Genomic DNA, 136779 nt, shown 5'->3' on the forward strand with positions numbered 1-136779 from the left:
GCTGCCGTTAGGTCCATATCATTTCTGTCCTTTCTTGTGCCCTTCTTCGCCGAAAGTATTCCCTTGGTATCTCTGATTTTCTTGAAGAGATCTCTAGTCTTTATCATTTCATTGTTTTTCTCTATTTCTGTGCATTGTTCCTTTTAGAAGGCTTCTTACCTCTTCTTCGTATTCTTTGGAACTCTGCATTCAGATGGATATATCTTTCCCTTTCTCCTTTGCTTTTTTCTTCTCTTCTTTTCTCAGCTATTTGTAAGGTCTTCTCAGAAACTACTTTGCCTTGTTCCACTTCTTTTTCTTGGAGATGGTTTTGGTCACCACCTCCTGTACAGAGTTACAAACCTCCATCCATAGTTCTTCAGGCACTCTTTCTATCAGAACTAACCCCCTGAATCTATTTGTCACCTTCACTGTATAATCATAAGGAATTTGATTTAGGCCATACTTGATTGGCCTGGTGGTTTTCCCTACTTTCTTCAATTTGACCCTGAACTTTGCAGTAAGGAGCTGATGAACTGAGTCACAGTCAGCTCCAGGTCTTGTTTTTTCTGACTGTGTAGAGCTTCTCCTGGAGGAATGGCAACCCCCCCACCCCACCCCCAGTATTCTTACCTGGAAGTTAGATGGACAGAGGAGACTTGTGAGCTACAATCCATGGGGTGGCAGAGTTGGACAGGACTGCGCTCTGAGGACCACCATAGAGTTTCTGTCTTCGGCTACAAAGCATATATTAGATATATTAACAATTTATTAAGTTCATTTGTTTCCAAACTGAATTTGTGTCGGAGAAATTGAACTTCAGATGTGCAGGGACTGCCCAGCACCCTTTTCCGCAGCAGCGTTCAGACAGCGATCTGAGGCTGCACTGGGGTCAGCAAAGCTCTGAGGCCCCAGGGCGCCTGGACAGACTCTGCACACCCAGAATAAACTCCTTGCACACCCAGAGACAGAATGCTCCCTTCCCCACAGGGGAGATCTGCAGGGCGACCCAGACTGATCCTCCCTGAGTCAGCCCCTGCTTGGCCCTTCCTGACTGGGCCAGTCTCCGGTAAGCTGAGGTGAGAGGAGGCAGAGATGGAGGAGGAGGAGGGCCAGACGATGACCAGCTAACAGGAGCTTGGAAAGCACCTGCCCCTGCTCTGCCGGCTCAGTGCCTGCTGTCCCGGGTGCAGCGGGGCCCTGAGTCACAGGCAGGGCAGCACAGCCAGGAGGCGGCCTGGCCTGGGCTGGGACCCAGGCTGCGGAGACCCAGCAGCTGGAGCAGCTCTTCAAGGATGTGGTCCCAGTGCCTGTGCAAGCTCCTAGAAGGGAGGGCGAAATCCCTGGGAGGGAGCAACGTAGTTGGTAGGAAGGGGAAGCCCCTGGTAGGAAGAGGAAGCCCCTGGTAGGAAGGGGGAGCCCAAGGTAGGAAGGGGAAGCTCCTGGAACGAAGGGGGAAGCCTCTGGTAGGACACTAAAGGTCCCTGGAAGAAAGATGGAAGGCCCTGGTAGGAAGGAGGAAGCTTCTGGTAGGTAGGAAGAATCCCTTGGTCAGAAGCAGGAAGCCCCTGGGCAGGAGGAGGAAGCCCTTGGTAGGATGGGGGAAACCTCTAATAGGAAAGGGGAAGTCCCTGGTACAAAGTGGGAAACCCCTGTGAGGGAAGGGGAAGCCCCTGGTAGCAAAGGAGAAGACCCTGGAAAAAGGGGAATTCCATGCTAAAAGGGGGGAGTCGCTGGTTAGGAGGATGAAGCCCCTAGTGGGAAGGGGGATATCCCTGACACAAAGGGGAAGACCCTGGTAGGGTGCTGAAGTCCCTGGAGAAAAGATGAAAGCCACTAGTAGGAAGAGGGAAACCCCCATTGGGATTGGGGTTGCAAAACTACACAGAAGAACTACACCAAAAAGATGAATGATCCAGATAACCATGATCGTATGATCACTCATCTACAGCCAGACACCCTGGAATGTGAAGTCAGGTGGGCCTTAGGAGTATCACTAGGAACGAAGCTAGTGGAGGTGTTGGAATTCCAGCTAAGCTTTTTCAGATCCTAAATGATGATGCTGTGAAAATGCTGCACCCAAGATACCAGCAAATTTGGAAAACTCAGCAGTGGCAACAGGAATGGAAAAAATCAGTTTTTCATTCCATCCCCAAAGAAGGCCAATACCAAAGAATATTCAAACTACTGCACAATTGCACTCACTTCCAATGCTAGCAAAGTAATGCTCAAAATTCTTCAAGTCAGGATTCAGCAGTATGTGAACCAAGAACTTCTAGATGTTCAAGTAGGATTCAGAAAAGGCAGAGGAACCAGAGATCAAACTGGCAACATCTATAGGATCATAGAGAAAGCTAGATAATTCCAGAAAAACATCTACTTTTGCTTCCTTGATTATCTAAAGCCTTTGACTGTGTGAATCACAACAAATTGTTGAAAATTCTCAAAGAGATGGGAATACCAGACCACCTTACCTGCCTCCTGAGAAATCTGTATGCAGGTCAAGAATCAACAGTTAGAACTGGACATGAACATGGAACAATGGACTGGTTCCAATTGGGAAAGTAGTATATGAAGGCTGTATACTGTCACCCTGCTTATTTAACTTATATTTAGAGTAAATGATGCGAAATGCCAGACGGATGTAGCACAAGATGGAAATAAAGATTTCTGGGAGAAATATCAATCGCTTCAGATATGCACATGACACCACCCTAATGGCAGAAAGTGAAGAGGAACTAAAGAGCCTCTTGATGAAGGTGAAAGAGTGAAAAAGCTGGCTTAAAACTCAACATTCTGGAGAAGGAAATGGCAACCCACTCCAGTATTCTTGCCTGGAAAAGTCAATGGACAGAGGAGTCTGGTGGGCTGCAGTGCATGGGGTTACATGACTGAGCATGTGTGCACGAGGGTGGAGGGAGATGGGCTGGTAGCAATAAAGTGGTAGAACTAAAAAAAAAAATCCAAAAATCAAAGATCATGGCATCTGTTCCCATCACTTCATGGAAAATAGATGGGGAAACAGTGATAGACTTTTATTTTCTTGGGCTCCAAGATCACTGCAGACGGTGACTGCAGCCATGAAATTAAAAGATGCTTGCTCCTTGGAAGAAAAGCTATGACAAACCTAGACACTTATTAAATGGCAGAGACAATACTTTGCCTGGGTGGCAGGGGGAACCCCCTGAGATGGACAGGTAGCCCCTAGTTGGGAGGCAGGTGGTAAGAATACACAGAAGAACTATGCAAAATAGATGTTAATGACATGGATAACCATGATGGTGTGGTCACTCACCTAGAGTCAGACATCCTGGAGTGTGAAGTCAGTTGGGTCTTAGGAAGCATCACTAGGAACAAAGCTAGTGGAGGTGATGGAATTCCTGCTGAGCTATTTCAAATACTTAAAGATGATGCTATTAAAGTGCTGCACTCAAGATGCCAGCAAAATTGGAAAACTGAACAGTGGCCACAGGACTGGAAGGGGTCAGTTTTCATTCCAGTTCCAAAGAAGGGCAACACCAGTTTGGACTATAAAGAAAGCTCAGCACTGAGGAATTGATGTTTTTGAACTGTGGTGCTAGAGAAGACTCTTGAGAGTCCCTTGGACTGTAAGAAGGTCCAATCAGTTCATCCTAAAGGAGATCAGTTTTGAATGTTCATTGTAAAGACTGATGCTGAAGCGGAAGCTCCAATACTTTGGCCACCTGAGGCGAAGAACTGACTCATTTGAAAAGACCCTGATGCTGGGAAAGATTGAAGGCAGGAGGAGAAGGGGATGATAGAGGATGAGATAGTTGGATGGTATCACCGATTCGATGGACATGAGTTTGAGCGAACTCTGGGAGAAAGTGAAGGACAGGGAAGTCTGGCATGCTGCAGTCCATGGGGTCACAAAGGGTCAGACACAACTGAGCGACTGAGCAACAACAAGCCCCCAGTTGGGAGGGGGAAGGCCCTGGGAGGGAGAGGGTGTCCCTGCAGGAATGCTTGGACCCTCTGTGCTCAGTGTCCCATTTATGCACTTGGGGTCCGATGGGTCAGCTGAAACCCTGAGCTGCATGAGCTGGGTTTCCAGACCACAGGGGCCTTGGAGGGCACTCTGCCTGAACTCAACCCCTTGGTTAGGGACCCAAACATGGGAGGGCAGGGCCAGGTTCACCCCGGCCTCAGCTGGAGTTTCGGGTCATGTGTGAGGGCTCGGGTGCAGCCATCAGCCATGTCCCTGTGCGGGTGACGGTTAGGATGGCTGCCCCGCAGGACCCTGGGGAGGGTACCCTGTCCACTCCCCACCCCCGAGCTCCCAGAGGATGCCCGGCCTGGAGGCCTCAGAGCACGGACCTGGGTCCTCAGACGGATACCCAGGAGAGGTGCCCTGCCTCCTCCATCTGCTTGCCGAGAGCCTGGCCCATAAGGCTGGGGGCTGCCGCCCCGCCTCTCACCGGGCTGATGCAGAGTCCGTCCCTCCGGAACGGCTGTGACCCATGCCTTGTCACCATCCCCGGGGCCTCCTGCTGGCTCCAGCCTGGCTCACCTCTGCCCAAGCACCACCAGCTCTGTCCCCGCCGGAAGTTCCCAGATGGGGAGCCGGGGGCCTGCGTCTCCTCGAGAGGCCCAGGTGGCCGTGACGGACCCAAGGTCACTCCACCGCCAGAGGCAGAGACACAGCCATCTGGTCTCCTTGGCTCCCCCTCGCCCCCCCCCACTGTGCCACCTGGAATGTCAGCTCAAGGAGCCACTGGCCTCCAGACAGAACACCGCCCCCCCCCCCACCCCCGGCTCTCCTGAGGCCAGAGGAACATTTTCATAACGAGAGGATTTGAAGTGGCACAGACAGCCCTGAGCCTGGCCTTGGCACAGTCCGTGGATGTGGGGATCTGGGAGCAGGGAGGGGCCCATGTGTAGGACAGGGGGAAGACCAGGCTCCGCCTCCAGGGGAAGAGCTCAGGAGGGCTTCCTGGAGGAAGCGTCCCCTTAGCGAGGCTTCGCAGGCACCCCCAAGGCTGTGGTCTGACCCCCGAGGAGGCAGCAGAGCCTCTTCCCTCGGGCATATGAGGCCCAGGACCGGAAGAGAGACAGGAGACGTGAACCTGGGCAGGCAGGCCGGCCGGGAGCAAGGCTGGCACCGGCAGAGCTGGGCTCTGAGCCATGTCCCCCACCCAGGCAGCCGGGTGGACGAAAGAGAGGCTGATGGGCTGACGACGGGCCCCGGGCAGTGGGGCAGGTAGGGGCTGAGGGCCGCAGGCGCTGCCCTGTCCATGCCTCCCCAGGGAGGGTGCCACCTGCAGGACCCAGTTCACCTGCCTGGAGGCGGGGGCTGTGTGTGACTGCTGCAGGCACCTTGGCTGGGTCACCCCGCAGGCTGTGTGGCCAGGAGCCATCCTGTGACCCTGCCTCTGTTTCCCCATCTGTGAAATGGGGGTGCGGGCAGTCTCCCCACCTGGTGAGTGAGGACGGAGGGAGGTGTGTGTGTGCAGCTCCCGGGTGGCTGTCCCCTCGTCTGAGCGGACTGAGCCCCCAGCCTGGTTCCCACCCTCAGGTCTTTCCCAGGCGAGGTCTCTGCCGTCTGAGTGGAGAGGTGGCCTCGGGCGGGCTCAAGGGCTGGGAGGGCCTGAAACCAGCGATCCCGGAACAGAAGGCACATGGACATCTCACTCTTGATGGAGGAGGAGGAATCTCCGTACGCAGAATAAACAGTGCTTGTTAAAGTGGCTTCACAGAGAAGCTTCTGACCAAGGACCTGGAGTAGGACAGAGCTTGGGACACAAGGAACGAAACACCCGCCTGCAAAGCAGGGGGCCGTGGCTCCTCTGGCCAGCCAGCCAGCTGGGAGAGCCACCCTCAGGCCTTGTCCCCATCTGTAAGACACAGTTATGAGCCACCATGGGAGGTGAGCACCGCGCCCGCCGGGCACAGAGCAAATGCTGGCTGAGCATTCACTCGTGTCACTGCTGCTTTACCGTGACCCTGATGCTAGGAAAGACTGAGGGCAGGAGGAGAAGGGGGGCAACAGGATGAGATGGTTGGATGGCATCACCGACTCAATGGACATGAGCTTGAGCAAGCTCTGGGAGGTGGTGAAGGACAGGGAGGTCTGGCGTGCTGCCGTCCATGGGGTCGCAGAGTCAGGCACGACTGAGCCACTGAACACACCACACAGAGCACTCGCCATGTTCACCGTTTAAAGAGTCCAAGTTGGCAGCATCTATTACATTCACCTAGTTCCAGAACTTTCTCATCACCCCATCCCCGTTAACACTCACTCCCGGCCCCTCCCCCAGCCCCTGGCACCCCCCGCTCCACATTCTGTCTGTGGGTCTCCAGGTTCTGGGTGTTTCCTGTGAATGGAAACATAGATGTTTGTCCTTTGGCATCTGGCTCCTTTTGCTGCACAGTTTCAAGGTTCATCCAGGCTGTGGCCTGTGTCCACGCTTCACTCCTTTTCATGGCTGAGTAATATTCCGCCACGTGGATTATGCTCATCGCTGGTGAACATTTGGATTGTTTCCACCTTTCAGCTGTTGTGAACATGGGTGTCAGGCTTTTAGTTGAACACTACTTTCAATTCTTTAGGGTATGTTATTGTTTTTATTACCCAGACACCACCTGAAAGTAATAAAAATCTGATGGGCTGCCCGCCACCATCACACCCCCATGAATTTGAAACCCAGCACAGGTGGGGCTGTCAGTGGGCCCAGCCAGTCGGGTCGGCTCTGCTGGAAGTGGTTGGGCACGTGACATGAAGAGATGCTCCTGCCCTCAACATGGCACTTCCAGCCCCCAAAATCCAGTCCCAGGAAAGATTGCAACTAAGAGGGAAGCTTTAAACACAAATAAAAAGCCACCTGTACCAAGCTGCACAGCGGTGGAGTTTATAATCAGAACAAAGCGGAAAGAAGTGGTGTATCCAACAGTCAGATTGGTGCAGCGACAAGGAAGACACAGGCATGTCCTTGAAGGACACAAGCGTCTGGGATCTGGACGCAGACGAGTGAGGCCTGAGACGTGTCCATGGAACAGAGAGCGCTGAGACACAGGCAAGCTTTAATCCTAGCCCGGGGCAGCATGGCTGTGCTTCTCACAGGAAGGGAGCTCTCCATCTGTGGAGGAGTTCAAGCAGTCAGGTGTGGGGATGTGGGGTTGAAGTCTGGAACCAGAATGAACAGGCCCTCTGTGATACCTGAGGGCACTCTGATTGCCCACTGCAAGGATGCTAAGCGTGGAGTAGGCACAGGAGCCGGACCTGGAATCCGCCTCCAGGGGCTGGACAGAAGCGGCAGCACCAAGGGGGGGCCTGCCCTGATCCCCAGGGCCCTCCATCCACAGTCCAGCACACCTAGACCCCATCTACCTGCCCAGCAGAATGGCAGAAGGATGGGGGTGGCAGGGGTACACTGCTTCTCAGCGGGGGACCTGCTGCCTCTGAGGTCGGGGTGGGACCGGTGCACAGGAGCCTGGACAACAGGGGTCTTCTCCTCATGGCTGGAGCCAGACCCCAAGTCCCGTCTCTGCACGGGGTAGCTCGGGAGAGGCCCCAGCATCCCCTGGAAGCTGGGTGAAGCCCTGTGCTCTGCTCGGGTCAACAATACAGGAGCAGAAGTGACCCAAGTCACTCACGGGCAGAGAGTCAAAGAGCTGGTGCCGGTTCTCCTTCTGCCCTGACCCTGCTGGGTGGCCACTGACATGTCCCTGAGCAAGGATGGTGTGGGGCAGGCCCTGGACAACCCGCCAGGAACCGAAATGCCTTTGCTGTGGTCACCATGATGACCAGAGCTGTCACTGTAGCAAAACCAGGACCTGGGTCACCCCAGGCTTCAGCACCCATCCTGGGATGCTCACCACCCCGCTTCCTGCAGATTCACCCCTCCTCCAGGAAGTCTGCTCTGATTGCCTCCTGCAGTCTGAATTGGCTCAGGAGCTCCTCCGTCCTCTCCCTTCAGCAGTCCAGAGTCAAGGCCACACCCAGTATTCACAAACTTTTGCTTGAGTAAAAGGAAGTCAGACTCAGCTAAGGAAACAAGAAACCAGCTTGAGGTGTGTGCAAGGAGAGAGGAGATGCTCCAGAGGCAAAGAGGGTACAAAGGGGTCCGATGGGCAACTCACAACACTCGGGTTTGAGCCACCTCCTGCCCACCGGCTAAACATCAGTTCAGTTCAGTTCAGCCGGTCAGTCCTGTCCAACACTTTGCGACCCCATGGACTGCTACACGCCAGGCCTCCCTGTCCATCACCAACTCCTGGAGTTTACTCAAACTCATGTCCATTGAGTCAGTGATGCCACCCAACCACCTCATCCTCTGTCATCCCCTTCTCCTCCTGCCTTCAATCTTTCCCAGTATCAGGGTCTTTTCTAATGTGTCAGTTCTTTGCATCAGGTGGCCAAAGTATTGGAGCTTCAACTTCAACATCACCAGCATTAACATCACTTGCATTAAAAAGACAAATCCAACAGTAATGAGCAAACCAGACAAAAATTGCCCTACCCACTAGGATTTCCGAGGCCCCTGGTGGACATTAGCCAGTAGGTTTCAAGACTGACAGACCAAATGTCATCTGGGGTCACATTAAAAGATGTATATGTTCCCAAGTGAGGGAGGTTATCATCCTACTACTCCCCTCAGCTCTGGCCACATGTATGGGAGATTGGAAGAGACTATTCTGGGGCTGAGGCTCTCGGCTAAGTCCAGGGCAGAGTAGCCAGCGAGGGCAGGATTGACACCACCTCCCCCAGGGGAAGGGTCTCTGGAAGCACAACTTTGAGAAGAGGGTTCAAAGGATGGCTGAGCATCAACAACTGCCCCCCACACTGCTACATGTAATTCGGCCCCTCAAGTCTTGCTGTGCATGGACCCACCTTCTAACAGCGCCTTGAAGGTATTCCTTGGGGTCTGACCCCCAGGTGTGTCCTTCACGCCCCTCACCCTGGGGAACCTGCTGACCCAGCTGTAGACTCTTTAGGCCTGCTGGGGGGGGGGGCTGTGTGTGCTCTGAGTGGGCTCCTAAGCCTACTCGGTCATCCTTGACCCACCTCCCCCCTCCCAGTCCAAGAGTTTCTGCAAGAACAGCCAAATCCCTGACTTATCAGCTCAGCTTTATCTCCAAAACCTCCTACAATTTCCCAGAGAACAAAATTAAATACAGGATTTAGGGGAGATTTTGCGTCTGCGTGAGCAGGGCCAGAAACAGGCTGACATGACGAGGCCGCTGATGGCCGGAGGCCGAGGGCGGGCGGGCGGTGAGGCTGCCCAGCTCAGCCTCCACCTGGCCCCGCTCAGCGGCCACGTGCAGAGTCACAGGCCCCTGCACCCGTGTTCCCCTTGTACACCGCCCGCACCTCATCACCCTGGAGAGCCTTCCAGAACCCCACAGAGGCTCCATCACCTGAGCCTCGACGTCCAGCGTGGATGTTAGGGGCGGGCACACGCATGATCCAGGGCAGGATTCAACCCACCTCCCACCCAGTCCTCTCCCGGGCGAGGAAGCTGAGGCTGGGGGAGGTGAGGGCATCTCTGGATCACAGAGCCCAGTCAGCAGTGCGGCTGGGAGTGGCCTCAGGGAGGCTCCTGGTGGTCCCTGAGCTTGTAGCATCCCCAGGGACACCCCTGCACATGGCTTGGAGCGCTGCCCATGTGCCCTCACAGACATGCCAGGGGTGGGTTGGGGGGTGACAGGGGGTCTGGGGTCTGGACCCTGGCCCACCACGGCTCTGTCCCTTTGCTAAGCCGTGCCCTTGAGCATCATGGGACTCTGAGTCCTGAAGATTCTTGGAAGCTTGGGGTGGTCTCAGGGACCCGGACTTGCAGCAGGGTCAGGAGTGAGGGCCTTAGGGTGGTCCTTAACTTGGCAGTCCCCTACAGGCTGACAGGTAGAAGCCGGTGGGCCTGGCAGGGAGCCTGGGGTCAGGGAGGGGCACCCACCTGTCCCGCGGCCCACCGCCTGTCCAGACTCCTTGCCCCCAGGCTGGCGCCCACCACCACAGGCTCCGCTGGCCTCAAAAGGGCTGTGGGCTCTGGCGCCTTCATCCTGTCACCTCTTAGCCAGACTGGGCCTGGCCGAGCGCTGTGGAAGTGACTGGACTGACTGGCGATGGTCCTCCATGTGCTGGAGGCCCTGGTCCCCGGGAGGCAGGCGTGGGGTCACAGCGGAGGCGGTGGGGTGCGGCGCATCAAGCCCCAAGCGGGTCTGGGGCCTGCCCAGCCCCCACCGTTGGGCAACTTTGCCTCTCTAACGGGAATAACGGGACTCGGGGGCCTTTGCGGGGAGGACGGGTGATGGTGAGTAGCTGGGCTGAGGCGTCCCCAGGGCGTAGGTGTGGTTGGGCCCCAGGGCTATTTGGACGCTGTTAGTGCTGGGGCCTGAGCCCCGGCCAAGCCCTGGGTCTCGGGCTCTGGGGCTGACTGTCCTGGACATCCTAAACTTTGACAGGTCTCAGGGCTGCTCACATCCCTCCCCACTTTATACCTCTGCAACCCCAGGAGAAAAAACGAGTGGGGGTCCCGGGGCAGCCAGGGAGCATGCCATATCCCTGGCCGACCCTGAGTGAAGACAGTGAGGTCCCTGGGGACAGGGCCTGGAGGGGCCTTGAGGGGTCCCCTCTCCCCCTCTGCACGGGGTGCCTCCCCCCCGCAAACTCAGCTGGCCTGTCCCCAAGGGGGGCACCATGCTCCCCACCCCCATTCTCGACACCCCCTGCAGGCGTGGCCCCAGTGACCTTGGGCCGTCCAGCGGAGAGTCAGCAGGGGGAGCCGCCTCTGATGTTAAGAGGCTCCAGTGACATCAGCTGCAAGTGCTTTTGTGGGCAATCGAGCCGATTAGGGGTGTGCGGGCTCCAGATAAGAGCCCAGGTCACTCAGAGGGCAGGCGCGGAGGAGGACCAGTGCAAACGCATACTCTCCACCCAATCCCTGCCTCCTGCCCACCTCCCCCACCCCCTGCCCAGCCCCTTGGAGGCTCCCATCAAGGGCATGGAGCTGCCCTCAAGTCAGTCCTCCCAGACGAGCCCTCATCTGGCCTGAGTGCTGTGTGACCGCTGGCAAACCCCTAACCTCTCTGTGACTTGTCTGCAAACTGGAGGCATGGTCTACCATCAGTGATTATGAAGGGGTGTCCGGCTCTCTGCCTGGCAGGCTACAGGCCACGGTGGGCCGGGGGCTCCTGTCCTCTCATGCAGGAGACTTTGGGACTTGTCAGGGAGGAGGGTGAAGTCTGACGCTCCCCAGGGGGCCGGCAGTGGGGTCTGGGCTACACTACGGCCCCCGTCAGACAACAGGGGTCAGGGTCCCACATGCAGTGCGACAGGAGGTCCCCAGGCCCCAAACATTCCCACACAGGAGTCCCCAGGAGACCTTCACATCACCTTTCTATGGGACCCCCCTCATATCCCCCTTGCAGCAGCAGTTCTCAGCAGGGGGATTCTGTCCAGGGGACCCTTTGCAACGTCTGAAAGCATTTGTGGTCCTCATGATGGCCGGGGAAGGGGCCCGCCGGCATCCTGTGGATAGCAGCCAGTGGCTCTGGTTACCCCCTCAGTACCCACCCCCACCACTGGCTGCATCAAGCGGATGGGTTGGGGGGGAGGTCCTGCCCTGGAAGGAGCCTGGCTCTTCCTGCTGGCCATCCTGAGCACAAGACTTCCTCTCTCCCTCAGACCACACTTTTCCAGCAGGAAAGAGGAGCTGGCGCCACCCCCCACCCCCAGCATCCTTGGCCAAGGGCATCCCAAGAACATCTGAAGGGACATCTGGCCCCAGGAGGCGCCAGGAGCCAGAGGCCCCAGAGAGGACGCAAACAGCCCCAGTGCAGCCCCCCCAGGGGCTGCAGCGGCAGGCCGGGCTCCACCCAGCACTCAGCCCAAAGAGCCCTGAAAATAGACAGAGGACGCGGCTAGACGCATACCGAACCCCAAAGGCCCTCACGGCAGCGACAGACGTGGCGCGGAGCCACTTAGCTGAGAACCAGGACCACTCAGCGTCTCCAAGAGGGAGCAAGCGGCCGGTTAAGTGCTTGGAGGAGGGGGGCAAGGTCACCACCGGGCCTGGCCAAGGGGGCGGCTGCAGGCCTTCCTGCCCTCCTCTGTCTGCCTGCTGCCCCCACGCCAGCACCCCCCCTCCCCACAAGGCCCCCCACACCTGCACCCACTGCCCTGCCCCGGACCACGTGCGCTCTCTGCCGAGGGCCCTTGCCCAGCCAGTTTCCCAAGCTCGGGGTCCAGGTAATGTTTGCATTCCTGTTTTACCTCTTCGATTCCTCTGGTCTCTGGGGCTGTGGAAGCGACCCCAGGCAGGTAGGCCCAGGCAAGCTGGGTCACTTGTGTCACTGGTCTGGGCCCGCCGGGAGTGGGGTGGTAGGCTCCAGAGGTCAGTGCAGACAGAGTCTGACAGGGATGGGCCCCCAGGAGGAGGGGGCTCAGTAGCTGCCCTCTGAACTCCAGGTGCTCCCCAAGCTGGGAGACCATCCAGGGGACTGTCCTCTAGACCGTCCTGGAGGACCAAGTTTCGGGGGCCATGCGGGCATGAGGAGGCCCCTGACCCAGGCCCTGAGCCCATTGGAGGCCGGGGGAGGCCCCAAGGTGGGCCTGCCAAGGCCAGAGCCTTCTGTCTCTGGTCTCTGCTCGGCCAGGCACCTCTGGGAGCTGACAGTCCCAAGGCCAGGAAGGATGGTGGGCAATGCAGCCCGGGTGGGACTCCCCCCACCCCACCCAGCGACCCGCACTTACCCACGGCAGAGTCACCCTGGGAGCACCCAGTGTGTGCCCAGAGCCCCAGGAGTTAGCTGGGGCTTGGACGGGCCCTGAGTCTACCAGCCCATCAGAGACCAGATCTCTGGCTGCCGTGTACCTCAGTGCCCGGTCTAGCTGACCATGGTCCCAGCTAGTGTCCACCCTCTGGGTCCCCTAAGAAGCGCAAGGAGGCTCCTGGGAATCAGGGTCTTCCTTGAAGGTAAGGTACTTGCAGACAGGGCCTCCTGGGGAGAGGGGTGGACCTGGCACGGGCCGGGGGGGGGTGCTAGGGGGGCCAGGGAACAGCCTCTGCCAGCCCCCAGCACCTGTGAGAGCCACCCCTCCCGCACAGCTCCGGGCAGCTCTAAACAGCTGTCAGCTAAGGCATCACCGCCTGACATGAAGGCCATGAGGAAGGCCGGCCGCCAGCGAGGGGGCCCAGGCCCCCGCCCCCACCACCCGCCTGCTAATGCACTTTGCATTATTGTGCATCTCGCTTCCCTGAGAAGAGTGGAAGGGTGCTCTGGGGACTCTGCCTCTGCAAGGAGCTGGCGCCTCGTCCGCACAAATACCATTTACTCCTGATCTGCAGAAAGTTTCCTCCCCGCGGGTCCTGTGTGCCCGCCCCTGCCCCACCACCACAGCCCCCCGCCCGTCCCCTCTGCTGACCAGGCCAGCCTCGTGGGTCCTCAGAGCCCGGGATATCCTGCCCCTGGGTCTCCTCCAGGCTGCTCACCCTCCCGTCTCTCTCCATCCTCAGGACCTGCCCCGGGAACCCTCCTGAAGAAGCTCCCAGGCATCACCAGACCCTCCTGGGCCTCCAGTTGGGCCTCCGAGTCGCTCACACCTCGGCCTCCAATGGCAAGTGGCCACTGAGCGCCCGGGCTGACCACGCGGGGGGACCCCACCAGGCCGAGCCAGCGTCCCTCCTCCAGGCACGGTGTGACCGCTGCCTGAGGGGCCCCCCTAGGCCTGGAAGGGCCACCAGCCTGGCCCAGCCCAGCCGGCCCCTCGGCCACTCTACAGTCAGCTGACTGGCAGGAACACCATCACAGACATAGTGAGACTGTCACCCCGCCAGACTCCTCTGTCCATGGAATTCTCCAGGCAAGAATACTGGAGTTGCTTGGCATGCCCTCATCCAAGGTAACTTAACCCAGGACTCGAATCCGGGTCTCCTGCATTGCAGGCAGATTCTTTACCTTCTGAGCCACCAGGGAAGCCCAGCGTTAGCACCACAACCAGGGGCTTAACCCAAAGCTCATCCTCTTGCAATCTGGAGGCTGCAAGTTCCGAAGTGAAGTGTCTCAGCACCTCGCTCCCTCTGCAGCTCCTGGGAGAATCCTGTCAGCCTCTCCCAACTTCTAGGGCCCCTATGTTCCTTGGCTTGTAACTAACTGAGTTCTGAGGCCAGAATGGGCTTTGGCTCAGCATGTTGCTGGCCAGCAGGGGCTGGCACTGGTGTGGCGCCTTAGTGGGGACGGGAGAGATGTGGTTGGGGGGAAGATTTGGTTTCTGTGTGACGAGAAGCTGGCCCAGGTGGGTGGTGTACAGCGGGGCCCTGACCCCATTCGTCTCATTAGCAGAGCGGGGAGGAGAGGTTGCCTCCCCACTCACTCCCGGCCCCGGCCAGAGAGGGACACAGATGGCCGTGGTTACTCTGGGAACATGGTCTGTTTCTATGGCGACTGGGCCTCCTGGTTTTGGTGGAGAATTGCCCACAAGGCCTTGGGAATGGGGTGAGTGGGCAGGGGCAGAGTAGGCCCCAGATCTTTGAGCAAGGAGCACAGCCTGCTTCTTGGACATCTGGGTGCCCAGGGTCCATGAGGTGGGGCTTGGGATTGGCCAGAGAAAAGCTGCATGGGTCCCTGAGCAGACCTGAGCTCCCCAGTGGAGGGTCTGCCTCTCCCCGACCAACCCCCACAGGGGGACAAGTGCCCCCACTGGGGGCCCAATTCGCCACATCCCCGCCCCGTGTCCAGAGCGGGGCGCTCATGGTCAGATGCACAGCACTGCACCCTGAGCTTCAGCCTCGGCCTCTCAAAGTCTTTAGTAGTGTGTGAGCACCTAATGGGGTGTGCCATCAGGGAATTGTGCTGGATCAATAGGGACAGTCCGGGTTTAGCCCTCCTTGGCCTGCCGTCTGTCCCCCAAGCTCAGCCTAGAAGACCCCAGAAGCTTCTTCCAGAGACTGGAAGGAGAGTTATGGGGCTGGGAGCGGGAGAGCTTGGCTACGACCTGTGAACGCTATGGCCCACAACCCTCCTCCCCACTCACAGCCTGTCTATAAGCCGCACCCATGGGAGGCATCAAAGGCCTCAGAGACCCCATGAAAGGTGCCCCCCTCAGGAGGTCACTGTGGCCGGCGGGGACCCCAGGGTCTGTGCAGAGCAGAGAGGGGGTTCCGTGGCCTGTGTCTGAGAGTCCTCACTGTAGAGTCCCCACTGCTGGGTCAAAGAAACCCTAAAACAAACCAGAAGCACAGTGGGCCTGGGAGCCTCCTATGTCCAGAGGCTGGAAAGAGGCTGCCCCTCTTACAGGGTGCAAGAGAGTGGACCCCAGCCCCGACATGGGTTCAGAGGGACCAGGCACATGGGGAGGCCTGGTCATAGGGCAGGTGGTTGGCTGGGACCCCAAGGTCCAGGGTCTGGGGGTGGGGGGCTGGCTGGGAACCCCTCCGTAAACACCCCCCAGCTCTACAGGACATCTGCTGGCCGCCAGCACTTGGCACCAGGCTCAGCGTACATTTGCACATGGAAATCTTGGGTGTGCGTTTTACATTCAACAAAGAGAAGGACTCGAGTCTGCCTGGCTCACGTGTGTGAATGTGTACGTGTGTGGCGGCCCCCCTCCTGAGCCCACATCCATCTGCTGGTTTGGGCTGCGACTTCACAGGCTGGGGAGGGCCCTGCCTCCCGGGAGAAGTGAGTCCTCGAGCATCAGGAAACCTGGACCCCCTCGGGGAAGCTCAGCTGAGGCTACTGGCCTCCAGGGGTACCACAGCCTGGGGCGTCCAGGTGCCCCTGAGCAAACGGAGGGCTCGTGCCTCAGGGGAGTTCGTCCACTCAGCTGTCTGCCCCCCTGCGGGACACTCCTCAGTGCGTAGACAGTCCTTGAGAACTGAGGTTCCCCATGATGTAGAGACCCCCGCAATGACCACAGAGTCCCGGCATGTGGGCATGGAGACCCCCTACCCCCGGGCAAGGGGGTCATCACATCATTTCCCCTTCAAAGCCAGCTGCCCCCACTCCCCAGCATCACACCCTCTGACTGGGGGTCTGGGGGTCGTGTGACCTGGACCAGGCCCCCCGTGGGTGGAAAGCTGGAATGCCAGCAGGGGGAGCCTGCAGCCCGGCCTTGGAGGCCCCGCTTGCCTCACTCCTCAGCTGGGATGGCTGTGTACTCAGTGCCAGCCGGCCAGGGTCGGGGGACACCCTCAGATCAGAACGTCCCAGTCTCTGTGAGGGTGTGACGTGGAAGGAGCTGGTGACCCGGGCCTGCAGAAGCACAGACAGCCCAGGACCCGGGCTTCCCCGGGGGCAGGTCAGCGGGTGGCGTCCAGGACGGTGGAGAGCCCAAGGCTGTGTTGCCTGCAGGTGGGAGAGTGTCCTTCATGCTGGTGCCCAGGGAAGGCCAGGGTCCCAGCCGGTGTGACCCTCCTACGGGACCAGCCTTCTCCCTCATCCAGCCCCCAGTGCTTCCCAGCGGGTCAGCCGGGACCAGCCCACCTACCTCACCCCTTCCCACCCCAGTTGGCAGGAGGACCAGGGCGAGATGGAGCAAGACCACAGTGGGGCTGAAGCCCAGCCACCCCGCAGAGTGGACGGCCCAGCTCACCCGGCCAGCAGCTGGGGTTTGGCCCACGAGGAGAGAACCAGGGTGAACCAGACTAGAAGCTTGGTGGGCAGTATCCCCAAGCCTGGATGGAGGCCCCCACTGTCCTCAGCCCTCCCCCCTAGGAAGCCTGGCACGTAGTCAGTGCTGCGGGTAGTTCTAGGCCCCCGAGGCGGCCGACTTCGATCTTGCCTCCCCCACAGCTAGCACCTTCTTTCCTGGAGTCTGCGGGATCCCCGTCCTCTGGCCAGTAGGGCCCTGGGCCAAGGGTCACCCTGGATCCTCTGGGAGCAGACAGGCCCCCCCCCGCCCCCAGGGACCTAGAACACCGACGGGAAAGCCAGTGTTTCAGGCGTCTGGGGGCCGCACCCTGGTCCCCCACCAGCTGTGGAGCTGTACTCAGAGCCCCAGCGGGGGAGGCTCTGCTGGTGTGATGCGTGCCACTGAGGATCACCAGGAGCAGCCAGCCCCGGACTGGGTCTGACCCTCACTTTCAGCCAGGCTGAGGGAACAGGCAGCCCTCAGGGTCCACTTGGGCCCAGCAGGACGGCCCCAGACCTGAGTTCCCCTGTCACAGATTGTGGGCCGGCGCTCTAAGCTGCTTGGAGGGCTCCTTGGCCCTTCTCCTGACAGCAGGACAGGAGACAAAGCGTTGTCTTCTCTAGGGACCTGGGGGCATCCGGGACACACTCCCCTCCTGCGGCCTTAGCGAGCGGCCAGCCCAGCTCCTGGCACTGGGGCTCCTCCACCCCCCGGAGCCCAGACACAGGCGATGCACGTGGTGGTTGCCTGGCAACCCCGCTGCAGCACCGCGCCCCACGCCCACGCAGGCTGGTCCTGCTTCCCCCGGCACCTCCGGCTGGGCCAGCCTGAGGGTGGGGCCGTGGGTGGGGGACACCCCGGGGTCTCGGCCGGGCTGGCCTCTCTGCAGAGGAGCCACACAGCCTCTCCCTCACCCCCTGGGCTGGGCCCTGGGCTGCAGGCCCCGGGGGGGACGGGTCCTGGTCAATGGAGGCATCTGCTGGTCCAACCTCTGTCCTCAGCATCCGATGTCCAGTCCCAGCAAGAGGAAGAGAAAGCAGGACCCCAACTGCCAGGAGCCCCTGCCCTCTCAAGCCTCCGAGCGGCCACACAGGCCTCTGGGCAGGCCTCAGACCAGGAGACGGACTCCGAACGGCTGTGCTGGGTCAAGGTCTTGGACTGCGTGGCCCCGATTGAGGCCACACTGCTTTTTTGAGAAGTGGAAGACCGATTTTAATCTGGCGAGTGACAGCCCCCCCAGGTGTGAAATGTGATCTGCGCTCACCTGGCGGGTGCGATGCTCCTGGTTAGAGCAGTGACGTCTTCAGAGCAAGGGTGAGGCTCCCCCACCGCGTCACACCTGGAGAGGAAGCCCGCGTGCCCCTCATCACCTGGGGTCACATGCTGGACCAGAGCTGGGACGGGACCCAGGCCACCAGGTCTCACCATTCCGGCTCCCACCCGGGAACTCACCCTGGTGCGGGGACTGCCTTCATGCAGCCTGGTCTCTGCAGGGTCCTCAGTTCAGCCCTCGGGTGGCCCTCCAGCCACCCACACGCCCGGGGCCGAGGGCTCCCCGCCCTGCAGTCCCCGCTCTGACAGGGGGCTAGGGACCTTACTGTCACCCACCCAGAGGCAGGCTGACCACAGACACTGGCTCTTCCCTCCTGGTGCGGGGCCTCCAGCCTCCTGGCCTGGCCGAGCCACATCCCCTGGGCAAGGAGGCACCAGCTGGTCCTCCCCTCCAGGGACACACAGGCTGTTCTGGGTGGGGGGCCGGGGGCGGGACTGGGCCCAGGGCTCTTCCCCACCCTGACCCCCAAGCCCGGCCTACGCACCCTGGGGCGGACACGCACCACCCTGCACTGTCTCTTTATTATTATTATTTGTTTATCTTTGACTGTGCTGGGTCTCCGTTGCTGTTTGTGGGCTTTCTCTAGTGTGGCGGGTGGGGGCTACCCTTGAGTTGCAGGGCAGACTTCTCACTGCAGAGGGGAGGAGTGGCCCCTCTTGCAGAGCACAGGCGCCAGGCGCACGTGTTTAAGTAGCTGTGGCTACGGGCTCAGTTGCTCCGAGGCATGTGGGATCTTCCTGGACCAGGGATCGAACCTGCGCCCCCACGCTGGCAGATTCTCACTCACTGCACCTCCAGGCGCCCCCCACTGAGGCTCCTACCTCCCCTCTGACCTCTGCTCTGGATGAGGTCAAGGCGCTGGTGAAGCCTAGCTCTGAAGACACCTTGGGTCCTGCAGGCCGTGGGGGGCACCTGAATGGGCCTGGCATCCCCCAGGGCAGTGAGGGGGCTGGCCTGGAGCCCTCCACCCCTCCCTGCCGGGCCCTTCCAGAGGCATCTCAGAAGGTGCTCCAGGTGAGGGCGAGGCCCACACGGCTGCCTTGAGGGTCCCTGGAGCTCAGCAGAAGGCCCAGGGGCTGGGATTTCCAGGAGTCCCCGCTCCTCAGAGCCTGAAGAAAGTGTGTGACCCCCCACCTGCCCCTCTCCATCAGGGCTGTCAGCAGGGCTGGAGCGGCCAAGCCCAGCAGTTCCATGACTCTGAAATGAATCCTTATCCACAAAACCAGTGAGGGGGGTCCCGCCCCCATTCCAGGATGTTGGGGGCAGAGGGGCCGCTCCTGCATGCTCTCACCAGGGGTGGTGGACACTGGGTAGCCAACTCAGGGCTCCGGGAGCCAGTGTGTGACTGTTTGTTGGAAACAGAGAAGCAATATTTGCATTTCAAGGCCATCAGCCCTGGAAACCAAATATTTTGTTTGGGAATCAGGCCTGGCACACTGTGACAAACAGACGCCCAGTGCCCATTGGGGAGGAGACAAGGCCGGAGCCTGGGAGCCCCTGGCGTCTCCGAGCGCCCAGCCCGAGGCGAGGGTGACATCCACACCCCCACAGGCAGATGGTGCCCGGCCACCTTCCCCTGGCCCCACCCCGTCCCCTCAAGTGATGCTCTGGACATCGGGGGCCCTAGGTGTGGCTTCAGCCTCCTGCAGGCTCCTGAGGGCCCCCCGAAGCCTTTGCACTCAGCAGGATCCCCCACAGTTCTGGAAGCCTTCGCCCGAGCCTCTTCTCTGGGAACAAGGGGCTCTGAGCCTCCCTGACCCCCTGACCCCTGCCTCTGCTCCTTCAACTGCTCACAGAGCCCCCACCCAGGCTCAGCCTGAGCCAACACATCCCTGGAGTGTTATCTTGCTTAACCCTCAGGGAGAAGTTTAAAGAGATTATTTAAGGAGCGACCTGGCAGGGATGGGTAACCTCTAACCCTGAAGTCTGCCCCTCCCAGCCTGTGCTTCCTGCTGGCGGGACTGGGGCGCCAGCCTTGCTCGATTCGGCCTTTCTGCCTTGTCCCTGGGATACCGTCTGTCTTGGCAGCCGAGTGGTGTCTGCACACTCGGTGCTCTTTAGGCACTTTTGGATGAACAGTGAATCGGGGCTCCAGGGCCGCGCAGCGAGAGCCGCCTCCTCCTCCTGCCCTGCTCCTTCCCGCTCCTGTGAGTCACTCAGTCGTGTCCGCCTCTTTGTGACCCCGTGGACTGTAGCCCACCAGGCTCCTCTGTCCGTGGGATTCTCCAGGCAAGAATACTGGAGTGGGTTGGCATGCCCTCCTCCAGGGGATCTTCTCAATCTGGGGATCGAACCTGGGTCTCCTGCGTTGTAGGCAGATGCTTTACCATCTGAGCCACCAGGGAAGCCCCCTCCCTACTTTCTACTAGACTCCTAGCTGGGCCCAGCCCAGCCCTCCTCCTCAGAGGCCAGCTTTGCTCTCTCCCTGGAGCACTGCACAGTCTGGTCTGCAGACCAGAGGCATCGCCTGCGTATGTGAGCTGTGTGAGCAGGGGGTCCTCTGTGCCTCCTGGGGAGAGCCTTGGGTCGGGTCACCAGGAGGCTCCACCACAGGCTCTGAGACATTGGAGGAGACCTTTGTCGGCCTTGTTTGCCTCTCTGGGAGGAGGAGGGGGGCCCGCATCTCCATGGGGTCCATTTACGCAGGCGAGGCCCCCGCCAGCACCCGCGGACCCCCGGGATGCTCGGGGCAGTCTCTTCTCCGACTCTCGCTGCCCCATGGATGGGCCCAGGGAGGGGACACATGCCCTCCCCCCACCACGCCTGGGCCTCCTGACCCCATCAGGCATCTGGGGGGCGGCCGAGGAGTCAGAGGTGGGGTCCCCACCCCGTCACCAGGTGAGGGTCACTTAAGTGGGGCCAATGGAGGGGCTCGGGAGTCCTGGGGCTTGTTACCCCCTGAGTGCGGGGCTAGGGCCCCTGGAGCCCACAGTGTGGGCTGTGGGCCTCCTGGCTCCACATGTACTTCAGAGAGCCTCCACCGGGCCAGCCCCGGGTCCAGAGGGGACAGGTCAGGGAGCAGCCTGGGTGCTGGCTGTCAGAAACTCTGTGGCATCTGCACATCGGGACCCTCCCCAGGCTCAGCGGGCGAGCAGCCCCTCCCCAGGCGGGTCCCTCCCACTGGACTGTGGCTGACGACATCATTACAGCCCCCAGGGGCCGCCTTGGCAGCCCGGGACCCCCATGCAGACGTGGGGCCAAGGGGCTTCGTTAGGAGGGAGCCGAGCTCTGCCTGGCCGCCCAGCCCCCAGCCCAGGCCTCTCCCACCCACCCTGGATGCCCCCAAACTCCAGCACCAGGTCCCCACCCGGCCTCTCTGGAGGGCATCAGGAGGCCTTCCACAACTGCCCACGACTGGTCGCCATGGCTGTTTCCATGGGGACCACCCCTGCCCGGCCACTCCAGCTCTGCCCCCAGGATGGCCGTGGAGGCAGAGAGGGACACAATGAGAGGAGAGGGGCCCAGAGCTGCGCCAAAGCCAGGCTGGAGTCCCCGAGTTCCTCAGGACACAGGCAGGACTCGCACGTGGCCCAGGACCAGCTGTTGGGGAGCAGCTGTCCAACAGCAAAGCAGGACCCCTCCAGCTCCCCGTGGCGGGGACGACACCTCCCCCAGCCACCTCTTGCAGGGAAGTAGGGGTGGCTTACGTCAACCCGAAAGGTCTCTTCCAGGAACCCACACTGCCCACACCCTCCCACTCAGCCTCGACTCCCAGAGATGGAAATAGAAGGCACTTCCAGTTTCACTATTTTTTCCAAGATCTTTACCTCTATTGAAGAATAACTGCATGTAGTGAAAAGCTCAAATTTCAAGAGTACAGATCTCATGGGGTTTTGAAGAGTGAATAGGAGTTTGTTCTGGTGGGCAGAATAAGGAAAGACATTCTTACTAGAGAGACTGAAATCAGCAGCAGGTCAGTTTTTTTGTTGGGGTAGGGGGATCTTAGTTCCTCCTTCAGGGATGTAACCTGTACCCCCTGCAGTGGAAGCATGGAGCCCTAACCACTGGACCACCAGGGAAATCCCAGACGTTCAGTTTGCTGGTATGAACCCTGAGGGGCAGTGATGCTGTGAGCTGCATCTATGGTGGCCCATTTATCAGAGCTACAGGAGAGATTTGGGGAGACTAAGAAGAGTACCCCAGGTTGACTATGGAACGTTGGCAGTGTGACTAGATCACAGCTTGTCTAGGAGATCCAGTGGAAATCTGAACAACCTTCTTGTCGCCCTGGATTCTACGTCCAGGGAACTGTGTCCCAGCCGAGGCTGCTGGTTAACCCCCTCGCTCTCGGCCTCAGTGTCTGCTACTCTCTAGTCACTGCCGAGGAGCCAGTAGCTTCAGGTGTGAAGCTTGGAGGCCTTTCCTGGGAAAGTTAGAAGGCCCTGGGCCCCTGCCCCCGAGCTGTCCCCACAGCCCTCCTGCTGCGCCTGCCCAGGAGCAGAGTCAGAGCCTGACTTCCAGCTCCAGCCTGCTCCCCGCCTCGCACTGTCTGTCTGTCTGTCCCCTGGACTCTGAGGCCCTCAGGGGCGCAGAGGGTCTCCTTCACCCAGGTGATGAGTGGCAGGCAGTGTCTTCTCTTCCCAAGAAAACCTCCCCCACATACCCACTCCGGCAGCCCCGGCGCCCCCTCCCCACTCAAGGCCTGTGAAGGGGGTGGTTCCATCCCTAGGTCCCTCTTGATGAACCCTGACCCCTGACCCCCGACTTCCCTGCCATCCCAAGAGTGTTGCCCCCTCTGACACTGACTCTCTGCGCTGGGGGCCTGCAGAGCAGTTCAGAGACTAGGAGAGTCGGAGGCAGGGGCCCAGGGTGCGGGGCGGCCAGGTGGCGGGAGGAGCGTCTGAGCTTCCTGCCTGAGACCAGTAAGGGGGAATCTGGGTCACGGGCTTCCGGGCCTGGCCGCCACTTCCCAGCAGCTGGCAGTGGAGGCGGGGGCTACAGAAGACCCTAGACCTCTGCTCCTCCCAGGCTCTGACCTGCTTCCCCCGTCTGTGTGTCTGTCTCCCTCCAGCAGGAGACCCTGACAGATGGACAACCAGGGCCCAGTCTCAGGGCTCGTTCTATGTTGCAGCCCGTGACCGCCCCACGGCAGGCACAGTGGTTCAGCCCATCTTACAGGTGAGGGAATTGCAGCGAGTCGTGCAGCCCCGAGGTAGAGCACCAGTCCTTGGCCTGAGCCCACGCCTGCTCCAGGGCCAGGGGAGGGCCGGGCGGGGGCCGAATGCGTCCTGAGTGCCCCCCATCCCCCGTGAGGATTTGGGCCCCTCGGGGCCTCCCCCACCCTGCCCTGCTGCTCCTTCAGCCCTGCTCATGCCCTTGCGTCCAGCCCCAGAGCTGGACCGCCTCAGGAAGCTCCGGGTCTACCTGGAACGCAGCCATCATCCTGGTCCGGGGCACGGGCTGTCTCTCCCAGTTCCCAGGGTCTGTAAGACATCACGAGGGGCCGGCCGCCTTGCTCACTTCCTCCGAGAGGCCCTGACATTCCGCAGACGCTGCTCGGCCTGGCCACGTGGGTGCTGCGTGTGGGAAGCCACCCGCCCAGGCGGGAGCCGAGCCGGACACCTGGCGCCCCTCCAGCCCCGTCCTGGCTGTGTGATGGCCTCCCAGCTGCAGCTGCCCACAGGCCCACGGCGCAGAGGGCCGCCCGGGGAGGGCTCCCGTGGCCCCCCTGGGAGCTGCTCAGTTCTCGTGGGGATCCTGGGCCTGGGACTGGACATCTGCCTCCTGCCAGCCGCGCAGAGACAGTGGGGCCTGGAGATCGAAGGCCAAGGGGTTGCACCCCAGCTGCCCCACCCCCTCGGTGCTCAGCTCACCGCACCTCCTGGAGGAGTCGGGGGGTCAGACTGGGAGAGGACACTGCAGCCCGGAAACTCCAGAACAGCCCCTTGTCAGCACCATTGCTTTCTTAGGGGACAAAGACCAAGCCTTCCAGTTTAGAAGGAAGGTTGAAGGGAAGGGGAAATTTGGGGATGGGTCATTCCCAGCCTCAGGGCACAGACTGTTGTCTCTGGTCACTGAAGGTCCCAGCTGTCCCCAGCACAGTCCCCACATACCCTGCCTGGTCTTCCTACACTCTTGGACTCCAAGTCAGGAACCGGGGACCACAGGCTCGGACCTGCCTGCCTGTCCATCGAGGGACCAGACTTGGGCTCTTAAGGGGCCCAGGGCCACCCAGGGTTACACACGGTTGACCCCCAGCTCAGTACAAGTGACACTGGCTGATAGGTTGAATTGTTTCCCTCAGGAGATAAGTTGGAGTCCCAACCCCCAGCAGATAAGTCAGGATCGTGACCTCAGTACCTGGGAATGGACCTTATTTAGAAATTACTCTTTGCAGATGAGTCACTGGGGACCCTGGTCCCTTGGGTGCTGTCCTTATGCGAGAGGAGACTTGGCGACTCAGACACACAGGGGAGGCCGAGTGATGAGAAGGCAGGGGCTGGAGGAAGCTGGGCGGGGCAGGAAGAGCCCCAAGGCCTCCTCGCTCCTGGACTGTGGCCTCCAGAGTGTGGGAGGATGAGCTCCGCGCTGGCTCTGGCCGCCTGCAGCCCCGGGGGAGACACACACCCCATGTCCTCGCCCCGCTCCCCGCAAGGGTTCCTCCAGCTGTGTCCTCACCCCGCTCCCCGCGATGGTCCCTTCAGTCTCCCACCCCCAGGCCGCCTCTCTGCTGGACAGTGTTGGACGTGAGCCAGTCTGGCCCCACTGCACCCCCTGCCCCTCACCACCCCACCCCCACCACGTGTCAGACTCAGGTGGGTCCCCAGGACTCCAGACGGGAAGCCCTAACTGGCGCTGCCTGAAGGGGGCTAGTGCCAGGGGAGCCGGGGTGGGTCTCCCTAGCAGCCGCGGTCCTCCGACCTGGTACCCCTGCTGGGAGCTGCTCAGTCAAGGGCGGTGCTGAGCACCCGCTGCACGTGGGGAGTTGCCGATGCTGCCAAGCCTGCAGCACTTAGAATCCTCGTGAATGGCATGGGGCAGGGGGGTGACAGTGTGTGTAACAGTGAACCGGCCCAGTGCTGGCGGGCTTCCTGGAGGAGGCAGCGCCTCACAGTCACAGGAGCACTTGCAAGGCAGTCCCTACCCCCAGGCCTGCTTGGCACAGTTGGCGCTCAGTAAACAGGGTCCCATGGAAAGGGCTGGAGACGCTGTGTGAGCACCCGCCAGCGGTCAGCCCTGAGAGATGGACCAGTCGGCCCCTCGGAAGGAGAACCCTTGAGCTCCTGCTGTTTTGCTGGCCAAGTGAGGCCTGCCCTGTCTTCAGGACTGGTCCCCACATCTCCCTGGGCCACCGTGCTCCCTGTCAACTCATCCTGTTTAAATATTTAATCCTGTTAAATATTAAACCTCTTCCAAGCCCCAGTTATGATCAGATCGATTCTGGGCTGCGGTTGTGCTGTCTGCTGGCGTTCTGCCTCCTGGCACCCAGGTTGGCCCGGGGTGCGTGTAGGGGAAGAGGGCCCACAGGTGCTGTCCAGGGCATGGCTGGGGGCAGGAGGCGGATGGGCCCTGGGACCCCGGAGGAGGCCCCTCTTCAGCCCAAGGCAGGCGTCAGCCCAGAGCCCAGGGGCGGGCAGCCCCAAGCCCACACAGCTGTCCTGCTTTCATGGCCACGGCCGCAAGTAGGCAGAAGCAGGGTCTGGCGTCTGTCTTCTGACTGTTCTGTGAACCAGCAAACCCTACTCTCCACTCTCACCAGGACCCTGTCTTTGCCTGGGTCCTGAGGCTGCCCCAGGTCCAGCCTCAGCAGAAATTTACTCCTAGTTATCATATCCATCCATGTCCATGTTTGGGCTCCGTGTGTCTCTGGAATCTGACGTGTCTCGGCTCTTGCCAGTTCTGGAGAATTCTCGGCTGTAACGGTCCCACTCCTGCATCTTCTTCCTTTCTTCTCTGACACTCCTTCCAGGGCAGGCGTCACAATTATTTCAGGCTTCGCCAGCTGGAGTGTCTTTATCAATGATGTGACTGCAGCTTCAGTGTGAGAATTCACAGATGACACGTGAGCTCCTGGGCGAGGCTCTGGTCTCCCACCACTGATCTCCTGATCTCTCTTTCATTTATTCTATCTGTTAGCCCCTCTGTGGGGCACTTGGGGTGGTCCCCAAACCTTTATCTTCCAACTCACTAATTTTCTCTCCTCAGCTTCGCACAATGTGATGTCTACCACACTGTGCAAAGCTCAAAGGTCATCCTCACGTCTCCGAGTTCCACTGCCCTCCCCTCGACGTCTCACCCTTCCCTGGGGTCTTAGGCTCCTTCTTGTGTGTTTTGAGCACTCTTCCGCACCCTCTTCCTATTCCTTGTCAGTAATGGTGTGTGTGTGTGCGTGTGTGCGTGTGCGTGTGAGTCGCTCAGTTGTGTCTGACCCTTTGTTACCCCATGGACTGTCGCCTGCCAGGCTCCTCTGTCCATGGAATTCTCCAGGCAAGAATACCACAGTGGGTTGCCATTCCCACCTCTGGGGATCTTCCTGACCCAGGGATTGAACCTGAGTCAGCTCTTTCAAAAACTATTTGTTCATTTATTTATGTTTTTTGGCTGCATCTTGAGGAATCCTAGCTCCCCACCTGGGACTGAACATGTGCCCCGGGCAGCAGAAGTGTGGAGCCCTACCCGCTGGACCACCAGGGAAGTCCCCAGCTCCCGTTTCTGAGCTCACGGAGCCGATCTCCTTGTGAGCTGAAACTGATGGAGGGCTGCCCCTTCAGAGGAGTTGACAGCTCATGCTCTAGGGACCTGGGCTTGTTGCTGACCCAGTTTCTCAGTCATGTCTTGGTTGGAGGACTCCTAGGCCTGCAGGGCTGGTGGGAGGCCAGGCTGTGGTCTCAAGTCCTGGGACACACCTCTCCCTCCTCCCGGGGGCCAGGCGGACACAGACAACACCAGCGCCTGGACCTCTCCAGCCCCCTGGTCCCCAGTTCTAACCCCCGCCCCCCCAACCCCTGCTAGATGGAAAGCCTTGGCAGTTGACACCGAATCCCCTGGTTAGGAGACAGGAACGCAGGCCATCCCAGCCCCTAATCCAGACGGTGAGCGCACATCCCAGGCTCACCACCTGGTTCCCCGTGCCCGCCACCTCCTGTGGTCTGTCTGTGTCCCCCAGATCCACATGTGCGAACCTGAGCCCCAGGTGATGGTGTCAGGAGGCGGGGCCTTCGGGAGGTCACCAGGCTGTGAGGGTGGAGCCTCGGGGGGAAGCAGCGTCCTTAGGAAGGAGATCCCTCAGAGCCCCTCTCTCCCCACCCGGGCACAGAGATAGGTCGGCCACCAGCAGCCCAGCCACGTGGGCACCTGGCCTCAGACGTCCAGCCTCTGGCCCTCAAGGAGGAAATCCCTCTGGTGGACGAGCCGCCCAGCCCGATGCATTCTGCGTCGGCCACCCCAGCAGCCGCCAGCCCCTATCGTTCCCTTCTTCCCCGGGTGAGCTGAGCGAGCCCTTGGAGCAGCGTCTGCGGTGGTTTGTCCAGCGTTTCCAGTGTCAGTGGGTGGGGTTTTCGCTTCATCTTTTGCTCCTCACTGCTGCTGCCCTGGGCCCCCCGCCCCACCCCATTCATCCTGGAAGTCCCTGCAGGACCACGAGCCCCTCGGCCAGACCCCGGTTCCCACTGGACACCCAGAGGGGGAAGAGGCCATAGCATCCAGGGGGAAGTGGTGGTCAGCGTGGGCTCTGGGGATGCAGGGCAGGCTTTGTCCTCATCCCAGCGGGGCTGTTAAACACAGGCTGTCCGCACTCCAGCTGAGGAGGGATAAAAGAGAGAGATGATGCAGGTCTGGCACCGCGGGGACCTGACCGGCCGGGCGGCCGTGGCGATGCTCGACGGAGCCAAGGGAAGCGGTGGCAATGGGACCACGTGGCGGCGGAGGGCAGCTCCCGGGGAGTCTGGGACACCCCAGCCCTGAGGCCACAACGGGGCTGGAGCATGAGCCGCAATGGGGCCAGGTCTCCAAGGACGACAGGGGGAAGGAGGGCTGAATGCCGAGGGGAGTCGGGAGCGAACGCTGGGGTGGTGGCCAGGCAATGGTGGTCATAAGGGCAGGGCCCTCAGAGAGAGCCCCCTGAGAGTCCCCCGACCTGACTCGGTCGTGGAACAAATACTGGCCCCAAAGACACAACCCCTCTTGATCCCAGGACCTGCGGAAAGGACCTCACCTGGGAGAAGCATCTTTGCAGATGGAGTGAAGGATGCTGATCATCCAGACAGGCCCTGAGTCCAGTCCCTTCTGAGACAAGAGAGGGAAGTAAGACACAGCCACACACGGGAGTCGGCCAGTGACCAAGGTGCAGGGAGAGAGGCAGACGGGCCTCCCCTGGCAGCTCCGAGGGTGCAGGGCCCTCAACCCCTTGGTGTTGGACTCTAACTCAGGCTGAGAGGGTAGATCTCGCTGTTTGAAGCCCCCTGGCATGTCTCTGTGGACCCCAGACACCACACAGGGCTCCTTGAGAGCAGAGAGCCCTTGGGGAGCATGAGTGCCGGCACTGTTTACAGCGCTGACCAGGCACTTCCCGTATAGGGACCAAGGATCCCGTGCGGAGACCGAGCATCCCATGTAGGGACCGAGGATCCCATGTAAGGACTGAGCTTCCCGTGTAGGGACCAAGGATCCCGTGTGGGGACTGAGCATCCTGTGTAGGGATCGAGGATCTCGTGTAGGGACCAAGCTTCCCGTGTGGGGACCAAGCATCCCATGCGGGGACCAGAGATCCTGTGTGGGGACCAAGGATCCCGTGTAGAGACCAAGCTTCCTGTGTAGGGACCGAGCACAGCTCCTGCCCAAGGTCCCTGGGGACCCTCACCCACCGCCCATCTTCTGGCCACGGAGCAGCCCCAAGAGCACGTGCTGGAGGCCCTGGGTCCCAGCGGGGGCGGCAGAGGATCCCCAGGCCCCGCGCCCTGTGCTGCCTCGCTCGGGGCTGAGATGTCGCATCCTCCACCCCGGGCGCAGGATCAGAGGGGAGGAAAGATGAGAGCGTGAGTGAGAGGATGTGTGTGGCCTGGAATCAAAGCCTCTGCAGAAACCGCGTGCCTGTGGGAACCTCGGCCACGTCAGGACACACGGACTGGTGCTCAGCCCGGAGCCCCGTGGCCACGCCCCACACCGGCCGCCTGCCCCTCCCTGCTCCAGCTCGAGGCTCCCTCGGTCTCTGCTCTTTGTGACTGAGGACAAACGGACCTGGAGCAGAGGATGTGCGCAGGCCCCTGGAGGCCGGGCTGGCATCTCTGCACGCCTTGCTCTCAAGCAGCTCCCGGAGGTGCAGTTCTTGTGCAATAAAGCACATGCGTTTGAAGTTAGACACACACGCGATGCCTGTGAAACCACCAAGATCAAGACAGCGGAAACGCCAGTCTCCTCGGACGTCAGGAGCTCCCCACGCCCTGGTGTCGCTGCAGGTGGACCGACGAGGATGGCGGGCAGAGGTGTGCCCTACCCCCCGCTCCCTTCCCTTGGCCTCTCTGCTTCGGGCTCCGTCTGCACCCAGCCACCCTGCCTGCATGTCCTTGTGCTCTGGTGCTGCCCTGCTGAGGGCATTCAGGTCGTTTCCAGTGCGTGGCTTGAGTTTGCCGTCTGGACGTTTGTTCTGTCGCTAAGTCGTATCCGACTCTTTGTGACCTCGTGGACTGCAGCAGGCCAGGCTCCCCTCTCCCTCACCATCTCCCGGACTTTGCTCAAACTCATGTTGGTTGAGTCAGTGATGCCATCCAACCATCTCATCCTCTGTGTCCCCTTCTCCTTTTGCCTTCAATCACATTTGTGTCCCCCTAAATTTACACACTTACACCTGACCCCAGTAATGGTGTTAGGATGTGGGGCCTTTGGGAGGTGATCAGTCAGAAGGGTGGGTTAGGGACTAGGCAGAGAAATGGAAATGACCAGGGAAACCTGAAGACAGGTATATAAGGCTTGAACTGTGGTGCTGGAGAAGACTCTTGAGAGTCCCTAGGACAGCGAAGAGATCCAACCAGTCAACCCTAAAGGAAATCAACCTTGAATATTCATTGAAAGGACTGATGATAAAGCTGAAGCTCCTATACTTTGGCCACCTGATGCAAAGAGCCGACTCATTAGAAAAGACCTTGATGATAGGAAAGATTGAGGGCAGGAGGAAAAGGGGGGGACAGAGGATGAGATGGTTGGATGGCATCACCTTTCAATGGAGATAAGCCTGAGCAAGCTCCAGGAGATGGTGAAGGACAAGGAAGCCTAGCGTGCTGCAGTCCAGGGGGTCGCAGAGTCAGAAACAACTGAGCGATGGAACAACAGATGGGACCCTGGAGGGCTCCCTCACCACCTCCGACCGAGGACACCACGGGAAGCCACCCCACCAGACGCGGGAATTCACGGCGCCGAGGTCTCGGACTCGCGGCCTTCAGACAGCGGGAGATAATTATGTCTGCTGTTAGTAAATGGCCCAGATCGTGGTATTTTGTTCTGGCGGCCTGGGCCAGCGGGGACTGGGAATTACGAGGAAGCTGCTGTGAACCTTCAGGCAAATCTTGGTAAGACTCATGCTTCCATCTCTCTGGAGTAAATACCAGCTGCAGAAAGATCAGACTGTACACTGTGAGCACATTCAAGGAACAGCCAAAATCCTGCCGAGTGATCCTGCCACTTTCTGATCCCACCAGCAGTGTGAGAGCCCCGACCCTGCTCACCAGCTGACACTGGGTACCAGCCCACCTGACAGGGGAAGGTCTCTGCTGCGGCCGGCGGGTCGGGGCCTCGTCCCCCCAGCGACCCATCTCCACCGCACGCACGTCTTCCTCGGTGACGTGTGTATTCCAGCCTTTGACCATTTCCAAATCGGGTTGTCATTTCAACGTGAGTTGGTTTCTTCAACCATCCTGGACTCGAGAGTTTCCTGTGGACCATGCGAATGCCCGTGCCCAGTCTGCATCACCCCTTGACTTCCTTTCGATGGGCAGGTTTTAACTGATGTAGCTCAGTATATCAAAATGTTTAAAAATATTTATTTATTTGGCTGCGCCGGGTCTTAGCTACAACACGCAGACACTGAGTTGGGGCATGTGGGATCAAGTTCCCTGACCAGGGATTGAACTGGGTCCCCTGCACCGGGGACACGGAGTCCTAGCCATTGGACCACAAGGGAAGTCCCTCACTGAATTAATTTTTCGTGTTACATTATGTTTTTGTGTTTTCTTTGCGAAATATTTGCCCACTTCAAAGTTGCCTAGATACTCACCCAGAACTTCTACAGACAGTCACAGTTTTCATTTTTATGCGGGGGTCTCTGCTTCATTTCTGAGGTGGTGCTAGTGGTAAGCAACCCACCTGCCAGTGCAGGAGACCTAAGAGATGTGGATTCCATCCCCGGGTCAGGAAGATCCCCTGGAAGAAGGCATGGCAACCCACTCCAGTATGCTTGCCTGGAGAATCCCATGGACAGAGGAGCCTGGTACAGTCCACAGGGTCACTAAAAGTCAGACACGACCGACGTGACTTAGCACGCAGACACGCATGCTTTATTGCAGACCACCGTGTGTGGCAGATGAGGGAGGGCTGCGTGGTCTTCCTGCTGAGTCTGCTGGTTTTCCCGGCACCGTCAGTTGGAGCGAGTTCCTTCCTCCCACTGAACCCGCTCCCCGGCCTGGCGCCGTCGGGGCCGCATGCGTGCTCAGCTCCGCTGCGGCGTTGATTGCTGAGGCTCCCCGGCCGACCACGGGAGGCGAGGGTGAGTCCTCCAGCTCTGCTCGCCTTTCTCAGGATGGTTTCAGCTCTTCACTCTGCTTGTCCACATGCATCGTGGATTCAGCTGGTTAACTGCCACCAAAATAAAATAACATTAAAGCCTTGGGGTCTCATTTGGGGATCCCTGAATCTCACAGGGGGACATGGGAGGGGTGATGTCTTGGTGACGCGAAGACTCCTGGTCCCTGATTGAGGATCAAGTGTGAACCTCTACTAGCTGAGGCCTGGACCCTCTCGCATCAAATTTCTGCTACTCAGTTCACTCCAGAGGTCGGCACATCTTTTGTTAAAATGCTTTCCACGTATTTTATGTTTTGTGATATTTTATATATTTTTTAAAGTTTATTTATTTATTTTGACCACACTGCACAGCATGTGGGATCTTAGTTCCCCAACCAGGGGTCGAACTCCCGCCTCCTGCATTGGAAGCTTGGCGTCTTAACCCCTGGACCGCCAGGGAAGTCCCTGTTTCGTGATACTTTAAGTGGAAATGTCTCCAACGTTCCTCTGCCGTTGGTGCCAGAGCCCACTTCTGTCTGTGGTCCTGCGCTCTCGCTAAGCTCCATATTGGTTCCGGCTGATTTGGAGTGGATTCTGCAAGATCCCCAGACAATCCTGACGTCTGTGTGTAAACAGTTTTGCTCTTTCCTTCCCAAACTTTCAGCCTTCTATTTCTCGTCCTTGCCTAAGTGGGGTGGGCCTCCAGCACCGTACTGAGTGGCAGTGGCCAGGGTGGGCGTCCTCGTCTCGGCTCTGACCTTAGGGGGAAAGCTTCCAGCCTTTCGTTGCTGAGTGTGAGGTCAGCGAGGGGTTATAGACGCCTCGGTCAGGTAGATGCATTCCTGCTGTTCTGGCCCCAGTGGGAGGACATAGAGCACCTGAGGCTCCCGGAGGCCCAGGGTCCCCCGACCGCCCTGCGGGAGGCAGAGCATCACTGCTGTCCCGCCGAGCAGCTGCACGCCCAAGAGGAGCCTGACGGGGACGAGCTCCATCCACATCTCTTGATGAAGCCGCAGAGGAGGCTATAAATCCAGGAAATTAAAGCAGCGGCATCTCCCGTTTCCCACAGCTGCTCCCCGGCCAGGCGTGGGGGCAGGAGCCAGAGAAGTTTCCTGGCAGCTGGGCAGGGGGCTTGGAGAGGCTGTGTGGTCATTGCCCCATGCCCCGCCTCAGTGAGCCTGGCTGTGGGGGCCTCCTGGATCCAGGGCCCTCTCCCAGGGCCCTGCCCTTGGAGGGGAGGGCGTGCACGGGGCCCTGGGGACCAGAGAGGCCCCCGAGGGGCTGAGCTGCCAGCACAGGCGCAAAGCTTAGTCCTGGAGTCAGGCCCCGCTGCACCCAGCATGAGCCCAGATGTGCGGACGCCCCCTCCCCGCAGCCCAGAGGGTGGCTGCTCTCAGCTCACGGGACCCTCCATTTCTCACAGAGATGCCCCTAGAGCCCCCTCCTTGGGCAGCCTGGCCCACCCCTGCCGTCCCCAAGCCCTCATCCCCTAAAAGCCTCCGCAGGAGGACTGATCCACTGGCTCTGTGGACCCGCTCTGTGCCCCTGAAACAACCCTGCCTCCAAGCTGTCATGGGTCTCCCCAGGGCCCAGAACTATGCCAATCCCACCCTGCTGAGCCCCCAGGTCCCTCTCAGGCCAGGAGCTCCTCCTCATCCCACCTCTGTTCCCCACCATTGTCGATGGGGAAGGACTACAGGAACTCATTTATACTAAAATGTGAATGGTTGCTACAACTCAAGACATAGCCCCTCCCAGAGAATGTGGTCTTTGAAAAGACGAGCACAAGGAGTGTGGGGGCAATGCTTAACCTGTCACTGGAGCTCTGGGGGAAAGGCTCTCCAATGACCCTCTCACTCGCGTGAGTCCCTTTCTCTGGAGAGGATGGGACGCCCCTGAGTCCCGCAGGCTGGTGACCTGTGGGGGTTGGGTCAGATCAACTTCGCAGGGCCTGCAGCGTGGCGGCCGGCCGAGTGAGGGACTGAGCCAGCTTGACGACAGACGTCCGCCTTATCACAGACGCTGCCAGAACATACTTGTTATAATGGCAAATGATACTGTTTCCCTTCACCTTCACCTGCTCTGACAACAGAGGATGATTTACTAGTAAACACAGGAGGAGAAAGCCTCAGCTCTCTCCTTGCTGTGAGTAAAGGGCCAGCTGGAACCATCACTTGGAATACGTGGCTCCCCATCAGGGGCCGGCCACGTGGCAGGAGGGAGCCCCTGAAGCCCTGGCAGCCTTTCGGCCCCTCCCCCTGCCCTAGGCTCCCAGCGCTCCCAGCTGAGGACCTGCTGGGTGCTGGGGAGGAAGGCAGGGCTCCGACCCCCCCCCCGAAGCCCCGGGCATGGAGGGGGCGCCGGGCAGGGTCACCAGCACTGATGTCTGCACTTGGAGGCCCCGGGGCCAGGGCAGTAACACGGGAGCACCTGCTCAAGAAACAGGTGGGAGAGGCAACCCAGAGGCTCAGACGAGCAAGGCCACAGCCAGCTCTTCAGGGAGGGGCCCCCGGGGGTGACAGGAGCGGGCGGACGACACCTCCCTCCCGCGTCCCTCAGAGGATGATTCTGGTTGCCGTCTGCCTGACCCACGGGAGTCCCAGCAGGACTGAGGCCCAGCTGCCCAGGAGCAAACCCTCCTTTCAGTGTGGGGGCCAACTCATGGAAGAACCTGTCATTTTACATGGTTTATTCTCAGCCCCTTCAGGCTTCGAGCCTGCCTCATCCACCCCGCACCGCCTTCTGCTCAGGGCTGCCCGTCCTTCCTCAGCTGCCCTGCGACCTTGCTCACCAGGCCTGCCCCCCTGCACAAGTGTGCTTTCTGGGAAACAGATCAGGCCCGACACGCACAACCAGCGTGGCCCCATTTCTTTGGGGGTACAAGACTCATTTGGGGCTTCCCAGATGGAGCTAATGGTAAAGAATTTGCCTGGCAATGCAGGAGACGTAAGAGATGGGGGTTTGCTCCCTGGGTCGGGAAGATCCCCTGGAGCAGGAAATGGCAACCCACTCCGGTATTCTGGCCTGGGAAATCCCATGGACAGAGGAGCCTGAAGCGCTACAGTCTGTGGGGTTGTCAAGAGTCGGTCATGAGTGAGCAATTGCACACACACACAAGACTAGCCTGGGTTGCAGAACACATGTGGGGACCCGGGCGAGCGGGATGGCCACCATCCATCCTGCTCAGGAGCCCCCCGGGGAATAGTGGGGACCTGCCACCCCAAGCAGACTCTGGAGGCGGGACCCTGGCACCTTTCTGCTGAGCTGGGGTGGGGGAGGGGCCGGTGCTCCCATGGACAGTGAGGGGGACGCTGCCCGCGGGGCCCCGGGGCCACTCTGGACCCGGCCCACCATCTCGCCCGGAGGCCTGCGGCCACCCAGCCCCTTGCGGCCCTTCCCAGCCTCCAAGTCGTGGTCGAGAGGCCTGCCTGGCTGGGCCTCCACCCCCATCCAGGGCCACTATGGCCCTTGCCCCATCTCAAGAAGGCAGGCCCCTGGGTCAGCAGCGAAGCGTCGAGGCTGTGAACATGATCAGGGATTGGCCGAGCCAGACCTGTGCAGACCCACGTTGGAAGCCAGAGAGTTCCAACGTGCCCTCTTAGGCCTGGAATCCTCTGGCTGCCGGCCTGCCCACTTCTGCTTCAAGGGCCCAGATTTGCGCAAGTTGATGTTCGGGAATCCAAGGTGCCCCTGGCATCCACAGAGACACTTCCTGGCCCTGGTGGGTCCCTGGCAGGTCAGCCTGCTCCCAGGGCTGGGGAGGCCAGCCTGGTGGCTCTGCCTCCCGCCCCCACTTCTGGGCAGGAATGGACCAAATGGGCCTTTCCACAGTGTCTGCTTCTGTTTCCTCAGCCCCATCTGAGGGACTGGCCCAGGCCCGCTCAGCCCAGACGACTGCGCCGCGTGCCTCCGTGTGTCCCAGGCTGTCTCCTCGGGCCCTGGGTCCCTACGCAGGAGGCCCGACAGCCATTTGCCAGGAGTTAGCGCTCGGCCACCAGGTCTGAGCACCAGGTTGGGAGCCTGGGCAATCCGAAACTCCTTCCGGGGGAGGCAGGGTGCCCCATGCAGGAAGGGAGGCTGGGCGTGCTGCGTGGCACAAGCGGCGTGACTGCAGTGTCTCCCTGCTGGGCGTGTCTCACCGTCTCCGAAAACGTGAACTTCCCACAGCGTCTGGCGGCAGCCACGGAGAAGCTAGTATTAAGTGGAATCAAAGGAACCTTAAACAAAGTGGGAGCAATTTACAATAAATTATGTAAATGCTGCTGGAGCCTCCACCTCTGCCCGGCCTGGTGGTGCCCAGGGTGCCACCTCTGCCATGGGGTCCCTTGATGCTCAGCAGGGCGGCCCTGCACTGACCCCACAGCTGGGAGGGGTGTCCCTCGGGAGAGGCTGCTCCGTACGTGGCACCCAACAACTTACCCATTTAACCCAAAAGATGTCATGGCCAGTGAAGGAACTAGTGGTACCTCCCTCCCCGCTGGGCTCCCTGCGGCCCGCCGACTGCTGACCATTGACCACCTGACCTGGGTTGACGCCTGATCTTCCCCAGCGAAGAACAGGTGCAAAGTCAGGGCTGCTGCAGTGCGCAGGGCAGCCTGGCCCCCAGGAAGTGCTTCCCAGGCTCAGACGTCACACTCACACCTGCCTCCATCTGCTCCCCTGGATCACCTGACGGTTCGAGGGTCTCTGCCCTGCTGCATCCAAGCTCCAGTGCTGGCACATGGGGGAGGGAGGGAGTGGGTCAGGGAAGAGGTCCCTGGCGGACCACCCAGTGGGCAGCCTTATCTGGGTGTCAGGGAGAACCAGAGCCCCCCAGAGAGTCACCGGTGGCCAAGGCCAGGTGGACAGGGAGGCTGGCTGAGGATGAGCCCAGGGTCTGTGGGCCAGCAGTTTTGGCCTTTCGGGGCCCCCAGGAGGGCCCCCTTGAGCAACCGCCTGCAAGAGGAGGTGGTGGGACTGGGGGGCTGTGCAGGAAACCGGAGTGTGGGGAGACGCGCTGACATCCACCTCAGGCCTCTGACTTGCCCACGGCCCCTCCAAAGTGCTCGGAACCACCGGCCGACTCACAGCCTGCTCCCTCCCCAGGTCAGCCTCCCTCCGGGGGAGTGTTCTCCTTGGGGGACATTTAGCGGCTCAGGCAGCAGGGGGCCTGCACCCCGGATTCCAGGCTGAGACACCCCACTTGGAGGAGGTCCTGGAGGCTGTCCTGACTTATTGAGGTGGAGGCTGTGCTCCGCGTGTGACCCCTGCCGGGCTGGCCACGAAGCCCCGGCCCGATGCCATTGCAAGGTGGCCATCCTGGGCCCTCGATGCCTGAGGACCCTGGGGGGCAGACGAACACCCCGAAGGCCACCAAATCCACTCCCCCGGGCCCCCCATCCCAGGGCAGCTCACCTCCCCGCCCCCAGGCCTGGGGGTCATTAAACACGGCCACGGTCGTGGGAGTTCACCCAGTGCCACGCCCTCCCTGCGGACTCCCATCTCGCCAGGATGGGGTTCCCACACCACAGGGTCCCCAGATGCTTGGGAGTCTCAGGAGATTAGGGTGGGCCACCACCCCAGTCAACATTTAGGACATTCTCATCACCCCAAAGGACACCCGCTGAGTTCCCCTCCTCCCCTCCGTGGCAACCTTGGGCCTCCCAGGTGTGGACACCCCGAGTCTGGGGCCTTGTCTGGCCACTGTCACTCAGCGTCATGGTCTCAAGATTCGTCTGTGTTTCACTCCTCTCTGTAGCCGAGTGGACTCCGCTGTGTGCACACACCACGTGCAGCTCACCCATGTGTCTGCCGACACTGGGTGGCCTCACCGTTTGGCTGCAGAGGATCCGGCTGCTGTGAACATTCGGGTAAAGCGTCTGGATGTGGATCCTCAGTTCTCTTGGTCACGTACTAGGGAGCGGAATTGCTGGTTCCTTGGTAACACTGTCCTTAGCCGTTTGACAGGAGCAGCCAGTTTAATGTCACTTTTCACCTGATGCAGGTTTTATCTTTCAGGGGAGGCAACTTAAGGCTCAGAGAGGTCAAGACATTTGCCCAAAGCCACACTGCCAGTGTGTGGCAGGCCTGGGATCAGAACCTAGGCCCTGTGGTTGCAGAGCCCAAGAAAGGCCCTGTGACAAGGCGGGAGGATGCTGCATTCAACACCACTAAGGCTTAGACACTTCATGTTGAAACTTTCAAAATGCATTGCTGCTCAGGTAAGATTCCAGGCAATATCTGAGGTCCCCAGAAAAAGGCAGTCCTCTCTGTGAGCTGAGGGTCGGGTGCCCACCACTCAGCCATCACAAGGCCCCTGTCTATGGTGAGGTTACTCCTCCCAATATAACCTGAGCAGCTGTGGTTCCCCAAATCCTTTCAAGGCAAGCACAAGCCCCTGCATGACATGTCAGCACACACTCATTTAGCACCTGCTGTACGCCAGGCACTGAGCAAAAAAGACCCCCACTCCTGCTCTTGTGGGCCTTGTGTCCAAAGCCCCATGGAGTCATGCAGTTGGAGATGAAGGTCAAGAAGCCTGCGTGTTCCACGGTGACCCACCACACTTTCTTCTGCTTCTGGAGTCCAGGGCTTAAAGGCCACCGTCCTCAGGCCCCTTTCCCTCCCACACTGACCCGAGGGAAGTTGAGCTGGCTGTCCTGGGGTGGAGACTGAACCCTCTAAGCCTCCATGGGGTGAGGCCAGCCTGCAGGGTGCTGGCCACACAGACATACACACTCGGGGTGCTCCCACCCTAGTTTAAGATCCCCCCCCCAGGAACCTGACTCAGCTGGAACCGGCCCCTTTCCTCTCTTGCTCCTGCCCTCCCAGCCCTTTAAAGATCCACCATGCTGCCTGAAGAACGGACCCTAGATAAGATATAATGCATGCAGTTAAATTTGAATTTCAGATACAAACAAATGTGTTAAGTATAAATACATCCTAACTATTGCACCAGACCATAAAGAAGGTTGCTGTTGTTCAATCGCTAAGTTGTGTCTGACTCTTTGCCATCCCAGGAACTGCTGCACGCCAGGCTTCCCTATCCTCCACTGTCTCCCGGAGTTTCCACAAAGTCACATCCATTGAATCAGCGATGCCACCCAACCATCTCATCCTCTGTTGCCCCCTCCTCCCCCTGCCCTCAATCTTTCCAAGCATCAGGGTCTTTTCCAATGAGTTGGCTCTTTGCGTCAGGAGGCTGAGTGCAGAATTGATGCTTTTGAACTGTGATGCTTGAGAAGAATCTTGAGAGTCCCTTAGACTGCAAGAAGATCAAACCAGTCAGTCCTAAAGGAAATCAGTCCTGAATATTCACTGGAAGGACAGATACTGAAGCTGAAGCTCTACTACTTTGGCCACGTGATGTGAACAGCCGACTCATTGGAAAAGACTTTGATGCTGGGAAAGATTGAGGGCAGGAGAAGGGGACAACAGAGATGAGATGGTTGGATGGCATCACCAACTCAACGGACATGAGTTTGAACAAACTCTGTGAGATGGTGAAGGACAAGGAAGCCTGGCATGCTGCAGTTCATGGGGTCTCGAAGAGTCAAACACGACTTAGCGACTGGTATTTCCATGGGATATACTTACACTAAACATTATTCATGTTTGTCTGAAATTCAAAGTTAACTGGGCAAGCTGTGTTTTCATCTACTAAATTGGAGGCTTCTGTGAGTAGAGTGAACAGTGCCCATTCTGCGGCCAGAGACCAGAGGGCTGCCGGAGGCCCAGGACATCCGCTCCTCCTGGTCCCTGGTCCAGCACTACCCTGTGGGACTCAGAGGTGGAGGATCCCAGGGGACGTGGGGGTGGGGGGGCCGCAGAGCAACTTGTCTGAGCGGGCTGATTCCACAGGCACAGTTCAAGAAATAAACAGGACACTAAAATGCAAAGGAGACTACTGAGCGTTACACAAACAGCATCTGGACACCTGTGTCAACTGGAGCTGTGAGTGTCAAATGAGAATTTAGAAAAGCCTGGCCTTTAGCTGCCGCCTTGTGCTGGGGCTGGGGGTGGCACTGTCCAGGGGGCAGGCAGCCCCCAAATCGCCCTTGAGCTGGGATGACAGCCCAGGATGCTTGGGCCCGGGCAGGCGGACGGGCCTGTTACTGGAGGCATCCCAGCCGGGCAGGGGTCCAGGCCTGTGCTGGCCCTGCCGCCTGCCCTGAAGGGGCAGGGCTGCTCCTGTAGAGCCTGGCCTCCAGCCCCATGCAGGCTGAGGGAGGCACCTCTGGGTTCAGTTTCTAGGCAGCGGGGCGCTAGGCCCTGCTCCTCGGAGACGGTGGCTCGTCCAGAAGTGTTGGGGGGCTCAGCGGGACGGGGGATGGCTGAGGGGGATCGGCCAACTGCAGAAGGCCCAGGACCCCTCCTGTGCGGTGTGAGCCCCCACAGGGGCTGGGGCGATCAGGGCTCAGCCTCCGCCCCTCCGGTGACCAGCGCCTCACCTCTCCGCACCCTCGCTCGGGTCGCCGCTCTGCCACTCCACGCCTGCCAAGTGTCTCCTGGCCTCCCCACACCCACCTGCTAGGCACCGCAGGCACATAAGACATGACACAGTGGCTGCCCTGGGAGCCCCAGGCTGGCCTGAGCACCGTGAGGTAAGTGCCGTGGGGGAGGTGTCGTGGTCAGGGGGGCCCTGGAGTGTCCAGCGCTGGCAGGAGGGCACCGCTAAGCTCGGGCCAAGCGAAGCATCCCAGCAACAGGCCAGGCAGGGCCAGGGCTGGGCCTGGAGGGGCGCTTGGATGGTGGGTCTGCGGTCCAAAGGGACAGTGGGGTAGGACAGGCTGGACAGAGAGCCTGGGACCAGTGGGTGCTTCTGGACGGAAGGGAGTGTGTGGTGGGGAGGGGGGACCTTTGGAGAGGAAGGAGGCCACATGGCAGGCAGGAGAAGGGACCAGCGTGGTATGACGGGCCCTGGGGGCTTCAGCCAGCCTGAAGGTGGACTGGGTGCCCGGACACGAAGCAGAGTGGCCGGTCGGGGTGGTGACCTCTCAGGCACTCACAGTCAGACAGAGGTGACCCTGCTGCCCACTGCCCCACACCCAGCCTGCCAAGGTAGACGGCCCCCAAGGCAGCCTGATGGCCGCAGTTGCAGCCATGTGCCCCCAGGGTGCGAGTCCTCTCCTGGGGGGAAGTCTACTTTCTACCTCCCGCTGGCTGAACCAGTAGGAGGTTCATTCCCCCCATCTTTGTCAAAAATCTTTGCCCTTAAAAAAAAAAAAAAGAAATAACAAAAAGCAGAACTAAATTTTCCAGAGGCCAAGAGGATTAAAAAAAATATCTGAACACTCTGTACAGTTTAATTAAATACTTTTAATGCCAATTTCCAAATTGTCCTGTGTTTCATCTCTCCAACATTCCTTTCTAGCGATGTGAATGTATTACAGCCTCATTGTTTCTAATGCTATTTTCTCATCTCCTATCACTCCGCGATCTGTTCTTCATTTCCCGTCTGCGGGGCGAGGCTGCCCCCCGCACTGTGCGGTACCCCCCTGGCTGGAGAGCTCAGAGTTGGTACCATTGAATGCCACGCACATGGTCAGTGAGTATCACCAGCCCAAGGCTCTCGGAGGTGCTGGAGGGAGCCGGATGTGGTGGGAGGAGGTCTCCTTCCAAGACCTTGAGGTGGACGCTGCCTGTCCAGAGTCTGTGCAGCCTCACCCGTCTATAAATGGGCCACGGGGCTCCTGAAGGCTTTGTGACCTTAGAGAAACTGTCTTTAAAAAATAATGCCTACTTAAAACAATCCATGCTCTGTCCCTTCCACAGACGTCTGAAGGACAGAGTGTGCAGATGAGGGGGACAGTCTGTCACATTAGAATTCCCTGCTCCATGGGGTCCCGTGGGAACTCCTGCCCTGCCCTTGCCCACACACACCCCCCTCCTCCACATCACAGCAGGGCCCCTGCACAGGCATGCTAGGCTGTCTCTGGTTCTTCCTGCTCAGCACTCTCTGCCTGCCACAGGGCCTTTGCACAGTCTGCTCTTGCAGCTGGTAAGATCACCTCCACCCCGCCCCTTCCAGCTGCTTTCTTGTCCTTAGATGTATCTTCTGCCCCTTCCCTGCCCCCCACAGCACTTAACACAGCCTGTAACTGTTCCCTTCCTCTATCCACCAGTGTCTTTGTGGCTGCCTCCCTGCTGGAATGAAGCTCCAAGGGACAAGGATAAGGCCTGGACCAGTCACCGCCACTGCCTCCCTGGTCCCACACTGTGGGCCTCCCACTGACTTTTATCCAGCAAATCACTCCCAGTTCCCCAGCCAGAGTCAATCTTCAGCTTCACCTTCACCTTTGATGATCCAGCCAGTGTGAAAAGATCGGGAGGTCCAGGTGACCCCTGCCCAGGATGCAGCTGAGGCTTTCGGGTCTGACCCACCCTTGCAAGCTCCCCGCAGGGCTCTCCCAGGTCCTCTCCTAGGTGACTGGGGCACTAATTGCTTTTTGAGGACCTTAATTACTGGTCATGGCCCTCTATCGCTAAGTAGCAGCATTAAAATAGAGTAAATGTTTTCATTTTCTTGAAAAGTTCACATATACAAGAGGAAGTGCTGCTGAGCAGCTACGGGCTGCGCTGGACACCCCCTGGGCCTTGCCTGGGAACTGCCATGGTCCTGCCTGCCGGCGTCTTCCTTCCCCTAAGGCCCAGCGGTGAAGCAGGGCGCAGGGCCTCCAGGGCTCTCCCTACCCCCAGCACGGCCACCCCGTTCTGGTTGCATTCTCTGCAGTGCCATCGGGCAGCGCAGGTAGGGAAGCCCCGGTTGACAGTGACCTTGCCAGGGCCGCTCCAGGTCTGGGGGTCCCCACGTGGGTCTTCTCACCCACTCGAGCAACTGCTGAGGCCTGAAGCCCCTGGAGCCGGCCCGTGTGGACCAGCTACCCCGCTCTTCGTCTGGCGCTGAGTGGGCTTGGAAGAAGGGAGGTCGCACCCGGAGCCACCGGACTGGTAGTCGTGGAAAAGTGAAAAGCTTGTGAGGTTTTCAGTGGCCAAGGGGTCCGAGTGGGACCCCGGAGCACAGAGGGCAGTGTGTCTCAGTGTGAGACTGGGGGGCTGCGGGAGGGCCTGGGCGCTTCCCCGAGGTCCCATGCGGCTCGCTCGGTCCAGGAGGAGGCTGGGCGAGGGATAAGTTCGCAGAAGCTGCCGTAGGTGCGCTTGTGCGCGCTCATGTGTGTGTGTGTGTGTGTGTTGGGGGGGTGCGGATGCACGCGCAGCCAGAATCCCACCCACGGATACAGCAGCGCATCACACGCGCGGTCACACCCAGGACACACATGCGGAGGGGGAGGGGCGCGCCCGCCGCGGTCCCTGCCGCCGCGCACCGCCCACGCCCGCAGCCCCGCCCCCTCGCAGACCCCCGCCCGCGGCGCCGAGGGGCTGGGTGCGCGCCCCGGCGGGGAGGGGAGGGCCCGCCTCCGCGGCTCCAGCCGCCCCCGCAGTTGGGGGCGGGGAAGACGCCGGCGCCGCCGCCCCGCCCCCGCCCGGCCTCCCCGCGAGCGCCCCCTGGCGCCCCGCGCCCCGAGCGGGAGGGTGGGGGCGCTATGGGGGGCGCGGGCGGGCCCTGCTCCGCCTTCCCGGCGGGGGCGGGACGCCTTCCGCGACGGGGGAGGGGCGGCGCGCGCGCCCCGGGGCGGGAGAGGCCCCCCCGCGCCCCCGGCCCGGCCCCGCCCCCGCCGCCGCGCCCCGCCCCCGCCCCGCCCGCCGCTCACTCCGAAGTTTCCTGCGCGGAGCGCGGACAGGATCCGCGATCGCTCCCCGCCCCGCCACCCGGTCCGCGCCCCCTGCGCCCGGCGCCCCGCGCCCGGCCGCCTCGCGGAGCCCTCTGCGCCCGGCCGCCGCCGCCGTCGCTGCCGGGCCAGCCGGAGCGGGAGCCGGAGCGGGAGCCCGCGGGCCGGGGGCGCGGACTGGGGGCGCGGGCCGGGGGCGGCGGGGCTCCAGCAGGGGCCGATCGCCGCGCCGGGTCCGCTGTGACCGCACCGCCCGGGCGATGCCCGCGGGGACGCCGCCGGCAGCGGGAGCGAGGTGAGACGCGGTGAGGACGCGCGCCCCGCTGCGCGCCGGGACCCTCTTCAACTTGAGGCGGCCGGCAGGGGAGCCCCTCGGGCGCCGGCCCCCGCCCCGGCGGTGGGGGAGGGGCCGCCCAGCCCTCGCCGGCGGGAGGGGGCGGGGGGCGCATTTGTCTCTAATGAGAAAAGACAAAGACATCCCGGCGGCCGTGGCTGTTTTCGCGGATCCCGCCCCCCCGAGGGGGGCGAGGGTGTCGTTCCCGGGACCTGGTCACCGCCTGTCCCCCGCAGGTGCTGCCAGCCGCTACAATGACCGAGGGCGTGCAGGCGGTCGACGAGGTCCGGGTGCCCCTGGGCGCGCCAGCCCCGGGCCCGGCGGCGGCGTCCCCGGCGAGCCCTGGGGCCCCGGGGCCAGAGGCGGAGCGGGGGTCGGGGCCCAGTGCGTCGCCCCCCGAGAGTCCGGCGGCCGAGCGCGGCGCGGAGCTGGGCGCCGACGAGGAGCAGCCCGTCCCGTACCCGGCGCTGGCGGCCACCGTCTTCTTCTGTCTCGGGCAGACCACGCGGCCGCGCAGCTGGTGTCTCCGGCTGGTCTGTAACCCATATCCTTCCCGGGTCTCCGGGGGTGCGCGGATTCTGGGCATGGGGGTCCGGGGCGCGGGACCCCCTCCCGCGTGTGCCTCCCACGCCCGAGCTCTTTGGCCCCGGCGCGGTCTGGGTGCGCGAGGGACGCAGTACAGGGGCGCGAGGGGAGCGCTCCTCCGTGAGAGGCGGCCCCAGGCTGCGCTTTGTGGGGCAGCGGCCGCGGCTTTCTTGATCCGAACGGGGTGTCCCCGCTCCAGAGCCAGCTCCGGATGAGAGAGGGTGGAAGAGAAGCGGCGAGGCCACCGCGGGCTTGGTGGAGAGGGGTCGGCCAGGAGGGGAAGTGGGTACTGCCTGCGCCCCCCTGGGTGCCTGTCAGGACGGGAATTCCTCCCTCCGGGTTTACAGGACCTCTGGCCTGAGGCAGGATCCTCACTGCAGTGGGGGGTGCGGGGGGCCGGCGGGACCTCAACAAGGAATCAAAGTTTTCTCCCTGTCCCTTGCGCTTGGGAGAGTCTGGGAGACCCTGGGGGCCGGAAAGCCGTGCGTGCTCGCTGGTCCTTTTCCGTGGGGAGAGGCGGTGACGTCGGTTGTGAACTCGCCTTTCCAGGCTGAACTCGGTGTTGGGGCTGATTTAAGTCATGCGCAGCTGGGGGTGGGGGGCAGGGAGGCAGCTGGCACGCGCCCCGCACCCTGGTGTCCCTTCTCCCGGTGCTTCCCTGACCCCAGAGGAAGGGGCCTCTCTTTTTGCTCTTGGTGAGAGTGACACAGACTTTCAGAGAAGGTTCTAAATCAGAGCTGGGTCAAGCAGGGGGCATTTCTGGGACACAGGTAGTAGAGCTGGGGACCCCCAGCAGGTGGTCTTTGGGGACTGGCAGCGGGCCCTGACTCGCTGTGTCCTGGCTGGTTCTCCCGCGGGTCCCTGGCTGCCAGGTGGCTGGGCTCTGGGCACCAGGCGTTCCCTCCCCTTGGCCTGGAGGGACTGGGTGAGAAGAGGAGGCTGGTTCGGGGGAGACCTTGCACGTGAACTTTCCCTGTCCACGTGAAGGAGACAGGCCTCATGAGCGATGCGTGTATATATTTTTCCTACCTTGTGTGTCTAACTGTACAAACATCACATAGGAAAGAGGAATGTGTAGCAGGAAAGTAACAAACCCTGTCTTTTTTTCTTTCCTGAAATCCAAATGTGGACTGAGTCAGAGTAGCCAACCCCCACCCACCGCCCCCAATACTGATTGTGCAAGGGGTCATCCGTCGTGGCCTGGGTGGAGGGCCATGGCTGTGTGCGGCCCCAGCATGGCAGCAGGCTCCCCTGCCTGCCTTTGTCCCACAGCTCCTGGGTGGGCCTGGGCCCCCTGTCAGCCCCCAGCAGCTGCCAGGCTGAGCTTGCAGGGGGGCTGTAGGCTGGTCTTCCCTCTGAAACCCCGGGCATCCCCAGGCCACCTGGTTTGGGTGGGAAGGTGGGCCGGCTGGGTGGGGTGCTGGGGGATACGGTGGGCGCCCTGAGGCCCTGGGACGGGAGGTGCCCCCCCGTCCTTCATCTGCAGGAGCACGTGGGGACCAGGCAGGGAAGGGTGGGAGCAGGGTCTGCACTTTCTCTCCCCTGACAGCCCCCGCGTCTGGCCGCCCTGTCCCTGTCCCGCCTGACCCTGTGTTCTGGATGTTCCAGGCGGGCTGCGTCCTTCGGGACGTCTGACAAGGTTGTTTGTGTTCCTCAGTGCAGGGGAGGGGGGTGCCCCACGTGGGTGGAGGGGCGCCTAGGGGGTGGGGGGTGGGGCTGGCAGGGCCACCTGCCCGTGTGTCTGTCCCTGGCAGGGCTCCTGGGGACTCCAGGAGCAGGAGGGTGTCAAGAGGCGAGGAGGAGCCCCCTGCCAGGTCAGGGGCGGGGAATCGGGGAGCACCCTTCCGACTGGCAGGGTGTGGGGGAGCTCGGGTCCTGGTATCGTCTTTCCCAGTTTGGCCATGGAAAGGCAGCCTGTGTTAAGTGGGGTGGGCTTGTCAGGCCCCCAGCGAGTAGGGACGGCTGTGACCTCCAGCAGGTGTCAGGCCCTGGGGCAGGGGTGCCTTGGCTGCAGGGAGAACCTAAGATAAAATAGTGTGCCCTGACGGGGGGCGCCCGGTCCCCTCGGGGAAGCCCATGGGCCTCAGCAAGCCTTTTCTGAGTGCTTCGGGTTCCTTGTGAGAGGCTGGGGTTCGGTGGGTGGCCTGCGGTCTGCCAGAGCCCACGTGGTGTCCATCCTGCGGCCGGAGAACACCCCTCGGCCTCGGTCCCTGCCCTGTAGGTGGGTGTCGTGCCGGCGGCGCCCAACGTCCTTCCCTGGACCCTCTCCTGCTGCAGAGGGTAAACTTGCAGAGGGAGATGGGGTGACTGGGTTTGCTCTGGGAACCCACACGCCGTGAAGCCACTCCACACTCCCCAGAGGCGGGCAGAACCCCAGCTGGTCCGCCGAGCCCAACCCCGCGCGGGGACGAGACCGGCAGTGGGAACACAGGCAGGGGCCTTCCTCAAGCCCGGACTTTTGGGAACCCCCGCCTGACGTGGACGGCCCTCCATACAGACGAGCACGCGTGTCCTGTCTTTGCCATGAAGGATGTCGGGTCCACAGCAGAGGAGCTCCCAAGGGCGGCCAGCGTCCTTATTGATTTACTTTGCTTTTTGAAAATATAATGGTGCTGGAACTTTTGGGTCGAGTGCTGTGTCTCCTACACAGGTTTATTTATAGCGGAAGGTGGGTGGGATCTGTGTTGCAGCCCGCGCCGCGGGGCTGTGTTCCGCCCGGGCTCCCCCGGGGTTCCTGACTCGCGCTGCCTGTGATGAGACTGCCGCGTCCCAGCACCCAGGCCGGGCGGGGCTTCCCAGGGGTGCTCGCCGGCAGGGAAGGGGACGGCTCCCTCCGGGAGCCGTGGAGGCCAGCTGTGGCCCCGTCTGGGCACCGAGGCGCTAGGGGTTGGCCACGGGGGCAGCTGGGGGCTCGGGGGTGGTGGCCGTGCCCAGGAGGTGTGTCCCAGGGGCCTGGCAGCAGACACCCAGGCGCAGGGCTCAGAGGAGACAGAGGACGTGGCAAGGTCACAGGGCCGCCCGAGGACGGCGCTGGGTGAGCCCGGCCTGGCTCCCGTGTCCGCGGGTTTGGCAGGGCCCTGCCCAGCAGGGAGGTGAGGCCCAGCGTCCAGGTCCTTGAAGGTGTCTTGTGGACACCGCGGTCGCAGGCTGTCCTGCCACTCCCCCGTGCTTGCTGCCAGCGCCTTGGCTCCCAGCGGGAGCCCCAGGGAGGACATGTGGAGCATGGGGGTGCAAGGGGACCGGCCCCCACCTGCCCCCACCGCCCCCCCTGGCCCCACGGACTGGCCGTGAGTGGACAGTCCGTGTCCTCCCTTAAGCCTGTGGCCGCTGAGCACTTTGTGAACCCCAGGCCCGGGGGGCACTCCATCTTACGAGCACCCCCACCCCAGTGCCTGGTCCTGGGCCCTCGTCCCGATGCTACCCTGGACCTGGAGCTCCCAGACTGGGGGCCTGCTGCCCCTCGGCCGGCGGGACCCGAGCTGACAGGGCCGCCCCCACTTCCTCTGACTTGGAAGGAGCTGCTGGGTGTGTGTCCATGTGTCTCTGGCCTGCCCAGCCCCCCGCCCCGGGCTCTGAGGGCACATGTCCTGGGGTGGGGAGGGGAGTGGAAATAAAGACCCCGGCAGCAGAGATAGGGCTTCATGGTACGGGGGGCTTCCTGGGGAAGGACATTACCCTGAGAGCCAGTGGAGGGGGGCACAGTGGAGAGGTGATCTCAGAGAACCTGTAAGAGGTTGGGAGGGGGAGTCCTGTCCCTGGGGTGCCTGCTCCTGGGGTCTTTGGACACGGGCCTGAGCTCCCGTGGGACCCTGAGTTTAGAGCCGAGCTGTGACACGTCCGTCTCTTGGCTGGTGTGTTGAGGAAGGCTTCCTGGAGGAGGTGAGGCTGGGCTGGACTCTTTGGTTGAGTGCGAGGTCCAGGAAGGCAGGGGGTGTAGGAGGGGGAATTGGGGTAAGTTGAGGTGTGTCTGCCTGGGAGGGCCCGGGCTGTGTCTGAGTCACTCACTGCCATGAGACTGCCTGGGAAGGGTCCTGGCTCACCCCCAGCCTGCAGGGGCCTAGACTTCTAGACTCTCCCCGTTCCCTGCCCGGGCTCCTGCGGGGCCCTGATGCAGGCAGACGGTTCGTGTCCCTTCAGCTCCTGGCGGCCTGATTAGTCGGCAGACGCCAGGAGCACTGATGAAGTGCCCGCGTGGGGCACGCTGACACACAGTGACGTGAGCACTGCCCCCGCCCCCACACCTGCTTCCCTGCTGGGCCCGGGGGTGCTGTGTGCCGGGAGCTGGGCGGCCTCACTGTGCAGACCCTCCTGGGCCCTGTCCTGGGCTCCGGGTCCTCCCAGCAGGCCACTTCCACTGAGTGTCAGCCTCTAGCCTGACTGCTGCGGGTCCTGGGGCCGGGTGGGTCGGGTGGAGGCCACTGGGGGCTGGGAGTCAGGGAGCCCCCTGCTCACGGGGACCTTGGGGGGAGGAGAGGGGAGGGTGGACAGGGAGCACAGCTGGCCCAGGCAGCCGAGTGAAACGTGCAAAGGCCCCGAGGTGGACGGCACATGGCCCTCGGCAGGAGGGGTGGCGGATGTGCTGTGGTGGGGCGAGGGGGCAGGGCGACCAGAGAGGCCTGTGAGCGTGGCAGACAGGTGACCGGCTAGCCTGGGGCCTCGGGCCGGGCCTGCCGCCTGCCGGGCTGGGTCTCGTTCTCTGGGAGGGGCCGTGTTGGGACCACTCTGGGGAGAAGTGGAGGACAGGGCAGGTGGAGGGCGGCGCAGGGTCCGAGGGGAGGCCGTGGGTGCCCCGTGGTGACCACCCAAATTCTATCCTGCTGCGGGAGGCTGTGGGTGCCCTCCCTGGCACGGTGCAGCGCTCAGAGGTGGTCTGGGTACCCCCCTCGCCCTCCCGGAGCTGGCGAGACGCCCGGCTCCAGGGTCAGGATGGGAAGGAATGCAGGGGATGGGCCGGCCTGTCAAACATCGTCGGGCTGAGTCCGCGCAGCCTGTGTGCAGCTAGCTCGGAGTCCAGACCTTGGCCCTGCCGTCAAGGTCGGGCGGGAACGCATTACCTCCTTTCACGCGCGTGTGCCTGCCCGCCTGGGCAGGGGTGGCTGCCCTGCCAGCCGGCTGAGTGGGCCAGTTTCCCTTTCTCTCCTCCTCGCAAGGGGTACAGAGGACCAGTTGCTTCCTCCTCCCCTCAGCGGTTCGCTTTGACAGAAGCGGGAACACCTCTGAGTCACGTGGGCCTCAGCTGAGTTTCCAGGCGGGCGCCCATCCTGGCAGCCGCAGCGGTGATTTAGGGCCCGGCTCCCTGGCGGGTCTGGGAGGCGAGCGGCCCAGCCCTGGCGAGCTGGCAGCAAGTTCGGGCAGTGTCCCCAGAGCCTGCGCGCTGCGCCTGCCTTGGATGACAGATGGGGCCGCGTGCCTCTGCTGTCTTCACGGAGTGAGTAGCGGCTTGTCGTTTCGTCAGGGGGGGCCCCCGCCAAACGCGCACACGCACACGTGCACACACGCCTGCAGGGAGGCGAGGCTGTGCTGCCCTGCATAGCCTCGCAGGTGCGAGGGCCCCGGCGTTCCCGGGCCCGGGGCGTGGGCTCCTCTGGTGCCGGGAGGGCGGGGTGTCGCTGGCCAAGCCCGGAGCTCCGATCAGTGGGGACAGCTGATGGATGTGCTCAATTAGAGCGTACCAGTGGGGACGCTGCCACCTCTGTGTCCCCAGGACCGGAGCGGGCAGGGAGTGGCATGGTGGGAGCCGCCCGCCTCTGTGGCCCCCAGTGGCTCCCGGATGTGAGGGGGCTTCAGGGGTCCCAGGAACACCCCCTTTCCTGAGCACAATGCCAACAAGGGCCAGGACCGTGTCGCGGGCAGCCCTGTGTCAGCCTCACCCTTGGCCAGAGTTGGAGGCAGATTTGGTAGAGGGCTGGGCCCACCCCGCAGGGGCTGTCTGGCTGCGACCGGCCCGCCTGTCCCGCTAAGTCTGGGACAGTCCAGGTGGCCCAGTCTTCTCTGGCGTCAGCTCTCCCTCCCACGTGGAGCCGCCTGAACTGCTCGGGCACGTAGGGAGCCAATGTTAGTGAGAGGCTCGCGTTCTGGGCGGGGCCGGGGGGTTATGCTCGGGGTGGCCAGCAGGCAGGCAGCACAGGGAGGTGGCCAGCAGCCCCCCTCCCCCTGCCCGCTTGGGGCTGGGGGACAGGCCAGTCCTGCTGGGTGGGCACAGCCCTTGTCCGCTGCCTGGACTGGGCAGAGCCCGACCTGATGCCGGTGCCAAGAGCCTGGCAGGCGGTGGCCGGCCTGCTTGCTCATGCTGGCCCCTCCCCGCTGCCCCCAGGTGGGGTCAGGGCACCAGAGCAGCAGGGACAGCACCCCTTTTCCGGGCTGCAGGGGCCTCTCTGCTGCCCGCCTGCTCACCGGCACCCGGCGGGGGCCCTGGCTGGGGTGGTTGTGTTTTGGACTGTCGCTCTCCTGAGGATGCTCGTGGGGGCACCCTGACACCTCTTTGGGGGCCAGGGCCCCTGACATCCCCGCGGCTAGGCTGGGGCCTCTGGGGGCCCCTCTGTCAGCCTGGGTGCTGGCCCCTCACGCACCTCAGTATCTCCCTCACGGCCTCTCTTCCTTCTCCGTCGCCGACAGAGTGGTGTTTGTGGGGCACCCCAGTGCAGGGGTGAAGGCCTCGTCCAGCTCAGAGCAGCTGCTGAGAGCGCTGAGCCGTGGAGGCTTCGGAGGCATGACCGGAGGTGCGGCCATCTCCCCGCTCTGAACGTGCCTGGGTCTCCCCACCCCAGTCTGCAGAGAGGGTGCGCAGCATCAGGCGTTAAGCGGGCAGGGGCTGGGAGACGTCCCGGGAGCCGGTGGGACCTCTCAGGGGGCCCAGTCTGTGTCAGTGAAGGCCGACGCAGCAGGGGGGTGGGCTCGGGCCTGGGGGGCTGGCCTGCCTCCCGGACCTGGCCGTGCTGCGCTGAGGGGCAGGCGTGTGCCGGCGGGGGCCCCAGTCCTGCCTGCCCAGGGAGGTCGGGTAGTCGGAGCCCGTTGGCTGGGCTGGCCTGAGCGCCGGCCGCTCCCCGGGAGCATGCCTGAGGAGCTGAGCGGGCGGGCCTGGGCTCACGGCGGGGCCTTCTCGGCTTCCCTGGCCAGGGAAGGCCTCTCGGGCAGGGCCCGTGGGACCTCCCCGCAGGTTTCAGCTGCCAGGCCCAGGCCGCCCACTTGGCGCCACCAGACTGACCTTTGAGCCGCCTGTGGGCACCCTGGGGGGTCTGGGGCCAGCCTGGCTCAGCCTGGAGCTCAGTGCTTCCTGTGACTGCGCAGGTGTCCACCTGTCGGCGGGACGGGACACACGTGTCCCCGAAGCCCACGTGGAGCTGTGTGCATGTTCCAGGCTCTGCCCTCTGTGCTGGCCATGGGCTGGGGAGGGCAGGCCCTTGAGGGCTTCAGGGAGCCTGTGACGGGGGTGGAGAAAAGCAGATGGGAGGGCAGCAACGTTGGGGGCCCTCGCCCTAAGCTGGGAGCGTCGCCACAGCCCCAGGCAGAGCCACCAGGCCAGTGAGGGCGCCGGGGCGGTCGGAGCGGGCAGGCTGGGCGTCAGTGTGGCTGTGGGTGTGCCCATCGTCCGCACAGACTGACGCGGGTAGGCTGGTGCGCTGGCTGGAGCGTGCCTCTGAATTCATGTCCGCTTGAACCTCAGAAAGTGACCTCGTGGGGAAGTGGGGTCTTTGCAGACGTGGTCGTGTTCGGATGAGGTCAGATTGGGCTGCGGGGCCCTGGACTCGCTGACGGGTGTCCTCTAAGAGGAGAGGACGCAGATGCCGGGAGAGACCGTGTGAGGCTGGAAGCAGTTGCTGCGTGAGACGGCCACACGCCCAGGATCACAGTTCCTTCAGCCTCCAGAGTCCAGGAGGGGTGTGGATGGGTCCCCACGTGACCTGCTGACCCCCCGTCACGGACTCCCGGCCGCTGGGCTGTGAGAATTCCTGCAGTGTGAGCCCTGTGCTGCGGTGCCTTGTTTCGGGGGCCCTCCCCAGCTCGCGCACCTGGGCTTGCCCCTGGAGGCAGAGGCAGGTGGTGGGGACGGGCTGGTGGGAGGTGGCCCTTGGCAGGTGCATCGCACCATCCACCCTGGGCCAGCCTCTGTTTGCCACGAGGAGCTCAGCCACGTGGGCAAAACCAGCCGTGAAGTCGGTCATTTGGAGGCTTCATCACCAGGGAGGCCTGGTCAGACCTCAAACGATTGTGTCTCTGGGGTTCCTGGGAGGTCGCCCACTTGGGGCGGGGAGTGTTCCTGAGGAGGTGTCTGTCCAGGATGTTAGGCCTTTAGCTGCCTTTCCACCAGATGGAGCCTGCACAGACCCTGTGGGCGTCTGGGACCCTCGCTCAGCGAGTGACCTGTGCTTTGGGGTTCGCCGCTGCCCCAGGCGGCTGGGGTGCAGCGGCCGCAGTAGGAACCCCGGTGTCCAGCCTCGCCTGGCTCCGTCCCGAGACTCTGGCCGCCCCAGGCATCCTGCGGAACGCAGTGTGGACGACCGGCTCCCAGCTGGGGACCCGCTCCAGCCATAGGGGCTCCAGGAGGGTCTGGCTGGCTGCTGCCACGCTCTCTCCTGCCAGGCGCTGCCCCAGGTAGCCGGGAAAGAGGCGGCCTCGGTCCTGGAGCTGGACTCCCCCGACGCCCCCCACCCGGAGCCCAGCCCTGGGCTTCCTCAGCCCGGGAGGGGGCCCTGTCCCAGGCCTGGCTCTCCTGGTCCCCAGGGCCCCGGCGCGGGCGGGCTGGGCTCCCTCGAGACTGTGAGGCTCCTTCCCAATGGGCGGGGGCTCAGGGGCTGTGCTCGGCTGGGGGGGACGGGTGAGGGCAGGAGGCAGAAGACACACAGACAGATGAGACCCAGGCCTCACTGAGGCTGAGGATGACCATGGCTGGTGGGCAGCGTTCGGGGTGGACTTGAGAGGTGGTCTACAGGACTGGGGTGTGAAGGCCTGCACAGTGTGGGTGTTCCGGGGCTGCTGGGGGCAGCTGAGGCTGGGTGGGGGGCCCCTGGGTCCCCGTCTGAAGGTCAGGCTCCTGGCGTGGAGGGGAGGAGACAGGTGTGGGGATGTCTGACAGGAGCCGCAGGGCCGGGGGGCCTCGATGCTCCCCTTAGAAGAGGCGGCCAGGAGGGCCCACTGAGCACTGGCCTGCATCCACTGATTTTTGAAGCTGCTGTTGCCGCACGTGCCTCAGGGGTGCGTGAACCCATCAGATGGTGCGTGAACCCGTCAGATGGTGCAAGGGGGTGACTGGGAGGTGTGGGGTGTGACCCTCTCCTGGGCAGGTGGGGGCACCAGCTCGCCCCGCGCGTCCCTTTGTCTTTCAAGCAGTCGCCCGGCCGGCCGCAGTCTGATGAGTCAGCCTGCATTAGCGCCTCATCGAGATGGATGAGGATGCGTCCCGAGTCCTGCTGGCAGGGCAGCCACCCAGCTCTGGCCCCGGGATGGGACCGGGCCTGCTGGGCCCCCGTGACTCCGGATGGCCGCCGTGTTTGACTGACACATGCTGTGCCTCGGGTGTGGCGGGCCAGGCGCTCCGGCAGCTTGGATTCCACGGACACATGGGCTCAGTCATGTGGTTCAGTGGGCTCCAGGACGCGAAGGATGCCCCACACGGGGTGCAGACGCTGGGAGAGGCGGGGTGAGCCCCCAGCAGGGGCAGGAGGCCACGGGCGGACCGTCTGGGGTGCGTTGGAGGTGGAAGGAGATTGGCTGAGCGTGGAGCCTCAGGGTCCCTAGGAAGGATCTCAGCAGCCCCTCAGCGCCCCAAGGAGTGGTCTAGGAGCCGGGGGCAGCGTCGGGATCGCCGGCTGGCGGGGCCTGAGGTGGGGGGCTCAGGCAGCGTGTCCCTGGTGCGGGTCTGCGTGGCAGACGCTGGGCTTCCCGGAACTCCTTGGTGCTGTTCCAGAGCCATTGAAATCTGGGTTGAGGGGACAGGAGGGAGAGGTGGGGAGAACCGGCTTGGGGCCCGTGGGAAAGGACACCCTGCGGCCACCTCTCGGCCACCCCGCAGACACCACTGGGCCACATGTCCTGCGTCCACTTGGCCCGTTCATAGATTCAAACCCAGCGACCCGACTGAGCGGCAGGGCCTCTGCGTTCGTGTTTTCTCACTCGGGTGTCACCAGGACCTGGGCGGGCGGGGAGCAGGCCGCTCATCATGCTGGGCCCTTCCCGGGGTGTCCCTCGGCCTGGAAGGCCGTGCTGGGCTCTGGGTCGTGTTGCTACATGTCCCTGTGGTTCAGGCACCTGCTCACCTCTGACCTCAGGGCGGAGGAACAGTGGTAACCAGGCTCACTGTTTGCCGCGGGGAGACCTTCACTGTGGCTCAGGCCTGGGGCACTTCTCAACCTAGTCCGATCGGGCGATGAGGAAACAGCGGGTCAGAGTGGGTGCCTGCACGTCCTGGGAGTTGGGAGCTCAGGCACACCCAGGCGCCCGCTTTCTCTCAGCATCGTCGAGACGTAAGGCCACGCGCTGTGCTAGTCACACACTGTTCTCTGCTCTGGTCACAGTTGTGCAGCAGTTCTGAGGCTTTGTTGCCGAAGGAGACCCTGTCCCCATCAGCAGTCACCACCCGTGGCCCTGAGCCCCCCCACCCCGCCCCCGGCCTGCATTCTGTCTCCGGATGTGCCTCCTCTGGGCATTTCATAGGAGCGGAACCGCGTGAAGTGACCCATGTGTCTGGCGTCTCTCTGAACGCGCGTGTCCTCTGGGCTTGTCTGGGCCATAGCGGGAGGGTGCGCTGCTCCTTTTGGGGCTGACATGGTGGGACGTTGTCTCCTCGTTCACTGCCGGTGGGCCTGGCTGTTTGCACCTTTCCGCTGTGAGCAGTGCTGCCATGAGCGGTCGGGTCCGAGTTGGGCACGCACCCGGAGCGGAATTGCCCGCTTATAGGGAACTGTGTCAGAGTCCCTGAGATGCCAAAGCATTTTCCAAAGCAGCGCCTATTTCCTGCCACCTTGTGCCCTGGACCTGGGTCTCTCAGTCTGTGAATCTGCAGCAGTCTCAGTGGTAGTCTGCAGAGAGGAGGCGGTGGGCAACAGAGACCACACCGCTCCCTGCCCTGGGCCTGAGCCCACCGAGGAACAGGGCTTGCCCATCTGCCCTCCTGCAGATGCTCCTGGGGTGTCTCCTGGGCAGTGGGCAGCACTGCCCGGTCAGGGTGGAAGAGGGGCTTGGTGTGGCCTCCTGGGTCGGGCAGCCCTTCTAGCCCAGGTCTCCCTCGATGGACCTTTCAGGCGCGGCCGTCGGAAGTGTGTGGCCTGCCAGGTGCCGCGCCCCGGCGCACAGACGGGCACATGGGCGGGGTGGTGCCAGGCTGTGGGGGGAGTAGCTGCGTGTGTTTGCCCGGATCCGTGCCTCCATCAGCCCTCTGGAGGATTTCAACACCCACACTAGGAATAAAAAAAAATTATTAATGAGCTTGGCACGGTTGCCATGGGAACCTGTTGCTAATGAATCTCTGGGGTTTCCTTTTACCTCTGCAGAGCAGCGCCAGGCCCAAAGACGACACGTTTCCGACTAATCAGGTTGCCGTGGCAACGCCTGTCACTAATCCCCAGCCGGGCTCCTGGTTTACCGGCCTGGCCCGAGTTACATAAAGCGATTTAGCATGCCGAGGGCTGCTCCAGGCCTGGCGACCCCAGGGCTCCTCGGTCGGCTCGCCTGTGACCAGGGCGTCCCCGCCGCTGGCCAACCCACCTCCTTCCAAGGCCCACACCTTGGGCTCCCCAGACTCAGGAAACGGAGGCACCCGGGCCGTGGCGTGTGGCTTTTTGTTGGAAAGAGAAGCCCTGACGGTTGCCTCTTTGCTCGGGCCAGCGTGTGTGGTGCCCGGGGCGGGGGTGGGGTGGAGGCTGGCACCAGCAGGGGCTCAGTGCCCGTGGGGAACAGCAGGTGGAGCGCTCAGGGGCGGGAGTTGGCACATTCCCGGGCAGCCTGGGGCCTCTGACCCTGGCCTGTAGTTGTCATCTTCCTATGGGGCTGCTGTGTGTGTGTCTGTGCTCATCTTTTCTTACAAAGACATGGTCTGTGTTAGGATCCAATCCGGCGACCTCATTTTACCCTCCGTACCCCTTTAAAAGCACCGTTTCCAAACAACACAGCCGTGTTCTGAGGTCCAGGGTCTGAGCCACTCAGCCCATGGCACCTCCCCAGAGCTGTTGGATCCAAGTGTAGTCCCCTGGAGTCCATGGCTACCCGGGCCTGTCACATGGTCGCCCTCTCCTGACCACATGCTCCTGCCCTGCTCCCCGAAGTCACCACGCTGGACAGGTTAATGCGCGGGGTGACCTCAGCTCTGCACAGAGCCGGGAGTTGTGGGCCACCAGCACCCGCTGCCCAGCAGTGCCCAGGGCGTGCAGGGCCCGCTCCTCTGTGTGGCCGCTGAGGTCTTCGTCCAGCCTGTCCAGCAATGTCAGGTTTCCTCCTGGAAGACTGTCCTCTCATCCCGGTGGAGACACTGGCCATAGGCAGAAGGGCTGGGCAGCTCTGCCTCCTCATGGCCAGAGTGTCCAGGCAGAGGTGTTGGGCGAAGGCGTGTGAAGCGGTGTCTGCAGGCGGCTCCATGGGTCCTCCCAGCACCCCCGTGAGACAGGGCAGAGGCGGGCTGGGCGGTGTCTGTGATCAGATACCAGTGTCCACCCTGGCCATTTGGGTTCCATGGGTCGGCCCCCCAGGCCCTCTCTGTCTTTCTCTGTCTCAGTGGCCGAGGCCTGAGGTGTGGCCAGGCTTGTATCTGCTGACTCTTTGTGGCTAAGATTTGTGACTTGGGGGGTGACAGGTTCAGGGTGCCCCCACGCCCAGCCAGTGGCTTCCTCTATAAGCTGCTGGAGGAGGGCCATCTCAGCCACCGTCCCCCCAGACTCATGGTCCCTATGGGGTGTCAGTGCAGGGGTCAGAGCAGGGCCCCAGGACAGCTGACACCCCAGGAACCATCTCCTCCCAGCCTGGGGCAGGCCCACACGGAGGCCGTGCAGGGGGCCCTGTGGGGGGAGGGGCACTCGGGAGGCCCCCTGCATTGCCGATTCAGCCCTCCCAGCACCTGATGCGCCACCCTCTCCCATCTGCGCCTTGGTCCTGAATCATCTCCCCACGCTCCGTAGCGGTGGCATCCGCTGGACCAGCCTGGCGGCCCGTGGGCTGACCTGTGGTGGAGCAGGCATCCTCCAGCCGGAATTCAGAGATGAGCCTCCAGTTCGTTGATGGCTGGAATTCCACCGCCAAGTGCTCACTCCCAGGGCTGTGCCCTGTTCCAGGCTGCACCCCCCCCCCACCCCCGGGAGTGAGAGGGCAGGAAGCTGGGGGAGGGTGGGCCCTGGAGCTGGGAAAGGAGGGGCTACAGCCCCACGGGGCCCAGGCAGTGCCCAAGGGCAGACATCCTTGCCCAGGATCCACAGAGGCCTCCCCTGGGGCAGGGGGTGGGGGGGAGTCAGGAGGGGATTCCCAGTGCCACCCCTGCCCCGGTGGGGGTTCCTGGCCTTCTCAGAGCCTCGTGGGAGGCCCCAGCAGAGCACATGACTGTACAGTGGGCTGGGGTCCTGGCCCTGCTCTGAGCCTGCCAGCTTGCAGGGCCCCAGTTGGGGCAGAGCAGGCTGTGCTGCGCTCGACCTTGACCTTGACCTCTGCGTGCTGACCCTACAGACCCACACTGGGAAGTCTGGGGCTCCAGGAGGAGGCCGGGGTGTTTCCTGCACGTTTGAAATACAGCCGGCCAGCCTGCTGGTGGGAGCGAACGACGTTTTAATTCCTAATTTAGACTGTTTATCTGCAGAGCTCTGGAGGCCGGGCGGGGAGAGTCAGTGCCCCCCCGCGCCCCTCCCAGGCGCCTCCCATCTCCACCGTGCTCCAGCTGCCTGGTGGGCACCGCTGGGGGCTCGCCTCCAGACCCCCAGCCCTGCCCGCTCCGCAGTGGCCTCCTGGATGTGCGTCTCTGGGCCGCCAGCTGGCCACCACCCGCCCTCCACAGGGGGTGGCCCCCTCCCCACGCCTTCCGGGCCTTTTTCTGGGCCGACACAGTGTGGAATCTGAAACCAGGTAGAGTCAGCTGTGGCCTGGTCTGAGTTTTACCTTAAAAGAGGGACTTGAGAAGGTGGGGAGGCTCGGGGGGCAGGGGGAGAGCCTGGTGGGAAAAACAGGCCTGCATAGACTCCCTGCAGGTCCCCCGTCTCGTTAACCACCGACCCAGGATCAATGTCACCTCTCCCACTTTGATTAGAAAATACGCCTCACTATCCAGCCATAATGGTCTGGCTGAGGTCGGGCTGACTTCCTGGTTGCCATGCCAACCGGGTATGCCCCCGTTTTGCCGCCCCCTTCCTGAACATCCTCTGGAGGGGGCTGGGCAGGGTGTCAGCAGGCCGGGACCCTCGTCCGCACCCGCTTTAGTGTGAACCTGTGTATTTCATCTTCGTCCCCTGGTGCCCCCTTGCCTTTGGGACGACATGCTCGGAACTGACAGCCGGGAGGGAACTGGTCTGAGTGTAACCCTCATGCCAAAAGAGGCAGCGTTTGGTTACTCTGGCGCCTGTGGAGCTGTGTGAGCGTGTTTGGGGTGTCGGGCATCCCGTGGGCCCCCGGGGACCGGGTAGGAGGGTGAGACCCAACCTGGGAGGCTGGTGGCAGCTTTCCTTGGCAGAGCCACCTGGGCTGGGGGGGCCGGTCCTGGCCAGCTGGAGTCTTTGCAGACCCCACAGTCCCCCTGCGGGGAGCAAGCACCCCTCCACTCATCTGCTGACCCAGACCCAGGCCCACCACATCCGGAGCCAGCCACCAAATCCTCACCTCCTGATCCTTGGCCTCATGGAAGCTTCTAGAAATGGGGGCGGGGCTCTGAAACATGTCTTCAGTGAGTGCAAAGGACACCCCCCACAGGGACTGCCTCTGCAATCCCTGGGTTCTGCCGGACCACCCTTGAGCTGCCTCTCCTGCAGCCGGGGCCTGGGCCACCCCACAGGCAGCACATGGCGCTCATGGAAAGAACTCGGGAGTGGGAGCAGCAGGGGACCCATGCTGGAGCCCGGGGTTCCCTAATTAAAGGATTCACTACGGAAGTGCCCGGGGTCCTTGGCGCAGGCTTCCTGCAGCTCCGGAGACAGACATCAGCCTTCAGCCCGCAGCACCTTGTGGGGTGCGTGGGGGCCAGGCGACAGGGGTCCCTGCCCCTGGAGGAGCCATCGGTGGGAAAGGTGGGCTTTGTTTCTCAGAGAGGGTCCTGCTGAGCCCCTAGTGACCCCCAGTCAGGCCCTTGCGGGGCAGGGGTACATCCAGCCTGACCAGCCAGGGGTGGCCCCCTCAGGCCTTGGCAGATGCAGGAAGGGGGGATCTGGGGACACATGGGGTGGGGCCCTCCAGCCAGCACTGGCTGTGGGAACCATGTTAGTGTGGCCGGAAGTGCTTTGGTCCCCTGGGGGTGTTGGGGTGTGTCCATTGGAACCCAAGGGCAGCCTCAGGAGACACTGACTGCTGACTGGGGGTTGTTGAAGCAGGCCCAGGAGGAAGGACCCTGGGGGTGGGGCCTGGGGGTCCAGCAGGGCAGGGAGGGGACATCCTTCTGAGGCTGGGAGCCCTGGCACAGTTGGGCACTCAGACCCTGTTCTGCCACCTCTGAAACAGGTTCCCGAACCGCAGGGCCTGATGGATTGAGGCCCCAGGAGGTGTCTGCAATGGGTCTCTGTTCTGCTGTTTATCTTCTTGGAGTTTAAGTTGAAGAAATTTAGAAATCACCGTAGTCATTAATTTAAAACAATAATAAACTCATTAGGTGTTGCCATAGCATTTTCTTTTATGAAAAACGTGTGAATTTTCCAAGCCATAAAAATTCAGCTGGAAAATGGGCATTGTAGGGTTTTGTCAGTCTCGTCAGCCTCTCCTGATGGAAGAGCTGGAGACAGCAGGGCCCTTGGGCGCCAGTGAGGGTGGCATGGGTCCTGCTCCCTGCCAGGACCACCAGCCTGGTGCAGCAGCACTCACCTGCGGGAGAATTCTCCAGGCTCCTCCTGGGGAGGGGGTGCTGCTGGGGTCCCCACTTTGCAGATGAGATAGTGCTCCCTGGCCCTGGCCGCCTGCCCTGGCCCATTTGCTCAGCCTGTTTGGAGGCTGGGCCCGAGGTCTGCTGGTCACCCTGGCCCTGTGGAAGCTGAACCCCAGAGGGCACGTGCTTTGAGGAGCTAGGAGCCCAGGAGACTCGGGTGTAAATTCAGCTTCTGTCCATGGCCAGGGTGGGGGGTGGACAGTGTCCCTCCCAGAGGGAGTGCCAGCAAGTGACTCCTCCACGGCCCGAGTCCCTGGCCGGGCTGGACTAGAGGGGGGAGCTGGATGGGGCCCAGAGCCCTGGGAGGGACAGCGTGGCTCTGGCCGGGCCGCCGGGGCCCCCGCCACTAGGGGCACAGTGAGGGTGGACAGCCCGCCGCACTGGCGAGGGGAGAGGCACCCTATTGTTCGTTTAAAAAAAAAGACCGTTCGCAGAGGCCTTCGTTTTCCTGCCAGCTTCCAAGAATCCTGCTCCGGCATAATGGATCGAGTTATTAGGGGATCGATGCAAAGGCAGCTGGCAGAGAGCCAGCACGGCTGTGAGCTCGCAGGGGCCCCAGGGCCCAGGACTGCGGGCAGAGGGCTGCCGGGCGGGTGGTGGCCAGGAGAGGTGCCCTCCCCCAGCAGTGGGCCTGCAGGTCCCTACTGTGCGCCTGGTCCACGCCTGCCTGATGAAGCCGCCCTTCACTCATGACCAAACTCCCAGCCACACATAACTTGAGGCCCTGTGAGTGGGTGATCCCATTTGAAGTGTGGCCCTACTGTGTGCACCGGTGTACCTACCAAGCGGAGACTGCTATGTGCAGGGGTCCCCCAAGGGGCCGCCCTTATGTTGTGGGGGGAGGGCGAGCAGCGCTCTTGAGAAGGTCCGGCAGCCTGGGCTCTGTGCCTAGGTCCTGTCTACACCCGGCTGGGGTTCCCACGCTTTGGGGGCGCCCTCGTGGCAATGCCGGGGGTGCCGCCCCAGGGCCAGGCTGCTGCCCCCCTGGTCACAGGAAGTGCCCCGCTTGTTGGCTCCCATGCTGTGTTCTCCACATCCTGCAAATCGGCCGCATAATGGCTCAGCTGGGCTCTCAGCTTAAAGAATTTCAGCCCATTAAGCGCAAATTCTGTGTCATTTGAAATGTCTGTGCCGGCCGCCCCTCTGGATGGTGTTGAGCACGCACCACATGGAGCTCTAATTAGCATCTGATGGAGCCCAAGGCGCCTCTGGAGTGTCTCCCTCCTTGTCCTGGGCGTGGGGATCTTGGGCGGAGCACATACGTGTGTTTTGGACACACCCTGGCCCCCCACCCACCTGTGGGGGGGGCCTTTCCTGGAAGCTCCAAGGGCCCAGCTCTGTGCTGCCTGCCTGGGTCGGGTCTCTTTTGGGTCTGGGGGCCTGTACCTGCTGAGCCGGTGGCTGGCCGCCCCGGGCCCCCACAGCGCAGGGAGCCTGCTTCTGCGCGTGTGAGCCCAGCTGCTGAGACTTCCTGTGGGACGTGGCACCAAGAAGGGGCGGGGAGGGGTGAGACGGAGCCACGCCAGAGACTGCAGGCTGGCTGCTCCAGGAGGGCGAGGTCTGTGCTGGGGCAGCGGGAGGCAGGGGCCCCTGACGGCCATCGGGCCACGCTGGATTCCCAGAGAGCGCGGGACCAGGGGCACAGGGTGAGTATCCACTGGGACTGGCCAGGCCTGGCTTCCCTGTGGCCTGGCAGGCGATGTGCCCTGGGCCTCGGTTTACCTATCAGGTAAACTGTGGTGCCGGTAGGAACATAGGACCCCCACACACAGGGGAGTCACCAGTGTCCAGCTTTACATCTGTCTGGGCAGCCAGACCCCTCCCCCCGAGCCACTCCCCCAAGTCTCTTCATCCATCTGATGGAGCCCATGGGACAGAGCATCAGGGCCGTGCCCACCCCCAGGGGTCCTAGCCCGGGTAAGGTGGGACTGAGCTGGGGGCAGGAAGGGCCCCCAAGGACATGGTGGCACTTGGGTGTGTTTGCATGGGGTGGCTGTGACAGCGCCGCAAACGAGGCAGCTAAGAGCAGATGTTTATTCCCCCTAGTCCTGCAGACTGGACGTCTGCAGTCAGGGCTGGTCTCACTCGAGGCCGCGCTCTGACCTCACGTGCCCCCCGGTGTGTGTCGGTGTCCCGATCCCCTGCTTCACACAGCATTAGAGCCCGCCCTAACCTCTCACTTGACCTTCAGCACTTCTCTAAAGGCCTGTCTTCAGATGCACGCACATCCGAAGTCCTGGGGGTAGGGCTTCAGCATAAGGATTTGGAGGGACACAGTTCAGTCCACACCCAGGGGGTCGTGCCCGTCCGGGGACGGGCAGGGGGTCCCGGCCCGGGCCAGAGCATGACCCTCGTACTTGAGGAAGGTGTGGCCCTGGGCCTCAGTCTAGACCACGCTCCAACCTGCCCGCTCCACACCCCTGGCAGCGGGGAACCACCGGCCCTGAACACAGGACGTCCGAGGCGGCGTCAGTGCTGAAATGTCAGGGGCAGCTGCCAGCGGTGGTGGGGAAGCGGCGGCCGTGGGGGTGCGGGGACGTTGAGCCCAGGGCCAGCGAGTTTCACCTTGAAACTGGCATCCTGAGGGTCTGCGCCATCCTTTTAAAATGTCACTGCTGCTATTAACACAGGCAGGGCCGAGGTCGTACCCGGCCAGAGGGCCTTGGGGGTGCTGAGGGGCCTGGGGGAGCGAGTGCGGCTGCCCAGACCTTCCAGAGGGCTGGGGCCTGGGGCCTAGTGCCCGGCTCAGCTCAGCAGTGTGGGCATGGGGCCTGCCTAAGTGCGGTGGTCCCATCCCCAGGGTCTGGGAAGAGGAGACGAGGGGCTCCCGCAGGCCTTGAAGTTGTTGCTTGACCAGGAGCTTCCTTCTCCAGGCCCCGGTGTACCATCTGGGGGGTGGGGGGCGTCCGAATGCATGGCCTCCTGCCCCCCAGATGGGCCGAGTCCTTCCAGAGGCTCCTTGGCAGCCCCAGGGGCAGGCCCTGGGCTGCCCACACCCCCAGGCGGTGGGGGTAGGCAGAGGAAGAAGGATGCTCGTGCTGGAGAAGCCTGTGGTTCCAGAGGTGGGATCAGCACAGGGGTGGGGGTACCCCGCCAGGGGCTTCTAGGGCCCGCCTTAAGTCCCAAGGCCCTGAGAGGCTGAGGCTCTCCTGCGGTGGCCTTGTGGGTCCCCGGCGTGGGGTGGTTGGGTCTAGGGCGCAGGAGGGGTGCCAGAGAGGAGGCCTGGGCCCTCCCTGGGCAGAGGGCCCCATCCCTTGGTGTCTTCATCATTGTGGGAGCCCCACCCGCTGTGTGGCATCTGTCCTGAGCAGCCCACGGGGCCCTGGGGCTGCTCTGCTCTGGAGGGTGGGGATCACCTTAGCTCCTGGTTCTGGACGCTGCCTCTGTTTTCCTCGGGACCCCCCCTTCCTGGGGCCCCTGCCTGGCGGGGCTGCTGCTGCGTCCTGGGGGCTGGCAGAGTGGAGGCGGTGGACGGCGCTCGACTCCGAGGCTGAGCTCCCCGAACCTGCCTGGGGTGTCAAAACACCTGTGCAGGCCCCCAGCCGCTGTCCCCACCCCAGGGAGGGGCTCTGTCTACCCAGTGCCCTGGGGACCAATGGAGAAGGGGTGTGGCTCCTTTGGTGGAGGCTGGATTCTGGGGTCCCTGACCTCAGCCTCGAGCGGCCCTTCTTCTGCCTTCCCCTACCCCAGGAGGGGGCCTGGCTGAGTCAGCCCTCAGGGTGGGGAGGCCCGACTGCGCGGGGATGCCCCGGGTGCCGTGGGAGGGCAGGCCACCCCTGGCAAGCGGGTGGGCGAGGCCTGGCCTTCCTCCATCTGTTGAATAAATGCCCGGTTGCCAGGCAACATTCATGGGGAAGCTAGGTTGCAGGGAGCCGCGCACATAGGGCGGGGGCAAGGGGACAGTACCCCTTGCGAGCTGCCGGCCCATGTGCCTGCCGTTGGGATGACCAGGTCTTGTGTGCAGAGATGTACGTGCACTTGTCAGCCTGCTCCCACTGCAGTGGCTGTGTGTCCCAGGTGTGAGCTGGGCCTTTTTTTACACACACAAGAACTTGAGACCAGGTGTGCAAAGGTCTGAAGAACTCCCTGCCTGGGCCCTGCACTTGGGGGACGGGGGTCTGGGCGCAGGGGGAGGCCCTGCGGGGGGCCCCAGGTGCACTCACCCCAGTCTCCTGTGGGAAGGAGTGCCCTCCTGCCAGCCTTCTGCATACCCCAGGCCCCTTCTCTGGGGACAGCCTGGCTGCTGTAGGGGGCGGGGCGGGCTGCTCCAGGCTGCATTCCCATGGAAGGAGCGAGCATTCCCCCGGGGTCGCTAATTCAGGCCACGGGCAGCTGTGCAGTGGCGCGGAGGCGGTTATTTCTGGCCCGGAGAATTCCTGCCCAGAGTGGGCCCCATGCCGGGCGGTCATCTTCCCGAGGGGCCCCTCCTGGCCTTGTGCCGCCTCGCCCTCCAAGGTCCAGGGCTGTGAGGAGCTCTCCAGGAAGGACCAAGACAGGCTGGAAGGAGGCCTCACCTGGGAAGGCTGGGCCCTCCCGCCTGGGGCGGACCGTTCAGAGCCCTCTGCTGCTCCCGGCGGGAGCCAAGACAGAGCTGTGACACAGCTCCATCAGGAAAACTGGAAATAAGGGAGGGAAATAAAGAAGGCTGGAAGGGTGGGGGCGGCTTGTGTGGCTTCACTTGCAGGCAGGAACATTCCTGGGTGGGGGCTATGGGCCACCAAGTGACTGGCGGGGTCTCCACGAGGCTCCGTGGCCTACACACGCAGGCTTCTTGTGGGCGTGGTGATCAGTGGTGGAGACCAGGCACTTATCACTCAGTTATGCCTTGAAAAAAATCCCAAATCAAGCTCGCTATTAGGAGCTGAAGGGAGCCATTAGCACTCTTCCTAATTAACACAGTCTTCTGAATTGGGTGCTGGTAGCAGGAGCTGTGGGCATGTGGTGTGGTTCTGCGGTGTCCTGCAGTCCTGGGGGGTCTTCCTCCTGAGAAAGAGGAGTGCCAGGCCCCCCACAAGGCCACCACCTGCAAGATGCACACGTGGCAATGTGCACGAGCGTGTGTGTGCGCAAGAGTGCGTGTGCGCGTGATGGGGTGTGTGTCCATGATGGCGTGTTTGCGCGCAAGAGTGCATGTGTATGTGATGGTGTGTGTGCCTGACGTGTGTGCCTGTGCATGACGTGTGTGCGTGGTGCTGTGTTTGGTGTACAGATGTGTGAGCGTGTGTGTGCACAGACAGTCCTGCTTGGATGCACGCCTAGGGCGTGGATGGCTCGCAGGAACAGGCAGAGCACAGACTAGCACGTGCCTGGCACGCGTGTGCCAGGGGCACAGGCTCGCTCTTGTGGGATCCTGGCTGCCCACCCCCTGGCCCCGCCTGGCTGGAGGCAAGGAGCTGCCTCTGCTCCTGTCGCCCTCCTCCATGGCACATGGACATGGACTGTCAGCATGAGAACGGCGCTCACCCAATTAGCTGAGAACTCTCACAGGCGGGGCGGGGACGTCTGTGCCCCAAGCTGCTCAGACGATATTGCTGTTAAGACCCAGGGTCTGGGCAGCTCACATCCTGTGGCCCCAGGTCGCAGGGGGCTAGGGGTGGGGTGCGGGGCAGACCGGGGTCAGAGCCAGCTTCCGGGGAGCCTCTAGGCTCAGCTCCGGAGGGCTTTCAGGGCCGCCGGCACAGGGAGGGGCTCTGAGGACACAAAGTTAGGTCCAGGGGGAGAAAGAACGTTCCAGCAGCCTCAGTCGGCCGCTCAAGGGTCAACGAGTGCCCATCACCGGGCTGGGTGGGGAGTGGGCTCGCAGGCGCCTGGGGACTCGCTCTCCCTGGGACAGCCCAGCACCCCCCGCGTGACCTCGAGCCTCGCTGAGAACAAACAGCTCCATGTTTGGCCGGCTCTCGCTTCCCACCCAGCCGGCCGAGCAGAGTGAATGAGTCATACGGGCCCAGGCCGGGGCGGGGCGGGGAGACCAGCCCTGTGCAGCGGGGTCTGAGCAGGCGGACAGTCGGGGAGGTCATTGGGCGCCATCTGGGCATGGGGACAGGGAGAGGGTGAGGCCCTCACCCGCCTCGGACCTCGCAGTCGGCTCCTGATCCAGACCCCTGCCCTGCATGACCATGGCAGGCCCCCTGGGACGGAGCAGGAAGGGAATGGGATACTGCCGCACCCCGAAGGCCAGGACAGGTCCCGCCACCCGATGCTGGGTGAGCGCGTCCAGGGAGCTCTAGACAGGTGGGCAGACCTGTGGCTCCGAGGGGTATAGGTGACCTGTGGGGACTGGTGGCTGCCTGTACCCACAGATGTGGACAATGGGGCAACTTGGAGCTGCTTGCAAAAGACGGGGCCCTACCACGTGCAGAGCCGCTGGGGGCAGGGGGGCCTTTTTGTCTAACTTCACACAAGCCTGCCTGCACCCGCCAGAGGCCGAGGCCACACACCCAGCTCCTCCCTGGTCTCGGGTCCCCCTCCTGCCTGCCCGACTTCTCAGACACCAACAGGATCCTCTGGACCCCACCCCCTCCCCCAGTTAAAACTTGTAGAGGCTTCCTGTGGGGGAGACTGAGGGCAGCCCCTCCGCGGCCCCCTACACCTGTCAGCAGCTTGTCGCCTTGGTGACGGCCTGGGGGAAAGAGGAGCTTCCTAAAATCATGGTCTCCATCCGTGCCCTCCGCTAAGAGCCCCCCCAGGTGATGCCCCTTGCTCTTTGTTGGCATCAGGATGGCCGTGCTCAGGCCCCGAGGGCACCGTGTGCTTCTGCACTTTGTGGGGTTTCTGTCACCTCCCCCATCAGACGGCTCCTGACAGCAGTGGACTTGGGTTCCGGGCAGCCGGCTTTGTCCTGAGCCCTTGGGGATGCACCCCTGCCCCCCTAGGCCCTGGGTCAGAGCCCCTCCATGTTAGAGGGGTCAGCACAACTCCAGAGACGGGCCCTGCCCCCATGCCCCCGCTGGCACTGGCCTGGGCACCCCTTGGGAAAGGGGGCATTTGGCCTGGTGCGGCTGAGGGGTGTAGCTGCATAAATGTCTGGGTCCACTCCAGGGGCTCCAGCACAGCTGCAATGGGGCTCCCTCACCACCCGGTTCCATTTTCAGCCTCCCGGCCTTGGCCATACCGGCCTGTCTCCTCTGTCTGCAGCCCCATGTGAGTGAGCACATGCCGGGGGACCCCAAGTCTGTAGAGCATCCCGCTCCTGGCTGGGCCCCGTCACCGCAGTGGGAACCTTAATTAATGAATTACCTCGCTAATTAATTAATTATCCAAGAGTGCTTGTAGAAGAAGCATCTCCAGCCTCCAGGGAAGGTGCATCTGCCTGGGGTCCGGGCGGGGGGGGTCGCTGAATGAGGGCTGCAGGTGAGGCTAGACCCCCAAGGGAGGGGCTGGAGCGCTCGCTTTCAGGGGTCGGGGTCTGCGTAGACCCCCTGGCTGCATGTGGAGGCTGTCAGCCGGGAACTAGGCTGAAACTCACCCCGCCCCACGGGCAGGCTGGTCTACACAGGCTTCCATCCACACCTGCCTTCTCAGTGCTGCGACGCCAGAGTCCCTGCCAGGGCCGCGAGACGAGGGAGTAGACCCCTACTGAGGGTCAGCCCAAGTCCCTGGAGGTGTGGGCGTCACTCACAGAGGGGAGGATGGGGGCCTGGAGCCCTGGACCCTGCCGGAATGTGGGGGCGCACGGGGGCCGGGTCCAACTCTGGGGGTACCTGTGCTGAAGCCAGGGTGGATGCCACATAGCATGGCCTTAGCGCCATGTGTGTGGCCGCTGCCCGGCCTTTGAAGGGCACAGCCCCTGCCCAGGAGCCCGGCTCTCATTTGGTGAGGCTCAGCCCCTGCCTGGTGGGGTTCACTGTACCCCCAGCCCATCTCATCCACACCCCCGAGCTGCTGAGGCCCCGGGAGGCATCACTGGATACCCAGCCCTTTTACAGTGAACGGTTTGGTTTGGAGGCATTTAGTATGTACACGGTCTGACCGACTGCCACACCTGCCTATTCTGGAGCTTTTCCTCACCGCCCAGTGGGTCATGGCCTATGGCTCTGCCAGTTCAGCACATCTTGTAAACTGTAGATGGACTTGTCCTCACGTGGCCTCGTGTCTGGCCCCCGTGGTCATGTGCTCAGGCCCATCGGGCAGGTGGCAGGTGTTGCTACTCCTTTCCGTGGCGCGGTACCAGTCCGGCGCTAGGGTGAACCACGTGCTGACCATTTATCTGGTGCATGTTGGGGTTGTCCCTGGTTTTCGGGGGCTGTGAATGCGTGTATGAGCATGTGCTAAGTCACTTCAGTTTTGCCCAACTCTTTGCGACCCCATGGACTGTAGCCCACCAGGCTCCTCTGTCCACTGAGCTCTCCAGGCGAGAACACTGGAGTGGGTTGCCGTGCCCTTCTCCAGAGGATCTTCTGACCCATAGATCGAACCCGCATCTCCTGCGACATCTGCATTGCAGGCAGATTCTTTACCACTGAGCCACCAGGAAAAGGCTGAATGCGTGTGTGGATGTATTAAGCTCCGTGTTTTGGGTGTGACACTGGGCTGTGTGGGGACTCGGGTTAACACTGAGGAATTTCCAGACAGCAGCTCTTCATCTTCTGCTTCCTGGGGGTCTGGAGTGGAGGCTGCACTTGGACGGTGTCCCTGGGTCCTGCCAGGAGCCTTCTGAGTTCCTTGTGGAGCTGGTGGTCCACAGATGGCACTGCTGGCCAACTTAGCCTCACCAGCGTGGGGGCCACGCTCATGGCGTGTAAGCCACCGGCCCTTCTGCGGGGACCCTGCCAGGGCGAGGCTGGTGAGGGAGGCCCCCTCGTTAGTGACGTGTGTCTGCTCGGATGCCGGCGAGGGAGGAGGCTGCTCTGAGTCTGTGGCAACCTTGGGAGATGCCAGTCACCAGCTGGGGGGCCAAGCAGGAGGGCCGTGGACTCTGGTTGCCCCACAAACACTGGGCTAGGTGTGTCTGCTCAGGTGGGTGGCTGGGGAGCCAGGAGTGGGGACCCCTCCCCAGCCTCACTTAACCAGCAGCCCTTGTGGACCGTGGTGTCTGCACTTCTTAACACCCAGCTTGGTCACTGCACCAGCGATGGGGCTCCAACGACGCTATAGATCCCCGTGTGTAGATCAGACTTCCCACACGGGCCCAGCCCTCTAGCCCGCCTGCCGGCACGCCTGCACAACATGCCCTCTGTAACGGGGGTGCCCTGTTCCCCACCGCAGACGTCCGACTCAGCCGCACAGGACGTTTGGAGCAGCTCACGCACCCGTCAGGGGTCTCAGGATCGCAGACGCTGCTGTCCCGTGGGGCTTGGCCCCCTGCACCCGAGCCGAGGACGTCAGGGTGCCTCGCCACCGTAGCGGATCTTGGAACAAGCACTCGGTTCCGGACGCTGCGCTGCGCAGAACAGGGCGGGCCCTGGGATCTCCCCGCTGCCCTGAGCCCTGCCCACGGGGTCTCCAGCGGGCTCTGGGGAGGCACCCTCCCTCCCCGGCCTCAGGGAGTAGGTCGTTTTTCCGCAGGGCGGGGCTTCCTCCGCCATGAATAAACATGTGCTTTTCTCCTCTGGCAAATAGGAAGCACACGGTTGAGTGCTCCGGGACGGAAGGCCGGCTGCGTGGGCGGCGTGCAGCTACGGGTGGGGCAGGCGCAGAGCAGCGGGAAAGGGCCCCCCACCGTGGGGCAAGGAGGGGTTTCCCACCAGGGGCCGCCCACGGGCAGTGCGTCTGTGGGCAGGTCCAGAGCCCCAGTACCAGCCTGGTGTCCACCCTTCAAGCTCGTCTTCAGCCGTCCATCTTCCTGTCCATCGGGGCGACTCTTCCACACCACACAGGACAGCCCGGTGCTGGACCCTGGAGGCCCGGCCGTCTCCGGCTCACCACACGACTCCCCTGAGGGCTTCCCTACAGGGGTCTGTCTGGTAGGGGTCATAGTCAGCTAGGGCCTGCTTTTGCATCTGTGTGTCCTGGGAAGGACGAGACTTGTGGGGCTGTCGTGGGTACGGGGCAGGAAACGGGGAGAAGGAGGCGGTCCCAGCGCGAGCAAGCGTGACCTGACCTGGGTGGTGGCCTCGGCCATGGTGAGGAGGGCACAGATGCTGACCCGGGTGTCTGAGGTGGGCGGCTCTGGGCCATCCCACCCCGGGTTCCTTTTCCTGCTGCTGGAGCCCCTTTGTCTGGGCACATGGACATTCACACCAGACAGTTGTAGCCTGGGCCTAAGAGGGTGAGTGGGCCCAGCAGCTTGCTCTGGGGGCAGCCAGCTCAGGCCTTCTCATACTCCTGTGAGCTTTGCGTCTGTCCACGTGATCTCAGCACGGCCTGTGGGGTCAGGGCTTCTGCCCCACATGGCAGCCACACCCGGGGACCTCCCACCTCACAGCCCTGGAGCCCTGAGTTCCCCGTCGGTTTGTGGCTCTGGGGTCGGGAGCTGGGTCTCTGGGTGAGGATGCCCAGTTCTGCTGTCTGACCCCGGGTGATGACGTCCCTCATCCTGACCCTTCCCAACAGACCCTGCCCTGCATCCTCAGATCCTTGGTGGGGGGTGGGGGCATGATGTCCCCTCCACGGGTCCCAGGCGGCAGGGGAGGGGCCGTGGCAGCGTTCATCAGGATGAGAGATGGGATGCGGGGGTCTGGAGCCTGCTGGACTCTATAGAGAAGGGGATCTGGGTGACCGTCCTCATCTGGAAAGTAGCTGTCATCGCCACTGCTGTCCAGGTGGAGAAACAGGCTAAGAAAATGTGAGAGGTGGTGGTCACTCAGTCCTGTCTGGCTCTTGGTGACCCCATGGACTGCAGCACGCCAGACTTCCCTATCCTTCATCATCTCCCAGAGCTTCCTCAAACTCATGTTCGTTGAATCAGTGATGCCACCCAATTATCCTCGGTCATCCCCTTCTCCTCCTGCCCTCAGTCTTTCCCAGCCTCAGGGTCTTTTCCAGTGAGTTGGCTCTTTGCATCAGGTGGCCAGAGTATTGGAGCTTCAGCCTCAGCATCAGTCCTTCCAATGAACATTCAGGGTTGATTTCCTTTAGGATGGACTGGTTGGATCTGAGGCTGAAAAGAGGTGAGAGGTGGGTGGTAGTCATGAGGAGAACCTGGCAGTCAGGTTCTTGTCCCCAGACTTGTGGAATCAGCAGGTCTGGGTGGCCTGTGGGCAGCTGCATAATGCTGAGGATTTGGCTCAGGGGTCCAGGACCACACCATCCTGTGCCACCCAGGCCTCAGGGACCCCCCACCCTGTTCCAGGACCCTGGAGACCAGTGTCCTTGGTGATGGACATGGTGTGTCAGTACCCCCATGGCGTGACTGCTGGCGGGGGGCTGGCCGCCCCTGGTGTGTGCTGACTGAGCCTCTCCAGACCTCCCCAGGCCCCAACTCCCCACCTCACAGCGTCCTAGTGCCTTTGGGGGTCACCCTGCTTCCCAGCTGCCTTCCATGCAGGCTGGTTCTGTTTTCCAAGCAACCCTTGGTGTGCTTTTCTTAACCAGCTGGGAGTCTGGGAACGAGAAGGGACGTGGAGCTAGACACTCTGCAGTGGCTCTGCAGAGCCCAGCCCTGGGTGAGGCCAGCCCCTCAGCCCTGAGCCTCCCAGACGTGGCTGCTTCAGCACCATGGACAGCAGCTGCAGTCCACCTTGCCCTCCTCACCCTCTGAGCTTGTCTTTGGGGTTGTGTGGGGGTGCTTTGCAGCTGTGGGCTGGGAGACCACGGAGCCAGCACCAAGAGTCTTCACAACAAGACTGACTTCCTGCTCTGCACTGGCTGGGGGAGGCCAGGCCTGTGGGCATGGCTGCAGGGGTAGGAAGGTGGTCCCCACCGAGGCTGCAGAGACAGAAAGGGGGGTAGTGGGGAGGAGGCTGATGCAGGGCTGGTGGATGCGAGGAGAGCTTCGAGACGGAGTGTGAGGCCCTCAGTGTAGGGCAGGGGCAGGGTATAGTACTTGAGGGGTGTCTGGACGGACTAGGTCCCTGCCCTCTCTGCTGTCTTGGTCTCCAGGCCTGGCTCTGGGCCCCTCTTCGAGCCTCTCTGGAAACCCATTTCTCATTGCAAGCCCCCATCCTGGGTATAGGACAGGCTTCCCCAGGGAGTGTCAGTCCAGGCCCCACCCTGCCCAGGCTGGACAGCAGGACTCTGTCAGGCCAAGGCCCAGGGGGTCCAGGAGCATGGGTCAGCAGGCTGTCTGCCTTTCTTTCAGCCTCCAGGCCTGGGTAGAACCTTCCTGACTGTGGGGTCCCATGCGAAAGACCCATGCCCCCAGCCCCTTTGTGTGTGACTAGACCTCTTCCCTGGCTGGTGCAGCCGTCTCTGCCCAGCCACATGTCAACCTGGCTTCCTTGGACCCGCAGTGGAAATTGACTCTGATTTGTAGAATTTGGTTCAAAACCTACAGGATTTTTAATTAAAACCCGGAAAATCCATCTGTGTAATTAAGCCTCCGGAAGTCGGCGGCTGTGAGATGAGAGTCTGGTTGGCACCGCCTGCCGTCAGCTGCCCACCGAGGCATGACTCGGGGACAGCTGGCCTGGGGGGGCTGATGGACCTCCCTCCAGTGGGTCTCCTCTCTGGACTGGGTCAGGGGGACCCCGTGTGTGGAGAGCCCTCCCCGGGCAGGGCAGTTCTGTATCTCCTGGGTGCACTTTGTACAGGCACGACTTGCAGGACCTCGGGACCTCATCCCTTGCATGGTGTTTAGGTGGGCATGGGGCAGGTGTATCATAGCATGCTAACCACCAAGGGGTGTGCTTGCAGGGATGGATGGGGGCCATACTGGCCAGGTATGTCACCCCAGCCACAGGGACCGTGTCCCTGCCGCTCACGTGAGCCTGTGCTCATCAACAGGGTCACTGCGGCCATGGAAGCTGTCCTGAGCCCCTGGGCAGGCTCCAAGGGTGAGGGAGGCAGGCGGGGCCAACAGGGTCAGGAGGAAGGTGAGGTCTGTGGTTTGGGAAGGTATCGAGATAGGACTGCAGTCCAGGACCTCGAGCTGGACTGTCTACAACTTGCTGGGGGCCTGGCTTGAGGCACCGGCAGGGGACTGTGACCCCCAGCCCCTGCCCAATAGCCCTTCGTGGGTCCCGGTCCAGACCAGCCTGGGACTCCAGATGTGCATGGCAGCCTCGAGCACCAAGGTCCTCAGCTCTGCCCTACACCAGCTCCAGGGTCTGGGGTGACCTCAGAGTGAGAGTGGGTGCAGGCCTGGGGGGAATCGGGCAGCCGGCTGGTGACATCAGACTGAAAAGAGGCATGTGATGATGGTGGAAGATGGGAAGGGCTGAGGGCTCAGGGGTGGGCACCTTGCTGCTCCTGGAACAGGACATGCGCCACGTGGGAGGCGGGGCTGACCAGGCAGAAGCCCTTGGGGTAGAGGAAGAGCTGGGAGAAGTGGGGCAAGGAAGGGGTGTCTCAGGAGCCAGGCACACAGTCCCCACAGCCCCACTGCTGGGGACGGGCAAACCGAGGGCACAGGCTGCTCTGTGCTGCTTCCCTGCAGGGGTTGGGGTGGGAAGCCTGCAAGAGCAAGGGTTCAGCCAGGTCTGGGGAGCATCTGACCATCATCCACCAGGCCCAGAGCTGCCTGCTCACGGTGGCCCGCCGTCGGGGACCTGGGGGCCCGGCCCTCTGAGCTATCTTAGCGGGATGCTGATTTCTGTTTTTCTGCAGCCAGATCACAGCAGAGGCACTTGTTACTGCTGAACCCATTAAGTGTAATTATGGCGCTCTCGGTGGGAACGGGTAATTACATTGGTGGCCCAGTGCCACGCTGCGAGGGGTGCTGGGGACCAGGGGCTTCAGAGAGGCCACTGTTGGCCCTGTCCCTGCGGGGAGTGGGAGAGAAGGGTCTGGGCAGGGTGGGCTGCCGGCTCCATGGAAGGACAGACAGACACAGCCTGGCCTTCTGCCCAGCCACCTGAATGAACACACAGGCCCTGAACTTCCCCACGCCTTGTCTCCCCCCGACCCCGGTCACGGCATAGCCTCTGCCAGTGTGTGAGGTGAACTCAGGGTCAGAGACCCTCATAGGCGGGGCCACGTGGACCGCGAACCTAGCACCCATGTGCAGCGAGCCGCGGAGTGGGCACTGAGGGCCCTGGGGACCGACCCACTTTGTGGAGCCAGGCCCTACTGCTCTGGTCACCTCGTTGATCTGTGCAATGCGCCCTCCGCCGACTGGTGGACACTGAGGGGCGCAGGGGGCACCGAGGTTCCAGGGCACACAGCCCGCTGCAGGCAGTCTGGCCCCTGTCATCCTGCCCAGCCCCCTGGGCTCCGGGGGAGGGGCTAGGGGCCGCGGTACCAAATTTCTCAGGCTGTCTGCCGGCAAGCAGTGTTTTTCAAGTGCTGACTCTCTCTCTTTAGTAGGAGGCCCTTTCCACCCCACAGAGCTCGGGAAGGCTTCTCGGGTCCCCTGCTATCCAGCCCAGGGCAGGACAGGCGGACAGCCCCACAGGAAGCCCGCCCCGGGGCCAAGGGATGGCTGTGTGTCCTGGTCGGAAGCGGGGGTACAAGGAGTGCCCCAAGGCCCTCCCATCTGACGGACACCTGCACCCACGGACTTGGGTGAAGCCCCACTGCCCCAGCTGGGGAACCCCCCTCCTCAGGCCTGGCATTGCCGGTCCAGCACGTGGCTCCCAACCGGAGGAGCGGAGGGGAACTTGGGGGTGCACCGGGGCTTCTGTGGAGCCGAGGCGCCACCTGGTGGCCACTCTCCGAACGTGCGTCCTCATTGAGGTGGCGGGTGGCCTTCCGTCCTGAGGGCCAGCAACCCTGCAGGTGACCAGGTTGACAGCGCACGGGTTGATACAGCACTGGCTGCTGGCAAGGCGCCCTAAGGTCCTGGCTGGACACCCTCCTGGCAAAGGGAGAGCCTCCTGGACGGGACCTTTCACGGGCCAACTAACTTGGGGAGTGGTCCTCACTCACCTGTCCTTTGTCCGTGTCTCAGCCCCTTCATCCAGCTTCACAGTAGGACTGCGGGTCCCCTGGGCCCAGGCACTGCACTGAGCTAAAGCTCGCATCCCTCATTGCCTGTCGCCATGGTCAGGGCATCCTCTGGGGTCAGTGGAGGGACTCTTACAGGACCATGGAGAGGGTTTTTGGGTGCCTTTATGGCACCCATAACAATTACTGGGCATTTGTGGTACTCAGGCTTCCAGCTGGGCAGCAGTGGTGAGCCTGGCCACGGTTTAGGACCACGGTTTAGGGAGCCTGGTGGAGGGGCAGTGGCTGGCCCTCCGTATCGGTCCGGAGTCCTGCTGTACCCGAGAGGTTGGCATTGATGTCCAGAGGCTGGTATTGGGGTCCTTCCCTCACTGCCCAGCTGATGGACCGGGCATGGAGTGGGGAGATTTTGACGATCTGGCCCTGTGGCGGCTGGGGGTTTGCTGGGGGCGCGTCCTGGGGCTCCTTAATTGCCACGTGGACCCTTAACTCGACACGTGCCCCACGTGGTTCGAGCACATCAGCATGCTGGTCATCATGCTCAACTGTGTGACCCTGGGCATGTTCCGGCCCTGCGAGGACGTCGAGTGCCGCTCGGAGCGCTGTGGCATCCTGGAGGTGGGCGGGGCCGGAGGGGTGGGACCTGGAGGTGGGTGGGCGGGGGGGGGGGGCTGGGTGGGGTAGGAGGGAGGGGTTGGATGTGGGCGGGGCCGGTCACCGGGAGCCCGGGCCATGTGTGAGGGGCGTAGGCCCTACTCTCAGGCCCTCCTCCTGCAGGCCTTTGACGACTTCATCTTCGCCTTCTTCGCGGTGGAGATGGTCATCAAGATGATCGCCCTGGGGCTGTTTGGGCAGAAGTGCTACCTGGGAGACACATGGAACAGGCTGGACTTCTTCATCGTCATGGCGGGGTACGGCCCCTCCCCCGAGGGCCAACCTGGAGCGACCCCGGTGCCTGGTCAGGCCCGCCTGGGAGCAGCCCCTGGGGCCCCCAGGATGAGGGATGGGGAGTTGCACTCAGGCGGGACGGTCCCGGGGAGTGGCTGGGGGTGGGGTGCCAGGGGCGGGACCTATCCGGGGCTCCCTGTGCCAGCACAGGTGGAACAGACACAGGGGCGGCCTGTGAGCAGCGAGGGTCCTCCAGTGATGAGCCAAGGCTGTGGTTTCCCTGCTTCCGGGCAGCCGGACTGGGCGCACGGCATAGGCAGCATGCCTCCAGCAAGTGCTCACCTCCTGGCCTCAGCCGACAGGGTACCCTGGAGAGAGCCGGGTGCCCGTTGGCCTGGCTCTGATCCCCGCTCCCAGCACCTACCCCTACTGAGCATGCCTCTGCTCTGCCCTCAGTATGATGGAGTACTCCTTGGACGGACACAACGTGAGCCTCTCAGCCATCCGAACGGTGCGCGTGCTGCGGCCCCTTCGTGCCATCAACCGTGTGCCCAGTAAGTGACCTTCACCCAGGGCTGGGGTAAGCATGTCCAGACGGCTCTGCTGAGAGCTCCTGAGGCCCTACTGGGCACAAGACGCAGAGGCCGTGCCACCTGTCTGGCTGTTGGGTGCTGAGGTCCCAGCCTAGACCATGCAGACCTCCTGCTGTTTACACGGCAGCTGAGGATTTGCTGCTGCTTTTCGGGGCGGCGGGGGGCGGGGGGTGACAGAGCAACCCTATACTGAGCCGGGGTGTGATGGGCAGTCAGGCTGAAGAGGGGCCCCATGTCCCCCAGGGCTGCTGAGTGTCAGGGGCCATTCGAAACCTCAGACTCATCATCCGCACAGGGTTTGGGGTCATGTTCTGGAGCCATGCAGGACGTGGTGACTTCCTTGTCTGGCCCGCCCCAGCGATCCTCCCGTCTGAGCCCTGCCAAGGGGCCTGGTGCTCAGGGAAGCAGGGAGAAGCTTCTGAACAGTTGTGTGGGTTTGGAAGCTTGTTTGGAAGGTGGTCTGTGCTGACCGTGGTCATGCCCTCATGGGTCTGTGTGGGGGTCTCCGTGTCTTCAGCGTTTCCAGTGTTCGGACTTAATTCAGCTGTTAGTTTTCCTGAGGGTATAGTGGGGGGCACTCCCCACCTGACTGTCAAGTGTGTGCACATGCATACAGATGGGTCTCGTGTGCCACCTAGGTGTGCACAGACTTTCTGGCTGCCTATCCTGGGTCCCGGTGGCTTCAGCACCGAGGCCCAGGGGGTCAGGGCTTGTCCTGTGGCTCCTCCAAGAAGTAACCCCCTAGGATGGGTCACTGTCTCCCCCTGAAGCTGTCAGCTCCACCAAAGAGCAGGAGGGTGAAGGGTTACACTCTGGGACTCCTAGGCCTTCCATCTAGCTGCCACTTGGCTCTACCCTCAGGGATCAGACAGGGTTCGGATGCTGTGTGACCTTGGGCAAGTAACTGTACACCCCTGAGCCTTGGTTTACCCAACTGTGAATGTGGTACTCCTCAGGATGGCTGTGAGGTGAGGTGGTTCTTTGTTCTGCGCCCAGCACCACCACACACTCACTCCAGTCACCTGGGTCCCATTTCACAGCCCCTTTCACAGCACAGATCACTTTTCAGGCCAAATGCTGCCTTCAGCCTGGTCTCCCTGTGGGGTCAGGCCCTGGTCCCAAACAGGGCGCCTCCCCCACACTGGACCATGTTCCCCTCACAGTGAGCCCCCAGTGGGCATGTTCCAGGCTGCGTCTCACTCTGGCTGCCTGGGGTCCACTCTGAACCCTGGATCATCTGTGGCCTTGGAGCCAGTTGCAGTCTGGTGAGGGTGGTGCTCTTGGACTTTGTCCCTGGTGAATCTTCCTCTCGGCCATTTCTGAAACTGCAGCGCCCCTCCCAGCTGTGATTACCCCTGTAGCCCCAGGGGCTCCTCTGTCACCCAGCAGCCCCTGGGTGCTCTCCAGGGGGCCCTGGCATCTGCCCCTGGCTCTGCTTGCACCCTTAGCCTGGCCCTTGCTTGTTTCTGGAAGTGAGACATGTCCTTGCTGATGTCTGGGAGCAGGGCAGACCCAGGACCAAGTGAATGGCCAGTGAGGCTGGCTGACCCACTCCCTGGATTAATCTGTGTTCACACACTGCATCGCACCCAGTAATGAGAGCTTCAAAATGCTCTCTCAAAGGCCGCCTCCTGGGACTTCCCTGGTGGTCCAGTGGTTGGGACTTCACCTTCGAATGCAGGGCATGTGAGTTCGAACCCAGGTCTGGGACCTCAGATGCCGTATGCCTCATGACCAAAAGTCCAAAATGTTAACGCAGATGCAGTATTGTAACAAATTCAATAAAGACTTTAAAAATGGTCCACATTAACCAAAAAAAATCTGTTAAAAAAAGGGTGGGGGTGCACACAGCCCCTACCTCCCCTCCAGGGTTCTGCTTCACATGATTCACATAGAGAGTGGGAAGAAACACTGGTCCCCAAACGTAGTACCTGCTTCAAGACCCGGGGCTCCTGCATGCAGGAGGCAGCTGAGAGTCTGAGATGCTGGGACTCCCCCAGGCTGCTGCTCCCATGATGAACCTGCGGCTGCGGGACTCCTTAGCTGTCACACTGAGGGCCCACCTGGATGCGGTGTGGTTCGGGCCGACATTCCTGAGGAGCAGGGACCACCTACCCTGAGCCCTTCCAGTCGGTGGCCTTATTTACTGCCCTCCGTGGGGTCTGGCAGAATGTGGAGGGGCCTGGGTCTGTCCCCCGCAGAGGCACTGATGCCCATCTGTGAATGGCAGAGAGCTCAGGAGGGGCTTGGGGCCTCAGGGATGCCCGAGAGGGCTCCGCTGCGCTGACCGGCTGCGTGATGCCTGTAGGCATGCGGATCCTGGTCACGCTGCTGTTGGACACACTGCCCATGCTCGGCAACGTCCTCCTGCTCTGCTTCTTTGTCTTCTTCATCTTCGGCATCGTGGGCGTCCAGCTTTGGGCCGGCCTGCTGCGCAACCGCTGTTTCCTGGACAGTACCTTCGCCAGGTGCGCAAGGCCTGCCCCAACCTGCTCTTCCTGGGCCTGCCCCTGGAGGCTCCACCCCAAACAGGCCCCGCCCTCCAGTCCCCGCCCCCCGGAGGCTCCACCCCAACAGACCCCCGCCCCTGGAGGCTCCACCCCAACAGGCCCCGCCCTCTAGGCCCCGCCCCCTGGAGGCTCCACCTCTCCAGGTTCCTGCCCTCCTAGCCCTGTTCACCCGGACACGACCTTGCTAGAGCTGCACTAGCGCTAGCGGACTCAGGTCTGCCTCTTACCTTTTGTTTTGTGTGTGTGTGTATACCTCTTTGTGTGTCTGTCTCGCCGTCTCTTCTCCAGGAACAGCAACCTCAGCTTCCTGCGGCCGTACTACCAGCCGGAGGAGGGCGAGGAAAACCCGTTCATCTGCTCCTCTCGCCGGGACAATGGCATGCAGAAGTGCTCGCACATCCCCAGCCGCCGCGAGCTGCGCGTGGAGTGCACGCTGGGCTGGGAGGCCTACGGGCAGCCGCAGGCCGAGGGCGCCGGTGGCACGGGTCACCACACCTGCATCAACTGGAACCAGTACTACAACGTGTGCCGTTCAGGCGACTCCAACCCGCACAACGGGGCCATCAGCTTCGACAATATTGGCTACGCCTGGATCGCCATCTTCCAGGTGGGCACCGGGTCTCCCCTGTACCACGCACCCAGCATGTAGGGCTGGGGGCTGGTGCCAGGCAGGGCTTTCCTACCCCGCCAGCCATGCCAACCTCCCCAGGACAGGCGAGGGGGTCCCACTGCCCTCCCAGGGCCGTCCATGTGTCCAGCCGCCTGCACCTCCCCCAGGTGATCACGCTGGAGGGCTGGGTGGACATCATGTACTACGTCATGGACGCCCACTCCTTCTACAACTTCATCTACTTCATCTTGCTCATCATCGTGAGTATGGGGACGTGGTGGGACATCTGCCGCGAGGGGTGGGGTGTTCCTGCATTGTGACAGACCTGTCTTGGATCCTGAGCTCCTCTGTTACTGGCTGTGCCCCTACCCCTGGGATCCATCGAGGGCCTGTTCATCCTGGCCCTCCACAGGGACTGTGACCCCCAAAGGTGGCGCTCAGTTGGTTCTCTCTGTGGCCCTGGGGTCTGAGGCAGGGTCTGCGTAGACCAGAGGTGAGCTGAGCCAGGAACCCGCCCCTTGTTATCTCAGACCATAAGCCCAAGCAGAGGCGAGCATCACCTGCTGTCCCTGCCACAGAGGACAGTGCAGCCTTGGGGCGGGGGGAGGCCAGACCCAGGCAGGAGGATCTAGTTGAAGAACATATCTTCAGGAGGAGGGCATGAGCCACACAAATGACAGGAAGGAGTCTCCCCACATGTCCCCCAACTGCCCACACACAAATAATCTAGGAGCAGCCACTGTGCACCACCCATTCCAGATGCGGGGGCTCAGCGTGGAGTCAACAGGGGCCCCGCCCATCCCAGGGCGCCCCGCCGACCCCTAGGTCGGGAAGCACACAGTAGGGCTCAGTGCATCGCTCATCAGAGGCTCGATTGTGGTGTAGAAACCACAGCTGCTGTCCTGGCCTCCTGCCCCACCCGGGATGGTGGGTCCCAGCGCTCCCCACTTCCCTGCCTCCCGGGAGCACGTGGCCGGCGAGCTCACGGCTGCCCACCCACCACAGGTGGGTTCCTTCTTCATGATCAACCTGTGCCTGGTGGTCATCGCCACGCAGTTCTCAGAGACGAAGCAGCGGGAGAACCAGCTGATGCGGGAGCAGCGGGCCCGCTACCTGTCCAACGACAGCACGCTGGCCAGCTTCTCCGAGCCGGGCAGCTGCTACGAGGAGCTCCTCCGGTACGTGGGCCACGTGTGCCGCAAGCTAAAGCGCCGGGGCCTGCGCCTCTACGACCGCTGGCAGAGCCGCTGGCGCAAGAAGGCGGACCCCGGCGGCGCCGTGCGCGGCCGGGACTCAGGGCGGCGGCCGCGGCGGGCAGGCGAGCGCACCGCCTCCGTCCACCACCTCGTGTACCACCACCACCACCACCACCACCACCACTACCACTTCAGCCACGGCAGCCCCCGCCGGCCAGGCCCCGAGCCGGGGGCCGGTGACGCCAGGCTGGTGCGGGCCGGCGGGCCGGCCTCGCCCGGGCGCGGGCCCCCTGACGCCGAGTCGGTGCACAGCGTGTACCACGCCGACTGCCATGTGGAGGGGCCGCAGGAGAGGGCCCGCGTGGCGCACGCCGCAGCCACCGCTGCCGCTGGACTCAAGCTGGCCGCGGGGCTGGGAGCCATGAACTACCCCACCATCCTGCCCTCGGCCACGGGCAGTGGCAAAGGTGGCCTCGGGCCCAGGGGGAAGCGGCCTGGTGGCCCCCCGGGAGCTGGGGGCCAGAGCCCCCTGAGGCTGAGCAGCCCAGATCCCTGCGAGAAGATCCAGCACCTGGTCGGGGAGCATGGTAAGGATCTCCCCCGGTGGGGAGCAGTGGGGGGTGGGGCACAGGGCTCCTGGGACGTTCCCACCTATGTGCCCACCCTCATGAGCCCAGCCTTCTCCTTTGGAATCCTGGACAAGGGAGAGAAAGGGGGCCTGGCAGCCTTAAATGGGAGGAGGTGCCCCCCCACCTCCATCCTGTGTTCTTGAGCAGCTGATGGCTCAGTGGGGTGCGAGTGTTTGCCACGGAGAAATGAGAATTCTGAAGCTGGCAAGCCAAAAAGAAGCCCCGGGGCTGTGTACCCTGGCCCCGAGTGGGACGGCCAGTCATTTCTCAGGAGGAGCACTTGGCCCGCGCTCTTGGTGGGGAGACTGGCTGCGGTGGGCGGAGGGGAAGCCAAGGTCGCAGAGCTCCCAGAGGCCGAGCAGAGAGGAGCCAGGGTGCCCCTCGGTACACTCGGTCCTCCCACCTGGGCCCCCGGCCTGACCCTCCTGGTTCATGCAGGACACTGGGGTCACACCAGGCTGAGGCCTCCCAGGTGGCCTGCACTGGCAGGGGACCTGGGGCAGGGAGAGGTGTGTGTGCCGGGGCCTCCCTACGTGCTCACACAGTGCCCCAGGCATCACCTCACGCGTGCCTGCAGCTCTGCACTGCCCCCTGGGGGAGCATGGCCCTACGGGGCTCCTGGCTGCAGCGAGTCTAAGCCACTGTGGGTGCAGAGTCACCTGGGCCCCAGAGACTCAGCGGGGAGGCAGTGCGAAGTGGCCATGGCTCAGGGCATCGTGAGCCGGAACGTTCACAGTCACAGCATCCATTTACTGGAAAGTGGCTCATGTCGTATTTCTGTGGGTGGTGTGGCTCCTGTGGGGATGAGCCGCCTCCTCTTTTTATCCCTGAGTGACCAGAGAGCAGCTCTGCAGGGCGTACGGGTGTGCAAGTGTGTGAGTCTGTGCCTGTGCATGTGCTCAGCTGTGTGCCCAGGTGTGTATGAGAGTGCCCAGATGTGCAACCGTGCTCAGGTGTATGCAGGCATGCGTGTGCCCAGGTGTGTACGATGTGCTCAGTTGTGTGCCCAAGTGTATATGAGTGTGCCCAGGGGTGTGCAGGAGTGCACATGGACACCATTCACCCCACAGCAGCCTCCATGAGCGCCTGCTTCCTGGGCACCGGCTGAGCGACCTGAGGCTGCCCGCGTCCTTCTCCCCGCAGGACTGGGCCAGGCCCCCAGCCGCCTGTCGGGCCTGAGTGTGCCGTGCCCGCTCCCCAGCCCCCAGGCGGGCACGCTGACCTGTGAGCTGAGCAGCTGCCCGTACTGCACCAGCGCCCTGGAGGACCCCGAGCTGGAGTTCAGCGACTCGGGCAGTGGAGACTCAGACAGCAACGGGGTCTACGAGTTCACGCAGGACGTGCGGCACGGGGACCACCGTGACCCCATGCAGTCGCCCCCCGCGGCGGAGGCACCAGGCACAGGGGGCACACGGAGGAGGGGGCCACGGCGGGCGGCGGCGGGCGAGCAGGGCGGGCTGGGCCGCATCTGGGCCTCCTTCAGTGGCAAGCTGCGCCGCATCGTGGACAGCAAGTACTTCAACCGGGGCATCATGGTGGCCATCCTCACCAACACGCTGAGCATGGGCGTCGAGTACCACGAGCAGGTGGGCACCCACACAGACAGCCCTCAATGTGGCCCTGGGGCACGTCCCGCCTGCCTGTGTCTCCTGCAGGCATTAGTCTCTCATGGGCTCCACAGAGGGCTCTCGGGTTGGGGAACAGGTGTGGCGGTGGGGCTTGAGGTCGGCTGTGCAGGAGTTCTTATCACTCAGCGGATGCTCCTGCTGCTCGTTGGTGGGCCTCTGCTGAGTGGAGAACAGAGACTGTGGCTCCCATCCGGAGGTCCTCTGTCTGGGGTGGGGCTCCCAGAGGCAGCAGGGAACCAAGGGCACTTGCCAGGCCATCTGGTGCTTTTCAGGGTGGGACTCCTAGAGCCCAGCTTTCATGGACAGAGCCCCCTGTATGAGCTGGACCTTCAGGCTTGGATGCCCTGAGTGGCCCCAGAGGAGGAATGTGGCGGTGGCACATGGTGCTGGCACGTGGCTCATGCCCTGGACTGGGGCTTCCCCGAGGAGCAGTGGCTGGGCCTGCAGGGAGAGGTCATCCTCTCTGGGGACTGAGGCCAGTTCACTCTTAATGACCAAACTGCCTTCCTCCTTTTCTGCCCTCTGGGCTTTTTAAGTCCCGTAAGCTCTGGTCTTTCATCCTTTAGCAATTCAGGGAAAATCCAAGTGGTGTTAGCCTCCAGCTGGCGGCTGGGAGGTGCCGTCTGTGAGGGTGAGATCCAGGGCAGGAGCAACAGCAGGTTGGGGGATCCCTGGCCAGGAGGAGCCTCTGCATGCACACACGTGCACTCACACATGTACGCAAAGGTTACCTGTGCAGATGGGGGCTTGTGTACAGACACATGTGTGGCCACGCATGCACACAACACATGCGGGTACATGCAGACTCACATGTGCACACAAGCAGACCACACACTGGCACATACACACCAGCATTTACACTGGTGCAGGTGTGCACTTGCACACATAGGCAGACCAGTGTATCCCTGGTAAGGAAGGGGCCTCTGGGACCTTCTGCTGACAAGGAAGGGTGTGCGGGGCCACCAGGGCCAGGGCAGCTGCTGGGGGAACCACCGTACTGCCTGCACCCCGGGTACCCACATGCCCACCCCGGAACAGATGCTCCAGGCTCTGTTCCCAGGGCCTGTGCTATTGGGGTCTGGGAAGTCTCTGGAGCCCTGTTTCTCAGACATGCTGCTGGGAAGGTCAGGCAAGGCCTGGGGGAGCCAGGGACCGTCAGGGTGGGAGGGCCAGGAAGGCTGGGTGCAGCTGGAGGGGACACCCCTGTCCCTGTTTTCTCTGTACAGCAGCCGATGGGGCTCCTCCTGAGATGTTGCCACAGCTCCCTGACGCAGCCTTACCTGCTCCCAGCCTAGTGGAGTGGTGCCCCACTCTGCCATGACAGGCAGTGGGGGCTGGGGGCGGGCCCTAACAACCCCTCTGCCACCCACAGCCTGACGAGCTGACCAACGCCCTGGAGATCAGCAACATCGTGTTCACAAGCATGTTTGCCTTGGAGATGCTGTTGAAGCTGCTGGCCTGCGGCCCACTGGGCTACATCCGGAACCCCTACAACATCTTTGACGGCATCATCGTGGTCATCAGGTGGGTCCCCTCCTCCCAGGAGCCCCTGGGACCTGGGGAAGCTCCCGTGTCCACCACAGCCCCTGCAGACGGCAGAGCCCCCACCACTGGGAAAGGCACTGCCTTCAGGGTGCAGAGGTGGGGTGAACTGGGGGGGTCATTGCCCCTCCTCACAGGCACTGTCGGGTCCACATGGTGAGATCAGCTGCAGCTCAGGCAGGAGTTTCTAGAAGCTAGTGGAGCTGCTCCCTGCGGGAACAGAGCAGGTGCTCAGTGGCCCTTCAGCCTTGCAGCCGGCCTCCACTGAGGGCTCAGCCCCCTCAAGGAAGGCCAGCTTGCTGCAGCAAAATCAGCACGGAAAGGACCAGGGGGATCTGGGGAAATTCGCTCCACCAGGACAAAGCAGGGCTCTTGGGAGTCAAGGGCGCCCCCAGCCTAACGAGAGCAGAGAAGCCAGGCACGCTGGAAAGGCCCCCAGTCGAGTCTTCAGAGACACCACCACCACCCCTCAGCCCCTCCGACGCCTTGATGCAGCCGAACCTGCTTCCAGTTGGGGTTGAGCGGAGGCCGCGGTGGCTCCCGGGTGTCGTTCCTACCTCTGGGAAGAGGGTGTCCCAGAGTCTGGGGGGAGGTAGGCACGCGCCGCCCCGAAAGCCGTTCTAACCCTGCCTGCCCCGCCCCCCAGCGTGTGGGAGATCATCGGGCAAGCGGACGGCGGGTTGTCGGTGCTGCGCACCTTCCGGCTGCTGCGGGTGCTCAAGCTGGTGCGTTTCATGCCCGCGCTGCGGCGCCAGCTGGTGGTGCTCATGAAGACCATGGACAACGTGGCCACCTTCTGCATGCTGCTCATGCTTTTCATCTTCATCTTCAGGTGCGCGCGCCGCGCAGGGGCCGCCCTGCCCCGGGTGACCCGCAAGGGGAAGGCCCGAGGCGTTGAGCCCGCGCCGGCGCGGGACGGGAGGCCCCCGTCCCCGGCCGGGCCCTCCCACCGCGCCGGCACCGCCCCCGGTCCCGCCCCGGCCGGCACCGCCCACCGCATCATCGGTGCAGGCCCTGGCTTGGGGGCCGGGGGTGCCCTGAGCCTCAAAGTGGAAGACAAATTCAGTCACTGTGGGTTTTACTAGCATTGATTGGGTGCCTCCCGTGCCAGGCACCAGCATGCAGTGGGGGACGTGGAACTGTGCTCAAAAGAGCCAAGGGCGAAGAGGGTGGAGGAGGGCGGGGCAGGTGGGCTGGGGCTCCTGGACCACTGCTGCTGTCGCTGAGCCCAGGGCCGAGGGCCTTGGGGAGGGGGCTGGGGCGGAGGGCGGCCCACATAGGCCAGGTGAGACTGACACCCAGTCCTGGCCGCTACCTGAAGCCAGAGTGGCTTCCAGTGTTCCCCGCGTTCTTGGCTTTGATCTTAACATCTATAGAATGGAAACAGCTTGCCCATGGACCCTGGGCAGCCCTGCCCACCAAGCAGCCGGAGGTCTGGGAGGTGCAGAGGAGTGGATGGTGGGCGTGGGGTGACCAGGCTGGGTCCCCAACTCCACACCTGGTCCTCCGCAGCAGTCACTCACTGTACCCCTGCCTGTCCACCCCCCAGCATCCTTGGGATGCATCTCTTCGGCTGCAAATTCAGCCTGAAAACAGATACCGGAGACACAGTCCCCGACCGAAAGAACTTTGATTCCCTGCTGTGGGCCATTGTCACCGTGTTCCAGGTACAGCTGGGCGGGCGTCCCCTGCTGTGCACAGTGGTCCCTGGGGGGGCCACAGCCCTGCTCAGAGCTGGCCGAGACCCCTCCGAGGCCACTGGGGGTGAAGAACGGTGGCCGGGATGTTGGGGTGGTGGGCCTGGTCTTACTTGTCCCTCTGGTCCTGAGGCCTGGCAGTGTTCCCCAAGCCAGGATTCCATCCTGGTGCCCCCTCAGCCCCCACGTTGGGCCCACTCTGCCCGCTGCCCCTCCCCCAGATCCTCACCCAGGAGGACTGGAACGTCGTCCTGTACAACGGCATGGCCTCCACGTCCTCCTGGGCCGCCCTGTACTTCGTGGCCCTCATGACCTTTGGCAACTACGTGCTCTTCAACCTGCTGGTGGCCATCCTGGTGGAGGGTTTCCAGGCTGAGGTGAGGGGGAGCTTCCAGGGGAGGTGAAGGGCTTCCAGAGGAGGTGAGGGGGCTTCCAAGGGAGGCGGTGGGAGCCAGGAGTGTGGGGCAGACCTCATCCTCGCCCTGCTGGGCTCTTCTGTCCACGCCCACCCCTTGTGGGCCTGGCCTTTCCATCAGAGGTCCCCCCCCAGGGGAGCCTCACGTGTGCTGTGTGCTTGGCGGGCACAGGGCGATGCCACCAGGTCCGACACAGATGAAGACAAGACATCCACCCACCTGGAGGAAGACTTGGACAAGTTCCGAGACCTCAGGGCCACAGGTGTGTGTGTGGGTGGGGGGCAGGGGTGGGGCGGAGGGGACGCTGCCTCCTGGGTCCTAGGTGGACACAGCTGGGTCCTAGGTGGACAAGGCTCTCCTTCTGGGAGCCCTGCAGGCTCAAGTGGCCTTCCGTCTCCCCCTCCCCTAGAGATGAAGATGTACTCGCTGGCGGTGACACCCAACGGGCACCTGGAGGGCCGGGGCAGCCTGCCCCCTCCCCTTATCATGCGCACGGCAGCCACGCCCATGCCCACCCCCAAGAGCTCCCCACACCTGGACGCGGCCCCTGGGCCCCTGGACTCGCGCCGTGGCAGCAGCAGCTCCATGGACCCTCAGCTAGGGGACCAGAAATCTCTGGTAGGGACGGTCCCCTGCCCTGGCCTCGGGGCACCTTCAGGCTCACCCCCCAACACAGCTCCTTAGGCCTTTCCCAGAGATGAGTGAGGTTCCCAAATGTGCCGTCCCCACTCACACCCCAGAAATCCCTCAGGCCTGAGTGCTTTGTTTTCTATAAATGGATCTGGAAAGCGCTGTTCTTACGGGAGGCATATGAATAAGCAAGTAGAATAGCAGGCCAGAAGTTTATCTTCCAATTTGCGCAATGTAAGATAAAAGATGGCAGAGCACAGAGTGTACAAGAAGGGAAAACAGAGAAGGATGGCAAAAAGGTGTAAAAGCTGAGTACACGAAACAGGTGACGGAAGCCGGGCGGAGGCTTCTGTGCGTCACGACCAACAGCGCCCTGTGGAGCTGGGGCCCCCGGTCTTTCCAAACAAACCCAGGAAGCACCACCCCAGAGAGACGCAGCCAGAGCCGGCTCTGTGCACCTCAGAAGGGCCAGGGAGGGGTGGGCGGAGCAGGACAAGCTAACTTGGGTTGGGGGAGTCGGGGGTGAACCTGGAGGAAAGTCCAGGCAAACCATCGAGAGGGGGGGGAATCAAGTGTCAGTCACAGAAAAGCTGCACGGCCAAGCAGATCACAGCTAAGCTGCTAGAGGGCCCAGGAGGAGGACGGGGCTGTTGGGCCAGATTGCAGCTCAGCTCCTGCTGGCCCAGGAGGTGGAAATGGCGAAGGACAGAGAGCATAGGTGCAGCAAAGGTGAAGTCCCCAGAGTACAGCCCAGTTTCTCTCCTGAGGCAGCGCGCGCGGCTTCTCCTTGAAAGTCCAGAGCCTGCCAACCAGAAACTGATGAGTGGTCCCTCCCCAGAGATCCAGGTCAAGCTGCTGGGCCGCATCTGAGGGTGCCTGGTCTGTAGCTGGTCCCTGGCCCATTGATGACCATCACCCACCCTCTGGTCCTCAAGCTGGCGTGCGAGGCCCGCTCAGGGCTCTGACACCTGCTGGTGGTGTCTCCAGCTCACTGTGCACCACAGGCATCTCACTGACAGCTTAGTGCCACTGGCAGCTCCCCAGCAGGGCTGTCCGCTCCTTAGAGGAGAGGCCCTATTTAGTTTACACACGCATGTTAGTTGCTCAGTCGTGTCCAACTCTTTGTGGCCCCATAGCCTGTAGCCCACCAGGCTCCTGTGTCCGTGGGATTCTTCAGGCAAGAGTACTGGAGTGGGTAGCCATTTCCTTCTCTCAGCCAGGGATCTCCCCAACCCAGGGATCAAACCCAGGTCTCCTGCATTGCAGACAGATTCTTTACCATCCGAGCCACCAGGGAAGCTCATTAAAGGAGATGATCCATGTACGAATGTCACCCACGGGTGTCTGTGGTGATATCTTTCAGCAAGGAAAGGCCCGTGAGTCAGGTGCCCTGAGGCCAGGGTGTTGCGGGTGACTTGGGAGGGGTGTGACCTGCTCATTCCTGCCCCCCGCCCCGCAGTCTAGCCTCCGAAGCTCGCCCTGTGCTCCCTGGGGCCCCAACAGTGCCTGGAGCAGCCGGCGCTCCAGCTGGAACAGCCTGGGCCGTGCACCCAGCCTCAAGCGCAGGAGCCAGTGTGGGGAGCGAGAGTCGCTGCTCTCCGGTGAGGGCAGGGGCAGCGGCAGCACTGACGAGGAAGCCGAGGACGGCCGGCCTGGGGCAGGGGCCTCGCCGGGCACACGGGCCACGCCGCTGCGGCGCGCCGAGTCCCTGGACCACCGAAGCACACTGGACCTGCGGCCCCCGCGGCCGGCCACCCTGCTGCCCACCAAGGCCCACGACTGCAACGGGCAGGTGCTGGCCCTGCCCAGCGAGTTCTTCCTGCGCATCGACAGCCACAAGGAGGATCTGGCCGAGTTTGACGATGACGTGGAGGACGTGAGTGGGGGTGGGCCTCACGTTGGCCCCTTGCCTCCCCCAGTTGTGGGGGCAGCATTCAATGGAGGCCCTGGGGGTGGGAAGCAGGACAGGCTGGGCCAGAGCGCATCCATGGGGAGCTCTGGAGTGGGATTCGCCCCAGGTTCAGCCCCACCTCCGGCTGAGGTTTGGTTCTGGGCTGGAGTCGGTCAGCCAGTACGACCTCCACAGGGGGAGGGGAAGTGCCTTCCCAGCTGTCACCCTGCTGCCCAAGACTGCTGGGGGCCACCTGGGTGGGGATCTGAGGATGGCCACTCATTGGTCCCCCCGGACCCCAGTGTAGCTCTCTGGCCCAGCGCCTGGTGGGTGGACAGGGCTGAGCCTGAAGGTGGGAGGGGCTGGGGTTGGTCAGGCTGAGAGGGGCCCTGAACACCCCCCTTCCCTCCCCAGAGCTGCTGCTCACGGCTGCAGAAGGTGCTGGAGCCGCACAAGCCAGAGTGCTGCCGGAGCCGCGAGCCCTGGGCCCTGTATCTCTTCTCCCCGCAGAACAGGTGAGGGGTGTGCCTGGGAGAGCTGACCCCACCCTGGGGGCCCCCTTTGTCCCTACCAGACGTGAACTCTCTGGACAGAAGCCAGGGCTTGGCCAGGATTGTCCAAAAACCCCCAATCCCGGCCCCCAGGTTCCGTGTCTCCTGCCAAAAGATCATTGCTCACAAGATGTTCGATCACGTCGTCCTCGTCTTCATCTTCCTCAACTGCATCACCATTGCCCTGGAGAGGCCCGACATCGACCCCGGCAGCACCGTGAGGCTCTCTCCTCGCTGGGGTGGGGGTGGGGGGGTGGGGTCCACGGCCACCACCGGCCCCTGCCATTGTCCTGTCTCCTGCAGGAGCGCATTTTCCTCAGCGTCTCCAACTACATCTTCACAGCGATCTTCGTGGCGGAGATGATGGTGAAGGTACACTGTGTCCTTGGGGACCCGGGGATCTGTCTGCCTGGCCTTGCGGCCGCGGCCGCATGTACAGGGCGTAGGTCCACAAGCCTGTCCTCTGCACTGTCCAGGTGGTGGCCCTGGGCCTCATCTCGGGTGAGCACGCCTACCTGCAGAGCAGCTGGAACATACTGGACGGGGTGCTGGTCCTGGTGTCCCTGGTGGACATCGTCGTGGCCATGGCCTCGGCTGGCGGCGCCAAGATCCTGGGCATCCTGCGTGTGCTGCGCCTGCTGCGGACCCTGCGGCCGCTGAGGTGGATGGGGCCGCGGGGCGGAGCCAAAGGAGCGGACGGAGGCAGGGGGCGGGGCCGCGGGTGGGGCGGAGTCCAGGCAGGAAAGGCAGTGCTGGGCTCCTCCTGGTGGCAGCTCCCTTGGGCGCGCTCAGCAAGCGCGTTCCTTCTGGCCCTCTTCCAGGGTCATCAGCCGTGCGCCGGGCCTCAAACTGGTGGTGGAGACTCTGATATCGTCCCTCAGGCCCATCGGGAACATCGTCCTCATCTGCTGTGCCTTCTTTATCATCTTTGGCATCCTCGGGGTGCAGGTGCGTGACTTGCCTGTCTGAGGGACGGTGGGCAGTGGGCAGCAGCGGCGCAGTCTCCCGGGAGGACCGCGGCCCGAGCAGGCAGGGAGAGGGAGGGCCCGTGAGGGGGCGGGGGGTGGCGGGACAGGGCCTGGCCCTCTGGGTGACCGCCCCTCCCGGTCAGCTCTTCAAGGGGAAGTTTTACTACTGCGAGGGCGCCGACACCAGGAACATTTCCACTAAGGCCGAGTGCAGGGCCGCACACTACCGATGGGTGCGACGCAAGTACAACTTCGACAACCTGGGCCAGGTGGGCGGGGCTGGGGCGGGGTGGGCGGGGCTGGGGCGGGGCGGGCGGGCCTGGCGGGTGACTCACCCAGCGCAGCCCTGATCTGGAGGGTGGGAGCCGCAGGGTCTCAGCCGGCGGGTTAGGAGGGTCCGCGGTGAGCGAGCCGTGGCAGCGCGTGTGGCCCTGCGGGGCGCGCCCAGCAGGAGGCCGCGCCCAGAGGTGCCCGCCTTGCTCTGGCCTCGCAGGCGCTGATGTCGCTGTTCGTGCTCTCGTCCAAGGACGGCTGGGTGAACATCATGTACGACGGGCTGGACGCCGTGGGCGTGGACCAGCAGGTGCGGCGGGCGGCCCTGCCCCTCCGCGCGGGCCTTCTCCTTTGGTCTCCGCTCATCTCAGGGAGCGCAGCGTCCCCCCGAGACGAGGCTGCCTTTGACCTCTGGGGACGTCCGCAGAGGTCCACGTCGGGGGGTCAGCGCCCGTGGGCGGGGCTCAGCGCGTGTGGGCGGGGTCAGTGCCCGTGGGCGGGCCGGCACCCACGCGCTCTCCTGTGCCGCAGCCGGTGCCCAACCACAACCCATGGATGCTGCTCTACTTCATCTCCTTCCTGCTCATCGTCAGCTTCTTCGTGCTCAACATGTTCGTGGGCGTCGTGGTGGAGAACTTCCACAAGTGCCGGCAGCACCAGGAGGCCGAGGAGGCGCGGCGGCGCGAGGAGAAGCGGCAGCGTCGCCTGGAGAGGAAGCGCAGGAGTAAGGCCCTCCCGGTGGCGGTGGCCGGTGGCTACCTGCGCGTCGCCCAGCCCCGCATCCACCTGAGCCGCCTTTTCGCCTATGGGAGGGTGGCTGGGGACCGAGGGGCTAGCCAGGGGCAGCTCCGAGACCTGGCTGCTGCCGCCGGAACCGGGGTTCGCCTTGCCCCCGGCCCAGGGCTGTGGGGACCGCACCCGGCCAGCGCTCAGCACCCTGGCCCCGGAGCCCCCCGCCTGGCCCCACTCCCCTCGGCCCTGGCTTCTCCAGATGGCTCTGCACGCTCGACCTTCATGTCCTCAGAGAAGGATGGCTGCGGAGGAGGCCGGGGGCCCTTCCCAGGAGGCACAGGGATGAGACCCCAGCCCCCACGCCCACCATTGCAGGGGCAGGCTCACCCCGCTTTTGTGTTCTCACGCCTCGGTGGGGGGAGCAAGCAGAGCCATTCAAGACAGAGAGAGGGTCTTAGGACACCCCTGCCCAAGCTGGGGAGCAGAGTGGGCTTCTTCCAGGAGGGGTCCTGGCCCCGCCCACCGGCCAGCTCAGACCATCTCCTTGTCTTTCCAGGCACTTTCCCCAACCCAGGTACCTGCCCCCCACCTCGCATGCCTCAGTCCCGCTTCTGCCAGCCACTGCATGGGGCTGCGGACTGGCCTGACCTCCGCCCCTCTGCCCCTGCCACAGGGAAGGGTGGACATTGCAGGAGGGTGCCAGGCCCCCTGGGGTCCACCGCAGGGTCAGTACGGGATGGCTGCGGGGCGCCAGGTGCCAGTGGGAGGAGAAGGGGTTGCTGGCTGGCCTGCCTGGTGTTCACGCTGCTGCCTCTGAGCCCGTGTGTGCACGCATGGCTTGCACGCCTGCCTGCTATGCTGGGACGCCTGCCAGCTGGTCGCCCCACATCTTCAGCACTGGCCGGGCCTCACCAGCCTCTGGCCCCCTTGGCTGCTGCGCTGAGCTCTCTAGTGACTGCATGCAGACCGAGGAGCATGCGGGTCCCAGGGAGGGGTGGTTCCCATTGGCCCTGCTCTCCCTGGTCCCTGCCCATGGGTGCTGAGGCCAGGGAGGGCCCCTGTGCAGTGGGGGCAGCTGTGCTCCTGGGAGTTACTGCAGGCAGGACGTTTAGTGCAGACAGAGCTGTTGGGAGATGCACCCCCACCCCTCCCCCAGGTCATGGCCACCAACCTCAGATGGACCAGAGGGCAGGCAGACCCCAGACAGCAGGCACATGGCCACAGGCCTCCTGGAGAACAGGGAGCGGAGGGACTCTGGGCCTGGTGGCCAGAACGCAGCACATGCCCAGCTGGGGAGATGGGGGTATAGAGGGTTGCCCTTCCCTGCTCTGCCTTGAGACTGCCCCTGCCCCCCCCAAAAAGCTCCCATCTGCCCCTCCCTTCATCACTGAGGTATCTCTGGACCCTGATGCCAGTCCAGGAGAATAGACCACACAGGCCCTGGCTGGGGACCTCCTGGCAGGGTGTGGGGTCCAGACAGGGCCCCAGGGCAGGGCCCAAGTGGAGTCTCAGCTTCTGCGCCCACTCCAGGGACCTGCTCTGAGGCTGAGGCCCTCTTGGAGGAGGAGGTCAGTGGGTGACCTGCCCCGAGGCCCACGCGGGAGCCTGGGCCCTCCCCTAGCCCCCCGACTGCCCAGCCCCTGGGAGGTAGCCCTCTCGTCCCACCCCACCCACCCACTCACCGCTGTGCTCTTCCCACAGAGGCCCAGCGCCGGCCCTACTATGCAGACTACTCACCCACCCGCCGCTCCATCCACACTCTGTGCACCAGCCACTACCTGGACCTCTTCATCACCTTCATCATCGGCGTCAACGTCATCACCATGTCCATGGAGCACTACAACCAGCCCAAGGTGGGGCTCGCTGTCTCGACACACTGGCCCCCATGCCTCCAGGCCTGCGACCAGCGGCGTGGGGGGGGACAGTCGCCAAGCTTGGGGTTCATTGCCAGCTGGGTAGTGCTACCCTGAGAACTGGAGGCCCCAGGTCTGCAACCCTGTCTGAGCCCTCGCCGGGGCTTGTGGGATACGTGGAGGTGTGGCTTGAATAAAGGGCCCTCCTTCCTTTAAAGCCAGTTTACACTCCCAGGGCCAACTGTCCCAAGGGCATCCTTGACCCCGTGACAGGTTCCATCCAAAACGCTGGCTGGGGGATGTCCCTAAGTCCAGGAAAGGTCAGATTGAGAGGGTGATGCTCTCAGATCCCATCTCCATTATTTCATCAAAGACGGGACGCCCCCTCCTCCCAGAACAGCTGAGAGCCTCTGACTCCGTAGCTAAAGCTGAGCCCGTCTGGCGGGCTGGCTCCTGCTCTGAGCTGTGGGTGGGACTGGTCCAGGCAGGGCCGGGAGTCTGAGTTCCCAGCAGCAGGTTCCTCCAACTGAGGGTTGTCCTGAGAATGCTGCAAGGGTCAGGCCAGGCAGGCCTCCCTAAGCCGGCACAGACCTGCATCCAGTAATAGGCCTGTCTGTGGGCGGGGTGGGCAGCGCTGCAGGGGGTGGGTGGGAAGGGCTGTTGGGCTGGGAGCCTGACGTTCAGGAGCCTGGTGCTGGCCCCCAGGCTCTGGACGAGGCCCTCAAGTACTGCAATTACGTGTTCACCATCGTCTTTGTCGTGGAGGCCGTGCTGAAGTTGGTGGCCTTTGGGTTCCGGAGGTTCTTCAAGGACAGGTGTGTGGGGCGGGGCAGGTGGGCGCCTCGGCCAGAGGCCTGCAGAGGGGATGGTGCTGAGCAGGGGTACCCTTGGTGACACTAGACGTTCCCAGGAGACGGGGAGGGGGCTCCGGGTGCTCCAAAGGGCTGGGGGTGCCAGGGAGGAGGCACTGGCCCGTAATGAGCCGTGCCTGCCCACCCGCCCAGGTGGAACCAGCTGGACCTGGCCATTGTCCTGCTGTCCATCATGGGCATCACGCTGGAGGAGATCGAGATGAACGCAGCACTGCCCATCAACCCCACCATCATCCGAATCATGCGTGTCCTCCGCATCGCCCGCGGTAGGCCGCCGCCCGCCTGAGCCCCGAGCCATTGGAGGGCCCACCCCCACCTCCTGCCTCACCCGCCCCAGTGGACCGACTTGGGGGGGAATCGTGGTCCGGGTCAGACCAGCCCCACCCCCACTAATGCTCGGCTCCCTGTCCTAGTCCTGAAGCTGCTCAAGATGGCCACGGGCATGCGGGCCCTGCTGGACACGGTGGTCCAGGCACTGCCCCAGGTAGGTCGGCCGCTCGGGGGCCTGGCCTGGGTCTGGCTCCCCTGCCCCCAGGGTGGGCATCACAGACGCCCCCAAGAGGACAAGGCTGCAGGAGGGCCTCGCTCACTGGTCAGGCATCATTCGTTCACGTGGTCTTTCTAGTCTCGAGACAAACGCAATTATCAAGCCCCTCCCCGCCACCTACAGGGAGTAATGGGATGCTGAGCTGTGCTGTGAGGGGGCGGCCTGCCTGCTTTCCGGCCTCACTCTAGTCTCTCTGGGGAAGACCAGGGCCCACCCCCCGGTGCAGTTCTGTGCTCAGTGGGCTTTGGGCAGAGGGTAGGGCCTGTGACTGCCCTGGGCTTGTCGAGTTTGGAGGACCACACCCAGGGCTCTCCTGTCTCTCCTGAAACCAGTTCAGGCCCTGCGTCCTCACGTCCTGTGTCCACAGCCCCCGCCTTGACCCTGTGTGGCTTCTTGAGTTCAAAGTCTCATTGCCCCATCTGTGCAGTATTCAGCCCCTGAGCCAGTCCACCCGGGCATCCATGTGTCCATCTGAACGTCACTCCAGCCCTCTCAACAAGCCACCCAGGCTTCTATCCATCCATTCAGACAGTTGTCTGTCCCCCATCTACCAGATGCCCAGCTGTCCATCATCTAGCCCTCCTGGCCACTGTCCACCGGCCCAGCATATATCTATCCACACGGCTGCCTCCCCAGCCGTCCACACCCTGCATCTTCAGCTGGCCTCCACTGGTCCCCAGCAGCCTTTCTCAGCCCCCAGTTACACCCTTAGTGCTCTTGGGTACCTGCCCCCTGTCTGTGGGAGCGGCGGGTGGGGCGCGGGGGGAAGCCCAGGCCCTGGCCATCCCCAGTGCGATCCCTCTGGGGGCAGGTGAAGAGGGGGACCACCCACATCAGAGTCAGGAAGGTGTGGAGGAGGGGCGGCAAATTCCTGGAAGAGCCCCGGGCAGGGGTGGGGCAAGACCTGGCTGCCTACAGAGCTTCCGCCTTCAGCTCCGCGTGGAGACCCTGAGGCTGGAGTCCACCGGAGTCGCTGGGAGGCACTCGGGAGCAGAGGAGCTGGATGCAGCCCCCGGGGTGCAGGGCGGGTGTGAGGGCCAAGGAGGGGCCCTGGGCACCAGGCAGCCCTGGGGCCACAGGAGCCTCGAGGCCAGGAGGCCTGGAGCAAGCACAGGGCTCAGGGCAGGCCTGGGAACTCGCCGGGCAGATCGTGGGAGGGGGGCGGGGCGGGCTGAGCCCCCTGACCTTGCTCCGCTTCTCTCCCGTGTAGGTAGGGAACCTCGGTCTGCTTTTCATGCTCCTGTTTTTTATCTATGCTGCCCTGGGAGTGGAGCTGTTTGGGAGGCTCGGTGAGTGCGGCGGCGCGGTGACCCACCCGCCAGACACGCCCGGGAGGCGCAGCTTCACGCATGCGCTCAGGGCGCTGGCCTGGCCTCCAGCCCGTCCCCTGTGGACGCGGCGCACGCAGACGCACTGTGCAGACCCTCGCGCGTGTTCACACCCAGGTCAGGCCGACAGAGCCGCACACATATGACTGCACGAGCAAACACGGGTGTGGCTCCAAGTCTCCCCGCCCCCAGGGTTGTGCTGCAGGCAGTCCTTTCTATCACCCAGGGTCTCCTCAGACCTCCCAGGCGGCGGCTCCGGCCAGTCTGGGTGGGGGCCTGTGGGGACCTTTCATGGCAGCCCAGGTCCTATGGGAGCCCCCTCGCACTGTCACTGAACGAACACTCAGTGGGTTCCAGGAGCCACTAGTGGGCCTGTGTGAGAGGGGGTCGAGATGGCTGTCACCTTTGAGGGTCTGCCCAGACCCCGAAGTTGGCGACTCCCAGGCCTGACCCAGCATCTGGGGCTCTCCGGGGCCAGGACTGCCTGGTCATTCCGCAGAGCAGGGGACTTAATGGGCCACTGCCCTGCACCCTGAGGAGCATGGCTTTCTCCCGGGGGAGGGCAGGCCCATGTGTGCCCTGGCCCCGTGGGGCAGGCTGACCTGGTCGCTCCCGGCAGAATGCAGTGAGGACAACCCCTGCGAGGGCCTGAGCAGACACGCCACCTTCTCTAACTTCGGCATGGCCTTCCTCACGCTGTTCCGCGTGTCCACCGGGGACAACTGGAATGGGATCATGAAGGTACGGGCTGGCGCGGTGGGCGGGGCAATGGGAGCCCCGAGTGGGGGGCTCCAGGCAGAGGTGGGAGGCTGCCCGCCCTCCTCTGCCCGCAGGACACGCTACGCGAGTGCGCCCGCGAGGACAAGCACTGCCTCACCTACCTGCCGGCCATCTCGCCCATCTACTTCGTCACCTTCGTGCTGGTGGCCCAGTTCGTGCTGGTCAACGTGGTGGTGGCCGTGCTCATGAAACACCTGGAGGAGAGCAACAAGGAGGCCCGCGAGGACGCCGAGCTGGACGCGGAGCTTGAGATGGAGATGGCGCAGGGGTCCCCCGCCCGGCCCAGGCCCGCGGCCCCGCAGAGCCCCGGCGCCTCGCCTGACTCCCCCAGTGTGCTGGTCGTGCGCAAGGTGTCGGTGTCCAGGATGCTCTCGCTGCCCAACGACAGCTACATGTTCCGGCCTGTGGCGCCTGCGGCAGCCGCTCATCCCCACCCACTACAGGAGGTGGAGATGGAGACCTATGCGGGCGCTTCGGGTACGGCCCCGGGCAGAGGCAGCCTGGCCCTGGGCGGGCGGGGCTGGAGGGGCGGTGGGCGATGGGGGCGGGGTGGGCGGAGTCAGATGGGGCAGAGGGGCGGTGGGGTGGGGCCAGAGGGACCCTGGGAGCAGGGCAGAGGGGCCGGGGCAGGGCCGCAAGGTGTGGATTCGCATTTCTGGCGCTTTCCTGTCGCAGGCCGGGTCACCACCGCCCACTCGCCGCCTGTGGAGTCCTGCGCCTCCCTCCAGGTCCCTTCTGCTGTGTCCTCCCCGGCCAGGGGCAGCGACACCCTCTGTGCCCTGCCCCCGCGGGGTGCAACCCGCTCGCCTAGTGTCGGCCGGCTTCTCTGCAGACAGGTAGGAGGTGTTTTTTGAGTCCTCAGCCAAGCCCTGGGATTTCTGTGGGGTTCCCTCCCCATTTGAAGCGTGAGAGATGTGGGCGCTGGGCCCTTGGAGTCTGTAATGACCACACCCGGCCACGGGGTCCCACGGCCCCTTAAACAGCAGACTAAGCCCCCCAGACTCCCCCCTCCCCAGAAACCGTGCTGGCGAGCCTGGCCGCAGCCAGAGATCCCCTCCTGCCTGAGCCTTTGACCCCCCTCCCTTCCCCCTCCCTGCCTGGGGAGCCAAGCTGGCCTAGTACCGCAGTCAAGCAGCGGCTGGCTGCAGCCAGGGTCTGTGCCCCTCGGGGTTTCCAGGGCCCTGGGCAGGCTCCGCCCACAGAAGCTTGGCCTCCAGTCGCCCCCACACGACCAGAATTGGTGAGGGTCCCTCTGCTCCAGTTGCGGGGCAAGTTCATCCACACCAGCATCCTGAAGCTTCATCTCATCCTGGCCCATAGCCTTGGGGGTCACAAGGTCACCTGGCCTGGAGTGGGGAGGGAGTCCCTCTGGCTGGTCTCACCTGACTCCCTGCCTTTGCAGGAGGCCATCCGCACGGAGTCCCTGGAAGGGCAGGTTGATGGCACTGGGGCCAGCAGCCCATACTGGGGCGAGCCCGGCGGGAAAACCCCCGTGAGGCAGGCATCTCTGGGGCCTTCCATGCGGTCCCCGCCCCGGTCCCCGCGGCCCGCCAGCATCCGCACCCGCAAGCACACTACTGGACAGCACTGCCTCTCCAGCCGGCCGCCAGCCCCAGGCGGGGAGGAGGACGAGGCCCCAGACCCAGCCGATGAGGAGGTCAGCCACATCACCAGCTCTGCCCGCAGCCCTTCGGCCTCACCCACTGCCCGTGGGATGGTGGGCGGCGAGCCAGATCTGCACAGGCTCTACAGCGTGGATGCCCGGGGCTTCCTGGACCAGCCAGGCCGGGTGGATGAGCAGAGGCGACCCTCGGGGGAGCCGGGTGTCGGAGACAGCCATCCAGAGGCCGGGGAGGCGAAGCCCCGGGCCCTGGAGGCTGAGCTGGCCCTGGGGGCACGCAGGAAGAAGAAGATGAGCCCCCCCTGCATCTCCATAGAGCCCCCCGCAGAGGACGAGGGTGCGGCCAGGGCCCCTACGGCGGAGGGCAGCAGCACCACCCTGCGGCGGCGAACCCCATCCTGCGAGGCTGTGCCCCACAGAGACCCCCTGGAGTCCGCAGACGGCTCAGGGCTGGACACTGCTGCCAAGGGGGAGCGGCGGGGCCAGGCCCCCTGCCGCACAGAACACCTGACTGTCCCGAACTTCGCCTTTGAGCCGCTGGACGTGGGGGGCCCCAGTGGGGACCTGTTCACAGATGGGGGCCATGGGGCTGCCCCAGAACCCAGAGCCTCCTCCTCAGGCACCACAGCCCCTCCTGAACCCTGGGAGACGGAGCCCCCAGTGCCCTCGGGAGACCCCCCAGAGGAGGGTCGGGGGATGCACCTCACCGTCCCTGAGAGCCCTCCGAAGAGAGCTTCCCCCCCGGCTGTGCCAGTCCCGGGTGACAGTGTGGATGAGCCCGTGTAGCTCGGGTGCAGTGCCCACAGGCTTTGGCACTGGGGTTGGGGTGCGCCCAGCAGTGTGGCGGCCAGGACAGGGCTGTGTGTGGATCCTGGCTCGGGCCCCTCGAGGGCAGAGGAGCCAGAAGGATGTCAGCACAGGGAGAGGGTGGCCCATGCCGTTCTGGGCATGTGGAGCAGCGGGAGCCCACAGCCCGAGGCCTCCGTCCTATCGATTCAGGTTTGGGGTTTCCTAGTGTGCTGAGGTGGTCCCGGGCCGTGTTGGCGGCCTGTTCAGGAGTTCCAGGAACAAGGACCAGAAACTGAACAGGAGGAGGAAGGCAGAGGCTGCCCTGCGGAGCCCACCCAGCAGAGCCCCATCTTCACGTCCACTTCTTTTTATAGGGAACACGCCTGGGGCCGCTCGCGCCCTCTGGTGGCAACTTCCTGCCAAAGGCCGCCGTGGCCACGCTTTCCTTCACTCACAGTCTCGAGTTCTCATCCGTGTCTCCACCACTCATTGCTGTCTCATCTCCCCTCCACACCAACTCCCCACTGTTCCAACCCCTCAGGATTCCAGAGAGCACCTTGACTCTGGTCTCTGGGAAATGACCGGTCGCCAGGGAGTGGGGACCGTGCAATAAGACTCCCACTGCCCGTGGGGCCTGGGTCAAGACTTTGAACTGATGGCCCCGTCGTTTCACTTTCTTTTTATAAATTCAGGTTAAACGTTTGCAATAATCCGATGTGGAAAACTCGGCTTCTCAAGTCAAGGGGAGGTGGGGGGGCTGCAAAGCAGAGTGGAATAAATATTAACTTATTTAAGAAACACGTTGGATTTCCACCGCCAGAATTGGCACCCCCCCTCCCCCGTGGGAGAGTGGCCAGCCTGTGGCCTTAGCGAGGGCAGACCTGGGTGATGCCACCACCAGCGCCACGGGCTCCACAGAGCTCCCCTGCCCCCTGTAGGTCCTCAGCACTCCCCAGTTCCCCACCACACTCCTTGGCAGATCACAGATAGAAAGTTCTGCTGGGAAAAAGCCAAGCTCACCTTGGCAGTCAGAACTGCATGGTATTTTTCACACACTGAAGTCTGACCCAGGGCTCTTGGCAGGGGTGGGGCGGGCGGGGCCCCTGTGAGAGAGCTTCCCAGCTGAACCGTCACTTGGGGCTGCAGAGGGCGCTGCCCCACCTCACCTGCTGTCTCTCTGCCTGTGTCCCTGCCTGAAGGCTCTGACCCCAGGCCTGCCCCACGTCCTGCTGGCCTCAACTGCAGCCCCAGTGCAGAGACCCGCTCCCCCCATGACCCCTTCCCCCTGAGAGCAGGAACAGAGGGGGGCCGGATCATGGTGAGGGGCGGGATTGGCTCCCCAACAGCGTCCAGGGCAGGGTTGGCTCCCCGACAGCGTCCAGGCCCTGCCGTCCACTCAGCAAAGCAGGCGACCACGGCAGCAGGACAGCGGCCGCCTCGGGGCTGGCCCAGGTGGTGGGAGGTGCCATCTGGGACTTACGTGGCTGAGGCTGGGACCTATTTGCTCTAACCCGGGTGGGCAGCGAGTCTGCAGTATGGGGGGCCCTGGGCTGCAGCCTGCCCCTCCCCCGATCCCCACCTGCCCGGCCCAGCCCAACCCAGAGGCGGTAGGGACTCCTTCTGGTGGAGACTCAAGGAACTGCAGGACTCCAAAGAGCAAGCAGCCCCCCAAGTTGGGAGGAGTGGGTGGGCAGAGGTGGACCTGGGGCGCTAGGGTCTATGACCCTCCTGCCTGTGATGTTGGCCTCAGTCCCCACAAGGAGAAGACGCTGCACCTGGCTGGACCCAGGGCTGCTGCAGTAGGTCTTGTCCCTGGCCCAGGCAGGGGGCCCCACTCTCTGTGCCAAGGACGGGTCATGGGTCAAGGGTTAGAGGACAGGAGGGCAGGACAGTTGACCAGGCTCTGTGCAGAAGCAGGGACATGGACCACAGTCCTCACCCAGCTCACCTGGGAACAGAGGTCACCCTGGGGACAGGGTGGGGATGCCAGGGAGTCCCCATCCTCCGCTGAGAGTCTGGGCTCACCTGGCAGGCCTCCCAGGGGTTGCCTGCTGGGCTGGATAGTCCGGATTGTTAGGACAGGACCCTGGGGCAGGGAAAGGCTATAGGGGATGATAATCTGGTTCTTGACTCATTGCTGGGTACCTGGGGCCCCGAGAATCATCTCAATGACTGTTGCTTTACCTGTCATGAAAGGTACTTTTTACCTCACCAAAAAGACAAGCCAGGGTGCAAGAAAGAGGCCCTGGGCTCGAGGGGCAGGGCAGGGCCACCCCCACAGCCAGGTGGGTGCCCAGGGGTGGGGGACCCACAGAGACAGTGGCTGCACCCAGCCGGGCCCTGGGGCCCTCCCCTCCCTCAGTGACACCCGCAGGCAGAGACAGGCAGGACCCCATCTGCTCTCCATGCTCTTTAATGAGTGTCAGCAGCCCCTGCCTGCGCCCTGAGCTGGGCGGGGAGGAGGCTGGGGCAGGGTGTGCAGGGCAGGGAGGGGTCAGCAGAGAGGGGTCAGCTGGGAGGGGGCTCACAGGGGGTGGGCAGCAGGGAGGGGGCCGGGGAAGGTGCAGGAAGGTCGCCTCCGCGGCCAGAAGCAGCGGTGTGGGGACAGAGGGGGCCGGCTCCTCCGCTGACCCGGATGGTGGCCTGGGGACCAGGCTCAGGGCCCCTGGGGGACGAACTGGTGGATCCAGTCCAGGTAGGAGGTGACGCGGGTGTAGATGCCCGGCCGATTGGGCTTCGCGCAGCCGTCGCCCCAGCTGACCACGCCCGCCTGCAGCCAGGTTCCATTCACCTTGCAGACCAGGGGCCCTCCGGAGTCACCCTGCGGGTGGGGGGGGGGGTGCTCAGTGCGGCTGCGGGGGCAGTGGGGCTGCGGGGGCGCTCACCCACCTGGCAGGGGTTCCTCCTGCTGTCCCCGGCACACAGCATGTCCTCCCGCACGATGGGGACGTTGTCCCCCGTGTACAGGCCAGAGTGGTACTTCCTGTCACAGACACTGTTCTCCACGACGGGCACCTTCACCTGCTTCAGGGGGAACGGGGGCGGCAGGCGCTCTGCGGGGAGGGGGTGGAGGGAGGCAGCATCAGGAGGGAGCAGATGGTGGGGACCCTAGTCCCCAGAGGAAACACCAGAGCCTGGGGCCTGGCCCCGCCCCATCCTGGGGTCCCCTACACTCACTTCCATTGTCCACATCGCCCCAGCCCGTCACCCAGCACTGCGTCCCCGGGGGGAAGGTCTCCGACGCAGGGGGCAGCGTGACCGGCTGGACGTGGCAGGAGACGCTCACGGGCTCATCCAGCTCCAGCAGGGCGATGTCCGCCCCATTCGTGGTTGTGTAGTAGTTGGGGTGGGGGATGACCCTGCTGATGGAGAGTGGCTGGTCCTGGTAATACAGGTGCTGCTCCCGCAGCTGCACCCTGAGGTATGAGGGGTCGCGGACTTCCCTGGGGACAGAGACGGGCCCCTACTCAGAGCTGAGCCACCCTCAGGGCACCCAGGAGCCTGGGTGGAGCCCCAGCGCACCCCACCCGCAGGCCCCCTGGAGACTCACGGTCCGACGCAGTGGGCCGCGGTCAGCACCCACTGGGGGTGGATCAAGGAGCCCCCGCACAGGTGCCTCCAGTACCTGCGGCTGACTCTCAGGCTCACCTGCCAGGGCCACCTGCTCCCAGGGGCATCCTGGCCCCCGACGATGCCCGCGCGCTGCAGGGCCTGGCCTGGGGCTGGAGCAGGAAGCCTTCAGCCCTGGGCTCCTCTGAACCCACCACCCACCCCTGGGCTTGTGAGAGTGGGGGAGGGCAGAGACCCCGTGGGCCCGGGGCCAGGACTCACCAGGGGCCACGGAGACCAGGCTCAGCAGGAGGGCCAGTGCCAGCAGAGGGAGCATCTGCAAGGAGCAGGGAGGGGTACGGGGCTGCGGCGTCTGGGGGTGCGGGGTCTGGGGGTCTAGGGTCCGGGGTTGTGGGGTCTGGGCTGCGGGGTCTGGGGGTCTGGGGTCCAGGGCTGTGGGAGTGCAGGGTCTAGGGTCTGGGTCTGGGGGTCTGGGGTGTGGGGGTGTGGGGGCATGGGGTCTGGGGTCTGGGGGTTTAGGTCAGTTGGTGTAGGGGCTGGGGCTCTAGGGTCTGGGGGTGCGGGGTCTGGGAGTGTGGGGTCCGGGGTTATGGGGTGTGGGGTCTGGGGGTCTGGTGTCTGGGTCTGGGGTCTGGGGCCTGGGGTCTGGGGTCCAGTGGCATGGGCCCCTTGATCAGGGGGTCTGTCCAGGCCGGGGGTCTGGGGCCTCAGTACTTGGCCACCCCGCTGCACAGTGACAGCCGATGTCGGGGTCCTACTGGGGGGCTCACCTTGGCAGGTCCAGGCTGCTCTTGCCCAGCCCGTTCTCTCTGCCCCTTTATCCTCACAGACAACCAGAGGGTCAGGGGAGGGGGCGGGCCCTCCGATCCAGGGGAGTCGGGACGGAAATGGATGACTCAGGCCAGAGCGAGTCCATCTGGTCAGGAAGGGCCCTGCCGCCCCCGTCCACGCCGGCAGACCCGATTCCTCCATGTGGCCCCACATCTATCTCTGGCTGTTATCTGAGAATTAACTCTACCATCAGGGGAGCCGTGTTATCTGGGGATCTGAGTGCCATCTGCACGGGACGGGCTGAGGAGGACTCAGCTGACTGGCCACCCCTGCCCGACGCACCAGGTCACGGTCTCAGAGTGGAGGTCTGACTGCAGCTGTGGCTCTGGGCTGGGACCTCCGAAGAGGACATGGGGAGCACAGCTGGACCTGGGGCGCTGGCGTCTGCGGACCCTCCTGCCTGTGACCGTGGCCTCAGTGCCCACAAGGAGGAGACACTGAGCTGGGCTGGACCCAGTGGTTCTTGACCCTGGCCCAGCCTATGGCCTGTGCTCTCCCTGCCGGGGAGGGGTCATGGGTCAAGGGTCAGAGGGCAGGAAGCCTGGAGAGCCCGTGATGTGGGTCAGTCAGGACGGCCACAGCCCTCACCCAGCTCACCTGCAGTCAGGTGCTGGCTGACCAGAGGTCCACTAGGTCGTTCTGAGGGCAGAATGGGGTGAGGACCAGGAGGCCAGAGAGCCGGGGAGTCCCCATCCTCCACTTCCCGAGCCTGGGTTCACCTGCCCGGCCTCCCTGGGGTCCCAGGGACGCAGCACGTCCAACCGGCCAACAGGGGCAGCCCTCTGGGTCGGGTCATCCTGGCTGGTGGTCTTTGGGGCAGCGGGGGAGGCTCGGGTCAGGGGGAGCTCTGCAGGGGAAACGGGGTAGTAGCCCCGTGCTGTGGAGTCACCCACACATGGGACCTGCCAGGCTCCCGCAGTGGCTGCGAGAAGGTGTCATGACTGCAGGGTGATGCCCAGAGTGTTAGGAGAGTCGCCCAGAAAGAGACTCACAAACACAGTCCCCTGTTTTCAGGAGACAGAGAGGGGGCCCTCCTAGCACATGTTTCTGCAACAACTGTGTCCTGTGTGGGAAGAGAGGTGAGCCCTGGTGCTCACAGAGAAGCTGTTCAAAGTGGATCCGAGGCCTCAGTGTAGACATTTTAAGACTGTGAAACACTGGAGAGCAACTATAGCAGGAAATCCTGACCTGTGGAAGGTGAGGGGACTCAAAAGCCACCAAGAGAAACAGAAGAACCTGATGAGTTTCTGAAGTCAGAGTTTTGAGTTTCTGAGTCAGAAGAAACTGGCCTTCGCCAAATTGAAAACTTATGCTCTGAAGGACACTGTTAAGAAAGCGAAAGTGTAACCCACCTGCTGAGAAGAATATCTGTGCCAGCAAGTGCCAGGTAAAGCCAGGAGAGAAGGAGGCTTACTTCCCCTCAGACGACACCCAACCGATTTAAAGGGGCAGCAGCTTGTGTAGACGCGACACCCAACCGATTTAAAGGGGCAGCAGCTTGTGTAGATGCTTGCTCAAAGGTTAAGTACTACCGAGAAGCACCTTCTTACTCATCGGGAAAGTGCAGAGAGGAGGAGCTGCCGCCACTCATCTTCTGAAATGCGGGGACGCCCGGGCTCTGCCCACTGCCTCCCCTTGCCCCTTCCTCTGAGCTGGGTGGTCGGGTGGGCGCTCGCTCGAGAAGGGGTTAGTGTTACAGAAAAGAGAGGAGGGTGCCAGCCGGAGCAAAAGGGCTTGTGTTCAGGCAAGGCTAATGGAGATGGGAGGGTAATGGACACGTGGACACTGACCAAATAAGTCGATGGATTAGGGGCAGAACCGGGTTTTACCCACCAGAGAAGGCAGGACATAGGAGAGGGGCTTGCAGTAAACCCAGAGGTGTGGAGCTGGGGTTGGGGAAAGCTGGTGGCTTCAGTGTAGACATAGGGGGTATGAGCCCGCGTATGTGCTCATGCGTCAGCCCACGTGTACGTGTGTGTGCCTGTGTGTGCTCACGCGTGAGACCCTGTGTGATTCCCTAGCTGTGTCCCTGGGAGCACCCAGGAGCCTCAGTGTCATTGTTACCAGAGCACATGGGTGCATCTACACTGTTTTGGAAAGTTTTCTGTAAATCTAAACCTGTTCTAAAAAATTACATTAAAGAAAAGAAATGCAGAGTAGGATTTGAGGCCCAGCTCAGCCTTGTGACTGGCATCTCTGTGCCCACCCATCTCCGGGTCCTGTGGGCCCCACCGCAGATCAGATGGGCACTGCCCCAGCTGCCCGGCCTGGGGCAGCCCCTTCCTAACCGTCCTCTGCCCGGCCAGGGTCTGATGACTGAGCTGATTAGGCCCCTGGGAAGGGCTGGGACTTTCCTGCCCCTCCTTCCTGCCCCAGCCCCCTGCCCAGCTCCTACGCACAGGCTGCAGGTCCTCCAGGAAGCTCAAGGTCAGCGGCCCCCTCTTAGGTGTGGGGGAGCTGAGGCACAGGGTTGGGTGGGGAGCTGCCTGATGATCCACGGCGGTGGGGGGCAGAGGCCATGGGGGGCACAGGCTTGTCTCCTCCCCACCAGCCCTGGGCTCAGAGCCCTGGCCCAACAGCCCGTGCTCCGCTCCGCGTTTGATCAGCTGACGGATCAGGACAACAGAGGCGCTCCTCTGCTCTGAGCCCATGGGGGCTGCACACCTAGGAGAGTGGCCTTGGGGGAGGCACTAGGGTGGGGAGAGCTGGAGCCCAGGCTGCCCCTCCCAGGGCTCAGGAGGCCTGGTGTGGGGGCAGGAGAATCAGTGACCAGGGTCTGCTGGAGGGATGCCTGAGATGGGGCCCAGGCAGCCCCGGCCTGTGTTGAGGTGTACTCACATGAGAAATCAAGCTGGGTACACCCTTAGGACGTGCGAGAGAGCCAGTCAGGGACAGGAGCGCCCCAGAGCCAGGCTGGCATCCCGGCAGAGTGGGGGCAAGGCAGGGCTCCCCTAGGGCCCAGGGGGTGCCACAGGGATGGCGGCGTGGGAGAGGCCGGGGTCAGGAGGCCGTGAGCTGAGGAGGGCAGATGGGCTGCATGACCAGGGGAGACTGAGGAGGCGGGGTGGATGGACACGGATGGGGCTCACCCTGGCCTGCAGGCAGGGGACGGGGTGCTGGGCCTGGGGGGAGCATCCAGGGAAGGTGGCTCTGGCCTCTCCTGTCCCCTCACCTTCACGTCCCTCAGCCCGTCCCATGTGAATGGCACTCAGATCCCCAGATAACACGGCTCCCCTGATGGTAGAGTTAATTCTCAGATAACAGCCAGAGATAGATGTGGGGCCACATGGAGGAATCGGGTCTGCCGGCGTGGACGGGGGCGGCAGGGCCCTTCCTGACCAGATGGACTCGCTCTGGTCTGAGTCATCCACTTCCGTCCCGACTCCCATGGATCGGAGGGCCCGCCCCCTCCCCTGACCCTCTGGTTGTCTGTGAGGATAAAGGGGCAGAGAGAGCGGGCTGGGCAAGAGCAGCCTGGACCTGCCAAGGTGAGCCCCCCAGTAGGACCCCGACATCGGCTGTCACTGTGCAGCGGGGTGGCCAAGCACTGAGGCCCCAGACCCCCGGCCTGGACAGACCCCCTGATCAAGGGGCCCACGCCACTGGACCCTGCACCCCCAGACCCCGCAGCCCCGGACCCCTCCCTGCTCCTTGCAGATGCTCCCTCTGCTGGCACTGGCCCTCCTGCTGAGCCTGGTCCCCGTGGCCCCTGGTGAGTCCTGACCCCGGGCCCACGGGGTCTCTGCCCTCCCCCACCCTCACAAGCCCAGGGGTGGGTGGTGGGTTCAGAGGAGCCCAGGGCTGAAGGCTTCCTGCTCCAGCCCCAGGCCAGGCCCTGCAGCGCGCGGGCATCGTCGGGGGCCAGGATGCCCCTGGGAGCAGGTGGCCCTGGCAGGTGAGCCTGAGAGTCAGCCGCAGGTACTGGAGGCACCTGTGCGGGGGCTCCTTGATCCACCCCCAGTGGGTGCTGACCGCGGCCCACTGCGTCGGACCGTGAGTCTCCAGGGGGCCTGCGGGTGGGGTGCGCTGGGGCTCCACCCAGGCTCCTGGGTGCCCTGAGGGTGGCTCAGCTCTGAGTAGGGGCCCGTCTCTGTCCCCAGGGAAGTCCGCGACCCCTCATACCTCAGGGTCCAGCTGCGGGAGCAGCACCTGTATTACCAGGACCAGCTACTCTCCATCAGCAGGGTCATCCCCCACCCCAACTACTACACAACCGAGAACGGGGCGGACATCGCCCTGCTGGAGCTGGACGAGCCCGTGAGCGTCTCCTGCCACGTCCAGCCGGTCACGCTGCCCCCTGCGTCAGAGACCTTCCCCCCGGGGACGCAGTGCTGGGTGACGGGCTGGGGCGATGTGGACAATGGAAGTGAGTGTAGGGGACCCCAGGATGGGGCGGGGCCAGGCCCCAGGCTCTGGTGTTTCCTCTGGGGACCAAGGTCCCCACTGCCCATCAGGGAACCAGAGTGTGGAGACCCTGGAGAGGAGAGGTGGTAGTGGCCTGGTGTGCCGAGAGCCCAACAGATGGACGAAACTCTCGGGGTGTCGGGCAGGTCCCTCAGCACCTCTGTGCCTCAGTTTCCCCTGCCACGAAATGGGTACAGCTGCAGTTGGTATTAATGGGTACGCTAAGAGGAAAGAGGAAAATCGGACACATGAAACGTCTGGTTAACGATAATGTTGGGCTGGGCAGCTTGCATCTCCATGCTATGCCCATGCACAGGAGACCAGACACCTGCGGGGGTGTGGGAGAGCTTGAGTGCCGATTGGGCACCCCCTCCAGCACACCACCTCCACTCCTGTGTAAAGGGCTTGTGCTCATTTGACCCCCGCTTCAGAGCACAGCCCTGGGAACACTCAGCGTGAACAGCTGCCCAGTGTTTTATGCTCGGCGTCCTGCGAAAGGACCTTGCTCCTGCGATCGGCCGAGGGCGGCGGCGACGGTGGCGTGCTGCCCAAGCGCCCCGGCACAGAAGGGCAAGCTGAGTCCTGGGCCCGGGGCTGGTCCAGAGGCAGAGCTGGGTGGTGCCCAGAACCTAGCCCATCCTGGAGGCAGCGGAGCTGAAGGAAGACTGGGGCTCTGCAAATCCCAGGACCGCGGCCCTTCCCCTCCCTGAACAGGCCTTAGATGAGGCCGAGCACCCATAGCCTCGCAGCCTCGAAGTGGGAGGGAAGCGCTCACCGCTGCGCGTTGGCAGAGCTGCAGACCCTCTGAGAAGCGGTCTCAGCAGGGCTCCGGGGTCCCGCCCCACCCCTGTCATCCGGGACGGGGTGAGCTGAGCCCCTGGCCCAAGTCTGCCTCCCTCCACCCCCTCCCCGCAGGGCGCCTGCCGCCCCCGTTCCCCCTGAAGCAGGTGAAGGTGCCCGTTGTGGAGAACAGTGTCTGTGACAGGAAGTACCACTCTGGCCTGTACACGGGGGACAGCGTCCCCATCGTGCGGGAGGACATGCTGTGTGCCGGGGACAGCAGGAGGGATTCCTGCCAGGTGGGGAGCGCCCCCACAGCCCCCACCACCCTGCGCAGCCGCCCTGAGCCCACCCCCACCCCGCAGCCCCCACCGCCCCCCGCAGCCGCACTGAGCCCTCCCCCCCCACCCCCCGCAGGGCGACTCCGGAGGGCCCCTGGTCTGCAAGGTGAATGGAACCTGGCTGCAGGCGGGCGTGGTCAGCTGGGGCGACGGCTGCGCGAAGCCCAATCGGCCGGGCATCTACACCCGCGTCACCTCCTACCTGGACTGGATCCACCAGTTCGTCCCCCAGGGGCCCTGAGCCTGGTCCCCAGGCCACCATCCGGGTCAGCGGAGGAGCCGGCCCCCTCTGTCCCCACACCGCTGCTTCTGGCCGCGGAGGCGACCTTCCTGCACCTTCCCCGGCCCCCTCCCTGCTGCCCACCCCCTGTGAGCCCCCTCCCAGCTGACCCCTCTCTGCTGACCCCTCCCTGCCCTGCACACCCTGCCCCAGCCCCCTCCCCGCCCAGCTCAGGGCTGCTGACACTCATTAAAGAGCATGGAGAGCAGAAGGGATCTTGCCTGTCTCTGACTGGGTGTCGCTGAGGGAGGGGAGGGCCCAAAGACCCGACTGGGTGCAGCCACTGTCTCTGTGGGTCCCCCACCCCCAGGCACCCACCTGGCTGTGGTGCACTGGTTTTCTTTGAATCCAACACCTTGACACAATGTGAGACATTCCCTGGAAATAAGCTTGAGACCTAACCTATCATGTCATTGAAGTGTAATAATGTAAACATGATGCAAGATACATAATATAATATATGTGATACACAAGATATTTAAAAAATGTATCATATACTACATTGTGGGGCTTGCCAGGTGGCGCTAGTGGTAAAGAATCTGCCTGCCGATGCAGAACGTAAGAGACGCAGGTCCCATCCCCAGAGGACGGCACGGCAACCCACTCTAGTATTCTTGCCTGGAGAATCCCATGGGCAGGGGAGCCTGGTGGGCTGTAGTCTGTGGGGTTACAAAGAGTCAGACACGATTAGAGCCACCTAGCACGCACACATGCATACTACGTTGAGGGAGTAAAGGCATAATCAATACTCAATATTTTAAATTATTGTTAAGAGTAGCATCCTTTGGCTGCTCCGCTTTATAGACTGCATTTATGTCATTGCTGGGGTGTGGGGTTTGCCTTAGGGCAGGGAGGCTTGGAGTCCTTAGGTTCTTCCCGTCATTTTGAGGTTTTTGATGAAATGACTGCATTAACCCTTTCGCAGTTGCTGAAAATTGTTTTTGTTGGCTTTGTAAAGTTGAAGGTGTTTGTGCTTACAGATTGAAGATTTGAACTGTTGCACATGCACACACAGATACACGCATGCACACACATGTGTGCACTCACATGTATGGACATACTTTGACATTAATCCTCTAGGACTGATTTCCACATTAGGTGAGGTTCCAGAACCAGGGAGGCAAGACCGCCTTTGCGTTTCCCAGTCATTTCCTGCCCCGCCAACCTCGGGCCCTGCGGCCCTGCCGAGGCTGGGGGGACGAGGGGCACTGGGGTCCACCTTGCAGAGTCCCAGGGTCTGCAGCCAGACTCTCAACTTCTGACTCTGACTTGAAGGCACACACTGGGAGAGGTGTCGAAGCTGCTCATTCTCCCTCTTAGTCGCAACATAAATGTAGCACATCCATGTCTCAGCTCCCCCACACCTAAGAAGGGGCCGCTGACTTCAAGCATCTCGGAGGACCCACAGCCTGCACTTAGGAGCTGGGCAGGGGCCTGGGGCAGGAAGGTGGGCAGGAAAGTCCTGGCCCCTCCCAGGGGCCTTATCAGCTCAGTCATCAGGCCCTGGCCTGACAGAGGACGGTTAGGAAGAGGCTTCCCCAGGCTGGGTAGCTGGGGCTGTGCCAATCTGATCTGTGGTGGGGCCCACGGGACCCGGGGACGGGTGGGCACAGAGACACCAGTCACAGGGCCTGAGCTGTCTCCATGGGGCTCAGTCTAGGCCTCAAAATGACACCCTCCTGAGAAAGTCCAAAGACTAGAGTCCTGGAGGATAGAGGATGACACCCTCCTGAGAAAGTCCAAAGACTAGGGTCCTGGAGGATAGAGGAGGGGAGACAGTGTGCCCAGCAGGAACCAGGGAGGGCTTCCTGGAGGCGGTGGCACTGGCTCTAATCCCTGCCCATTTGGGGACAAAATTCTTTGCAGCCAAGGTGCTTGGGGTCTGACCTAGCCCTGCTGAGTCGGCCACTTGCTGCCACGCGACAGTGTCCACATGGGGACAAAGGGAGGTGACAGGTCCTTCCTGCCTCCCTGCAGAAGGAGGGAGCTCCCCAGGCCACACAGCAGACAGCAGAGATGTGGGCTCTCAGGGCATTCTTCCAGGGATGGCACCCCAAGGGCAGACCAGCTGTGCAGCTGCGGGAATCCAAGCTCTCTGCCACAGGTTTTAGGTTTGCTGGGGGATGGGGTCCTGGCAGGCTTTTGACAATGATCCTGGACTCCTCCAGTGAGGGGACAGGCCTTCCCAGACCGGGACAGGCCTCAGCAGCAGGGCCTGTCCTCCACACAGGTGGCCTCTGAGACGCAGACAGGAAGCAGGTTTCCACCAGGTGACTCCAGGGCCATAAGACCCCCTCCAGGCCCCTTCCGGCCGTGTCTGCACCCAGAAGCTGGGGCCCTGCCTGCTCCAGCCTCTCTCCGGACAGAGGAAAGTCCCTTCAGACCCTCTTCCTAGCCGGGGCGTGGTCAGAGGGCAGGCAGGAAGAGAGGCTGGGAACGCCTTCCCAGTTGGGCTCCCTGGACCCAGTCTGTACCAAGAGCCACTCAGGGCCACCCCCTCCTTTGCTGCCAGCCAGGATGTGAGGGCCTGGTGCGTGGACGCAGGTGCGCTGCGCTTTCTGCTCCCTCCTCGTGGCTGGACAGTGAGACTTGGACCAGGGGTCTAGGGCGTGGGTGACCTGGAGTCACATCACTGCTCACACCCTGCAGCCTGAATGGTTCAAGCCATTCGGTTTGGGTGGGGAAGTCCCTGCAGTGGAACAAGGCGGGAACCAGCGTTGGGGGCAGGCCTGTTTCCCTCCCACCCAGCCACGCCTACGCTGGAGGCCTTGGGCTCACTCTGCAGGGGTCCGTGTGCAGAGAAGAGCCAGACTCATGGAGAGACTCGAAAAAAATGAAAAAGTCATTACCTGCCTTTTAAACAAGAGACGCTGCCAGTTACATAGCCTTCCCAGACCAGGGTGAGCCCCAGGCCACTGCTCTGAGAGCAAACACTATCCACAGCCTGCCCCCTCTCCCGCCAAAGATACCCCCAAACCAGGGGCTCAAGAGCCCCCTGGGAATGTCCGCTTAGGACATGAGGTCCTGCAGCCCCCACCTCCATGACAGTTCAAATGAACTGGCCAGAGGAGCAGGCTACCAAGCATTTGATGTTGGCGTGAGGGTGCTGGCTGCCCTCAGGCTCTCAGACCTCCAGGGTCCCCGAGGCCACCCCCAGGGCCCAGCAACCTTGTGCTTCCCTCCTGGCCCAGCTCCTTGCCTTAAACAAGTCAAGTCGCCTGCATGCCCTGGCCGTCTCTTGTCCTCTGGCTACATGGGGGTCAGGGTGGAGAGGGGGACAGGCAGGGACAGGTGGGACAGCGAGGCAGAGAAGGGAAGGGCTCCACAGAGACAGGGAACTCAGAAGAGATGACAGGAGAAGGGCAGGCCATGCCCCGGGGAGGGGTCAGCCCCCGTGCAGGTGTCTCGGCAGGAGGACATGGTGCGGATCCAGGACTGGCAGGCGGAGATTGGCGCACACGCCCGGGTGGCTGGCTCAGCACAGCCCCCACAGAAGCTCACCACTGCCACCCGCACCCAGCGCTGGTCCCAGAGCGGGCAGACCAGGGGTCCTCCAGAGTCACCCTGGAAGACGCAGGAAGAACAGACAGGTCCGGGGTGCACTCGGGCCGAGGCTGACTTCGGGGAGCACAGGGACCGAGAGGGGCTGGGTGCGGGACAGGGGAGGGGGCACACAGGCAAGCTCTCTGGGGCTCCAGGCGGCCAGGCGGGAGCTCCATCCTTGATCTGTCCTGTTGACAGCCCTGCAGAGCAGCTCTATCTGCCTCTTTTTTGTTTTTTTGAGGCCTCTGAGGCTCAGAGAGGTTAAGCAACTTGCTAAAGGTCACACAGCTAGGTTACAGCATCGCTGAGACTCAGTCACTTTATTATTATTCCAAGCCTGGATGCTTCCCCTGATGCACGCCACCTCCCTTACAAGTCGTGTGGCCTCTTTGAGCCTGGATTCCGACCCTCTGAGTCTTTGTAGCACCCGACACCTCCCTACGGCAGCTGGAGCCCGAGTTCTCTGGCTATTTATTGTCAGGTTGACTTCAGATTCATTCTTATAACAAGCATCCATCGAGATCTGGCTCCACCAGACACCATTCCACCTCGGGGGTGAGACAAAGTCCTCCACCCCGTGGAGCAAAATGGTGATGTGTCTCCCCTGCCCTGAGTCCAGGACCCAGCCTGACTCTCAGGGTCACTTAGGGCAAAAGGGGACCTGGGAAGCCTGGCTAAGCACGAAACAGGCATGTCACAGACTCCCTGTGAACGGGCCTCTGCTTTCTCACCCCACTGTGCTTAGCAGGAAACAGGCCCGGAGGGGTCCAGTGGCTCCCTGGGCCCCGTGGAGGACTGGGGCAGGAGCACCAACAGGGGGCCTGACCTCGCAGAAGCCCTTCTGGCCCTGGAAGTGGCCAGCACACAGCATCTCCTTGGTGACGGGCTCTGGGCAGGAGAGCCTGTGGTAGCTCTGCGGGCTGACAGTGTGCGCGTCCACCTCCTGTAGCCTGCGGGCCCGGGCAGGGCCACTGCAGGAGACTGGGCGTCAGAGATGGAGGAGGAGCCCGCGGGGAGTGGGGCCGTGCCCCCTCGGGGGTAAGCCCCGCCCTGCATGGTGAAGCAGATGCCTGACCCAAGTGGGCAGCAAGGTGAGCTGGAGGTGGGACGAGGCGCTCGGGGACAGGGACGCGCAGAGAGGCTGCGAGTAACCCGTCACCCCTGCACGCAGCCTGCTCCACCTCGGGGCCACCCCTTCCGCCCCCGCCCCTCGCCCCTAACCCACCATCCTGCCTGACATCCCCCCAGCCGGTCACCCAGCAGAGGATGCCCAGTGGGAAGGAGGAGACCGCCAAGGCCAGGGGGATGGGCCTGATGGTTTGGGAAAAGGGCACTGCCGAGCCAGCTTCAGCAGGCATGTTCCCGTTGAAGGAGGGGTGTCGGATGACACAGATCACGGCCTCGGAGACAGGCTGGGGGGCTAGTGTGCAGGACAGATGCTCCCAGCTGGATGGTCAGGTCCTGCCGGCTCACAGAGTTGTGGGGGAAGCGGGGGACATGATAGGCTGTGAGGACAGAGAGTCTGGTGGCGTCGGCGCCATCGGAACTGGCTTCTGGGGGTGAGGGCCATGCGCTTGGGGGCTTCATTCAGACCCTCTCTGCTCAGCCCTGGCCCACGGGGCTGGCCACATCTGGGCGGGGACAAAGACTCCAGGGTCCACTCCAGTCATGGGGTTATCTTTGTACAGAGCCCTGCATGAGGCGGGGCCTTGCTGCCGGGGGGCAGAAAGGACTGGACCCCACTGTTCCCAGGCCAGGCGGAGATTGAGGCAAGCGGTGCGGCAGAGGCTGAGGCTGGTGGTGGGTGGCAGACAGGTTCTGTGCCAGGAGTCAGGCAGGCGGCCGGCCGGCTGGAGCTCAGGGGCTCCAGGTGCAGCTGGGGAGGCTGTTCTCTGTGGGGCAGGGGGTTGTGGATGGCCCTCTCCCAGTGTTTGAGGACAGCTGAGCTGAGCCCTCGAGCAGGTAGGACACTGACCTGAGACGGGTCAGGACGGGGTCCCCTGAGGAGAGAGCAGTGTGCAAAAACTCACACAGGCAGGAATTCTTTTTTTATACATACACTCAGTTTTGTTTATGTGGCTGCACTGGCTCCTAGTTGCAGCGTGTGGATCTAGTCCCCTGACCAGGGACAGAACCTGGGGCAACAGGGGCGGAGGCATCGCGCAGCCCCAGCAAGAGGGAAGTGGGACTCACCTGCAGATGCAGTGGGTGGTGGTCAGCACCCACCAGAGGCTGATGAGACTGCCCCCACAGACGTGGTGGTCCTGATCTCTCAGGCTGACCTGCCAGGGCCACTGCAGGGGGCCCCCGATGACGCAGGCCTCTGGGACGAAGCCGCCCGCTGGTCGAGAGGTGGGTGAGAATGGTCACGGTCACGATCACAGTCAGCCCAGCAGCCCCCAGGTGGCCCCTCTGCAATAACAGGGCCCAGGGTGGGGCCCGAGGTGGCTCCCCTCCTGACTGCAGCTCTAGACTCCTGCCTGTGACCAACCTGAGCCACAAGCAGCCGCTCCCTGGAACTTTCCAGGGTGAAGGGCCTGCTTGGTACCTCAGTTTGTGTCACTAAACTTTTCACCTAATTTTACTCAATTCAGACGCAAGTGGCCCAGTGGGTGCTGAGTGGCTCCCAGGCTGGAGACCGGGGAAGCCTCAGTCCCCCTGCTGGGAAGAGAGGAGGGTCTCCTGGGTGTTGTCCTGAGGTTTCGGAGGGAAGGCCTGGGGGTGAGGACGGCTCCACCCTGTTCTGCGTCTCTGTCTGCTCCTGAGCTGGCTGAGCGGCCTCGAGGAAGGACTTCATAAGTTATAAAAGCAGCAGAGCTGAGGCTTCTCACACAGACCCACCAGGCACAGGTGACAGCCTTCAAGCACTGGTGGGTGTGGGGGAGCAGGGCGAGGGAAGGACTTTGGGCAGGTCACGTACACACTATCTTTATTTTTTTATTTTTTTTAAAATAATTTTATTTATTTCTGGTTGCACTGGATCTTCATTGCTGTGCAAGGGCTTTCTCTAGTTGTGGTGCTCAGGCTTCTCACTGTTGTGGCTTCTCTTGCTGCAGAGATCAGGCTCTGAAGTGCGGGCTTAGTAGTTGTGGCACCCAGTCTTAGTTGCTCCGAGGCATGTGGAATCTTCCCGGACCAGGAATCGAACCTGTGTCCCCTGCGTTGGCAGGCAGGTTCTTTTCCACTGTGCCACCAGGGAAGTCCACACACTGCTATCTTTAAAGTGGATAACCAACAAAGACCTCCTGTACAGCGCAGGGAACTCCCCTCAATGTTACGCGCCAGCCTGACTGGAAGGGGGGCTTGGGGAAGGACGGATGCACGTGTATGTGTGACTGAGTCCCCTCAGTGTTCACCTGAAACTATCACAACTTTGTTAATTGGCTACACCCCAACACAACATGCTTTTTGGTGTTAAAAAAAATAAAATTGGAAAAAGAAAAAAAAAACTGGTGGGCTTGGAAGTGACCCCACACATATTTCCCGGGGGTGGAGCCGGGAAGAAAAGCTAGAGGATGTGAGGGCCCAGGATGGACTACAAAGTGAGCGGGATGCGTGTGGCCGGAGCTCTGCCTCCCTGCTGGAGAACACCCAACCCCGAGGAGATGCAGCCTGCCCCCAGGGCTGGGGCCTGGGCTCTAGGGCTGCAGGATGCCTGCCTGGGCTCTCACCTCTGTCTCCCAGGAAGGAAGGCACCAGGAACGCCAGATGGAGCCACCCCTGCGGGCGGAGGGAGAGAGACTGAGCGCCAGCACCTGGGAGGGCAGGCACAGCCCCGACCTCTCCCAGGGCCACCGCCCAGAGTACTGCCCAGGGCCGGGGCGCCTCTGCTCGCAACCCCCCCGCCGGAAAGACCATGGGTGCTGGAGACCCCAGCCCAGAGACTGCTTCATCCCAGGGACCCACTGTGGGGCCACAGCACCACAGTCCCAGGAGGTCTGGGCGGGCCGGGAAGGTGGGGGCCTGCACCCCTCGCCCTCCTGAGACCCCCTGCCGAAGGCTGGCAACAGCTCCAGCTCCTCCTGCCCTGGTGCCATCCGACACAGGTTTCGGGAAGCGGGGTCCAGCAGCCGGTGGTGGCCAGGACTGATCCTAGGCAAGCCCAGAAACACGCTTCGCTCCCTCCCTGCCAAGCCGGGCTGTAGACAAGAAACATGCCCCCCAACCCCCTGCCCACTGCCGCAAGGGCCCTGCGGCAGGCTGAAATTCAGGAGGATCCCAGGCGTGCAGTGTAGAAACGGGTGACCTTAAGGGTCTGCCTGGTCTAGGCGCCAAGCAAACCGGAGGAGGAGGGCACATTCCGGGAGCGCCCGGCCCAGAAGCCGCGTCCCTCCATCATCTCTGGGTGCCTTGGCCGTCGCTGCCCTGCCCGCACCTGCTGTTGTGACCCTTCAGCCAAGAGGACAGTGGGCAAGACAGCAAAAGGGAGGGGCCCGTCCCTGGGGCCGGCCACCTCCCACCCCTGCCAAGGGGGAGAGAGGAGGTGCAGGCTGAGGACCACGTCTGCCAGGGCCCGCGGCTCCTCTGGGGGACCGTGGGACCTGCTCTGAGCACCCCAGGAAAGCTTGCCAACCTCTGCCCCTTCCCTCTGCTTGGGTCTTGCTCCCACCGTGCCCCAACTCCCGTCCTGGGGTCCAAGCGTCACCTCCATTGAGATGGCTCCCTGATGCTTTGCTCACCTACAGGCAGCTGGGACTGGTTCCCACCCAGAGACGGACCCTGCGGGAGCCAGTCCCTCACCTGAGTGGTCCCCAGGGGAGCAAACATCTCCCCAGAGAAGAGACAGTCATGTCACACCCGGGTCACATTCACGTGGCAGCTGGCTAGAACAGAGCCTGCCTCACAGGAGAAGGGGGTGGGTGGATGGGTGTCCGGGGGTGGGTGTGACACCAAGTCAAAATCATTTGACTTGGATAAACTCCCTTTGGAACCACGCACAGTGTCATGTGATGAATTCTGGGACAGGCGAACCGAGCTGGGGGCTGTGGCTTCAAGGCAGAGCCGACGCTGAGATCCCTGCTGTTCTCTGCCACGCCAGGGAGGGCACTGGTCCCAGCCCAGCCCTCTGCCCTCAGGGCTCAGGACACCTCCCCCGGAGAAGCCACGCCGTCCTTGTCAGTCCCAGCCCTGGTCCCGGTCACTCCTTGTGGCCTTCAATCGGGTAGAGGCCTGGGGCCCTCTCCCTTGCCCCCCACCAACACCAGCATCTCCCTGCTGCCTCCTCCAGGGTCAGGGGAGCCCTGACACAGAATAGAAGGTCAAGGGCAGGGCTGAAGCAGCGACTCTGGGAAGAAGAGGAGGTCAGGTCCTCTGGGCTGACCTAGGTTGAGGCCAGAGGACAGAGTCAGGGGAAACTCAGGATTTGCTGCTAGGTGCTCCAGGGCGCTAGGTCCCCAGAATGTCATACCGGGCCCAGCCAGAGCTCCAGCTGGGCACCCCCTGCAACTGCTGGGAGCCTCTCACCCTGCAGACGGGAGGCCGCAGGGTCACCCTGAGGCAGGAGGGGTGGCTGGGGGTGCAACCACGACAGAGTGGGCAGGACCGGGTGGGTCTCTTGCAGCAGGAGACAGGAAACAGATTAGCAAGTGCCCGTCCTGGCACCTGGGAGGGAGGCTTATCACAGAAGGAGCACCGGCATTTGGTGTCCCAGGAAGGGAGGTGTTTCCTTTCCTTAATTCTGACCAATGCGCCCTTTTCTTTAATAGTTAGAGCAGGTGCACAATGTGTGTTTGATGGCCACCAACAGGCTGAGAGTTAAGTTAGCGTAAGATCGGAGCTCAATCTTGTATAAGATGGAACGACTTCCCCAGATCCCAATAAGTGAATACTTCTTCCATCCTGGGTCAACAGAATGTGTTCCACTTGAGGATTTGGTTGTAAATCCTACAGCACCTTACAACCAACCGTTGGTTCACTTTTTTAAGCGTCAAAGAGTTTAATGATCAATTATTATTCCCACAGCCTATCATCAAGACATACAGATCAGCTTGTCCCGCTGACACCTAGGGTGATCACCACTTAGTTCCATTGACCTTGGATCCAATTTCACCGATCAGGCTCCTGTCATTGCTGCTACAAAAACGTGTAGGTCCTCCAATCAGCACAGAGTCTAAATGATCAGCTATCTGCCCAGTTTGTTTTTTTTTTTTTTTTTTTTTTGCCCAGTTTGTTTTTAAGGACTAGGAGTCAGTTGTGTTCAGTTTGAGATCAAGCCACTTAAAACTAATTAGGACCCCAAACACTATACTGGGCCCCAAACTTCATCCTCAGAGCCCTGGGTCCCACAGGGAGAGGGGCAGGATCCACTCTGGACAGACACCTCATTCTGTTCAGGAAAGGCTGGCTCTACACATGGGTCTTGAGGGGCCGGGCTGCGGGGTCAGCTGGAGGCCAAGAAGCATGAAGACAGGGACCTGGACACCCCTCCCGCTGGGCCCCCCCAGGGCTCTCTCCACAGACCCCAGGTCCCTTCCTCCTCCAGCGTCACCTGGATGTACCTCCGAACCCCAGAGTCCAAGGGGGCCCACGAGACTCATCCTGTAAGAAACAGCTGGTGTCGTGAGCGATGTCGATGGGGACCCCATTCTCCTGGTGTGGGTGTCAGGTGGGGAGGGGTGGGGAGGGAACGTGTGGACTGAGGCCAAGGGTCTCAGAGAAGCAGGCAACAGATGGCGGTGGTGGGAGGGGGAGAAGCCGAGAACGCCTGCCCCGGAAGGCGGGCCCACCCTGCTCCCCTCCGATTGTGCCCAGGGAGCCCGCCCAGAGATACCCCACCCCAACCCCAGTCAGGTCAAACACACACACAGCCTGGGAGCAGCTCTGCACAGTTTAATGAGGCTCACGTCACAGACAGCTGACTGCCGGCATGTCTCTTCCACACGGTGCCCCCCTCTGGAACCCCTGCCTGCTCCCCAGGACCACCAGGGGCCCCTGAGCGAAGAAGATTGGGAGTCTTCAGGCCTAGGGCCCTGGGGACAGCGGGACGTACTGGAGGATCCAGGACACGTAGCTGGTCACCCGGGTGTACACCCCAGGGAAGTCAGGGAGTGCACACTTGTGGCCCCAGCTGACAACTCCCACCTGGACCCAGGAGCATTTCCAGAGGCACACCAGGGCCCCCCCGGAGTCACCCTGCGGGAAAACACCACTCAGTAAACACTTCCCATGCCCCCAGGCAGTGGGGCTGGTGGGCCCCCACTCAGGGGTTGGGGGCAGATTAGAGGGTGAGTTTGGGGTCCCACCTGGCAGGAGTCCTGGCCCTCACTCCCGGCACACAGCATGTCATCTTTGATTGGCTTGGTGGTGTTTGCAACTTTCCGATAGTGTAGGTTACAAACCTCATTCCCCACGATGGGCACCTCCACTTCCTGCAGATGGTAGGGCTGGGGCAGGGGCGCTGCGGGGAGAGGCTGGGTGAGCTCCGTGCTGGGGAGGGGCTCCCCTTGGTCTGCGGAGGGCCTGGGGTCCAGACCCAGCGCCCCTGGCCTTGGACTCAGTGTCCCCACAGCCATGAATCTGGGGTCTGATCACATGACTCTAAAACGTCTAGAGGTCCATCCCCCTGCAGCATGGAGGAACCCTGAGACCTTGGCGGGTTGCCCACGCTCAGTGACCCAGACCTCCTCCCTGATGACCACCTTGTGTCCCCAGGATGAGGAGGTCAGAGCCTAGAACGGCTGGGGCAGAGTCTGACCAGAACTCAGAGCCAGTGGCCCACCCCTGAGGTTGCTCCAGAAGGTTCCCGTCCAGAACCACGCAAGACACCCCTCCCTGGGATCCAAAGGTCTGCGGGGTGAGCCACTCTCCCTGAAGACCCAGCCTCCCCAGTTCCTCATCCTTCGCCTCAAGTCTCCCCAAACCTACAGTGAACCGTGACGCTGCCCCAGCCGGTCACCCAGCACATCTTCCCCTCAGGGACCCTCAGCGAGGCAGGCAGGAGGGAGACCACCCGGACGTGATGGGAGAGGCTCACGGGGGCCTCCAGCCTCAGCAGAGCGATGTCCGCCTCCCCTCAGCAGAGAGGATTTGGTCATAATCGGGGTGTTGGACAATCTTGGACACTTTGGTCGGCTTGTCATGGTCATAGAGTCTCAGCTGCCCGACTTCGACCCTGACGGCAGAAGCCTGCAGGCTTTTCCTGGGGAGAGGGACCGGGAGCCACTCAGAGGAGGCTGGGGACCCCCAGAGTCAGGGAGGGGCCCCTGGACACACACACACACACCTCCCCTAGCCCCCTCTGCTCCCCACCCTCCTTGCAGCCAGCCACAGGGACAGGGGCACAGAATACTCACCATTCAACACAGTGGGCAGCGGTCAGCACCCACTGGGGGTGAATGAGCGACCCCCCACAAAAGTGTATCCACCGGCCGACTGTCCTATTGCAGAACCTCAGGCTCACCTGTCACGGGCAGCTCCTGGCCGAGACATCGCAGCCCCCCTCGATGCCCACCAGCCCACGTCCTGAGCCGGGGCCTGGGAAGCAAGGTAAGGGGCATCAGGGACCCAGATGATGACCTTCCCCAGCAAAGCTGTTCAGAAGTGGGGAGGCCCCCCCCCCAGATTGGCTGACCCTGGGAGCAGAGACGGGCCCTGGGATCCTCAGGACCCCTCAGGGCCCTGTGTGGGGTGTGGACTCACCCGGGGTCACAGGCACGGAGCGCCCCAGGAAGGGGAGGGTCATGACCAGCAGCCACAGCATCGGCAGGCGGTCTTGGGGTGCAGCTGGACCCCCAGCACCAGCTTCGGGAAGGGCGGCCTGAGGTTCCCACTGGTCTGGACGGGAGGGTGGCCTCCTCCAAGCTGCTTCCACGTCTCTGCCCCGGGTGCCCCCAGGGCCCCATTTATCCCCCTCACACAGGAAGTGGGCACAGGGCTGTGTGCTGCGGCCAGGTCAGTCCTCTCCCTGTGGGAACCGAGGACCAGGGGCCAGTTCAACTCAGCTTCCTCCAGCGGGGTTAGAAGCAGGGGGCCCGGGCAGGGGAAGAAGTGAGGGCCCGGCGCCCCCTGCCCGAGTGGGTCCCGTTGGGAGGGACACTCGGTGAGCAGAGAGGCAGGAGGGAGGCGAGCGAGGGGTGCTGACCGGCCGCCGCTCCAGGGGGATCCTGAATCGGAGGCGGGGTGTGAGGCCCTGCTCTTCTGGGTACCGGCCACCCCCGGGACCCAGGGCTGCTCCCCAGCCTGGAGCCCAGCGCCTGGGCTGACGACCCTCCTGACGTCTCTCCCAGACCGTGAGAACTCACAGTTACTGATGCCCACAGAAGCTCCGGATCCAGGGCAAAGGAGCGTTCCAGTACTGAGTGTGCGGGCCGGGTGCCCACAGGAGCGCTGGGGACCTGGGTGTCTCCGGGGGTGTGTGGTCTCAGTGCTGCCCTGACCACAGCCTCTGAGGGCAGGATGGGCCTGGCGGTCAGCTCAGGGCCTGTTTGTTCTCAGGTTTGAGGTCGGGAAAGAATCAGAGGATGAGAGGTGAGGGTTTCCCTGAGCCCCTCCCTGGTCCCAGTTCCCAGCCCCTTGGGAGCTGGCACCCCTTTGCCTGGACCCACTTGCGAGGTGTCTTCTAGGAGATCCTGGGCTCCAGAGGGACCCCTGTGTGTGGGGAGGTGCGTGCATTTGAGACAAGTCAGCCAGACTCAGGAGAGTTGGAGGTGTTTATCCCAATTCCCCAGGGAACCCGGGTCCCCTGCATTCCTGTGTTAAAGCTCCGGCCTCCATTCCTCAGGATGTGACTGTATTTGGAGAGGGGGTCGTTAGAGAAGTCACTGGGGGATGGTCTAATCAACATGGCCAGTGTCCTTAGGAGAAGGACACAGACACACATGGGGAGACCTCACAGGACCGGGGGAGAAGGTGCCGTGTGCAGGCCGAGGACAGAGGTCCCCGAAGGGTCAGCCTTGCCCCAGCAGGTCTCCACGTCCAGCGCCAGGACAGGGAGGAGACACACTCCCACCCAGTCTGCGGGGCTTTGCTCTGTAGACTAGTTCCCCCCCACCCCACCCCGCAAATCCACGCCACTCCCCATCAGCCCACGGGGAAGAAGACCAGGGAGGCTGGGGTCATGCTGAGCTGTGGCCTCTCAATGGAGCTGCAATGCTCTGAAGGCTTGGAGCTCCTGTCAATGTTCTGCTCTGTGCAGGGTTCACAGATGGTGCCCGTGTCACCCGGGGATGGGGGCCTTCAGGACCAGGCCCCAGGCCCCAGGCCCCCGGGGAACGTCGTGTCTAAGGCCCGCTGGGCCACCTGTGGCCCCTGCACAGTGTCGCAAGAAGAGATTAGGTGATGGGCCTGTGAGCATTACCCAACCCCTATCTCTGCACCCAGGGCCCCGTCCCAGCCCGGGTTGCCCCACAGCTGAGCCCAGGAGCCCCAGACCTGGGAGGAGGGAGAGGCTGGGCTCTGGCCTGCAGGCTCTTTTCTGCTCACGCAGGTCTTCAGCAGGGAGGGCCGGGGGAGAGCAGCAAGGCCTAGGGCTGGGGGAGTGCTGGGCTCGTTTCAGACGTACAGCGCAGTGACTCAGTTACATACAAACACACGTATTCTTTTCTGTATTCTTCATTACACAGTATTAAAAGACATTGAATATAATTCCCTTTGCTATACAGGAGATCCTTATTGGCTGTCTATACATAGTAAAGTGGATCTGTTAATCCCAAACTCATAACTGATCCCTCCCTTCTCTTGTCCTCTGTGGTCACCATAAGTTTGTTTTCCATGTCTGTAAGTGTGTCTGTTTTATAAATAAGTTCATTTGAATCATATTTTAGATTCCACATAAAAGTGATATCATATGGTATTTGTCTTTTTCTAACTTATGTCACTTAGTATGACATCTCTAGATCCATTTATGTTGCTGCAAATGGCATTATTTTATTCTTTTTCATGCTTGAGTAATATTCCATCATATATATGTACCACATCTTTATCCATTCATCTGTTCATGGACATTTAGTTTACTTCCAAGTCTTCGCTATTGTATTAGTGCTGCTATGAACATTGGGGTGTATGTATCTTTTCAAATTAGAATTTTGTCTGGACATATGCCCAGGAGTGGGGTTACTGGGTCATATGGTAGCTCTGGGGCTTCGCAGGTGGCTTAGTGGTAAAGAACCCATGTACTATTGGCAGGAGACACAAGGGATGTGGGTTCAATCCCTGGGTTGTAAAGATCCCCTGGACAAGGGCATGGCAACCCACTCCACTATTCTTGCGTGGAGAATCCCACGGACCGAGGAGCCTGGCAGGCTGCAGTCCATGGGGTTGCAAAGAGTAGGACCTGACTGAGTGATCTAGCACACGTGCGTGCGTGGTAGCTCTGTTTTTACTTTTTTAAGGAACCTCCATACTGTCTTCCACAGTTGCTGACCAGCTTACATTCCCACCGACTACAGGAGGCTCCCCTTCCCTTCAGAGCCTCCCCAGCATGTGCTATTGTAGACTCCGTCGTGATGGCCACCGACCAGGCGTCTCTGCCCTGAACATGCTGCACACGCTGCCGAGGAGCCCGCCTCCCTGTCTGAAGCCCACAGGCTGCAGTGTTTCCAGTGGGTGACCCTGCGTCTCATGGCCTGTCTGCAGTGACACCAGCATCGCCACCTCCCGCGTCTGCCTGCCAGCCTGGGTGGCGAGAGGGGCCCCCCGACACAGTCATTCGTCTCAAGCAGAAGGGCTTTTGGGTCGTGTCCAGATTCTGCCAACATGAACATAAACAGTGTTGCCATTTGGATCAATTGCTGGCGGGCTCTTTTGCCACCTCCCCTCCCTACCCTGAGGGACAAGGGCAGCGGCCTGGCTCCTGAGCCGCCCTGCAGGGCGGAGGGACCTGACATCAGCCCGAGAGCCTCTGCTCCCTGCTTCTGCCACCTCCAGGCACCATCTCCTTGGTCTCCGCCCATCTGGGGTGAAAAAGGCCCTTTCTAGATGCTCTCAAAAGGGCTTCCATGAGACTTGGCGGGGACCAGCTTTCAAATGCTTGCCTTCCATCTCTTATTCTACAACCCGCCCCCTCGGTACTTGTGGTCTGTCTCTCGGTCTGACGTTCGTGGCCTGTTCACAGCAGCACGTGACAGTCCGTGGCCTGGGTTTGGTGTCCCCATTTCCCATCGCTCCCCCTTCTCACCTGGTCCTCAACCTGAAAGCACCTCAAACCCCCGTTCTCCAGCATAAATCCCATCCAGACAATAGGAAGCAGCTCAAAACTTGGCTCTCGTCAAACACTCCCGGTGAGACCAGGGGCGTGTGACCATCTTCCTCTCCATCCTCGAGGACGGAACCCCGTGTCAGCCACACCAACCACAGGTGGAGACTCATCCCAGCAGAAAGCCTCACTCCTGGCCCTGCCGTCAGGGCGGCTTCACAACAGGACCAATGTCAGGCAAGTCCACCCACCGACGGCTCCCTAGTCCCTCCGGAGAGATGTCACAGAACCGTATGTTCTCCTGACTCCAGAAGAGCGTCGGCAGAGAAGCTCCTGAGCCCACGGTGGGGAGCCTCTCCACACCTGTGTCTCCAGCCCTTGTGCCCTCCCCGCCAGGATTCCCTCCCCTTCCATAGGAAGCCTCCCCTGAATCCTCATCTCAGGGCAGAACTGAAGCCAAAACAGCAGGTGGCACCCCCAGGGGTGGGCTGAGCAGGTGGAGGGGATCCTGACTGTGTCTAACAGTCTGAGGAGTCACAGCTCATTTGAAAAATCAGTAGTTGTATCAGATGATCCCACAGTAACTGCAGATGCAAGTTGACAGACAAGTAATCTTTCAGAGTGGTGAAGAAAACAATTTAGAAGCAAGCAAACAGCCATTTGAGGAAGAGGGCAATACAAGCATATTCTCAGAAACACCACATCCCAGACCTTTGAATCAATTACAGTAAAGCTCAGTAAAAGGCAAATGTCCCAAGAGATACACTCAGCAAAGGAAATCAAATCTTATCATCAAGCCCACTTTTATCTTTTAAAAAGAGATGCCTTCAAAGAGAAATATGAGATAGGCAGCCACAATGACCCAGAATTAACAGTCTAGATGCTGTCCAGATGGCAGATTTGGGGGACGTGAGATAGGAGATGAACGGCCGATCAACGTCTTCTCTTACTGGGGTTACACACAGAGGTCTGTTCTAGAAGAAAAAGGGGAGAAGGCAGAGAAATGCTGGAACAACGTAAATTAGTAAGTTAAGGAGGTAGAAGCCAGTCTGAGGACATCAGTGATTATATGATATCAAGGTGACGACGGTGAGCTCACCAGTTTACACAGCAGCACTGAAGGAGGCCATCAGAAATACCCTGGACACAGGCTACTCACGAGAGAAGCAACTGTGGAGAGTAAAGTTCGGAAAAGATACTACAGGCAAACTCCTGCCAAAGAGGAGCACAGCCACAGACAGAACATCGGGGACACACTGGATTTCATCAAAACTGAAAACGTATGTTCCTCAAAAAACACTCCTAAGAAAATGGGGCGAGGAGTCCCAGGGAGAAAATAATTGCAAAGCATAAAATAGTTGTATCCAGAACAGATAAAGAATTCCCCAGATACCGTCGTGAGAAATAAAAATGTGTTGAGTCCTGCCCCAAGGCCACAGGTTCAAGGCCTTGTCCCAAGGCCACAGAAGCGGAGCCCGGAGCCAAGGTCACCTCCGAAGCTGACTGAACCCCTTTGTAACCATTGCCAAAACCACCCCGATCATCACCAGCAGATTTCTTCACCCCAAATTAGGCAAAGATACCCACCCCAGTAGTCATCCTACAGTGCCCTAAAATAAAAAGTGTTAGTCGCTCATCTGTGTCTGATTCTTTGCGACCCCGTGGACTGCAGTCTGCCAGGCTCCTCTGTCCATGGGATTCTCCAGGCAAGAACACTGAGTGGGTTACCATGTCCTTCTCCAGGGGATCTTTCCGACCCAGGGATCGAACCCGGGTCTCCTTCATTGCAGGCAGATTCTTTACCACCTGAACTTAACCAATCACCTACTGCCAACCTTCCAGCAGGAATTTTCTTTGTCCCCATGAAAACTGTTGACTCTCCCTGGCCTGTGAGGAGGTTGGCCTGCTGTGCTCATAGCACCTGCATTAGCTCTGCTTTTTGTTCTTGATGAGTTCCCTCCCTACTGCAGTACTCTGTGTCTGGAAATTGTCTTCCAACCGGCGGTCGGACTGCCCCAACAAAGTCCAAGTAGAGAAAGTGTTTACAAGAGAAGCTAGGAGGGTGCCAAGGAAGCACATGAAAATGCACAGCAGACTGAGTCGTTAGCAAAATGCAGGTTAAAGTAAGCGCTAACCTGTTAAAATGGCATTTTAAGGCCAATGACAAGGCAAGGGCTATAGAGGATGAAGCAAAATGCAGGCTTTCCGAGAAGAGAAATGGATACACATTCCCACGAAAACCGTGTAAAAGATTGGCCTGATACATCATCGCCAGAAGCCTGAAACAGTACCAATGTCCTGAGCAGGTAAATTCAGGTTGAAAAAAAAAAATAGGAAAGAAAGTTCAAATCCCTGGTCGAGGGACTAAGATCCCGCATGCGGTGCAGCCAATACATTAATTAAATAAGATGGAAACAAACAGCGGTGCGTTCACGCGTTCACGCGGCGGAGAGTGTTGGACGATGGATGCAACCCGGAGGCCAGAGGTTGCAGCTGAGAGCCGGCGTGGGGAGGGGGCGGCCATACAGGGCACACGGGGAGTTTTGGAGGTGCTGAGATGGCCAAGGGTGGCCTGGCCAAGATCCCGCTGAGGACCACAGCCCAGGAGGGCTGTATCAGAGGGGATGCAGCTCCTGGCCTTGGGGGCCAGCGTCATGGTCCTTTTCCCTCTGGGGACCACCTGCTCCCGATGGTGGTGGTCTGTCCAGCCTCGTCTGAGGCTGCCCACCATGGTGTTAGGCCCTCCACAGTCTCGTGGGGTCTTTCCCTGGGGTTTCAAGGTGCCCACAGGAGCCATCTGAGCTGAGGAGGGCCTCACTCTGCTTGTTGCGGAGCCGTGCACCCACTTCATGGAGGGGGCAGCTCCCTATCCCACATACCCCGCTCCATCTCAGCCCTGACCCCTCAGCACGCCCCAAGTCTCAGGCCTCGAGCTCCCAGGACACATGTTGGGTGCTTCCTGCGGCCAGGACCCAGGCCTGGACACAGGTGTGTGGGGTGGGCAGCCTAGTGTCTCCAGGGGGGCCTCGCCGGGGCTGGGGGCCCACTCACTGCCAGACCCCAGGCTGTGGATGCTACGGAAAGGGGCAGGATGCATGTGTTCCCAGGTGCCTCTAGGCCCCAGGTGGGAGTGACTTTCCAGGCTGAGTATCGGCCTCAGGGAGAGAAAGGGGGATGGTCGGAAGGGCTCATGGGGTGGCTAGTCCCTGGGGTGACCTTCCGCAGGTGCTGGCAGCTCTGATTTCACCCGTGTCCCTGAAATGCACAGGGTGGGGTGGAGTCAGGGCCACCCCTTCAGTTACTGGGTTAAAGCCCCTCCTACACGCTCCAGAGACCCCTCCTGGGGGTGAGAGTTCTGAACCAACATCACGGGAGGTGGGGGGTTGGTGCGTGATCAGAACAAAGTCACTGCCCTGCACTCGCTGGAAAGGGACGCACCCAGGGGCAAGGTTAACCCTCCACCACAAGCTCCCAGAAAGCTTCCCGGGAAATGCCCCCACCCCCAGATGTGGCAACCCAGCCTGGTGCCAGAGTCCAGGAACCCCTCCTGGGGAGGGTCCCCTGCACCACTCCCTCCAGAAACCACAATGCGTCCATGCAGCGATCCCAAACCACAGCCGGGGGCTGGCTTTTCAGAGTTTAATGGGAAACAGAGGGTGAGCAGGAGGCCAGGGGCCACCCCACTGCTGGGAGACAGCAGCATACAGGCCTTCTTGCTGTCTCTCCCTCCCAGACGGGGGACCAGCGTGTCTCAGAGGGGGAGGGGGAGGGGGGGTTGGGAGGACAAGGCTGGCCCCAGTGAAGAAGCAGGGTATTGGCCGGGAGGGTTAGCAGTCTTCTCATCGTGCAGACCCCACCCCCACCCTGTCTAGGGTCTGGGGGGCGGGACATACTGGCGTATCCAGGATACGTAGCTGGTCACCCGGGTGTACACCCCAGGGAAGTCGCGATGGCCACAGACGTCGCCCCAGCTGACAACTCCCACCTGGACCCAGGTGCGGTTCCAGCCGCACACCAGGGGGCCCCCGGAGTCACCCTGCGGGAGAGGCGACCCTCAGCGCCCTGCAGTGGACCCTCGTGGGCTAGGCGGGGCGGGAGGACGGGGTGGGCCTGGGTCCCACCTGGCAGGAGTCCTGGCCCTCGCTGCCTGCACACAGCATGTCGTCCTTGATGATCTGATGGGCGGCGTCTGCAGAGGAGTTCTGATAGTGCCGGTTACAAACCTCATTCCCCACGATGGGCACCTCCACCTCCTGCAGGTGGTGGGGCGGGCTCAGCGGCCCTGTCGGGGGTCAGGGGCCGGGTGAGGGCAGGCACTCACTCTGCTCCACGATGGGGTGTCAGCGGTGGGCTCCAGGCCCCCACTGCCAACCCTGACCCTGGGTCCAGACCCAGCACCCCGGGGCCCTGGGGCTCAGCTTCCCCACGGCCACTAAACCCAGCCAGCTCCAGGACGCAGGGCTCCATAAGCCTAAGGACAGGATGACCCAGGACAGCATTCTCCCGGGAATTCTTTCTCCCTGGAGAAGGGACGTATCAAGGACTTGTCCTGACAAAGTGCTCTGAGCCACATGGGTTGAAGTGTTCACCTTCTGACATCTGAGACCACGGCAGACCCCAGCTTCTCTTTTTCTGTTTGTTTGATTATTTTTTATTGGGGAATCGTTAATTTACAATGTTGTATCAGTTTAGGTGCACAGCAAAGTGATTCGGTTTTATACATATACATAGATAGTTATACATATACAAAGACACTCTTTATTAGGCTCTTTTCCTGTGAGGTCATTACAGAGTATTGACTAGAGTTCCCTGTGCTATACAGAAGGTTCTCATTAGTTATCTCTTTTATATATAGTAGTGGGTTTTATCCCTCCCCAGCCCTTTCTCTCCTGGTAACCATGTTTCTTTTCTGTATCTGTGACTATTCCTGCTTTGTAAATAGGTTCATTTGTAAAATTTTTTAATATTCCACATATAAGCAATATCACAGGATATTTGTCTTTTTCTTTCCTGACTTCACTCAGTATGACGGTCTCTAGGTCCATCCATGTCACCGCACGTGACATTATGTCGTTCTTTTTTATGGCTGAGTAATATTCCATGGCATACATGTACCATATCTTCTTTATCCGCTCATCTGTTGATGTACATCTAGATTGTCTCCGTGTCTTGGCTACCGTGAACAGTGCTGCCGTGAATGTCAGGGCACAGGTATCTTTTTGAATTTTGGCTTTCTTCAGGTACATGCCCAGGAGTAGGCCCTAGCTTATTGATCCCAGGTTTGCCCGTCTGCAGGACAGTCAAGGTCCACCCCAGTGGTCATGGTGAGGACCCCATGAGAACCATGGGAGTAATTGCTGGGACCTGGCAGATAATAAAGGCCCTGAGTCCCCAGTATCCACAAACCTGCCCATCTGAGACCCAGGCCTCACGCACATTCAGCTCAAAGGGGAATCCCCTATGAAAGATCAAACATAGAATTAGTAAATGACCCAGAAATTCCATACTAATCTAGACCCACAAGAATTGAAAATAGATGCTCTAATAGGTGCTGGCAGTCGCAGGCTCATAGCAGCTTGACTCACAGGAGCCAAAAACTGGCAAACACTCAGGTATCCATCAGCTGGTGAACAGATACACAGAATGTGGTTCATCCACACAGTGGAATATTTAGTTCAGTTCAGTCTCTCAGTCGTGTCCGACTCTTTGCTACCCCATGAATCGCAGCACGCCAGGCCTCCCTGTCCATCACCAACTCCCTGAGTTTACTCAAACTCATGTCCATTGAGTCGGTGATGCCATCCAGCCATCTCATCCTCTGTCGTCCCCTTCTCCTCCTGCCCCCAATCCCTCCCAGCATCAGGGTCTTTTCCAGTGAGTCAACTCTTCGCATCAGGTGGCCAAAGTATTGGAGTTTCAGCTTCATCAGTGCTTCCAATGAACACCCAGGACTGATCTCCTTTAGGATGGACTGGTTGGATCTCCTTGCAGTCCAAGGGACTCTCAAGAATCTTCTCCAACACCACAGTTCAAAAGCATCAATTCTTCAGCGCTCAGCTTTCTTCATCGTCCAACTCTCACATCCATACATGACCACTGGAAATCCCATAGCCTTGACTAGACGGACCTTTGTTGGCAAAGTAATGTCTCTGCTTTTTAATATGCTGTCTAGGTTGGTCATAACTTTCCTTCCAAGCAGTAAGTGTTTTTTTAATTTCATGGCTGCAATCACCATCTGCAGTGATTTTGGAGTCCCAAAATACAAAATCTGACACTGTTTCCCCATCTATTTCCCAAGAAGTGATGGGACCAAATGCCATGATCTTAGTTTTCTGAATGTTTTCTTAGTTTTTGCAAAGAGTCAAACATGACTGAAGCAACTGAGCATACACCCATGCAAACCAATCCACTCCAGAAAGTTCTAAGTTGGGAATATGCCTAACACATCTGAGGAAGAGAAAGGAGGCCAGGGTGACTGGTGTGTAAAGAGTGTGGAGGTGAGTAATAGGAGTTGGCATCAGTGAGGTAAAGAGTGAATATTCTTCCTTCCTTCCTCTCTCCCTCCCTCCTTCCTTCTCTCCCCTTTCTTCCTTCCATCCTCCCTTCTTTTCTCCTTTCTCAAAGCCTCAATTTATTCATTAATTCATGCATTAACCTACTCATTTCATTGAGCATATGTTTATTGTTGAATAAATGTCTCTGTGATAAACCTTATTTTAAACTCTGAGACATTCAGCAGTGAATGAAATAAACTTCTTGCTTTCATGGGTTTACTTTTTTGGGAGGTGGGGCATACAAATTAAACATAAATATTTAATATGTCAGGTGTATGTAGAGAAAAATACATCATAACATGAGGATAGCGTGTGTAATTACATAGCGAAAATCTTGAGGTCTCTTTGTTAACATATTTAATATGGCCATATATGTATATAGATCAGCCTCTTGTAGTTATATTGAATAATATATTGAATAATACGTGTAAGGAGTGGAATATTACTCAGCCATAAAAAAGGAATGAAGCGCTGAGACGCACTACAATGTGGATGAGCCTTGAAAACATGAAAACATGTCTGGCTCAATGAGATGAGCCAGACACAAAAGACCATACATTATATGATTTTATTTACATGAAGCTTCCAGAACAGGCAAATCCATAGAGACAGACAGCTGGTGGTGGCAACAGAGGCTGGGGGAGGGGAGCCAGTGCTTGAGAGGGATGGAGCTTCCGTGTGGGGAGATGTTCTGGTGACCAACGGTGGTGATGGTTGTACAACCATGTGAATGTATTTCGTGTACAGTTAAAAGTGGTTAAGATGGCAAAACTTTGTGAGGTATGTGCTGTGCTTAGTCACTCAATTGTTTCTGACTCTTTGTGACCCCATGTAGCCCGCCAGGCTCCTCTGTCCAAGGGATTTCCCAGGCAAGAGTACTGGAGTGGGTAGCCATTCCCTCCTCCAGGGGATCTTCCCACCCCAGGAATCGAACTGGAGTTTCCTGCATTGCAGGTGGATTCTTTACCAGCTGAGTTACCAGGGAAGCCCTTGTTAGGTATATTTCACCCCACTAAAACAAGGAGGGGATTCCCCCACATCACAGAGAATAAAGTATCTCTGTGCACACCCACTGGGTCTCCCAGAATCTTACCTCTGAGTATGATGTCACCCCAGCCGGTCACCCAGCACATCTTCCTCTCGGGGACTCTCAGCGAGGCAGGTGGGAGGGAAACCACCCGGACGTGCGGAGAGAGGGTCATGGGGGCCTCCAGTCTCAGCAGGGCGATGTCCGCGCCCCCTTTGGCAGATAGGAGGTGGTCGTAATCGGGGTATGGGATGATATTAGTCACCTTCATCAGCCTGTCTGGGTCATAGAGCCTCAGCTGCCCAACTTGCACCCTGAAGGCAGAAGCCTGCGGGCTTTCCCTGAGGGAGAGGGGACAGGAGCCACTCAGAGGCGCCGGGCTGGGGCAGGGCTGGGCTCGTCTTGCAGCAGGAACCAGATTGGCTGCTGGCAGAGCCGTGGCTTTCTGTGCAGCCCAGTGCCCGGCCCCCAGCCCACACCCACACCCCCCGTGCCCCTACCCCCACTCCCCTCCCTAGCCACGGGGGCAGTGGGCTGAGTGACCCACCGTTTAGTGCAGTGGGCCGCAGTGAGTACCCACTGGGGGTGGATAAGGGAGCCCCCACACACATGCTCCCACTGCTCACGCTCCTTGCTGTGCCATTGGAGGCTGGCCTGCCACAGCCACCGGCCGGGGGGGGCGTCGTGCACCCCCACTGTGCCATGCTGCTCCCTCCTCAGGTTGGGATCTGGGAAGCCGAGGAAGGGCGCCATCAGGGACCCCTACCCGGCTGCACACACTCAGTCCCTCCCAGGGGCCGACTGACCAGTCCCCTCTGCACCAGTACAGGGACGTCTGGGCGGCTGGGGCAGGAGACAGGGAGTCAGGACTCACCCAGGGACACAGGCACGGAGCCCCCGGGGCCCAGGAGGGTCAGGAAGAGCAGCCACAGCATCTGCGGGGAGGGCAGGGCCCCAGTGAGGCGTCCAGGGCCAGGACCCGGGGGAAGGGTGGACAAACGGGCTGAGTGGGGGGCCTCCTCACGGGGGCGCACTTCTCACTCCCCTCCAGCCCCTCCGAGCCCCTCCGAGCCCCTTTACCCTCCAGATGGGGGTCCAGGGAGCTGTGAAGCGCCTCCTTTCTCAGGGCCCATGGGGACCGAGGTCGGTGAGTCAATCAACAGTCCTTGAGGAGCTCCTGCCCTACCCTTGCTGGTAACATCCACACTTTGCTGCGCATGCATGCCGTCCTGTCCGACTCTGTGTGACCCCAGGGACTGTGGCCCGCCAGGCTCCTCTGTTCGTGGGATTCTCCAGGCAAGAATACTGGAGTGGGTTGCCATGTCCTCCTCCAGGGGATCTTCCCAACCCCAGGATTGAACCCCTGTCTCTTTTGTCTCCTGCATTGGCAGGAGGGATCTTTACCACTAGCACCACCTGGGAAGCCCGACATCCAAAACCTCAGCTGCCAACCCACAACCAGGCTGGCGGAAACAGGCCCAGAAGAACGTGAAGAGGATGCAGGTCTGCTGGAAGAAGTCCTGGAGCACCGGCTCGGGCTGGCGGGATCAGGGGCAGCATTTGCCAGTGGCCAGGCCGCGTGAGCCGCGGGGCAGCCCCTGAGGCCGCCGTGCTAGGCGGGGAAGCTGGAGCAGGCCACCATCCGCCTGGGGCACAGCTAGCCGCCACCCTCACCACCACCAGCAGAGGGACACGGTACCCTGTCTGCTCTGAGGCTGGGGATCTCGGAAGCTATTGCTGAGACAGTGGGACCCACTGGGCTGTGGAAGGCAGGCAGACGGAGCCAGGCTGGGTGCAGGGCTGACCACTGCCTGCAAGTAGGCTCAGGGCATGCACAGCCCTTGTGGGGACAAAATGCCAGGCCTTACACCACCCTAGATTAGCGGGGGGGCCGACGGGAGTGAGGCAGCCACAAAGGAGCTGCCCGCCCCCCAGACACCCGTCAGCAAGTGCTACCCAGGAGGGGGACGTGGCGGCCCACCCTGTCCAGCACCGTCCACTGTGTGTGGGGACAGTGGCCGTAGGACAGGGGAGAGCGAGGCTCAGGGTCCAGCCCACAGCCACTGTGGCCATGCGGGGGGCCAGCAGGGCCCCCCACTGTCCACTAGAGCCCCTTCGGCGATGACCCGCAGACTCACCCCATCCCTGAGACGTCTGAGCTCCGTCTGGCCACATGGACATGTGGGCCGGGGCTGCAGTCCTGTGCCGTCACAACTTGGGGGTGGGGGGCCAGGGGCGCGCTCTGCGTGTCCCCTGCCCTCCATTGTGACACAACAGCCCTCCTCCCGGCAGTCAGTGTCACTGTCCTACCAACAGGATGCCCCTCCTTCTTGCCCAGGGGCCCCTGGACACAAAGCCCAGCACAGCCAGGCATCAACCACAACTTTGCTTTCAACAGCCGTACGACAGTGAGACCCTTTGAGAGGCCATGACCCTTGACCCTTCAGAGTGCAGACCTGTGGGCTCCGGAAGCTCCAGTCCCCACTGAGCATGACAGTGGGCAAGCCCTGCTCCGCTTGCGCCCTCTCACACCCCGCGTAGCCCCCACACTCCCCTGGGGAAACCCTGCTTCCCTCCGTGGGCCCTGCTCCCCCCACCCCTGTGGCCCCCAACTCCCTCTGTGGCCCCTGCACCCTGATTTCACACTTGGAGACACAGCTACAGAGAAGGCCTGCAATTCTGCCCGGGCTTCATCCTGGAGGACAGCCCACCCCATGACGTGTCACTGCCTAGCTGGGCCGCCAGTCAGCGGCTCCCAGGTGTGCCCAGCGGGCGCCTGGCCGTGGGCCTCTCTCTCGCCTCCTAAGCTCAGAGTGGGTCTGGGCGCTGACGCCACAAGACAGGATTCAGACACCTGAGCTCTCAGATAGTGGTGCCAGCCAAGTTCCTGCAAAACCACAGGTGGACATGCCTCCATCGCCATAGAAAGAAACCTCTGGCCCTTCCAGGAGCAGAAGCGCCCATGTGGGCCTCTGTCCACAGGGCTGGTTGCTCCCTGGCAGAATTGTGCCATCAGGGCTGGTGCCAGTGCCCGTTGCTGGGAGATTAAACCAGCCCTGTTGAGAACGCCCCCGCCGTGATCACTTTTCCACCAGCCGTCTGGCCAGCTGGGCAGCAGCCAGTGCACTCCGCTCCCAACGAAGAATGGCAGGGTACCGCCCGCTGCTACTTTGAAGGCAGTGTCACTCACCCCCCAGCTTGGGACCCCTAAGTTTTCGACTGATACCCCCCTGTCCCTCCAGATCAGACTGGAGCTGGGTGGTCCCTCGATCCAGTGGTGGGTGTCCTTGTAAGGAGAGGTGAGGATGCTGGGAGACACATGGAGGAGACAGCCGTGGAGGTGACGGAGGCAGAGACGGGAGAACGCAGCCACCACCAAGGACGCGGGCGACCCTGGACGCTGGGCGGCCCTCCCGGAGTCCCCAGGACACCCTGAGCTGGACCCCCAGCCCACGCCTTCCGTTGCTGTAAGCCCCCACCTCCCCTACTCTTGGCAGCCCACCAGGAAAAGCCCACCCAGCAGCTACTTGGCCACAGCCTCAGGCAGGGACACCCAGAGCCGGCACTCCTGGGTTCAATGAAC

General features: G+C 62.0%; 4 protein-coding genes across 7 annotated transcripts; 2 read left to right on the top strand and 2 right to left on the bottom strand.

The window, feature by feature from the left end:
* Positions 1-43511: 43511 nt before the first annotated feature.
* CACNA1H (calcium voltage-gated channel subunit alpha1 H) lies at positions 43512-100499 on the top strand. 2 transcript variants are annotated; one of them, XM_065923961.1, is made up of 35 exons: positions 43512-43616; positions 43892-44198; positions 75698-75810; positions 75970-76103; positions 76537-76634; positions 78982-79141; positions 79472-79790; positions 79961-80053; positions 80799-81576; positions 82762-83204; positions 84619-84770; positions 85435-85620; positions 86338-86455; positions 86707-86862; positions 87073-87163; positions 87311-87519; positions 88991-89407; positions 89837-89937; positions 90067-90190; positions 90277-90345; positions 90450-90634; positions 90795-90921; positions 91085-91210; positions 91435-91524; positions 91746-91938; positions 92503-92520; positions 93648-93799; positions 94505-94614; positions 94804-94937; positions 95085-95155; positions 96429-96507; positions 97166-97287; positions 97380-97803; positions 98002-98162; positions 98729-100499. In XM_065923961.1, the coding sequence occupies exons 2-35, from the start codon at positions 43910-43912 to the stop codon at positions 99731-99733; spliced, it is 7047 nt and encodes a 2348-aa protein (XP_065780033.1). In that variant the 5' UTR covers positions 43512-43616; positions 43892-43909; the 3' UTR covers positions 99734-100499. The 2 variants fall into 2 exon arrangements, with proteins under 2 accessions (XP_065780033.1, XP_065780034.1); XM_065923962.1 differs by lacking the exon at positions 92503-92520.
* Positions 100500-102156: 1657 nt separating this feature from the next.
* LOC136158433 (tryptase-2-like) lies at positions 102157-104116 on the bottom strand. 2 transcript variants are annotated; one of them, XM_065920241.1, is made up of 6 exons: positions 104077-104116; positions 103568-103622; positions 103287-103458; positions 102914-103179; positions 102758-102789; positions 102157-102557 (listed from the first exon to the last, which is right to left on the bottom strand). In XM_065920241.1, the coding sequence occupies exons 2-6, from the start codon at positions 103620-103622 to the stop codon at positions 102393-102395; spliced, it is 690 nt and encodes a 229-aa protein (XP_065776313.1). In that variant the 5' UTR covers positions 104077-104116; the 3' UTR covers positions 102157-102392. The 2 variants fall into 2 exon arrangements, with proteins under 2 accessions (XP_065776313.1, XP_065776312.1); XM_065920240.1 differs by having other exon boundaries at positions 102166-102557; positions 102626-102789.
* Positions 104117-106541: 2425 nt separating this feature from the next.
* Positions 106542-110102, top strand: LOC136158434 (tryptase-2). Of its 2 annotated transcripts, none has more exons than XM_065920243.1 (6): positions 106542-106564; positions 107795-107849; positions 107959-108130; positions 108238-108503; positions 109457-109620; positions 109739-110102. In XM_065920243.1, the coding sequence occupies exons 2-6, from the start codon at positions 107795-107797 to the stop codon at positions 109901-109903; spliced, it is 822 nt and encodes a 273-aa protein (XP_065776315.1). In that variant the 5' UTR covers positions 106542-106564; the 3' UTR covers positions 109904-110102. The 2 variants fall into 2 exon arrangements, with proteins under 2 accessions (XP_065776315.1, XP_065776314.1); XM_065920242.1 differs by lacking the exon at positions 106542-106564 and adding an exon at positions 107582-107625.
* Positions 110103-120445: 10343 nt separating this feature from the next.
* Positions 120446-122183, bottom strand: LOC136158435 (mastin-like). Its single transcript, XM_065920244.1, is given in 6 exon segments — positions 120446-120616; positions 120727-120881; positions 121349-121495; positions 121498-121622; positions 121777-121957; positions 122123-122183. Coding segments are annotated over 6 exon segments (840 nt in total).
* Positions 122184-136779: the final 14596 nt, after the last annotated feature.

This window comes from Muntiacus reevesi, chromosome 2 (genome assembly GCF_963930625.1).
Source record: "Muntiacus reevesi chromosome 2, mMunRee1.1, whole genome shotgun sequence".
Classification (NCBI taxonomy): domain Eukaryota; kingdom Metazoa; phylum Chordata; class Mammalia; order Artiodactyla; family Cervidae; genus Muntiacus; species Muntiacus reevesi.

Coding starts and splice junctions, on each gene's coding strand:
- CACNA1H (XM_065923961.1), top strand. CDS start 43,910: ATGACCGAGGGCGTGCAGGCGGTCGACGAGGTCCGGGTGCCCCTGGGC. Junction 76,104..76,536: donor TTCTTCATCGTCATGGCGGG/GTACGGCCCCTC, acceptor CTCTGCCCTCAG/TATGATGGAGTACTCCTTGG. Junction 94,615..94,803: donor CGGAGGTTCTTCAAGGACAG/GTGTGTGGGGCG, acceptor CCACCCGCCCAG/GTGGAACCAGCTGGACCTGG.
- LOC136158433 (XM_065920240.1), bottom strand. CDS start 103,622: ATGCTCCCTCTGCTGGCACTGGCCCTCCTGCTGAGCCTGGTCTCCGTG. Junction 103,180..103,286: donor GCGGCCCACTGCGTCGGACC/GTGAGTCTCCAG, acceptor CTCTGTCCCCAG/GGAAGTCCGCGACCCCTCAT. Junction 102,790..102,913: donor GGGCGATGTGGACAATGGAA/GTGAGTGTAGGG, acceptor CCCTCCCCGCAG/AGCGCCTGCCGCCCCCGTTC.
- LOC136158434 (XM_065920243.1), top strand. CDS start 107,795: ATGCTCCCTCTGCTGGCACTGGCCCTCCTGCTGAGCCTGGTCCCCGTG. Junction 108,131..108,237: donor GCGGCCCACTGCGTCGGACC/GTGAGTCTCCAG, acceptor CTCTGTCCCCAG/GGAAGTCCGCGACCCCTCAT. Junction 109,621..109,738: donor GCAGGAGGGATTCCTGCCAG/GTGGGGAGCGCC, acceptor CACCCCCCGCAG/GGCGACTCCGGAGGGCCCCT.